The 128036-nt window shown below is 40.9% G+C and overlaps 4 protein-coding genes across 9 annotated transcripts; all 4 read right to left on the bottom strand.

The window, feature by feature from the left end:
• Nucleotides 1-1995: 1995 nt before the first annotated feature.
• LOC131251672 (uncharacterized) lies at nt 1996-6091 on the bottom strand. The gene is made up of 4 exons (XM_058252539.1): nt 5728-6091; nt 4696-4761; nt 3181-3356; nt 1996-2322 (listed from the first exon to the last, which is right to left on the bottom strand). The coding sequence occupies exons 1-4, from the start codon at nt 6008-6010 to the stop codon at nt 2128-2130; spliced, it is 720 nt and encodes a 239-aa protein (XP_058108522.1). The 5' UTR covers nt 6011-6091; the 3' UTR covers nt 1996-2127.
• A 4417-nt stretch (nt 6092-10508) lies between these two features.
• LOC131251671 (E3 ubiquitin-protein ligase BRE1-like 2) lies at nt 10509-31647 on the bottom strand. 4 transcript variants are annotated; one of them, XM_058252537.1, is made up of 19 exons: nt 31287-31647; nt 28078-28239; nt 27862-27949; nt 27516-27722; nt 26385-26552; nt 25954-26147; nt 25676-25759; nt 25428-25547; nt 25161-25347; nt 24926-25086; nt 17046-17117; nt 16782-16858; nt 16326-16541; nt 15506-15578; nt 15337-15423; nt 14014-14151; nt 13415-13617; nt 11945-12107; nt 10509-11050 (listed from the first exon to the last, which is right to left on the bottom strand). In XM_058252537.1, the coding sequence occupies exons 1-19, from the start codon at nt 31398-31400 to the stop codon at nt 10919-10921; spliced, it is 2646 nt and encodes an 881-aa protein (XP_058108520.1). In that variant the 5' UTR covers nt 31401-31647; the 3' UTR covers nt 10509-10918. The 4 variants fall into 4 exon arrangements, with proteins under 4 accessions (XP_058108520.1, XP_058108517.1, XP_058108518.1 ...); XM_058252534.1 differs by having other exon boundaries at nt 27516-27746; nt 31287-31645; XM_058252535.1 differs by having other exon boundaries at nt 16326-16520; nt 27516-27746; nt 31287-31643.
• A 19683-nt stretch (nt 31648-51330) lies between these two features.
• LOC131252172 (uncharacterized) lies at nt 51331-52793 on the bottom strand. The gene has a single exon (XM_058253038.1). The coding sequence runs from the start codon at nt 52475-52477 to the stop codon at nt 51533-51535; it is 945 nt and encodes a 314-aa protein (XP_058109021.1). The 5' UTR covers nt 52478-52793; the 3' UTR covers nt 51331-51532.
• Nucleotides 52794-59747: 6954 nt separating this feature from the next.
• Nucleotides 59748-106077, bottom strand: LOC131251670 (uncharacterized). 3 transcript variants are annotated; one of them, XM_058252531.1, is made up of 15 exons: nt 106007-106077; nt 93531-93600; nt 81974-82075; nt 81337-81437; nt 80968-81236; nt 79801-80063; nt 79232-79385; nt 78301-78410; nt 78074-78161; nt 77332-77667; nt 76884-76958; nt 75215-75897; nt 74464-74572; nt 73808-73987; nt 59748-60092 (listed from the first exon to the last, which is right to left on the bottom strand). In XM_058252531.1, exons 5-15 carry the CDS (start codon nt 81133-81135, stop codon nt 59931-59933), a joined length of 2328 nt encoding a protein of 775 aa, XP_058108514.1. In that variant the 5' UTR covers nt 81136-81236; nt 81337-81437; nt 81974-82075; nt 93531-93600; nt 106007-106077; the 3' UTR covers nt 59748-59930. The 3 variants fall into 3 exon arrangements, with proteins under 3 accessions (XP_058108514.1, XP_058108516.1, XP_058108515.1); XM_058252533.1 differs by lacking the exon at nt 81974-82075 and having other exon boundaries at nt 106007-106037; XM_058252532.1 differs by lacking the exon at nt 106007-106077 and having other exon boundaries at nt 81974-82091.
• Between the last annotated feature and the right edge of the window lie 21959 nt (nt 106078-128036).

Below are 128036 nucleotides of genomic sequence, written 5' to 3'. Positions count from 1 at the left end.
AGAAAAGTTCGCTCTGACCCATTCGACCAATCCGCATGGTCCGCGACTCGGCCGAGCCTGATCAGGTTGGTTTATGAGACAGTGAAAGGCAGCATTTGCTATGTGGTCTTTATCACAGGTGTAAATCATTTACAGCCTATCTTGTTTGGCAATGCTCCATGGTCTTTATTTTAGGTGTAAATCATTTACAGCCTGTCTTGTTTTGCTGTAACCTGTAAATGATTTAAGAGGAAAATGATTATTTGTGTTTGGATAGTCTGTAAATTGTTTAAGTCATGCAAATGGAAAGCCAATATTTTCACTTATAGCTGTTGGGCTGTAAATGGAGATTTTGTAAATGAAATTTAACTTTTTGCCTGTAAATGGAATGGCAGCATCCAAACACAAGACTGTGAATCATTTACAATTATACTCATTTACAGTCATCCAAACAACCCCTCAGCAATAAACTAGGTACTAGTTCAAAATTAGTTTTCGGTGAGTTGGTTATTTCCCATCTTTCTTGCACCTCAATGGACCTGACTTCATAGCTGACTGATCTCATCCCATGGTGGTTTCACCCACATCCTATGAGGATAGACAATGTGGTCAAGTTTTTTTTTTCCATAACAGTTGTTATGGCCATTACGATCTCCTAACGTGTAACAGTTGCCACCGTTACCTTTACGTAATGGCCTTTACAGCACCATGCTTAAAGGTCTATTTGGATGCGCCATCAAAACCAGGGTTTGGAGACAAAACCCTAATTCTGATTTGAAACCCTGGCTTTGCAGCCCGTTTGGAACTCACCCGAAATTGTTGGTTTAAAAAACACTAGAGAAATAGGCACTAAAAAGCCCACTCCCCACAAATTGATAAAAAACAGATTGGCATACAGGAAAAAGCCTTTTTGCAGAAGTAACACCCAAACAGGCCCTAAATCAAAGCAGCTGATTTCCTCACCCACTGCCAACATTGTCTGGGAAAATAGCTCCCAGATCCTTTTGTGAGATGCACACATGCCAATGCATCGAGATCCAACCCGTCCAGTAGGTGCATCATCATGCGAACATACCTTTACACATGCGCAAAGGCCCATCCATTCTTCCGGTGGACCACAATTGTGGGGTAAATGTAAACTGTTGGGAAACTTTCCTGGCAGCCTCAGACAAATCTGTGTCTACTACCCATTACAAATGGGTTAAAACAATTTAAGGGTGTCATCCAAACAGGCCCTTAGTTTCTACAGGGAATCCTTGTAGTGTGAAATGCAAATCAAATCAGAGAGTGCAAAAGTTCAAATGTTGTGAGAAATGAAAGATGAGAAGTCTCTTGTAATTATAATGGGAATATCGTCTTCTCTATAATCATTTCACCAGCATGAAGACTCCTACATCACTTAAGGACTGTCCCTCTCACATGGAGTCCACTCATCTCAGCTGTCCAAGTTGGCCAAATTGGCCTACGATTTGTAGAGTAAGGCAATGCAGTGGCAGATAAGCTAGCAATGAATGATATTGAAAGAAGAAGAATTTGTAAATATAAGCTACCATAGACAATTAGGATATATGAGGGCTAATCCAAATGCGACCTTGGTAAGAGTTTTGTAATGCAGCAATTAAAAATTGCAGACCAAAGATAAAGGATGGCCATTCATTTTTCTCCTCCTGTTTTCTTTCTTGGCTTCTCCAATCACATCTCAACCGATGAACACATCAAATTGCCTTATGGTGCGTTTGGATGCCCTATAGTATTGAATTGCAATAAGTCAGGCTTGTAAAGTGGAAATGACCAATGTGCGGATCATGACGGACTAGCCTCCAAATTTCCTTTGTGTTTGTTTCAAGTCCTTCAAATGCAATTCAATTAGGGGTTTGGTGAACATCAAGAAATAAAATCCAGCCGCGCCCATTTTGATGATTTCCTCTTTACTGAATTGATTTATTGCAATTCAATCCAATAGAGCATCAAAACACACCCTTCAGCAGCCGGTCAGACCAAATACAACATGTAATATCAGAATCAAAGAGACCGATTAGATTAGAGTCGACAACTCGAAAGTTGGTAAGTAACAGTCTGAAACTTGTATTCATGTTATATGTACAGATGGAAGGATATACAATACAAAGCATAAGAAAATAAAGATCTTCAAATGGAAGGACCAGACCTTAGCACCCTCTCGAGCTTCTCCGCCTTTGTGTAGTCCTTGTCTGTGAGCGGGCCAGCTGGAAAGGCTGTGATCTCCACCACAAGGTGTGGAGTGGGGAGCTCATCAAACAGTGCTCTCACATTGTTGCAACACACAGTTTCTCCATGAGCACTCTCCCTCCTAATCTGACATCCCTAAACACCCAAAAACAACTTCCAAATTAACATGAGATATGCGGCGCTCAGGCCGTTTGACTAGCAGACAGCCAAATCAGGAATTAGGTGGGCCACATGCCTTCACATTGGATTTGATGCGCTAAAGAGGCATTTTCCTCTGCATGATTATGATTTTGGAAGTCTTCGAAGGAAAAACTAAACACACCCATAATTGCAATTTAGTGGAGGAAAGAGCTCCTTTAGCGCGGCAAATCTGACATGGAGGTCATGGGGCCCACCAACACTGTAATGAGGTGTGATCCCAAACTTGTGGGATACCATACCCAAACAGAATCTTAAATTGTTGTTACTAACAAAATGAAGCTTAGTAGGAATTTTTTTTATAGAAAATGTATGGATTAGATTTATCAAAGGGGAGGTTTCTAGTTCATCTTTCTGAATCAGCTGTGGTTTATTGCCAATCAAGACCATCGACCTTGAGGGAACTATAGTGGATGCCCCCCATGCAAAAACCACACATATTTCATGATCCTAGATATATGATAAATGGACTTTCACCCATCTATTTTCATCTTCCATTTGAACTACAGCTTCCATAGTCAGAATTGCATGATTGGTCTGGTTTTTCTACAATGGGCCTCTATGGTAGCGATGGAAGATCTGGATCTAGCGATACAGACAATTGTAGAGTGGAGTGACTATAAGCCAAGACCCATTCATCGCACGATGAACTGGACTCAACATCTTTTTTTTTTAAAGCAACTGAAACTTCATTAAAAGAAGAGAGGAGAAACAACAAAGGCGAAAGAAACAAAGGGAACAACAACAAAGCAAAGGACTCAACATCTTGTTGGAAAACTAACTATAGGAAAGCACCTTATGGGAAGTGGCATCTATGAAATGATCATCGTCGGAGAGCAGAGATGCAATAGCTTTGAGAAGACGGCGACCTTCAGATTTCGAAGGGACTCTGTAGCTCCTCTTGAGAGTTCCCTTTGTTGTAGGATGCCATTTGCTTACTAGTTTCCTTTTATCCACTGCATCCTTTTCCTCTGATTGACTATACCAACATGAGAATGGAAAATTCAAGCCAATCTAAATGAATTTCCACCGCATAGAAGCACCATACCAGAAGGAAAGAAAAGATATTATAGAATGCTTTGCCTGAGCTACTGGCATTTTCTTTTCGGAATCCAGATTGTTCATCTGGTGGTGGTGGGGCTCAGCATGGATGGGCAATGAACAAAATATCACCTCCAAATAAATCCCTGCAACTGATCCGTGGAATTTTTTTGCGTATGGCTGCTGGCTATGTTTTCATTCTGACCATCCCTTTGCAGCCCAAATGATCAGATCGCTGGGTTGTTCGATGCAAGTTTTTCTTTCTTTCTTTCTTTCTTTTCTTGCATCCATTTGCATCCAAAGTGGGGCCCTCCATAGTCTGGATCATAGAAAGGTGCGCCCCACCTATGAGATACATTGATGAGAAACATGAAACACCAATATCTCAGGCTGAGCATTGTCCATATAAAAAGTTCCCTTGATTTTTCAAAGTCTACCAGATCAAAGCAGTTCAAACCCTCCGCATCGAGCTGTTCATCAGGTCCAACAGCCCCAGTCAACTGGTCGTTGGACCAATGGTTGGACCCACCGGCCGCAATAGTAGGTCAGGTTCCAATCCAGGCTTTAAAACATTGCTTGATCCTGCCTCAAAGAGAAATGATCCAGTGCTCTCAAGGCACTACAAGTTATAGTGTCACTAGCTGCATCAAGACACTTGGACAATCCAATTGTTCAATGGAAGCTATCTATTAGGCTCAGCATTCATTTCATGGGATGGAATGTGGAAATCACACCAATCAGATGATCCGATACATCCAGAAGTTGGCCCAATTTATTATAGAGATCATCTCCAACACTTGGATCATTTCCCTAACTCAATTGGCCACTTGCTCTAAAAGCTCAGAGAGTGGTTAAGACCTCGGCCGAACCTCCTCGTGGGCCCCACTTCACATGAGTTCCGCTTCACACGGGCCACCCACCCCGAGTGCGTACTCTTCGAACATGAGACCTCCCGCTTTCATACCACTTTGATGCATCATACCACTTTGATGTAGGACAATTAGCCACTTGCTCTAAAAGTTCGAACTATAGAGAGTGGTGAATCATTCCCTTTATATCGTAGCCCAGGCCCCACATCGCATGGGTTAGGACCTTGGCTGGATCTCCCCGTGGGCCCCAATTCACATAGGTTCCGCTTCACACGGACCCTGAGTGTCCCCGCATCCCACGGGCTACCCCACTCGAGCCCGGTGTGAAAATGCCCCTACATTACCATATCTATAAAATAAAATTAAAAAATCAAAAAGAAAAGGAAAAACACCAACGAACCTGATCTCCCTTGCATGCTGTCCAACCACTTTGAAAACCCCATATCATCGGTCTCTGTCATTATATCTAACAACATATGAAAATAACAATTAAAAAATAAAATAAAAACCCATTAATAGTCCTAAAGAGAGAGAAAATAAAAAGAGATCATCTATCCAGTGCATCATGCATAATTCTACTTATGGTGGGCAGGAGTGTACCCATGAAAGATAATGGGACATGTACGAAAATCCAGTGATCAGGACCATTCATCTGATGGACCTTTACAATGCATAGGCCTTAATCCAAAAGGGCAAAAACCAAATGATTCAGACTAACTCAGAGAAGTCCAACTGCGGCAGTGCGTCCCTTAAATTGGAAGGTCATGATCATCTAATCCATGATCGAGGGACCAAGATGCCAAATGCCCAGTTTATGTGGGACCATGCATTCTGTTTGCATTAGAACATGAAAAGCGTTCTGAAACGCTACATTTTACAAATGGGACCCAGGTACGTTGATCCAGACCGTTGATTTTTATTTTTTTTTCAATGGGTACTCTACCCATGACCTTAGTGTTGAAATTCTTGTGGGTCCACCACTAAGCCACGAGTAAGGACCCATTGATCTTAAGGAATCTACTGTGTATGGCGGATTCCTCAAATCTTCCCCAGCTTGGAGGTCCCTAACTTTCAATCAGAGAACTACAAAATCTACGGTTGAGATTTTTTATATATAAAGAAGGCAAACAGCAATGGCCCAATGACAGGACAATGATTTATAGACTGTGATCTTCTAATTGGAAAGAGCTTTGCTCGATCCATCATCTGTGACTGTCCCCACACAATCAATGGTCCGGATCAACGAACCAAGGGCCACACTTGCACGAAATGGACGCATAAGGAGACCCCACAATGCCCTCCAGTACTAGTACTAGCTATCCTGCGCGATGGGCGCACGATAGCAGGCGAAAAGAGAACTGGCGCAGAGATAAATGGCTTCTGATCAGACTATCCTGCGCGGGTGTTCACACGTTAAAAAAAGGGGCCATACCTGAGACCAACGGATTCTGGTGGGACCCGGCTAATCCAGCCCTAAGGAGAGCGTAGAAGATGCAAACCCTGCCTGCCCACAGCACGGGCGCCTCGATCAGGGACGCACGCAGCACCCACATCCTCCCATCTCGACCGTTGGATTTGGATGTACCGATCTGAGATCTCTTACTCCGTAGATTCTCCAAAGAAGGGAAGATGGTTTTGGTCAAAGAAGGTTGTTTTGGGGCCCACTGGAACGGCGATTGAATGTGAGCCGTTGGATGGTACAAGAACAGAAGCATTTCTTTCGAGCAGAGAGAAACGAAAGCAGAAATGGCGGAGAGAGTTCAATGAGAGGTTGGAGGATGAGAAGAGAGGAGTAATTATATGATACACAACCCGAGTCTTTACGCAGCATACGCGAGTTTTCATCTTGGACAAGTGGGGCCCACGAATAGATAATCTGGGCCATTGGTATTTCGGACATCACCTTAAAATACTCCCAGATTGCGTACAGCAGCTTAGCTATCCCAATTACATGTGGGATCTAGCTCGAGTCTGGACCGCCCAAATAGTGGGACCCGCTGTAGATGGATCATACTTATCCAAATGAACAAAATTTGATACTCTGACGGAGTGTGATGGATGATACGCAAGCACTTGAAATTGTATACTCGGAAACTAATTCAAATTACGGTCACGTGATTATCTGAGTATCGGATTGGTGGACGATTAAAAATGAAAGATACCCAAGGGTCCCGTTCCAACAAACAAGTGTCCACGAATCAAAGGTTAGGATTCTTCAAAGGAAACCGTGAGGATATTCGGTCCTGATGCATCAGGACAGGTCACCTTGATCTGGGGCGCGACTTAGTTGGTTACCCCGGAGCCAGCAACGTGCTTGGTGCACCGACAGTGGGGCCCACCTCGATGTGTACGTTGTATATCTACCCGTCCATCCGTTTTGAGAACTCAGTTTATGGTGTGATCCTAGAAATGAAGCAGATAAAAATATCAGGTGGACCACACTATGGGAAACAATGGTCATTGAACGCCCACCATTAAAAACTTCCTAGGGTCCACTGTAATGTTTATTTTCCATCCAACCTGTTAAAAAGGTCACAAAGATCTGGATGAAGGTAAAGAACAAATATCAGCTTGATCCAAAAATTTTGTGGCCTACAAAATGTTTTTAATAGCCATCTACCACTGTTTCCTGTGGTGTGGTCCACCTGAGATTTTTACCTAGTTTATTTTTGGGATCATTCCTTAAAATGGGTTGTAAAAACGGATGGACGGCGTAGATATACAACCATACATCGATGCAGGCCCCACGATCAGGGTATCACCCACATCGCTGGTTCCGGGGTACCAGCCAAATCGCGCGCCCTTGATTTGGATGCAGATCCGATAACGGATGAAAGAGACTGGACGGCACTCGAAGGATTTCCGGAGAGTTACTTGATACTCCGGTAATGGAACGGGTTTATACGCATGCATTCAAAAAATTTGTTCGAGTAGCATATGTATAGCTCAATCTATACTGTCTGGATAGTGGGGTCCACTAGTAGATTTATTCAACATTCTTAACTTCTGATTACCAGACAACTTTTTGTTGAATCCAGACCATCTACTATTTCATTCCAAACGACTGCCCACTTTGGACATCACTTCAGTTTGTATTTTGGTTTATGACGCATTGAAAGCAGGGCCCACAACTTGGGTGGTTGCGTTTGATTTTCAGTGTATGTAATACGTAGAATGTCGGAGAGCATGCGTATGAAACATCGTACTCCGTCGGGGCATCTAAGTGAAGTTGGATAAATTGCTTAAGACCCTGATATGTAATTCCCAACTTATCCTTTGTATCTTTCTAAATTCTCCGACTTACACCGCACACATACAAATATATATATATATACGGAAACGATCACCTGCGAACCAGTTCGTACGTACTGCATACGAACTTTTTTGAGAACCCATCATACGTGATGTGGATCCAAAATCTGAACCGTTCATGTGAAGAAACACCTCCTGAAATCCCCTGGGCCCAAGTTTTACTTTGATCTAAAGCTTTGATGGGCCATGAAAAATGAAAACATTTTCTCCCTTGATTTGCATTTCTCTTTTTTATGGCCCACCAAAATATTAGATCGGGGTGAAAACTTGTCACATAAGGTTTTATTGGATTCCGCATCACATGGACCGTTCAGATTAGACACCCATGGCACGTGTGCAAAGGTGCGCACGTGCGTAGGTGCGCAGGATATATATATATATATATACACGGAAACGCTGGCTCCTAATTCCATGCACGTAGTGGGCCGCCGTTAGGGGATCCAACCGTTGTTCTAGTGGGCCCAAATGGGGACTAAGGATGCCACAAAAACTTCCTAGATTCTACGATCCTAATACTTTGGATGGTGGCCTGCCAACTAGACGGTTAGAATTCAACATTAAAAAAGCCGAAAGATTGACGGACGGTCAGGCTGAATCCACTATCTTATAGTACTGCAAATGATAGACGAAAAAAGAAGATCCCAAACTGTTTGGTGGGTCCCAGTGAAAAACCCACTAATTAGATGGCTAAGATTGTCCACCTGATGTTATTCTCGTGCCCTAGGCCAACCTGATGGACGGTCCTGGGTTGCCTGCTGCACCACCACAGTCACAATGATGAGATACTCTGCTATGGATGAACATCATCACCCTCCTATTAAATTTTGAAAGTGATGCTAGGTGGGGCCCACTCGATCGCACCACCTCCTTAATATAAAACAAGAGTTGTTGATGATACTCAGCAGCGTATGACGCTTGACACGCAGGCACTCAGAAATTGTCCACGTGGCATACATTAACTCAAGTTAAACTTAAACCGAGTAAGCCGTGAACCCACCATTGCTAAGTCACAGTCCCAAAATCGATTGCTTGAACAATCCTGACCTTTTGTTCGCGGACATTTAAACAGGACCATTGGAAAATTTTCATTTTTAACCGTCCAATAGATGTCCAGCAATCTGATGGTCAGATAATCAAATAACGGTTTCTTTCGGCAAATGACGCATCTAACTTGGAACCAATAGTTTGGACGGTTTAATTTGAATTAGTTGTATGCTAAGTATGGAATCTGCAAGTAATTTCCAAGTGCCTATGTATCATCCATCACACTCTGCCAGAGTATCTAAACCAATTAGGAATATGGTTGATCTTGTCAACATCAGAGCAAGATCAGGTGGTTATCATAAATGGGCCCAATTCAATCCCCAGTTTCTCTGAAACGTCAAACGAAGTGGGGACCACTTTCCATCACAATCCGATAAGATTATCCATAGAATTATTTGGCAAAGGGGAAATTGTGTTCCAAATTCCAATAGCTTCCCACCTGTCCATTGGCGTGGCGACGTGAATCTCCTCCCCCAAAAAATAAAAATAATAATAATAAACCCTGTGGGGCCCACTGTAATGTGTGTGGGGGCATCCGTTCTGTCCATCCTTTGCACCAGGACATACTAAGAAGTGATTTTTTAATTTTTTTTAAAAAGGCCAACCCAAAACTCAAGTAGGGAGTAGGGATGGGGGCACCTACGGCTAAAACCTTTCTGAGGCACACCCAAGTATTGGCTCCGGCTGATATTTGTTTTTTACCTTCATGGCAATGGGACTAGCCTTATGAAATGGTGCAGTCCACTTGAATTCTAGATCAGCCTGAACTTTAAGTTCACTTCCTAACATGAGCTGGCACAAATGGTGGATGGAGTCGGGTGTTACTCGCATGATGGTGGGCCCATTGAACTTGTTGCCAGGCATGGTAAATATATATGCCCATAATTAGAGCTGGGCACGGGATGCCTCCACTCGGCTGACTTGACTCGTCTGACTCGTTCAGACCTGACTAGACCCGAACCAAATGGGTAAGTCAGTCCGAACCGAGTAGGCTTGGCCCAATCTGAACTCAAACCGAGTTACCTAGTAACTTGATCCAAAACCTAACTCAACTCCGGTTCACGTATATATATAAACAACATATATATATATATATATATATATATATATATATATTAAAAAAAAAAAAAAACACCCTAATTTCTAAATATCTCAAACCCTACCCACCAGCTCTACCCACAATGGGATTTCACCACCTATGGCGTACTCTGAACCTTTGACCTTGAAACTCTTGTAAGTTTACCACCGGGGCAAGAGCAAGGACAATCAAGATTTAAGGACCCGAATATGGGGTTCTTGTGAGTCTACATCAGGGCAATAATAAGGACTTGAATCTAGTTCTTTTGGGGTTATAATTGATGGTTGTTTATCAACCTCATCTCTACCACAGAACTGGCCATGAGAGGTTCTCATCCAGCTCCTCACAAATGAAACGATTCAATAATATTACAGATACACATGTATTGATTGAATAATACACTAAATCATGGGATTTATTGATAGTGTTGCAAATGGGAAGCTGCGTGCAAATGGCTCCCATCTGTCCATTGATAGGATGGAATCTGTTATCCAACGGTGGGAAGGCTATAACATCCAGTTTTGAATATGCACTGAAACTCCCAACATGAACAGATCGGATGCGAGCAACCGGGACCAGATCTATGTACCCTGCTCAAAAAAAGATTGAAGAATAAAACTGAATTGCAACCTGTGGAGTTCCATGAACTGTTGTTCAAGGGCATCCACCGTCCATTTCGCACTTGATTAATTCTGGGTATGGAGATCTAGTGGGCCATAGCAACAAGCTACAGATGATAGATTTAATGGGCCATCAACAAAAAATCAAGGTGGCTCGGCTGCGGGTGAACAAGCAAGACAGCATGCAGATGTATGCTATAAAGAACACTAAGCTCTGTTGTCGAAAATCACGCAACTGCATACTTCAAAACACTAACAAAAACTGAAACCGTATGCAATCGAGTAGATTTAGGCCGTGTTTGGGTGCGCACTACTGAATTGAATTGCGATCAGCAGTTCAATGAAGTGGAATGACCGAATCATATTGACAAAGTAGAGCCCTTGATTTGCAGTTGCATTCCCTTCAAAGTCCGATTTGAAAGCAAGGCAAATGCAATTCTGGAGCCTACACCCTCAATAGGACTGCTATGGCAAAGAAGTTTGATTTGATTATTCCTCATTGAACTAAATAATTTCAATTCAGTTCAAAAGTACATCCAAACACTGCATTAGAGATCGAAAAAGGCAATTCAGATATTCACTTCCCGCACATCATTCTGCCCAAAGGGAGTGCCACAGCCAGGGCACTTCCTGTGGCGGATCTCCAGATTCCTCTGAATGCATGGATAGCAGAAAAGGTGGTAGCATTTAATAATTACAACCTGCAAAAGATCAAAAGAAAATGAATTATTCATTATATAAAGGGAGGAAAGAAGCCTAAATATGTTTCATTGGGTTATTCTGGTTTTTTTTTTTTGAATGGTCGTTTCATACGGTGGTCGTCTAACCAAAACTGAAACACAACAGCTGGGACGGGAATAGGAGGAATTATCATGACCTGATGTATCAGAGAAAGAATAATGTATGGACGTGATCAATCTATAGAGCCACAGCCCATGGTCATGTGATCCAGACAGTTGATCTAGTGGGCCTCACAAGACAGTTTACTGAAAATTCCCAAGCAGGGACACCAAACCCTTCAATCACTCGTCTACGAATATACAGCATAGAGAAAAAAATCAGTGACATTTGGAAAAAAAGGCCCATTTGATGGCTAGGTTCTAATCTAGATTGAACATTTTTCGGGCATCCCCCATCTGCTGCAGAACCCATCAGATTAAAAGTCCGGATCACTGAATCATGGACCCACGCGTACCTAATGGGAACATGTACTGATGCAGCAGGAGCCAATCTGGGAAATGACGCACAACGAGCAAATTAAGATGGATATGAATTGACTGGCGATGGAATGGATGGGCAGACAAGCGATATAACCACTGAACTGATGATAGATACACACATCCATGCACGTATGAATATAACACCCTGATCCATAGCTCAAGTGGTAAACTGAGTGAAAGATACCTCATTTCAACAATGAGGTCTTGGTATCGATTCCCTAGTGGGGGTGGCTAACAGTGAAGTGTGAACTGACAGTGGGTGTACTAACAAGCTAACGAAAAAAAAAAATCATGTATGAATATAGATCAGCAACAGATGCACGGAGAAAACGTACAGAAGCATGCTACTTTTGAGATCTTGAGCTGCAATCTTACCTCCTTTGGCCGGTCAAAACATACGCCACACTTCAGTATTGCTTTGCACTCTTTGATTTCATCCTGAAGCTTCTGGATTGCAGCCTCCCTATTTTCAGAACTCATTTCAGTAACCTTGCTATTCCATTCCGCAAGCTCTTCCTCAAGCTTCTTCTTCTCATTTCTGGTTTTATAGTCACTCTAGTTAGATACATATACTGAACAAGATCCATGGCCAGAGGCAGATGCATAAAGTCTACCGACAACCAACCCACAAGTATTCCAAACAAATGGAAAGCATGGATCAGTTTAAGTTGTATGGTTACAGTTTGTGAATCTATATTGTCCACATCTGGTGGGCCCTACACCAAACAATCCTTGGCAGATAAACTGATGTAGGCCGCATCTGGGCCACACCCATCACCACTTGCTCTAGTCACCCACAATTTCAATGGTCGGGATCATGCTATGACCTATGCATTTTTTTTCAGAAGTAACGATTTATTAAAAGAGAAAAGACAAACAAAGGATGGCTGCTGAGTTAGCAGAACCTCGATTACAGGCCTAAAAACAAAAGATTACAACCCTTGAGGCTAGACACATTAGCCACCCATTCGATAAGGAGTTTTTTAGCCCGAGATCCCACAGCTTGAACCGAAGATTGAATGTTGTTGAGGCAGCAGTCGTTCCTTTCCTATGCATTTGATATGAGTGGACATCATATACACTTGTTTGTGGGCTGCGCGGACCCAACATCCAGTTTATATATATATATATATATATATATATATATATATATAATATCCTAATTTTTTTGGGGTATTTTCGTATTTTTAGATTCCATTAGTTTTATTGGAGAAGCTGAAGGGCTTAGATTAACGAGGGTAAGGTTTTAAGCATAAATAGCCAATGGCATTGTAATTTTTTAGTTTTGATGAATCAATTAAAAAAAAATAATAATTTATTGCTCTCTTTGAGAAGGACAAAGGGTGAATTCCCTTTTGTTGTTCTTGAGGCTGCGTCACTTGAGTCGCTCGTGGATCACGGTCACCCATATTGGAGGATTGTGTCCTTCCGTGCTTGAGTTGCTCGTCAGATTGCAGTTACCAAATAAGTCCAGTCATGCTGTCTGATTTGTGGCCTTCAAATATATGTTGACAAGAAAAGGGTCTATGGACCAATTTTAAAGGGGAAACGTTCAATGATTGGAAAGCTGGGATCACCAAATCATCGTGGCTTTAATATTGTGGGTGGGCCATCTATGTTGAATCCCACCAAACGGATGTCCGGATTCACCGTTGTACAGCCACATTCATGGTGATGAGTGTCAACGAACCAAGACTGGTTCATCAAGTTAAACCCAAGAACTATTCTCCATAATACCCAAAGTTTGGGAACGGATGTGAGACATTAACGGATTTATCCAAGCCAATAGCACTGAAGGAAAACATTTGAACCAAAAAAATGGAAAATCCAAATAGAGAAATGCACCTTTCACTCTCCAACTCTGCTTGGAGCTCAACTATCTTCCTCTGGTTCTGCTCATATTCCTTCTCTGAAGAATCAACAGCAGACCTTAGCCACTTCAGCTCTTTCTCGGCATCTACCAACTCTAGTTTTGCACTCTCCATGTTGATGGCAAGATGTCTGTTCTCCAGAGAAACTTTTCCAGCTTGAATCAGAGATGCCTTCATCTGAAATGGTGAACTTGAGGTCAAATTTGGTGCCAGTTGATTTGAAAGTATTGGTAAGTGAGTGGGGGACATCCAAGTGGTACATCAGGTGGGACCAGCATACTGATGACTAAACCAAAAAATCAAGCAGGTCAACTCATCAGGTGGGCCACACGTGTGAGTTGAATGTCGACAGCTCGTACTAAATGGCCAATTACTCATGTGGCCCTACCAGTGAGTTGGTCCACTCAACTTTTCGGCCAGCTTATCCGCACAATGGGGCTTACCTGATGTATCACTCGGATGTCCTGCACGCATGCCAGGCTAGTTCGCACAACCACATTTGGTGCATGTGGACTCAGTGAAGCTTTGGTTTTAAATTGACCAAACGAGAAAGAAGAAAACCGAGAAAGGTACCTGCTCTTCACTGCGAGCAATCTTCAGTTTTAAGAAATCTAATGATTCATTAACCTGCTGGAGTTGCTTGGCTATCGTCTGCTTTTCAGAAAGGAGGCAGCTCTGTGCTTGTTTTGCTTTCACGCTCTCAGAAACCAGCTGCCACAAATCCCACCACAACAAGCTAAGCTAGGTTAACAGCTGAAGAAAATCCAAAAAATGATGGCCAAAGAGAAAGTACAAAGAAAATAAAATTGAAACAGTAGCATTGCATATTTGCAATTGAAATGGATGCTGGCAACAACACCGTTCTACAATGTCCTTTGATTGGTTGTAGCAGAAAGGAAGAAGGAAGCAACAGATGCACATACATGAACACGTATTCACATTCAATTAGTAGCTGTTAGAGGAGATTTGGGAGCCAGGTTGGCGAATGGGGTCCCATGCATGATGCACACCTACATGTACTCATTGGAAAGAACATTTTTGAAGTTTCCTTGGAAAGGCATTAGTAGAAGTGTGCATGGGGCACTCTAGCAAATGCCATGGTAAAGACCCCACAAGACATCGGAGGCATTACCAAATTTCAAAATATCTGGCCAAAATACAAAATGCCCAATCCATGAAAGCAAGACATTAACAACTTTCCAGATGATTTTAGAATGACTGGAAAATAAACATGATGCAACAAATGAGAATTGCATATCATATGTGCACGAAGTGGGTGAATGGAAAATAAGTGAAAAGTTAGTCACCCACATGTTGCAGCAATGGCAAGCCCTGCTGCCTAGTTCAAAACAAGCATCACAATCCATGCTAGATGCTTGAATTTGAAATATTATGAAATATGCAGAAAAAGTATTACAAGATGAGCACAAGTAGCCAATAGTGAGCGACCCTCTCACAAAGCCCTCTTTAGCAAAGAAATAGACTAAACCATTTGCCTACCTAGGATCTTTATTAAACACTTACTATTTGTAAAATGGTAATATAAACAATTTTCTTGAGGTTTTCTTTTAATTTATAGTCTGGAAGAATCTCTTGTTCCAGTTATAGTATTTATTCTACTGGAAAGTTGTTGAATTCCATCCACAGACTGCCTATTCTATTTGGAGAATTTCCATGCCCTGCATAGCGTACTGGAGATCAAATTTGGGTTCTGAATCTGGGCCACACGATCTAAAAGCGCCTTTTCTTAAATTTGGGGACAATTTTAAGCATCACACTGCTTAACAACTTGCTACTGTTACTAGTACACAACTTGTAATTGCAACTGGAAGCACTTAAATGAAGGTAATAAATGCATAACATTGAGATAGAGAAGAAAAATCTATTACGTCAAACCTTAATATTGTAATCATCCCTTTCAGCGACCTGCTGGAGCAAATGTTGGTTCTGCGTCTGCATGTCTTCATATGCTTGACCAATTGTCTGTATGTACAAAGAAGAAAACATTGAGTAGCTGATTCGGCTTCACAATGAACAACATGTAGGACTTAAGGACCATCCGGACCTCAATTTCAGAAATATAAGCGTCTGCTTCCCCATCTTTTATTTTTATGGCCTCCTTAAGCTCCAACACTTGTCTGCAACAACAAATGCTAATAAAAAAAAGTGCAGTATAGACTTCTAAAGCATCTATTGCAAACAACATGATTTAAGACGAACAGAAATCACTCAAACATGTATTCTCAAAAGAGTAAAGACATTATCTGCTGCATATTCATCAGCACAAATATAAACAGATTGTTTTCTGCAAAACCATGCAATTTAAGCTGCGAGCACAGGACTTAATTGGTAACGGCCCATTTGGATGCCCTCGCCAATCCAGATCTGTTTCTCTATTCTGGCACTGTTCCATTACTTTAGCAGAAGCAATCTGCTAGCATTTTGGGGTGCTTGGGAAATGGAAAACGCAGCAACCAGATTCCTGCTTCCCCACTTCATTTGCCATAAATCACAAGTAAGATGAGTTGTTTCTTATCTTAATTACGATTTGGATGGATGGCAGCATGATCATTTGCATTCTCCCAAATGTACCCTAAAGCAACAGGATACATGCAAGACAATTGGATGCAATATTGTTGAAGAACTAATATTAAAAATCTCGGGGAAAATCAGCTTAGTGTAGTGATGATGTGGTCATAAAGAATGATGATAGTTCTGTAGTATCTGATAGGATCAAGACTCCATTGTAAAAAGTCAGAAATAATTACACATAACAGTAAATTTACCTGATTTCGGATATTCCATATAACCTACTTATGAAACGATATAAAAGTAACCTCCATATACACATACGAGTACTAAGTAAATACAGATACAAAGCTAACCTCTCAGAAGCATCTAATTTTGCCCTTAAATCAACAATTTCAGCTTCAGCGGCGGAAAGCCTTTGTTGGCAAGCTGCCTCAGCCTCATTCGCAGCCTTCACTCGCAACTCTAGACTGTGTTCATCCAAAGCACTTTTCAAGATTTCAGCTTGCACCTGGGCTCTACGTTCTGATTCCTTGATTTCTGTCACGTCTCTGGAATTCACAGTAGAAAGCCTATAACATTAGAAGGCATTATATAACCATACACAATATCAGGATAATTGTACAACTTAAAAACATATCTATAATGAAATCAATCATGCAAAAAGAGGTGCAAAGCAACATGCATTTTCAGTTCAATGAACTTATCAGATTTTGAATTCTGAAAGTTTACACTCCTTTTCCTTCCTAATTTGCCAATTCAGACAATAACAGAAGTGCAGAGGCTGAAATTTTCACAAATTCACAGCATACCTCTTTTCAAAGCACTCTTGTCCATACATATCCAAAAAGATTTGGAGCTCCTGCTTTTGCTTCTGAAGGTTTTCAATCTGCAATATTTCATTTCCTACAGTTGTAAATACCTTCTCATTCAGAGATAGTAATCCCTAAAAGTATTCTTGAAAGATCTGTAGCTCAATCTAATTCCAAGGAAAATGTTAAGATAGATGACAGTGAAATTAGATGATAAGCAGGAGCTAAATGCAGAATGAAGATTGTTCCAGATCATGAACATACCAGTGCTTTAAGAGACTTGATCTCTACCATTTGTTCAGCACACCTATTCGATAGGCTCTTGTGTTCACTCATCTACCAGCAATGAAAAAATAAATATTTCATGTCTCTAAAGATAAGTTACGAAGTAGAGAAATAAGAATACCATACATGTATTTTGGAGTTTGCAACAAAATAAAAGGCAATAAGAAAAAAGGAGGAGGCTAAATTACTATGTTGCTAGCAAATGCCAAATTTTGCAGAAGCCAGTGAAGTGAGCTTCTAATTCTTTATAGCCAAGATGAAAAAAGATAGACATGAAATAAAAGGGAACTAATTTAAGAAGAAAGAGAATACAGCACTTCATAAGAAAGAACAACAATGGTCTCTGATGATCAGTAAAAAATAATGGGGACTCAAAGAAATGGTTACAGCAAACAAAATAACAAAGAGTAATAGACTTCCATCTGTGGAAAGACCTGCATTAAGGAGAAATTTTGAATGTCCTTTCACATCAAACATATACCAGTTATAAGCCTTTTTGCCGACTCATGTAAAGTAAAAGGATAGAAAAACTAGAACCCAAAATTATAAGTTGAAAGCTGGTTTTACACCATATGTAATGAGGTGACATTAAGGGGGTGTTTGGATCGTAAATTACTTAAGATAAGATACTTATGCCTCAAGTAGCTTATCTTGGTTTCTACTTATTAAGCTGAAGTGATTAAGTAACTTTAAGTAAAAAAAGTTACTTATGATTGATCTTAAACCAAACTTACTTATCTCAAATAAGTTAATTATCTACTGCTGTAAGTAGAAAAAGTAACTTATTTGGTGATATCCAAACGGACCCTAAATGGCTCCTGCAAAGTAGAATGGAAACAATCAGTTCCATGGATGACTTTCTAGAACATGTTTTGTTCCTGTATGTATAAAATGTGTAGAAATCATCATATCATCATTGTCTAAGCCTTATACCAATAATTGGAGTCAGCTACATGAATCCTTTTCTGCCATTTCACTCTATCAAGGGTCATACCTTCAATTAGACTAGAGGTCATACACCCAAGTTCCGATGTAGCGCGTTGCTTTCAAGGAACACCCTAGCATGAGTTTGGAATGACATTTTGTTTGGATTCATGATAAAAGTTATGGCATAAGTTTGACACCAGCTGCCAAACAGATGCAACCCTCCTTTGTCAGGGCTGGGGACCGGCAATGAGAGCACAAAACTCCCACATGCATAATGTAATACACGATTACATAGGTTGATTACAATCAAGCACTATCTAATAGTCTATTACACAAGTTGATTACAATCAATGTTTTCTATACTGTCATCACGTAATGTATCACACTCTTGGGATACGGATACATATTGGTTATTGCACGGGATATATTGGTTGTATCACCTAATTTATCATTTTCGTTGGGAAACATGGGAAAACATTGGGAAATTAGTCGAATTTTTCAATGAAATTTCAAGGATTATTAAAAAAGACACCAATACACACTTAGAAATACAAAAATCACCAAAAAGAGTGCACATAATAGGTTTCCTTTGTATAGGGTCCTAATGTATGTATTGTCTAACTAAATTGATGCAACTATATTCAAAATCAACTAACCAAATCTATAAATGTAAGAAGACAAGTATAGAAATACAAGCATTACATTCAAAAGCCAAAGAAGATGTTGAAAATTAGAAATATACCTGTGGATTTCGAAAAACTATATTTTTAACATTTTTAATTAAATAATTATTATTTTTTGAAAAATCCCCAAATTACCAAGAATGTGTGGGTCAAGTTATATGCATGTTTAATTTCATGTTTGGACACTAAGATTGCAACTAAATTGGGAAATTTTGAAAAAAAATCGATTTCGATTTTTTTCCCAATTTTTCGCAACTCAACCCATCTCACCCGAATCTCAAAATCGAAGCTCTAAATCCATAATTTTTCATGCAAAACATGAAGAATCATGGATTTTTTTTTTTATACCATTTAACACTATTTACAACATATAAAAACGAATAAAAATTCAAAATACGTGCCTTTTAGAATCCGCCCCAAGAAGCTTTCGATCGCAATTTCAAAGAAATTTCAAAAAATTTCTTCCAACAAATTAGTGTAGACTGGTTGAAATCACCTTACAATGTACTAGAAATCTTCTTCTTTTTTACTATATGTGTGTGTGTGTGTGTAAAATTTTGAGGATTTTCCAGACAAAACAGTGCCGGTTTCCTTTTATCCCTTTCAATATCACACAATACATAGGGCCTGTTTGGACCATGGGATTAAATGGTATGGAATTGCATTAGATGGAATAAACACCATTATTGTACAATGATTACGTGTCTGGAAATACCATGGTATTTTCACTGTCCAATCCCACGTTTGGTATCAAATTCTTCCCTTGAGAAATACACCCTACGTTTGATGGACCGTGGAATTGTAATCAACGGACCACATTTCACAGCTGACACCGGTCACCTGTACACATATGCACCTTGAATGTCACGTGTAAAGGCCACATATGGATGGAAGGCATGGATAAAACACATGCATCAATGTGGGGCCCACAGATTTAGTGGATTTCAAAATCCACCAAAAAACCTGCAGTATCCACTATTGGCTCTGAATGATATGATACCGGGATTGTTCCAGTCCTTCCCGCCTTTTCCAAATGTTGGATGGAATTTGCATGGGACCGAATGCAATTCCATACCACCTAATACCAGGCACCAAACAGGCCCTAAGAACTTATAAAGGGTGTGTGGATATATCGCACCATATATCATGATAACGTGCGATATATTGCACGATTCCGTGAAAAATGGATATTAAAGCTGAGTTTCATATTGCCCAGCTGGGATTAATAGATATATTGTGGGATATATTGGTGATATTGCAGGATACTGAAAATACTTGTTACAATCAACGAGTTGATGACAATAAAATGTGTAGAAATGCTCAATTAAATCATGCAGCCTACTAAATGTATAGCCTGAGCAGCTACTGAAGACCCACCCAATGTACACTGAAAAGAGAAGGAAAAAAAAAAGAAGGAAAACCACCAAAATGTCCAATTCTGCCAGTCCTACATCTGTAAACCATGTGCAGTTACTTAAATCAATCCCAAATGCACAATCAATGACATTAAAAACCCCTCAAAAGGACAGATGGAGAGAAAGGCCAACCCTATCTCAAGTCCTGGTGACACCAAAGTAAACTTTTTTCTTCCTTGGGGCAGCAAATTTTATCTATATACTGCCATATCGTCTCTAGCTCGTTAGTAGAGCTGGTAGAGACTGTCTAGTATGCATGAGTGGTTCATCCTTTGGTGTCTTCCATTGTAAACCTTTGTAGTACCAAAAACTGAAAAAGATGTACCACCACAGCATTCTTCAAGCCATAGTTAACATGTTCACCTAACTCCCCATGAATGGAATATTCAGCCAACCATCTGTAGCTAGTTTTAAGCTATTCTTCTCTTGTTTTCACTAGGAAGTAGAGGATAATGAACTACAGAGAGCAAGCGGATTGTGAACAAGGTGACCATGCTCAACACAAGCCTGCAAACCTATTCTTCCTGAGATCACATGAACAACAACCACTCAACAAAACCCTAAGATTTTAGTGCCCATCCCTTCCTCACCTGCATTTTTTTGGCAATATCAACCAGTTCATTGCTTCTACACTATCCAGAATTTGCCTGTTTCACAAAGCAGCCCCGGTTTAACATGATAATGAACCTGTTGCTGCTCTTAACAGAAGGGCCTACAACTCATCAAAATTCTCATACGGTAACCCATCAACCAGGCGTGTCAGGAAAAATTCATTTAGATCGTGCCATGTTTGACCTCGAGGGCAATGGCAACCAGTGATGCCTCATGAACAATGGCCACTGCATGGAAAAAATAGAAATCTTCAAAGACCTGCATAAGATCCATTTCCAGTCTGCTACATTCCATTAAGTATAAGATAAGTGACCACGAGTAGGCTTGTTGTAGATCTAGAGGATAAAAACAGCTCTCTCTATCTCCTCCTTCGGGAAAGAGTCCCTCCAAAAGTATAAATATACCTCAGTACGCAATTTGAAGACCCTAGTATCCAGTCTTGGCATAACTCTTAAAGAATTTGTCATTAGGACCTCTCCAGGTTGGACTGCTTCCTCCTTTCTCCTGAATGGATGGATCAGCTCCCCCCTTCCACTCAAACCGTCCCTCCTCGAACAACATCTGACCATTGGTCAATTCTTCTTTCAATGGACAAGCTTAACTGGGGCCCTAAGCCGTTTAGGTTCGATTTATCGTGGCGAGAAGTCAAGGGGTTTGACAGCATGATCGCCGATTGGTGGAAAGGTTTCCAGGTAAGATGGCTTTGCAGGTCATAGTCTCAGCTCAAAACTCAGATCCCTCAAGCAGAAGCTGAAGCAGTGGAAGCACCTTGAATGGAACGCCAGAGAAGGAGAGACAGAATCAATCTTATCTGAAATCCAAACGATTGACTCGCTCGCTGAAGACTCGCTGATGACTACAGATTGCCTTGCTAGAAGAATTCAGTTAATCCAAAATCTCTCTGCCAGAGCCCGAGAGAACGAAATTTCATGGAGGCAGAAATCTCGGGCCAGGTGGATCAAGGAGGGCGACAAGAACACAAAGTACTTCCACGGACTTGCCAATCTGCATTCCAATGCTAACAAGATCAGCAGCTTAATCATCAATGGCTCCCGCACAGAGGATCAGTCTTTGATTGAATCAGAGGCAATTTCCCACTTCAGCAATCTGCTCCAAGGCGATTCCTGGATCAGACCTCGGCTGGATAACCGCAAAGTCAGCTCTCTGTCTCCCGCTGAGGCTCGTTTGCTGGAAGTTCCTTTCTCCGAAGCTGAGGTCAAGTCGGCCATTGACTCGCTCCAAGAAGACAAAGCTCTGGGACTTGACGGATTCCCAATCCGCTTCTTCCACCATTTCTGGGAGCTGATAAAATTGGATGTTATGAATTTCCTATCTGAATTCCACTCGAAAAGCAGGATATCCAAAGATCTTGGATCCTCCTTCATAGCTCTTATTCCAAAATTCGAGGGCGCAGCCTCCTTCAGTGACTACCGTCCCATCAGCCTGATTGGAAGCCCTTACAAAATTCTGGTGAAAGTCCTAGCGTCCCGCTTGAAGAAGGTGATTGGGTCAGTCATTTCTTCAAACCAATGCGCTTTTATTCCGGGCAGACAGATCGTAGATTGCTCCTTAATAGCCAATGAATGCCTTCACTCCGCCTTCCGATCAGGATCGAAGAGCATTTTCTACAGTTTGGATGTTGAAAAAGCGTATGATCATGTCGACTAGGAATTCCTGCTATATATGATGAAGCAAATGGGTTTCGGCGAAAGGTAGAGCAGATGGATAGAAGAATGTATTGGCTCCCCAATTTTCTCTATTCTCCAAATGGTTCCCCTAAAGGTTACTTCCGGAGCCATAGGGGTCTCAAACAGGGCGATCCCTTGTATAAAGGTCAGGAAGAGGGCATTCTTCGCAGCATCAGTATTGAAGGGATACCCAATCCGATATCTCACGTACAATTCACAGATGACATGCTCATATTCTCTGAAGCTTCTTCCTCCATGATGGAAAATTTGCATACAGCCGTTCGTTGTTTCGAGGTGGTATTAGGTCTAAGAGTGAATTTGGGCAAATCAAAGATTTTCGGGGTAAATCTGGATGATGAAGATACGAAAAAATTCGCAGCCCAATTCAGTTGCTGCACTGCCTCCTTCCCAACCACCTATGTGGGCTTGCCGCTGGGTTTAGGTGCACCCTCCAGGTCTACCTGGAACAGAGTTCTCCTCGTATTTGAGAGATGCTTAGCCAAGTGGCAATGTCGCTATCTTTCCATCGGGGGTCGTATTACTCTCATTAAATCCGCGTTATCCAATCTTCCAATCTACTATATGTCTCTTTTCAGATGCCCCAGTTCGGTCCTTGCTGCTATCGACAAAGTGAGACGTGATTTCTTATGGCATGGAAAAGAAGAAAAGAAGCAATTCGATCTGATGAATTGGAAGCAAGTCTGCGAACAACACAGAGAAGGAGGGGTTGGTATCAAAGATCTTAGGCAGATGAATAGGGCTTTGCTCGGGAAATGGGTATGGAGGTTAGGTTCTAGAACCACATCATCAAAAGCAAGTGCGGCAATTCGAGTGGGGGCTGGTGGACCAAACCTTCATCCTTACCTTCAAAACGACGTCCTTAAAGGTATCGGATTTGAGCCCGGCATGGGTAATAAAATCAGTTTTTGGAAGGACCTTTGGATCGGTGAAAAACCCCTGAAAGACGCCTTCCCCTCTATCTACAGGCTAGCTCCTAATTCCGACGTCATGGTGGCTGACTATTTCTTTTTAAAGGAGGGAAAGATGGAATGGAACATCCGCTGCAGACGAAACCTAGAAGATTGGGAAATCCCTGAGTTCACCAAGCTTTTAGAAAGCATCTACAGCGCTAATCTCAATCCTCTCGAGGCTGACAGAATCATTTGGAGGAAGGAAAAATCTGCTCAGTTTTCAGTCAGATCCCTCTACAGCTCCCTCCTCCCCGACCAGTTAACCTCTCCCGGTTCCCCTTCTGCTTATGTTTGGTCCTATCCGGCCCCTCCAAGAATTGTGGCCTTCGCCTGGCTGGTAGCTAACAAGAAAATACTCACTATCGACAATCTGGTGAAGATAGGAATGATCATTCCTAACATCTGTTTGTGTTGCATGAAGGATGCAGAGACGGTGGACCATTTGTTAATCCACTGCCCTTTTGTCACTTATATCTGGGCAGAGTTTACAAGAAAATTTAACATTCATTGGTGCATTTCTTGCTCGGTAGATCTATTGCTGAAAGCATGGCACAGGATCAGGATAGGGAAGTCGAAGACAATCATTTGGAGATTGGTTATTCTCGCCGTCTGGTGGTCAGTATGGCTAGAAAGAAACGACCAATGTTTTCGCAACGATTCTTCATCTGTTGAGGCAGTGTCTCTCAAAGCCTTAAGATTGGTGATCGAATGGGCTTTGTATGTTGAATCATTAAGGGAAATGGATTTCGATTTTCTTGCTATTCAGGCCGACGCTACCTCAGCTTAGCTTCTCTGTGTTTTTTCCTAGTTTTCTCGCTGCCTCTTGGCTTTTTTCCTTTTCTCTGTTTTTCTTGTTTTGCTGTATTTTCGGTTTTCCTATTTTCAATACAACATCGTCAATTCTCAAAAAAAAATCGTCATTAGGAAATCTCCAAACAAGAAATACTTAATCATTATAGCCCAGTGAAAAGTTAAAAAGTGGAGCGACAATCATTAACTTCTTACGACTCTGAGAAAGCAAATAAAAAACTGAAACATATAGCTGAAATCAGTTGAAACATGATACGTGAGTAGAATGAGAACTATCCCCTGTACAAGGACTTCGATCAAAGTGTCACGGATCTGATTTGATGGTGGCAGTGTTAGATGGAGGTGTGCTGTTCTTCTAGTGAGAATATGCATCTGGAAGTGCCCCATTTTCACAATTACATAGGGGCATTCAGGATCAAATTCTTAGGCCCTATTTGATCTCTAATACAGTAATTGCATATTAGAGATCAAGAAATCATCATCATCATCATCTAAACCTTATCCCAACTAATTGGGTCGGTTACATGAATCCTTTTGTGCATTTTAGAAAAGGAAATGAACTCATTTTTAGGTGTCTACCAAACAGGGCCTTATCTCTTCAACATTAAGCAATGGTGCTGTTTTAAACAGAAATCATAAAAAGAATAAATTATGGTAAAGAAAAGGAAAGGCACTCGCTACCATGAGGATTATAACCCCATTAGTACATTTGAGTCGAAAACATAGCCTGATGAGGAAGGGATTGGTCAGAACCTTTCTATCTAATAAAGCTTTCAGAGAATGAGCCTCTTCACGTAAAGAGATGGCTTCGCATGCTGTCTGCTTAGACCGATTCAACTGGGTTTCCATCATTTCCATCTCTTTAGACAAGGCTGATGCCATGACACGGAATTCTGATTTTATATCTTTTCTCCCTGAAACGAGTAACAACATTTAGAAACAGCATGCAGGCTATATGCAACATAAGCATATATAGTCCGAATTTTACCTGAATCCTGCTCAGCTTCTTCCAATTTAATTTCAAGATCATTTCTTTCTATGATACACTTCTGCAGCTGAAGCTCTAACTCTTGTATCTTAAGCTCAGCATCACTAACAGCACTTCTTGCAGCATCTGCTGACTCTCCTTTGACACTCAGTTCCTTCTCCCTTCGCAGGATATTATTCCTGTCAGCCTGAAGTTAAACTTTTAAACAAGAAAATCATGAGCTAAGGCAGTACTGAAGCACATCAAATAGCCAAAATACCATTTTACCTGCAAGGCATCTGTTAACCCCTTGCATCGCTCGAGTTCAGCATTCAAATGTTGGAGCTGATCACTAAGTAAAGAGTACGGTTTAGATGAGACTACATATTTGTCATCCTCCAATTCGTTCTGTAAGAAGAAAAAATAATAAGAATGATGCACCACTGGACATGGACTTCCAAGAGGAGAAGGATACTGAGCAAAAACCCAGTGTTTGAGAGCAAACCAGAATAAACAAATTTAAGACCAGAACCAACCTGGAGAGTCTGCAATTTCTCTGTCAGGATAAGATTGTCTTCCCGTGCTTCCTCAAGCTCAGAAAGACGGGTTCCTGCCAGTGTCTGCATGATTTTTGCAAGAACAATAAAAATCAATCAGTAGAACAAATTACGCCCCCCCCCCCAAAAAAAAAAAAAAACCACATGTACATATATGTATGTATATGGATGCGTGCATGGAAAGTTTCACATTTGGAGACACAAAAGTGATAACAATGGCCCCTCCCCTGACAGACTCCCCTACAGGCTAATGATACCTTAGCCTCCTCCACCGAATCCTTCAACTCGCGTAACCCCATAGTCCTATCTGCAGGCTTGTCTGGTGAATTACCCCCATTTACTGTGCCCAAAAGTGGAACATGCACTCCAGACACTCCATCCTTCTGCATTTTCAAATTAACCAACTTTCGCCGACTTTCCTCAAGCTCTGCCATGCTTTCCTCCAGCTCACCTTATCAGCATAAGAAAACAGACCAGATTCAACAGACTACCATGAGCAAATGAAGATCTGAGTATGGCAAACAATCTGCTTGTCATGCTTCTCTGCCTCCAAGTATATGTGGCCGTGTAAATGCAGGAATGCAAGTAGATACTCAGATTTGTGATATTGTGTGTTTGTCCATTCATGAGTGTGCATATCTACCCAATCTAAGGAAGAAACAAAAAAAAAAAAAATTTGTTTGGGGACCTGCAAGGCGCTTTATCTCAGACTGGTCTGTTGACTGGCTCTCAAGATATTTCTGCATCTCATCGGTGTATTCTTTATGCTTTGAGTGAATGATATCAATCACCCTGCGCAGATTGCTAGCCTCCTCTCTCAACAAATCACCAATCTTATGCAGTTGGATGAAAGCATCTGAGAGAGCTCAAATAAACAATCATCAGTAAAAGGTCCTCACATGTCACAGCTGCAACATCAAGCGTTTTTTTTTTTTTTTTTAAAAAGATAACGAGCTTATATTAAAAAGAAAGAAGGAAAAAACAACAAGGGAGGAGGCTGCTGAGAAACCAGACCAGGAAACTAAAAACCTAAAAACAAGAAATCACAATCCTTAATCCCATTAACAAGAACCCCCCATTCTAAAATCAACTCCTTGGCCCTAGACCATACAACATGGACCGTAGACTGCCTGTCATTAAAGCATCTATCATTCCTTTCCTCCCAAACTGACCACCAAATGGCTAGGATTGCCATCTTCCAAATCCGAGATTTGACTTTACCCAGCTTGAAACCATGCCAATACGCTATGACATGATGAAAGAAAGCCACAGATTCATCAACAAGACATGAACACAGGCTAAGGGGGTGGCAATGGGCCGGATCACCCATCCTACCGACAAGTCTGACCTGATCTTGGGCTGGGCTTGGACCTTGCATGCATGGCCCAATCAATTTTCAGGGGTCGGGCTTGGGCTCAATTCATTTTAGACTGATCCCGCCTGAGCCAGCCCAACTTTATATGTACATGTCTTATATCCTACAAATATGCCATTCCGATTCTCAGTTATGTAAACCCATCCATCTTGAACATAGACCATTGGTTTTGTTCCTCTAAAATGTCTACTTCCTTGTGCATGTGTCCCACTTGATCAAAGGATAGATCAGGAACAATCAAGTGGGAAATAGGGATTTATCAATTTTCTGTGCCAGGTTGGGTCGGACTCGGGCCCAACCATTTTTTTTGGGTTTGGGATCGAGCATTGGGTCTTAGGTGTTGGGACAGGTCCTGACCCAGTCCAAACCTGGCCCATTTCCATCCCTAACAAACGCTAATCAACAGAAAGATGATTTTTATTTTATTTTTTTTCTCTTTCTTACCTTCTGCAGATAGCTTTCCACCTAAAGTCGGCGATAAGCTTTCAGTTTTAGCTCTTTGGGCATCAATAGTCTCCTCAAGGTATTTCATCAATTCCATTGTGGATGAATGACGGGAAGCAAGGGCTTCTTCAACATGTTTGATGGTTTCATTTGCATCATTGCTTTCAATAGGACCTGTTTGTAGAAGTCCACACAGAAATGTCTCCTCTGCAGGGCATGATGGAATTACACCTAGAAAATAAGTGCTGCAAACAAATCAATCTTATGCTCTGAAGAAACTGTATGGTCACCTCTCTCAGTGATCCAAAAGCAATTACAGCTTAGATTCTGGAGTACTGAAAACAACCTCTAGAACGATGTGCAACATCCAGAGCTTGTAAACCTTTTTCATAGCCACCAGCTCGCAGTCCAAGCAGGATCAAATCATCAACCAGCTACATTTTCACAAATACATGAAACATAAATCGTAAGTATCAAAAAAGAAGTGGACATATAAAGGGGCAAGACTACAGTGAAAAGCAAATGCAAGGCATGTCAAGAAGTAACCAGTTGCAAGATTGACCTGATTCCACAGTCTGTTCACTGTGATTAACGTCTCATCATATGAGATCTGTTTGTCTTTCAATTCTTTGAACTTCCCTTCGAGTACGTGCATTCCATTTTTCTGGGCATCTAACTGCTGAACAAGCTTTTGATTCCGATATTGGAGATCTGCCGCATCAACCTGCAAATATAGTACTCTTCAACGACTCAATAAACACAGATATAAGGGTTTGACTGCTATCCTTTTTCTTTATTAGTAGGTGAAGTGATAATCCATCAGGGAATGACAAAAAGGCAAAACCATATAAAGAAGAAGCCACATATGCAACCTGAGAAGTTGGGAGGAAAAATGCTGAATAATATATAAATTATAAAATACTCAATTGAGCATTTGCTCTACGCTTGCACAGCAAACCATACATGTGGAGCCTACCTTTTGCTGATCCAAATCATTGACATGGCAGGCCCCATTGAGGACATTAGATACCTCAAAATATCCCCCATCAGATGATATTAGCTATGCAATTGTATAACATTAAATGTGGGTCATTGGTTGAAAATCAAAGGCTAGGATCATCTGCTACAGAAGACACCAGCGCATGGCCCACCAGATTACCGATTTACCTTACAAAAAGGTAGGGGGCTCCACCTGGATTGAGCAAAAAACACTGATCCTGTTGAACCAGCATCATATAAACTCGTCGAGGTGAAACCCTGAACACTGAGATTATCAGCTACAAGTTTGCTTCTTGATGGATATAAGCAGCAGAAAGCAATGTCCCCCTTAAAGTTGTTTGGCGCTACAACATCCCCCCTAAAGCTGCAGCTTTTGCTTGGCTCAGAGGAAGAACAGAGTTTTGACAACTGATAACCTTCGCAAGCGTGGAATGATCTTACTCAAGTCCGTCTCTTGTGCAAGAGGGTCAAGGAATCAGTGTCCCATCTCCTCTTAAGTTGTCCTTATGCAACAAGGGTCTGGGAAGATGTTCTGCAGGCTTTTGGAATGCATTGGCTGATGCCGAAATCTGTGGACGTTTTGTTCTCGTGGAGACTCTGGCATCAAGCCCTATTGGCAGTTTTTTGGAGCATCTGGCTGGAAAGAAATGCTAGATGCTTTAGAAACAGCTACGAAACAATGGGGGCCACGCTTCGGAAGATCTTGTCACTGCTAAGGGAGTGGGGTTCCTAATTTTTTGGTGGGCTGTTGTTCTCTGGGGTTTTTCATGCTTATTCAGCGGGTTTGTTCTTTGCTTGTTCTGTTTCTGTTCTTTTGCACTTTTGCACCTTACCAATAAATTTCTCAATTCTCAAAAACAAAAACCAAAACAAAAAAGAGCAGCAGAAAGGAATGCCAAGCTGTAGGGATAAAATCAAAAGAGGACAACCAGATTAGAAACCCTGAGTTCCCCAGCTGACATGAAAGAGTTGTTGGAAAGTTTGGATCAATCTCAGATTTCATCCCTCAAGACGGCTCCAGCAGGAGCAGTGGGTTTGCTTTTTGTTAGGTTCTAGTATATCAACGTAGCGGCAAAGGCAATATGTCTCGAAACAGAAGGCTGCTAGGAAGCAGAGTGGTGCAACTTTGTAAATCAAGGGACAAACTGTGGAAGAACCATTGGCATGGTGGTTCTAGGGATAGGCAACCCAGGAAGGGTTTTGGCAAGTAGCAAGGTTCTATCGATGAGGTTATGGAACCGCCAAGAAAGTTTAAAGGTGTGTTATGGAACCGCCAATAAAGTTTAAAGGTGTAGTTGGAGCCTCCAACGGCTTGGCTGAATCTGACAGGCTGGTGCATGTTACCAAATTGATCATCAAGAGGACTAAGAAGCTAGCTTTTACCATTGTCACTACAGCTAGGCATTGCTGGGGTTTCTGATTTAGATATCTTCAAGCCACTGTGATACACCATTCAACAAGGATAGGGTGTCTAATAGGAGATGCAGAGTTCGCCTGATTGGGATTCCGGTGCATGATTAGACTGCATCAGTGATCATCAGGATCAATTCGTGTTTCAGCGAGGTTTTGGAGCTTGATCTGATGCATCAGAGTAGTGTTTTTTGCTCTTTGCTAGAGTGGAGGTTCTGCTAAATGTAGGCATTGTGGTTAGTAGGGCTTTGGAACTGGCATTGTGCACATGAGCCAGTTGACAAGTGTGTGCGTGTGCGTGTGTGATTGTGTGTGAAGGGGCTAAAAAGTTTCCTTTACAAGGTCAATATGGAGAAAGCCTATGGGCTTGTTTGGATGCCACCAGACATTTTTCATTAAATTTGCAGCGGACAAAAAGCTGCCCCCTCTGCTTTTCTTTTCTTTTCTTTTTTTAAAGAAAAATACAGCTAGAGAATCATTGATCGACCACCTCTAACACGTTAATTTACATGTTGCTCGGGGTCATCAACGAATAGGTCTGATTTGTAAATCAGCCCCTAGTTTGGGTAAATATGAACACGAGGCAACCTGCTCCATCTCAGGGACTAGAAACTTCACATCTGATGGAGGATTGGATTGAGTGGCAGTAATTAGCTCAAGATAGAGGAAATTACTCAAATTTCAGTCATATTCCTTTCAAATTCTGGCTTGGAAGTAAGATAATTGTGAAATTTGGATCCTTCTCTTTCAATGAGAATGCTAACAAAGGCAACTTCAATTATGTAATTTCCACTCCGCTGAACTATCTATTGCAATTCAATTCAACAGCACATCCAAACACAACATTGCCATTACCCACATAATGCATACCAACACAAACAAACTTCCATCACAAATAGAATTATGCTACTTAGGAAGGGTTTGGATGCTCAATTCAACTTAAACTTCAATCTTTTCAAACATTTTCTAGACCAAATAACGAAGGTGGTGTTGGTGGCAGTGTGTGGGGTTATAATTTACAATTAGATTGAACATCCAAAAAATTGCAATTGCATCAATTTCAAGTTGGATGCAGACGAAAATGCAACTGCAAATTGACGGCAACTTCGTCAAGAAAAATTACCACGAAACATCACTCAACTTTTGTCATTTCCTCTCAATTAAACTAAAAGGTTTGTGATTCGATTCACTTCGGCATCCAAACACAGCGTTATACGGATTCAGAAGCACCAATTCAGGAAGAAAAAAAAAATGCATACAGCAACGAACAGTACGTGATTTTCGAGGTTTTGAATTCCAGCAAAACAAGAACCTAAAAATTGGAACATATTGCACGAGAGAGATTTAAATTGAGATTTTTACTGGTTTGCCGTCGGGAGGAGAGAGAGAGTTTTTGGCCATTGGCGAAGAGGGGACGGAGTTGAGATGGCGCTTCTTCTTCTCGGGCTCGTCTCCGTCGTCTGCGTTTCTCATCATCTTTCTGCCTCTACCTCTATCTCCAACGCCACCATTAATGGTAGGAATTTTCAAGTTCTGCTGTAAAACCCTATATTTCAGATGAAAACCCTAGCTTTTGAGCTTCTTCTTCTTCCTTTCTCACAATCCAAGGCGAGAGAGAGAGACCGCTAAACTGCGCAGGCAGCGTCCTGCGCTTGCTCTGCCCTACTTGGAAGCGTATGACAGATGTCCCCGAAATTTTTAAAATATCGAGGTATTATCGCGAAAAATTAATTAAACGGACTGTCAAGATAACATCGCGAGAATTCAAACTTGGCAGTTTTTCACCTTTCGCGATTTTATAACGAAATTATCAAGATTTTCACGAATAGATATTTATAAGTGTGAGTTAATTCAGTTTTTTTTTTAAGTATTTCCGAAGTCAAACCGGTTGGACCATAAAGTACCGTCCAACCATCTGACAAAATCTAATCTATTAAGTGCATGTTACATCCAAACCTTACAATAGGTTTGTCACACCGTAAGGATCAGCTCATATAAAAATATCCTTTTTCTAATTATTTTTTGGGCCACATTATATAAATAATTTTTTAGCCATTAGTAAATATTAAAAAATAAGTACGGTGCATTTGGTTAAAATATATTATTTTTTTAAAAAAATAGTCATTATGATAAGGTTAATGCATTGGACAGGTTAGATGTCATACACATGAAAGGTAAGGTTGGAAGTTATTGAGTGGATGGACCATGAAATGTAGTCCAGCTGGCTGGACTTTGACATCCAATCAGCTGATTAGATCATACAGGTACAGATGAAGGGAAAAAACAAAGATCAGCTTGATCCAAAACTTTTATGGCCCCTAAAAAGTTTTTAATGGTCGGCGCTCATTCAACACTTTTTCCTGTAACGTGGTCTACTTGAGATTGTTATATATCTCATTTTTTGTCTCATACCATAAAATGATCTGAAAAAGCAGATGGACGGCATGGATGAAACACATACATCATGGTAGGGCCCACAGAGCACCGACCACCAGCCATTGGATGGTGTCCGGCGGAGTGTCCAATCCGTTTCCCTCATTGTGGCAATCTACCCTCCAAAATACACGATCTCATGCCAACATAACTTTGACTCATATTGATGTTCTTGACAAATCCAACCCGTTCATCTGTTTCTCCGTATCATTTTATGACATGTGCCCAAAAAGAGACGGATTCAAAACTCAACTTGTGCTCCAAGATGGACTCAATCCGTTTCAATGATTGGAGTTTAATTCCACTCTGTCCTATTGCTTGGCCCACTTGATATTGGTATTGGCCTCGTTTTTGGGTACATTCTATAAGATGAGCTGAAAAAAAAAAAAGGACAGACAGGATGGATTTGTCATAAACATTTTATGCCCCGCAAATGTTTCAACCGTGGGTGTTCAATCTCCATTTTTTCATGTTTGTTGTCCCACTTGAGCTTTGAATCACCTTCATTTTTGCACCAATGCTCTAAAATGAGATGAAAAATCCAATGGACGACATGAACTTATCACAAACATAATTGTGGGTCTCACTTATGGTCAATCAAATCTAACTCTTGACTCGAATTTCCTCTGAACCTCTGAACGGCACATTGATTTGTGTGAATTGTGGTGCTAACCTAACCTCGACCATACGTGGGGCCCACTTTGATATTGTTTAGAAATCAACCTCTTCCATCAGCTTTTCTAAAAATAAAATAAAAATAAAAATAAAAAAGAGAACTACATCCATAGTTCAAAGTTGGCCCATTAATTGCCCCGGTATGTTTCAACACTGCGTTCAATCCCATGTTTCCTATCGTGTGGGCCACTTAGGCTTTGGTGTGAGCATGTTATGTGGGGACCATAATGGTAGAATAAAATTTCCTTGCTAAAATGATAATTTTAAGTTTTTTATCGTGACTTCCACGCATGATACATCCAAGTGATGCTTTTTCACGGGGTGCTTAGCCGATTTCCTGCTAAAGCCCTGCGCAGGTAGTCCACTCCATCCATCCACTCTGTCCATCCTTTTTGTGAGATCATTTTAGGACCAATGTGGTGCTTGTGAGAAATCCACTTTGTCCATCCTTTCTGTGAGCTCATTTTACACTTGATGCCAAAAATGAGCAGGATCTAAGACTCAAGTGGGCCGCACTAAAGAAAACTGTGTAGGGAAATTCCTGCCGTTGAAACGTTCCTTGCGTCGACAGTGATGTTTATATGCCATCTACACCGTTTATAAAGTCATTCATATTGGGATTGGGATGAAATGAAAACACGAATATTATCCTGATTCAAGGCTTCTGTGGCTACACAAATATTTCAACTGTTGACATTCAATACTCACGTTGTTGGCCCACCTAAGTATTGGATCCAGATCAATTTTGGCCTTATGTTCTAAAATAAGCTCACAAAATGGATGAATGGAATGGATTTCTCAAAAAAATCTGCCCCACCTAAGTTCCAAGTGCAGGAACTTCCTAGAAAGGCTTTCGCAGGCAATCAATATATGCCACGTGTACAAGTTTTGAATATAAGTATACCAATCGTTGTATTCACCTAATTATTAAATACTCCCCCTTCTCTAGTCGATTTCTCTGCCCTATGTATTGCAATCAGTTCCTCTCTCCACATACATTGCTTGTGGGCAAGAAGTAACATGGGTTCTTCAAATCACAACTTTGCATTAAAGCCATGGAAAGAGTTTTTATCATAGTGTTAAAACTCAAGAGCTTGACTCAACTTAATGTCTAGTCAAATTAGGCTGACTCAAACACTGGTGTGAGTAGAAATTTATATTTGAAATGCATTAGAATCCAAATCACAGGTATATCAGAATCAAGGTGATTCTGAATCATCATTTGTATTTGGTTGAAATGCATTGGAATCCATATTTTCTGTTCAGGAGCTTGTATTTGGAAGGCATTGGAATTCTTTGATATGTTTACAAGATTTAGATTTAATTAACTAAATTAGATTTTATATCCCAAATTTGTGTGTGTGTGTGTGTGTGTGAGATATTTGATAGAATGATTGTAATAAGCTTATTAAAATATATATTTTAGCAAAAAAAAAAAAAAAAAGAAGAGAAATTTCTAAAATTTAGGTGGGCCACAAATGCAAGGATCATAAACATGTAACTCACTGGTGTTTTTTAACCGTCGATTTAGATGTCAAATAGTTGGATGATTCAAATCATTATATTAACGTCAGTTTAATGTCGCAGCCGATAAATGAATTATTTTGGAGCATCATCCGTGTGCCACGTGTCTAATGATTTATTGCCTAGAGACACATTTTTACATGCGTGAGTCTAATGCCATTAAAAAAGAGACAAAAATGCTTTTTGTTTTTGGATTACACTGGAATCTTAACATTTTGTTGGTATTTCAAAACACATGCAAAAGGTATATATGTGTTAGGAATTGATGTTTGGATACATTGAAAATAAAAAATAAATCGAAAAATTATTTCACTAGGCTGAATCATGTATAAAATATGCTGTCCTTAAAGTGTGATTCGCCCCCTTATCAACTGCTGATAGGTTACTGTAATGCCCTGGAAATCGGAGTAGCTCATACGCTCAACTCCCGAGTTCCCAAAAGTCACTTATAACCATTTTTTATTAATGTCCATTTAATCTGGTTTAATTGCGCAGCCTGAAATTTCCTGGAACATGAACATAATCACACAAGTCTACTGAGATGAAGAGATCAAACATATATCTATATACATGTCCAAAAGAATAAAAGGGGCGCACATGGCGCCACCCAACGAAATCACAAAAAGAATAGAGAGTCCAAAAGAATAGAACTGAGCCCCCTGCTTAGCGATCCAATCCCACCTCTCAAGCTGGCAGTGAACCATCCATCAACTAGAAGTAGGACAGCTCGTTCTCCTCCTCGAAGTTCGCCTCACCAGGCTCCTCCAGCCCTGAGTCACCTGCATTTATGAACGGGTCTGATTGGTGTTTTAAAACACCGTCCCAGAGTGGGAGTGAGTGATTAACTTAGTAGGTACTATTAGTCTCAAGTTATAACAGGCATCAATTATAATAGGAACTTAATGAAAAGCAGTGAATCATAAACACCTAGCTAATCTTATTAATGCGCATGCATGATAAATGATATAATGCGTGCCTTCTCCACAACGCTCCCTCGGGCGACTTCATCTAACGATCGTGTATGACAACACTCCCTCAGAGCGACCTTGACTGCCGAGTCGCCACCCTAACTAATGCGATGCGATGCGATCATGTTAGCCGAGTTATTAGTTAAGTTCATTCATCCAGCATGTTGGAAAATCTGGTACACCCCACGTATCAATGCCCTAAACTGGTTGCGAGGCCAAGACCCCTCCACGCGTGAGACCAAAACCCCACGGTCCGTGATCCCGTCGGGTTCTTCATCCCCGACTTCAAGCATATGAGGAGTGCCGAGAGAAAGGGATCGCTCGCGGTCACTACGGGGAGGCGCGGTACCCCAGCATAGGCCGACAGCTCGGACACAATCTCATTCCACTATGCCCGGCTCACGAGGCTGTGGACCAGTTTCAAGTGGGTTATTGATGGGCTACAACGGTTATAGGGTGGATTAGGTTCCATACATAGGTGAGCAAACAAGGTTGGTCAGCCCGTAGACTAGATCGCACGAGTCTAGGCAAGAACGTGACGGAACGATATCGGGTGCAACCCATGTAGTCTAACTACTGTCGCCCGCGTGCACTCACCTGAACCCATGGGTTTAGCCTCGAGGCGATCCTTCCAACAGGACCACCTTCGCTCTCCTTCTGTTCCTGACCAACCCAAGGGTATAAATAGTGATTCATAGCATGCCGACTACCAATGTATCACCTAGCATAAACAACATCATGACCTCATACTTCTCACATACAATTCAAATTCTCATAGCAAGTAAGGCTAACAATATCATGGAACAAGTGCATGTGAGATGTGGGTGTGTGTGAGAAAGTTAAGCACTTCCTCCATCTTAGGAAATCATATATACATGAGTAATGAAATCATACATAATATGAAGCAACAATATATGAAAAAAATCAACACGGCATGAGCATGTAATCATCCATACACAAAATCATGTGAGAAACACGAACAACATCATGAGAGAGAGAGGCAAACATGTAAATCCATACAATTCCAACACACATACAATTCTTAGGGTTTCCCTAGACTTTCAAATATAACATCCAAGCAATCAAAATCATTAAGCTCGTACTAAGATTGGTGCTAGGCCACCTAAAAACAATAGTCCACACCTTCGGATTTGTAGAAGGCGTGGAATCGACCTAGGATGGTGGATTTCGGGGGTTGATCGGCCGGAATCCCTACAATGACATTTGTACGTTAGAACCCAAGCAAATCCCTTCTCAATCACATGGGTTTTAACAAAAATGGGTGATGGATCTTACCTAGATGAATAACGGAGTGAAAGGGGCGCTCGTGGATGAGGGGTTCTTCTTGGAGAAGATGTAGGGAGTTGTGGGGTTTGATTTCGTTTGGCCCCACCTTGATTTAGGGTCCTCCTAGCTCTCCTTCACACTCTAATTTTCTCTCCTTTACTCCTATGCTCTCTCTCTCTCTCTCTCTCTCTCTCTCTCTCTACTCCTTAGTGGTTGTAGTAAAGGAGGGAATTATGAGAGAGTTAGGGCTTTATTTCCTAGACTTGGGCCCTTTGGCCTTAAGTTTCTTTGAATGCTCACAATGGCCCTCTATGACCCTATATTGGCCTAAGGGCGTGTCACGCTCCAAACCCGAAAATCGAATTCACGGGAATCCCGATCACCGAATTTGGTGCCGATAGCCTCTGTAGTACCCCGTTCTCGGCTCCTAGCATTCAAATGTTAGATTCCGATCCTGGGATCCTACAAAGAGGATTTTATATTTTTTTATATATATATACACATTTAACTCGTAATAAGCATAACCACAAGATTACCCAATTCATAAAGGCAACATCATCAGCACATATCCACTAATATAATCATTTAAGTACAATGCTGAAGGGAAATACATAAATTTAAAATTAAGCTCCGGAAGGCCGCTTCATGCTCCAAGCTCAACACTGCTGTAACCTAAACATCACCTACACGCGTCTATCGTGCATAAGCTTATAAAAAGCTTAGAGGGTGGTGTAAGTGTGTGCACAAGGTAAGCGCCAAGTATACAATACAATGTCATCATCATACAATACTGAAAATACTGTTAATCCATAAATCGTACATTATCGGAATAAGCAGAAAGACTGACAAGATCATGAATCATAAAGATAACAGAGTAAGCAATATAGGACAACTATGCAAATAAGGAGTCAAATAGCAGATGCTGAGGATGTGATACAATATACATTCCTAATGAGTAACACAAGTAGCGTCAGTCGTACCATACGCTGCGGATGTAATGCAACGTGCAGTGCAAATGGAATGATCATGCTGGAGTGTGAAGTCGGGTTAGTAGTACGTAGTATCGCAGGCTATGGGGTCTATCACAATGGACTTCTATCCAAACTAGTCTCATACCTAATTTGGATAGTCAGACTCAATGTGGTAAACTCCTGATCTCAGGTTAGTCGCGCGCCCCAACCGAAATCCTGGCCATTGCGAAGGTACACGTAACAAATAGTTACGCACCACCAACCCGAGTGGATAGTGAATGAATGCATGCATGAATGAGTATGCAACTTCTGCTCACTAAATCCACATATCAGTACAGTTCATCTCTGGGATCATCACCGGGGTCTATTTTACTCTACACCAGCTTACCGCCCCTATCCGAGCGCACAACTGGGTAAGTGGAAGAGACCTCACTATCCGCCTGCCAATATCGGGCCCGGCTCGTCAATAGCAGACCTATTCCTCAAGCTGGTCAAATTCAACCTACACATTGCCCCCTCACTCAGGCGGATAAGGTCACACCCCTTCCCAACCGACCACGACACAGTGGGAGACGCGACCTACTGGTATACGGCCCTCATGCGCTCATATATCCACTCGGTCTCGACGTTGGGACGTCTCATGGCCACGGAGGTTTAGAGATTTTCACCCAGGGACATCTATGGTGCCCGTATGCTAGAACCAAACATTTTCGGTGTCCCATTTGGCCATCCATGATATGCCCGTGGAGGCTACGGCCCTGATGTTGCTAGGGCGTATAGTAATCATAATGTGAGATGCATGAGTCATATAATCCAGTCATGCATCAATCCTGCGCATACCGCGTGCTCAAGTGAGATAACCTCGGCCTATCAGGAAGTCTCATAACAACATGCTCGATGACATATGCAATGATCAATCACATCTCATAACCAACATGCAGATGATGCGTTCGGGCATGTATCATGATGTTATGCTGTCACATACTCATAATCGGTATCAATAACTGGCATCGACCACCAATCACAACAATGTGGGCATTTAACCAACATTGTCCCCTAAGGAATGGTGGACCCATGGCCTTACACTAGGGCCAAACATACAACACCATGGGTCCCTCTCAATAACGTAATACACACCACGATGGACCTTTCACATGTGCCTAACATACATCACAATGGACTCCATCGCCTGACCCTCCAATGCATCACAAAGAGCCTTAACTATGGATCGCATATCATCATATACGTCTCGATAATCGGCCTCGGCCTCGATTGATAATCAGCCTCGATCGATATTCGGCAATCGGCCAAGATAGGTCAGAATCGGTAATCGGCCTCGACCTCGATTGATAATTAGCCTCGATCGATATTCGGCAATCGGCCAAGATAGGTCAGAATCAGTAATCGGCCTCGATCGATAATAAGTCTCGATCGATATTCAGCAATCGGCTAAGACAAATCAGAATCGGTAATTGGCCTCGATCGATAATCAGCCTCGATCGATAATCAACAATTGGCCAAGACAAATCAAAATCGGTAATTGACCTCGATCGATAATCACCCTCGATCGATATTCGGCAATCGACCACGACAGTTGGGATTGGTCAATAATCGAAATTGGCAAATCGGTCACGACAATGGCACCGATAACCAACAGATAAACAAAGCGAGGTCTATAAATGATCAGCCGATCAACCATAGTATAAGGATCGGTACTCGGCCGTGGTTATATCAACTCCGAGAGCACGGAGCCATCCGTCTACGGTGAATGGGCCCCACTTATTTGGGTTAACCCACGAAGAGAATGGGCCTAACAAGGCCTAAGGGAAGGTCACAATGGACATCTAACCGTCATTGTCCAACAATGTGGACATCTAACCAACATTGCTCCCAACGAGTGATCCACATAAGGCCAAACATATAATGGGCTCATGGCCTCACACAATGATCTCATAAATCAAGTGGGTCGCATCACATGGGCCTAATGCACATCGCTATGGGCCGCCTCACATGGGCCGGAAATACATCTCAATGGTCCTCATCATATGAGCAGGAATATATCACAATGGCCTCACTAAATGGGTCGGAAACACATCACAATGGGCCACAACGTATGGGCCGAGTATACATCTCAATGGGCCATGACTCATGGGCCCCATTACATCATAATGGGCAGCAACCCGTTGGCCTCAAATACAATAAGTGGACCACATCAATGGGCCTCATACACATCAAGTGGGTTGCATCATATGTGCTGCACTAATGGGCCTCGCCCATATATCACAGTGGGCCACGTCTCATGGGCCTAACAAGACAAACAGATGGCCCGCACATGGGCCAAACACATCATAGTGGGCTACATACGTCACAATGGGCCGCACTAATATATCAAGGTGGGCCTCATTTTATGGGCCGCACCAAAAATCATTTCAATAGTTGTAGGTATAACATGTGTATTATTACACCCATGGCTTACGTATGATGATTAGCACTGTCCAAACATATCCATGTAAATCGGCGCCAACCAAACATTGTCCAGCACTATCCCAACATTATGGACGGTGTGGATACAAAATACATACATCTAGGCGGGCCGCACAAGTGGTCAGTATGGCTGAAGTACACACAGCATGGTGGGCCTGTACAGTGTAGGCAGGCCCAGCACATGCAGCAAGCGGGCCCTGCGCCATGAAGACGGGTAGACAGTGCAGATATAAAATACATACATCGGGGCGGAGTCTCACCATCCATCAGGCTAAATGGTGCGGATATACAATACATTTATCATGGAGAAATCACATATTGAAATGGGCCTTATATACATTATATTGGGCCTCGACCCATGGGCCCCAAATGCATCTAATGGGTCGCATCACAGGGTGTAACATCCTGGATTTTCGCTGTTTTGGATTTCCAAAAAAAAATTCTTGAAATTTTATTTTTATTATTAATTAACTTATAATTTCATGTAAAGACCATTAGCACACAATGTTAGTTCATACACGCGTGATACCAATGCAGAACCGCATAAGTCCGATTAATCATGTAACGTTCTGTCCAACCAGATCAGTGTACTGAGGCGTCCACGTACGATTTGCCGCAGGACCGTTCGTTTAAACTACTCATGGTTTGGTGTCACAACTAAATTAAGTTAGGATTAGCCCATTAGAGTAGACCAGTCGGGTTATGATTGGGCCAAGTGCGGGCCGTCAAGCCAAATGGCCATTTACACTTGGCAACAGCCCGTGCGGGCCATACCGCGACATGGGAAGGTCAGAAAATTATAAAAATTTAGAAAACCATAGATCTCACTAGGCTTGTGGTACATGGCGGGCCACGAACCTAGTGGACACCCAGAACTGAATTATCCAAGTCATTCTCGCGACACTTTCCAAATGTAACTCACCCAAGGCCATTATGGAAATCTGGCACTTGTCAATGGAGCGGGGATTCTAGGCGTATCAGTCGTCGGATTCCTTTCAAATTTACGGTAGAGGTCTAATGTGATTGCCTGGGCCCGCCCACAAAGTCTGGGCCCCGATCGTGGCACGGTGACCGTTGATCGTAAATCGGAACCGTGCGACCAAACCTCATATCCGATCGTCCCCAAATTCTACATGGCCCTTCAACGGGCCATGGAGCACCTATCTTATAAGTTTCATGGCCAGAGGGCCACCAGAAATGCCCTAATTTTCTAAATGAGATCTATATCGCTCGTTGGTGGGCCACTAGTTCCAAAACTATAGAATAATGCCCGTCTCACTGGGCTTGACGTCCATCGCAGGAATCGGACCTGGGCATTGTCCAGAACCGCTCAACTTGAGTCGAAGGATGAGTGCATGAGAAGTGCAAGTACCTTAAAGGATGGAGTTGGAACTTAAGTGAATTAAGTCGTCCACTCTTATGCAAAGTTGAGGATTTTGGACCATCGGTTTGCGACCAAACTTTACCCATGGAGTAAGAATATTTCTCTGCTCATATCCGTATAGCCGCGGCCCTGATCGACTATCGGTGACCATTAAACAGACTTTTAATCATATCTGTCGATCGGCGCGTCCAAATGGCAGGTCGATCATATACATACGTAGATCATTATTAGGGTCAATTATCCAACGGTGGGTGCCAACTCCTACGCCCCGTAGTGGCCCCCAAATGGTAGAAACACACTCTCCTAGGGCTAGTATAGTGAAAACCCATCCCTTAGGGCTATTTACCCCAAACCTGACACTATATAAAGGCCTTATTTGGGGCACCCCCTCCCCCATACGAATTTACCCTAGGGAACAAAGGGAGAGAGGAAAGAAAAAGGAGAAGGAAGAAAGGAAGAAGAGAGTGAAGGTGAGAGTGAAGGTGGACCGTAGGCAAGGTGGGACCCAAGGGAGTTCAATCTTGCACCTCCCTACCTCTTATTCAAGGAAGAACCCTCCACCACAACCACACATTCGCTCCGTTGATCGTCTAGGTAAAAGCCCTCATCTTGAGGAAGGATTTGCTTGAAACTCTAACATGTGAATGGTTGCTCTAGGAATTTCGACCGTCCGACCCCAAAAGCCCTCATTCCTAGGTCGTTTTCCAAGCCTCCAACGATCCATAGGTGCGGACTATTATCCTTAGGTGGCCTAACACCAATTATAGTTGGAGTTTATTGATTTTGTTTGCTTAGTATGTTGTATAGAAGAATCTAAAAGAACCTAAGGATGACATATTGTTGAAATTGTATGAATTGCATGTTTATTTCTCTTGATGTTAATCTTGCCTCTCTCATGATCTGGTGTATGGATGATTACATGCTCATGTTCGGTTGATTTTTTTTTCTCATATGTGTTGTTTCACATTGTGTATGATTCATTTGCTCTTATGTATTTGATCCCTTGAGGTGTAGGAAGTGCTTAACTTCCTCGCCAACCCACACCACCCACATACACCTTATTCATGATATTAATAGTTTGCTTGCTAGAGAAATTTGAATTGTATGTTGAGCAACATGAGAACATGGTGTTGAATATGTTTGATGTTACATTGGTAGTTGGCATGCTATGAGTCATTATTCTTACCCTTGGGTTGGTCAGGAACATGAGGAGAGCGAAGTGGTTCCGTTGGTAGGACCACCTTGAGGCTAAACCCATGGGTTTGGACGAGTACGAGTGGGCGGCAGTAGTTAGGCTACATGGGTCGCTTGTACCTGATGTCGTTCCGCCACATACTTGCCTGGGTTCGTGCGGTTTAGTCCACTGGCTGACCCACCTAGTTTGTTAACCTTGTTTGCTCACATATGTATGGAAACTGGAACAGCCCACCACCGTTGTAGCCCATCGATACCGGATGGAATATTGATCCACAGTCTCGTGAGCCGGGCATAGTAGAATGGGATACTATGTCCGAGCTGTCGGCCTACGCTGGGGTGACGCGCCTCCCCATAGTGACCGCGAGCGACCCCACATTCAGCACCCCCCATGTGCTTGAAGTTGGGGATGGGAAAAACCTGACGGGGTCAAGGATCGCGGGGTCTCGGCCTCACACATTGGGGAGCCTTGGCCTCGCAACTAGTTCAGGGCATTTGATACGTGAGGTGTATTAAATTCTAAAATCTGTTGGATGAATGGACTTAACTAAGAACCCGGTTAACATCATCATTGCATGGCATTAGCTAGGTTGGCGACTCGGCAGTCGAGGTTGCACTGAGGGAGTGTTGTCATACACGATCGTTAGATAGAGTCGCTCGAGGGAGCGTTGTGGCGAGGGCATATATCATATCATCCTGCATGCATGCGCATTAACAAGACTAGATAGATGTTTATGATTGATTGTTTTTCATTAAATTCTTATCATAATTGATGCTTGTTACAACGTATGGCTAATAACACCCACTGAGTTGATCACTCACTCTAACTCTGGGACGGTGTTTTAAAACACCAACCAGACTTTTCAGTAGTTGTAGGTGACGCCGAGTACGAGGAGCCTTGCGGCGTGAGCTTGGATGAGGAGGACGAGTTGTCCTATTTCTAGTTGATAGGCGGTTCGCCGCAAAGTTCGCGAGTGGACTTGGATCGCTGAGTGTTGGACTCAGTTCATTATTCCTTTTGGATATATTTTTGTGATTTTGTTGGGCAACGCCTTGTGCGACCCGTTTATATTAATTTGGACTTGTATATATTTAGACTCATTCATCTCAGTAAACTAGTTGTGAATTGTGATTCATGTTTTCAGTAATTCCCAGTTGTGCAACTAAATTTGATTAACCGCAAAACCATAAAGTTTATGATAAGTGACACTCGGGAACTCGGAGTCGAGTGTATGCGTGACCCCTGATTTCCAGGGCGTTACATAGGGACCTCATATATAACAATGTGGGCTTTAATAATGGGCCATAAATATGGTAAGTGGGCCACACCACATGGGCCACATGTATATCAAATGAGCCACACTCAAATATAAGTAGTGATAATGATTTCCACTACTAAAATTTTCAAGGCCCGCCATAACATTTATTTCCCATCCAATCTAATCATAAGATCTCAAGGATTTCAAAGGTAGCCGTTCAATCTTCACCGTGCACTATGGTCCACTTGATTAATAAATCTGTCTTATTTCTGTCCCAAACCTTAAAATCATTTTCCAAAAATGGTTGGACGGTTGGATGAAACACATGCTTCATGGTGGGATCACACTACAATGGGCCTTATGTACGTCTCATCGGGCCTTAACCCATGGGCCTCATAATATGGGACCTATACAAATCAAAGTGGGCCTCAACAAGGACCACCAATACATCAAGGTAGGCCTAAAAAATGGGCCTTAAATAATCTCCAAAATGGTTGGACAGTTTAGATGAAAAACAAGCATCATGATGGAGCCCACACTAATGGAGAATGTGGATTACAATACATACATAAGTGGATTCCATGTGGGGCCTACCATAATGTTTATTTTCCATCCAACCCATTGATAAGGTCATTCAGACTGGGGGCCCACACTAATGTTTATTTGCCACACAACCTGGGCCCACTTTAATATTTATTTTCCACCCAATTGTTCATAAGGCCATGTGGACCAAGGTAGGGCCCACTGTAGTGTTTGTTTGCCATCCAGACTGTTCATGGGTCACGTGGACCATGGGCCCACGGTAATGTTTATTGCCATCCAACCTGTTGATAGGGTCTCACGGTCAGGGAGGGGGGCTCTACTGTAATGTTTATTATTATTATTTTCACCCAACATGTTGATTAGGTCATGTGGACAGGGAGCCCACTGGAATGTGGTCCCCAAATCCAGTCCACCCATTATGTGTGTCCCACTGGACTAACGGTCCAGACCAAGTTTCGGCAACATCCAAAACTCAGGTAGGCCCCACCGAGTGATTTCTATATATTTTAGGCATGTCTTCATGATTTTAGATGGTATAGCCCACCTAAGTTCCGTATACAGCTGATTTTTGACTTGGGGGGGGGGGCACTGCCCCAAGGGCCCACCCAATGCATGGCGTTGATGTTCGAAACGCATCACGGTGGGGCCCACAACTGGGCCATGAGGCCTAGTCCATTTGTCCGCCCGCCAGTGCAAGACGCTGGTGCGTCCTTGGGCGGTGTCAGCGGCGGCAACAGTAGCTGCTGCCTAAAAAAAATTTCTTTTTTTTTGAAAACAGAAATTTTATAGTTTTTCTGGGGTAGGGCCCACTTCAGATCGATCCGACCCATCCATTGGATTCTACGACCCATGATCGACCAATTGATACTAATATGCAATGTATTTTTGGCGAATAGGAGGATCAAAGTGGGTTTCAATGGTAATACCACTATTTCCTATGGTATGGCCCGCTTGATTGTCAGATCAGCCTCATCTTTTGGCTTAACGCCTAAAATGGGCTGAGAAGTGAAATGGACGGCGTGGATTTTATACATACATCAAGGTGGGGCCTGCATGAGCGGCCCACCCCAAAGCACTATTCTTCTTCATCTTCTTTTTTTTTTGCTTGTTAGTACACCACCATGTCAGTACACGCACTCCACGTTAGCCACTCCCTGTCCAGCGTCCCCTGGACGTTGGACAACATGGATATAACACAATCATCATGGTGGGTCCCACGTGTAGGTGGGCCACGTGTCACCAGGGTGGGTCCCATATGAAGGTGGCCCACCGTACTTAAATCAATCTGATATTTGTGTGTTTCCACCACTATAAGGTAGGGTCCACATGTCTTGGACGGTTTGAATAAAACATACCTCAAGGTGGGGTTCATCCAAGTGGGCCACACATCATACAGAAAAATGAGAAGGAGAAGGAAAGGAGCACCCACCTTGATCTTGATCTCCCCCTTCCGCCAACATGATCTAGAACTCCAAGGGGACGATTTCAACGATTGAGATGTTCTTAGGATGGTGGAGATAGGGGGGTGGGAAGTGGGCCACACATGGCTTCTCATGGGGAGGCTTGGCCGATTCTTGCTTAGAGAATGAGAAAGAGAGAGAGGGAATGAGAGAGAAGTAATGTGAGAGGGATGGGTGAAGGTGATGGGTGTACTTGTGGTACAGGAAAGTTGACTTTCGAGAGAGGTGGTTGTCATTGGGGATGGTTGCTTGTACTTAACTTGATTTGATTGATTGATGTGACGTTTCATAGAGATTCTCTCGAAATTGCAATGCGTGGTATTTTCCTCGAACTAAATGCGGGCCCACGTCTCCTGGCCCGAGATTCGCCTCGGCGCGCGAGACACGGCATCGAAATCACGGCGATGGCGCGGTTGCATTGCTACAGGCCTTGGGTCGAGCCGACTTAGGAATATGAGATACGACTTAGAGTCGCGCGCAACTGCCGATTATAGGTCGTGAGCTGCCGGAATTCGACCGAGATGACCGCGGAAGCCTACAGAATGGTATGAGCTAGGATACGGGTCTTACAGGGCGGCCCTAACACCCCTCCAGCCACCAAATTTGGTGGGTAGGTGCCCTATGACCCAATAAGGGGCCATATAAAATTTGGGAACAAACGGATGAACGGTTATGGGGTTTGAGACAATGGTTCCGATCCTTAAATGACCCTGTGGGAGCCATTCCGGTAATTGGAGAGGTTTTGGTAGCCTTCTGGCTATGAAATTCATAGGATAGTTGCTCCATGACCCAATGAAGGGTCATGCAAACTTTGAGGACGATCGGATCTGGGGTTTGGTCGTACGGGTTCGATTTGCGATCAACGGTCACCGCTTCTCGATCGGGTCCCAGAGTTTGTGGACGAGTGTAGGAAAATTTATTTGGCCTTCACCGTAAATGTAGAAGATATCCGACGGCCGGATAGTCTGATATCTCGGTTTTATTTGCAAGTGCCAAATTTCGATCCTGACATTGATGGGGTGCGTTTAGCCAGTGCTAGATCCCATTTCTGGATGATCACCGGTTCCATGGTCCGTGATGGTCCCTAAGCGCAGTGAGATTTATGCTTCCCTGAAATTTTATAAACTTCTGACCTTCCCGCGTCGCGGTATAGCCCGTACGGGCTGTTGCTAAGTGCAGACGAGCCATCTAACTTGACGGCCCGCACCGGGTCGTGTCGTGACCCGTTTGGTCTATTCTAATAGGCTAATCCTAGGTCAATTAACTTGTGGTACCCCACTGCGAGTGGTTTTAAATGAATGGTCCTGTGAAAAATCCTAGTGGATGCCCTAGGACACTGTGCTGGTTGGACGGGATGTTACAGTTACAGGCGAATTGCTTCCAAGATAAGACAAGCCTTATTTGGATCCACCGTGCAGCAATCACGATAGTCTACTATGAAACAGTATTAACGCAACAGATCTCTTTTGGCAGACTCAGACGGTACAGATGTTCAAAGTATTCTATAATGGAGATTTGGACCGATCTGATTTGATGAGAGAGATGGTGTGTTGAGATGATTAAATCGGACTGGAATGGTCCAGTTTATATAGGCATTAGGTAGTGGCCGTTGCTAGACAGCTTTCAATGGTTCAGAACGTTTGGATAGCGTTTCTGATCGTTGATCATTAACTCCGGCCGTTTTTGGTCATTAGATCAAAGGATCTGATCGTTGGATCATCATGGTCCGTCCGTTTTCGGACCATTTGACTTTCAAGGTAAAGAGCCGTTTTCAGAAACTGCTGAACATTTCGGATTTAGGATCCGACCGTTCTCAGTCTCCTATAAAACTTAGACCATTTCAGACCCCATCACACATAGGCACTGACCAGACTTATCGCACCGAGGTCGCACTGGTTCGTATAAGGTCGCGAGGGAGTGACATGATGCGTACGTGTGAAGTGCAAAGTGCATCATCTAGTGCCACTATAGCCACACTGCCTCACTTCCCATGCCTACGCCCGTGCTCGAGCCCGAGCGCGCATATGTGCGTGCGTGCGTTTCAGTGCGTAGCATTGGAACACGCAATCCGAGTATCATCTCCTCTAAAAACTCCAAGTAAGAATACTCTTCACAAGTCTACATATAAACCACAAAAGGATTTGAACCATTTCGGATGTGGGACAAAGCACACAACACACTTGTTAGATTTGAAATTTTCGGAAAAGCGTTTTGGCGGCAAAATTCTGAAATTTTGAAAATTTTGATTTTTTTTTTTCAAAAACCACTAATTTTCAACAATATGAAATATCTTCGATTCTATTTACCTTTAAATACAGGGTTGCCAAAGCAAAAAGCAGTTATTTGGATTTGAAATATGCTCACCATCAAATCCAAGGTGCCAAACGGGGTGTCATTTGGCTAAATTCGATATTTAATAATTATATTAATATTATAGATAAATATTTTAAATAATTATATATGCCAAATTTAAAAATAAACTAAAGATAAATAGACAAAAGATGATTGGTTTGTTGGATAAAATGTTGCTCCCATTATAGTGGGATTTCACCGCAATGGATGGTCAAACTGATGACCTCAGCGTTAAAACTCTTGTGAGTCGACCATCAAGGCATGAGTAAGGGCCCAAGTTTACTGAGTGTAATTTGGAATAGGCCTGTTTAAAGATGGTGAGGAAATGATACCTAGAGCCTCTTGGGCAGATGCCTAAAATTGAATTCACCTCAAATACATGATTATTATTAATTAAAATGATCTGCCAAAAAATGAGTTCACCTCAAATACATAATTATTATTAACTAAAATGAGATGAATTCATTTGCAAGTGCTTACCAAATGGGGCCAATCTATTGTGCCATCGGAAGTTGCACCACTCACTATTTTTCTTTTAATAACTAAGTTGTGAATCGATGGTTTAATCAAATTGATTTTAAAGATACGAGCCATCTACAATATTTCTTACTAGACCGTACGTTTGTGCCTACGAATGCCACCGGTGAGGATGACAGGTCACCACCATTTTTGAATTGTGGATGCAACTCCATACTCCTCTTTGAGAAGAAAGAAGGCTTCCTAATACAAAAAAAAATAAAAATAAAAATAAAAAATACAAACCGTATAATGCTTTTTAATTATTTTTGTGCTGGCACGTGCTAATATGAAAATGTGTGTAAGATTTAAGCTTTTCATCTAGTGGGCTACACCATTACAGGCCGTTTCACACGTCTGGTGGGCCATGGCATGCAAAACAAATGTCCCACTAGAAGACTTATCTTAACCGTTAATTTATTTTGTATATTGTGGCAAACTGCATGATTTTTGAGGCATAATATCGAAGTATTATCTCCAACCAGTTTGAAAGCTCAAATCGCACACACGCGATGCATGTTAGCATGTTTGCCTCCACGTGGATCGGGTAAAGCTCCACACGTGTGTGGATCAGCAAGCGAGATTGATTAGGAAAATTATCCACTCAATCCCCACATTGGGACTAAGCATCTATCATAAGGTCACATAGACCTGGATGAACGCAAAACACAAATATCAGCTTGATCAAACATTCGAGAAGTCTTTAATGGTGGCCGTTTAATCCCCACTGTGTGGTTTATTTGAGTATCTGGTCTGTCTGATTTTTTGTCTTTTATCCTTAGATGATATGAAAAAATGGATTGACGGTCTTGATAAATCCATACATCACGGTGGGCCCCCCCAGAGCCCCAGTCAGTTCCGAGTAGGGACAGGAATGGCAATATCTAATCCGCGTCCATTTTATCTGAGGTCCTGTTTCAATGATCCTGACCGTTTATATGATGAAACACACCGTGGATGAGGCAATACCAAAAAAAAAAAAAAATAAAAAAAAATTCTAAAAATGGAAATACTTTAACCATTGTGCGGTGGGCCATTAAGATGATCTTCCAATTATGACTCCTTTTTTCAAGTATGACCATTCACGGTGAGATTCATCATATAAACGGTTTGGATCATTGAAACATGAACCAGGAACTTTTATTTGAACGTGAACCATATAATTTAACCATTGTGCGGTGGGCCATTGATAGGATTTTTCAATGTTGAAGATTTCTTTTGGTATCACCATCCATCCATGGGGAGCCTCATCACACAAACGGTTTGGATCATTGAGCATGGACCCAGATCCAACCGCTGCAGTCCTAACATTAAAAATAGCCTACTTGGGGAGGTATTGTACGAAATCTCTTTGGCCCATGCAAACCACACGGTTTGGGTGGATCCCTAACTGTGGGGGCCACTGTGACGTATGTACGTTACATCCATACCGTCCATCCATTTTTGAAAGCTCATTTTAACTCGTGATACCAATAATGAATCACATCCAAATCTTAGGTGGACCATACCGAACGAAAGAGTCGTGATGGAATCCTCACCATTAAAAACTTAATATGGGCCACTGGAATGTTTATTTTCCATCCAACACGTTGATAAGATTAAAAAAAAAAATACCTGGATGAAGGGTCACACAAATATTAGATTGATCCAAAACTTTTGTGGCCCACGAGAAGTTTAATGGTAGATTACCACTGTTTCTTGAATTATGGTCCATCTAAGAGTTGTATGTACTTCATTTTTGGTATCGTACCCTAAAATGAACTTCTAAAACGGATGCACGGCATGGATATAAGGCATATACATAATGGTGGGCCCCACTGTCAGGGATCTCACCCACCTCCAAGCCGCTCCCCTATCAAACCATTCTTTTGGCTGTTTGCAGTGGGAACATGCAAGAGTGGCACGAGCGCTGCATCTCTCCTTTTTGTTAGCTGTTGATTGGATAGATATGATCGAAAGACAGGAGAAGTAGTGGTGGGACCCACATGAGGGACGGTCCCAATCCATGAATTTTATTTTTTTTTTGTATAAAAAAAAAAAAAGAAGAAGAAGAAGAAGAAGAAGAAGAAGAAGACGAAGAAAGAATTGGACCATCATTTAAGATAGAAGCCACCGATACAAACCCATAAAAATCCACACCTTTTTACTAGTCACATAAATCTTAGATTACACATCAAACTTATACATGACATGCATGTACGATAATCAGGACCGTCCAATCACATGGACCTTGTGAAATGAACATAGATAAAAATAAAAAATAAAAAAAAATCATACAATGATCAGACGATCTCGGTGGTTGAATTTAGAAAACTGATCATTTTTGGATAGATGATGAATCATCCAACAAGCGCGGTCCACCTATTTAGGCAGTCTAGATTGATATACATCCATTTATTAAATAATGCAAAATGCTTACAGTAGTCTAACAATAACCATAATTTCTTAAAGAAGAAAGGAAAGAGAGAAAGAAAGAAAATAACAATTTGTAGCCTTTAATCAAAGTAGAGTCCCCCCAAAGCAAGGTGGGCCACAAACATAGCTTATAAGCCTTCCACTCACCTTTCAATGTCCACTGGGGCCCATGCCACCTTCTCCATGTGAACAAAACCTAGTTGTTGCTTCTTCTTCTTATTCTTCTTCTTCTGGTTTTGAGACTCCTCGTCGTCGCCGTCACCATCTCCACCGTCCAATTGATTGTATTCTACCATATCTCCATACCATTTGATTAGAACCAAATACAAAATCACTGAAAAAACAATTGCACTAGCCAAACACCAACTAAATAGAAGATTAACGAGCCGTATCGCTCTACTAAGCGCTCCATCACCCGTGCACCGTGCAACCATGTGGCCCACCTCTGAAATCAACCAACAACCCTTGGGTAACAGTTGTGGGGTCCACAACATGAACCCCGTTATCATAAGCCACACGCCTTGGAAGAATATACTAAGCGATCCGACGAAGCTGATTAAGAAGCTATTAGGGAGCAGGATCCCAATTACCAAAGTCAGTAGGGTGATGAAGATTATGATCTGAAGTAGGGAGTGATATTGGGTCTCGATGCCGGATTGGTCCACCGAGTGGAGATGGAACAATAGTAGTTCTTGGCCAAATGCGGCGGCCACAAGTAATTGGGTGAGATCATGGTGGGCCATGGGCTTTAGACGGTCTAGGACGATCGCGAAGGTGGCGTAGATGAAGAAGGAGAAGGCGATCAACGCATGATCGAAGTTGTGGAGGTGGGTGGATGGGATGGTCCAGTCAGGATTGAGCGGTTGGTGGCGATGGGGGCCGAAGAAGAGCTCCATGGCTATGGAGATGGTGCAACCTATCATGATCAAGTGAAGTTCTAGGTGCCTTAGAATTGGAGTTGGGAACCAAGGGTGGGATTTGTAGGAGTTGGGGTTGATGGAGTGGGCCTTGATATGGTTGATCAGGTGCCATAGGCCAATGAGGAGGAAACCAAGGCCAGGAAGTACATGGCCCACCAAAGTGCCCATGTTGTTGAGGAGAGGCTTTGAGGCAATTAAAGGCTCTTTGGGGTGTTGGAATGTCTTTTTATTGTGTTTTGAGCTCGAGTGGGATGTCCGAGGGTTAAAGAAGGTGAGGGTTTGGAATTTCTAGAAGTTTAGAAGCTTCTAAAAGGGGTTGAGCTTGGAATCTGGTAATGAGGTGGGTGATTTATCAATCAGGACCATCTATCTAGAGGGTCCTATCATGATGGTATGTTTTTTCAAAAATTAGACTTATAGGATAATCCTTGACGTTCATTACTTTGAAGATCACTGATTCGATGGTTAGGATCACCTGATCAATGTTAATTACGAATAATCTGACATCCACAGTAATTGAAATCAGATGGGCGGTCCTGATTAATGATTTATCATTGCTTGTCTACTGCAAGGAGGTGGAGATTGTACTCTTGGTTCGGGCTTTCTTTTGGTACAATCAGGTCAGATGGTTTATTGATAAGAAGCGTTGATAAGGTGGGAGTTAGATCAGATGGTCCATGTACCAAAAGTCTCACCAGATTGGAGGATCCTAGGCGTTGGTTGTTTAGCCTTTTATTGGTTGAATAGGAACAGCTACCGTATTTTGTTTCTCAACCATTAACTTGTTGGGAGATTTCTTTTGTGGAATAATCACAGAAGAAGATCATAATATGAACGGTTCAGATCTCTGATAGATGGGTCCAATTGTACCAATGAAGACCCGAACTTTAATCTACAATCTATGAGCCCGAGGTGTATAATACCGCGTCCCTCTAGAAGTGCAAGAGAGCCGTTTTCACCAGATTTTACAATGACCAAAATACCCCTCTCGAGTTTAACCGTTCTGTTGGGGAGGGAAGGACTGGCAAGCAATGGATCGGGCCCGGGCCTGGATTTTGAAGTTGTGTCCGGCAGGCCCGCTCATTGCCAGCCTTGTATCTGGGTCTTTGTGCGTGTTTCAATTCTGACAAGTGGGGCCCATCAAAGGTGGGACACAATGGAACCAATGGTCTGGATTACCGAAGCATGGCCCCACTTCTTATATTGAAAACCCGCACCTCCTCTTGCTTACCATACATTGCGAGCTTTGTGGGGCCATAGTGACGTCTGAGTTCCATCCAATCCGTCCATTAGCTGATTCCCATCATGTTATGACTAGATACTAAAATCTATCCTGATATATTACTTAGGTAGGCCACACCAAAATGATCAAATGGGCATTGAAGAGGCTAATGTGGGATCCACCGTGTTGTTTATATGCCATCCAACTCCTTCATCAGGCTATCCCCACCAGCACGAACGGACACAACGAAATTAAGACTATTCCAAAACTCAAGTGGGTCGAACAACCTAAATATATAGGTTTTGGTAGTGATTGTACATTTCTCCCTTTATTGTGTCCGACCTAAGTTTTGGATCTGGATAATTTTAGGTATGTACGGTTATAATTAGGAGTCTCTACGGATTCACGGTTCAGATTCCACGTACAGATCATATCAGAACGACATGACCATAAAAGGAGGGAGGTTTTGTGAGGCCCACCAACCACCTGATCTACAAACCTACTTAAGTGGGGCCCACCCACCATCACTATCTGTGGTAAACGTTAGTTGACGTGCTGTACACGGAATCATTCGTCTAATGAAAGTGTTCCTTAAAATAACAAGAGAACAAGGGCCGTTGGTTCTCATTTCGGTGTTAAATGACAAAATCAAGTGCGTCCATTGCTTCATTGGGCAGGGCTGGGACATCACTACCGTCCAATCGGGTTAATGATGCTTCGCTGTCATTAACCGCCGCTGACCTAACATGATTATGAAATTGAGGTTTGATAGGCCCAGGCACATGCAAGGGAGACCATCTACCAATGTAGCACACATGTGCAAGATCCAAGCCGTTCATCATGTGGGCCCCACCGTGTAGATGCCTTATCTAAAACTGAGCTCGTTTGCTGATTAGATGAGCAACCTCAAAAACACGAACATCTTGACTCAACCTTTTCATGGTTTTAAGACTTGCTGAATCACCCTCGAATCGGGTGAGTCGGATCAACTCGGCAATATACTCTGGAAAGACACGGATTGGACAAAGGGAAAAGAAATATAAGCTTGTTCAAAAGCCTATGGGAATGGGAAGTTTTCAACGGTAGGCATTCAATCCGGGCAATTTTTTACCATTCCATCCACTTTCCTTTTTTCGACACTAACAAAACTTACTTACCAATTTAAACCTCTACCTGTACGGCCAACCTAATAAAGATGAAAATACCCATACTTCTTTTAGCTGCTTTTACCTGAATTAAGGTTATTTTTGTCCAAAACCTTCTTTCCTAATATGAAAAATCAACTTTCATGATATAACTTTCTGGCCATACAAAAAAAAAACCTGCATAGAAAACAAGTGTCTACTATGCTAATTTTTTCATTCAATCCCCACTGTTTTCTGCGGTGGAGTCTACTTGGGCTTTGGATCTGGCCTATTATGATGGGCCCCACAGCTTGGCCCATGTTGCGCCACAGGCAATCCGCTTCCTCCTAATTTGCAATTTTCTAAAAAATAAAGGGATTTTACCTGAAAATTCCTGGGAGACGTGGCATACTTTGACTATTCATATTTATCAAAACAGCCACATGATTATACAGATGGAGGATGAAAAATCCAAATAGGAGGAAGTTTGGAATAACCTAAACCTCTTTAGAAAACCAAAAGCTATGTAACTTGTATTTCTACAAATCCAATCCAGCCACTAGTTGTATGACCTAATTTTAGGGAATATATATATATATATATATATATATATATATATATATATATATATATATATATATATATATATAATTTAGGTGGATCACTAATGTGGGATGTGGCATAGACACATTCCTAGTATGACTGGACTAAAAGAAGGCTAATGCAAGCCGTCAAATTTGAACCCAATCCTACATAGGGCATGACATAATTGGGCCCAAGCGCATCTATTTAAAGAAATTCAATTAGATGGGGAGAAATTGTCGCTTGAAGTGTGAACGAGACACACGATCTATCAATCTTTGTGGTAATGGGCCATCCAGGTCAACCAACCAACAAGTGTTGGTTGCCTCATGCTTCTGGTTCAAAAATGAAATTTCAGGAAAAAAAAAAAAAGAAAGAAAAGAGTATTTTTAGTAATTCCAATTTTTGTCTCTTTTTTTTATTCTTATTTTTAAAGTTTTAATATTCCATTCTTTTTTAAAAAATTACTTATAATCATGCTAATATCAAGATTTTCTATTTTTAATAAATTAAGCTTTATATAAGTTTTACTCTTTTGGGTAACGTTTATTAGGGTTAGAATTTTACTTTTTTTGATAATTACAAATTAAGGTTTTTATTTATTTATTTATTTATTATTATTATTATTATTATTTTTGGCACTACTAGTGTAACGGAGAAATCATACACATTATATTATTGATTAATAAAATTCTGAATTTTTTTCTCTTGTAATTCAAGAATAACCTTTTGAATTCAAGATTTTGAACACTTGAAGTAAAAGGGTAATCTTCCTCATCACACCCTTCCCTGCATCAACCATACCAGGGCTGTCAACAGGCCGGGCTGGCGTTGGCCTTGGCCAGGATATTAAACTGTTTCGGGCTGGGCCGCGGGCTTACTCTATTCAAAATTCTGATTTACAGGCCTCGGCCCGACCCATTGACTCCCCCAGATACCACCCTCCAAGCTGTTTCCTCTGTCTGTTTTATAATTTTTCTGTCCAATATATCAAATTGATAAGATCATTTGCAGTGACCCGCAGTTCACCAAGGCCCGTTTATGGTGGGACCCACCTCTCGAAATGCAATTTTCTGTCCATGGACTACAAGGCCGAGGAATGGGCTGGATTTGATCCAGCTGGTTAGACCATGACCGGCCGCAGTAAGGCTCAAGCCCAAGCCCAAAATATCGGTCGTGTGGGTTAGAAAATGAAAACCAACGGTCTAAAAGGAAGAAGCATATGTTTTCTAACGGATGAACGGAGCGGATATTTGTAGGATAGAACACATGAACAACCGAGACTCGGGCACATCAGCCAACTTCTCTTTTGTACCAGATGGCCCACCCTTCATTTGCTGGGACCTACAATGGATAGAACAAATGGACAACATTCATTTTCCTATCTGTGTAACCCTAGTAATCAATGGACCAATCTGTGGAAGGAATCATGTGATGAACGGTTTGGATCTTGCTCATGCAGTCCACATTCCTCCATCAGCAATTTGAGCCCTTGCAACAAAGAATCCGGATCCTCTGTTTGACAGGAACAGGGATTTCCTGCATTTTGATTCGTCCAACGTCATCAGTGGGCCAGTGGCCCAATCACATTGCTGGCAAACAGAAGATCCGGACTCCTTGCGTCCTGCCACCGCCTGGACGATAATCCGTCCGAGCAGGGCTCTTTGGGGCCCACCGTGATGAATGGGTTTTATCCACGCCGTTCATCCATTTTTACAGATCATTTTAGGATGTGAAACCAAAAATGAAGCAGATCCAATGCTCGAGTGGACCATACGATGGGAATTGAACTCCCACCGTTAAAAATTTCTTGCGAGCCACAGAAGTATTGGATCAAGCTGTATATGGCCTTATGAAAAGGTTGGATGGCACATAAACATCATATTGGATCCTAAGAAGGTTTCAACGGTGGGTATCATTATCACCACTGCTTCCTGTGGTGCAGCCCACTTGAGCTTTGGATCTATCTCATTTATGGGGTCATACAATAAAATCATCTGGAAAAATGGATGAACGGAGTAGATAAATACCATACATTACAGTGGGCCCCACAGAGCCCCCATCTAGGCAGGGACAGGACGCAATCCGCTTCAGGATGTGTAACATCCACTCCGTCCATTTGTATCAGTTCATGCTCGGGCGCCAGCCCAAAAATACGGCCGATCCAAAACTGAAGTGGGGCCATACCACAAGCCCTAGGAAGGTTTCTATGGTTGGCGTCCCCAGCCTCACTGCTCTCTGTGGTGTGGCCCACTTGAGTTTGATCAGCCTGATTTATAGGCTCAGGTCCTAACATATGCTGGCACATGGTCTCAGTGTTTAAATAGAGCCTGTCTACCATATGGGCACTCCTTTAGTTAATATTTGCCAAAGTTGACCATTAAATAAGACAATTAAATTTAATTCTTGACTTTTGGAATCTATGGAGCCTGATCATTTGAAGTGTTCTGTTCATCTAGCTAGCACTTTTGTAGGGTTTGCAAGGCGACAACGCCCCTTGCTTGGAGTCCGAGAGCGTGTACTCAGTCCAGATAGTAATTTTGTAATTTCACATTAAGTTTTTATGTAAACCCTGGTTCATTTAGGGTTGTCATGTGAAAGAGAACTGTTGTTGTATTAAGAGTTGTTTCTTTCCTTTGAATCAATGGATGTACCGAAGGGATGTAAACCCTAGTTCATTTAGGATTGTCATGTGAGAAAGAACTGTCGTTGTATTAAGAGTTGTTTCTTTCCTTTGAATCAATGGATGTATTGAAAGGAAACCATGTAAATCTGTGTGTTGCAGCTTGTCTTTTTTTTTTTCTGCTTTCTTTTCATTTTGATATTGTTGTGCGTGCAGTCAATAATGGATCTCTTCTACTAACATTGAAATAATGCTTTTGCTCTCGACTTCGTAGAGATGAAAGATATTTTCATTTTGAGGAAGATCCAAATGACGTTGGTACATGGGGCTCACATGAGCACATGATCCAAACCATCTAATAGCAAGACATTGGCATTTGACCTAGATTGTCTTAAAACAACATTGAAATAATGTGGATAATCTTTTCATTGCATATGGTAAAATGTAAATCTCTCTCATTTCTATGGAGTCAAGGGCAAAAACATCATGCTATGTGGTCAACAGTTTAATTAAATCAATGATCCCTTTAATAATTGAATCTGATGGGGTAAGCACATGCATTTCATGACCATATATGAAAAGGGAAAGGGTTATTTGATAATACTAAAAAAGAAAGGTGTACACGGCATATAACAAAAAAGGAAGGGTGCCACATTTCAAAAACCAAAATGTTTAATGGTCCAAATTCAACATGTAAAACCGGATTGTTAAGATCATTGGTCAGAACTTGCGTAGTTTTCATGCTATACATCTAACCCCGGCATCAACAATTTGAATTGTCTTAACTAGCAAGTGAATTGCTCAGCATGCACAAAACATCATGTGGTCCACCTGATGGGCAGACCAGCCTGATTTTTGTGCTTGGTGTGAAATGTGTAGAGATCAGAGAAAACGCCAAAGGCGAAAGCACTCTGCTAGGCCAATACCGACACTGAGCGACGAGAGCTAAGGGAGCAAATGGGATTAGATGCCCCAGTACTCCCAGCCATAAATGATGGATACTAGGTGCTGTGTGTAGACCTGTGGTGCTGTTGTCCTGCAAAAGTGGCATGTTGGTGGGCCACAAATGGGGACCATTTGTTTCCCAACGGGTTTGATACACCTGAATGGAGAACATTTTTCTGTGTTCGTGGTACATGGCCCACTTCATTAAAGACCTCGACCTCCCACGTGTCATGTGGGTACGTGTGCCTACACCTGTAGCCGTTGCAAGGTTAAAAAATAATAACACAGCAATGACACCAAAGGCCTCTTAAGGGACTCCGCTGCAAAAATCTTTGGCACGAATTGAACCATTCACATCAGGTAGGCTCCATTACAGTCACCGGTTTGGATGTCCGATCAATGGGACTCTCTACCATTCAAAACAGGCCAACACATAGAGCACTCATGGTTTGAGAACCCAAAAACTCGATTCTTTCAGTTGGGTTGGGTTAGGTTGACTCAAAGACTATACCTAACTCAACTTGATATTTAATAATTATAAATTAAAAATACTTGGAATAATAGCTGATATTTAAATTAGTTAGAAATAGAATAAGAAAAAAAAAAAAAAAAAAGAACCCCCCAGCTAATCTAACACAGCACACTGGTTAAGTGAATCTCACCTTTGGTAGGGATCATGCATTCAATTCCCTCATTCTGCTTGTGTTTTACTAATCATGATGCTACAACTCACTGAGTGACTCGGCACAAATCGCTGCAAGCCGCGTCAAGCCGACTGAGTGGGCGACTTGATGAGTCTTCCTAAGTCAGGGTCAAGTCACAGCCACGACCAAGGATCCGAGTGACTCAGCTCGAAATCCCACCAAGTTTGGCTGACTCGGCTAGAATTTTCAGTCGAGTCAGATTCAGCAAGTTGTAGAACTATGCAAGCACCCACAACACTGCAAATATTAGTACTTCACTATTCCTCTGAATTATTACTCGCTAGTTGAATACACTGCTAAAATTAGTTTCATTTTCTTTCCGTATCTACGAAGAAAGGGAAAAGAAAACAGAACATCGGATTTCAAAGAATTCACATTTCACATGAAGTAGTGTCCTGACGTACCTCTATCGAGAAATACATCAACTCATCTCATCGAGAACACGGCAGTATGTACTATGGTCCGATGTATTTTTGAAGCCAGGAATAAAATCTGCAAAGAACCTCAAAACTGCAGCTAAATGTTGCGAATCATTGGCAGCGAATGCTGCTTCAAGAAACAACGATGGCCGGACAGTATTGACCTGTGCACCATCAAAATAAAATTAGGGTTCCACCACCAATTAATGCCAGTGTAGCATATGGGCAAAATCCAGGCTGTTAATCAGCTGGACCTCACCATGAGTGCTGCTACGGGAAATCAGGTTGGTGTGGGTTGGGTCACATATACAAAACAAGAGAAAAGAAAGGTTAAAAGGATTGGGCAAAGATCCACAAGTGCTACATGGCCTACCTGATGATTGTACGGGCCTGATTTTCCGGCCATGGAACAGAGACGTGGGTTAGGCCCACCCGGTCATACACTCTGGTATTTCTAAGCTAAAAAAAAATTGCTCATTTGATGCATTGTTGTGATCCAGACCATTAATCCTATCCTTTGAATCAAGCTGACCAACTCATCAGGTGGGCTACACCTCTGTGTGTGATATGGAAGTCTGGTTATCACTATTTCCAAACCATCCATTTTCTTTGCATAGCCTACCTGATGATCGGACCAGCCGGATTCCAGGCAAATTTATATTCACTGCAGGGACTGCCATGCATGCCAAAATGGCATGTATGACGAGCTTGTGCATTGGCCTGTGGAGATCATCATCACAGATTGCATTCCCATAACAAAAAATACATATAACTAGTTTCCTTTAGCAAATTGTAACCTCTACATGCAACCACAACCGCCAAAGGAGCACCTCTACATGTAACCACAACTGCCAAAAGGGCACCTCTACATGCAACCACTACTGCCAAGCTGACATGTGTCATACATCCGATCTGTGCATCAGTTGGGCCTAAAAAGGTAGATGAACTGTATCAAAAATCAGCCATTTCAACTCTCCGGAAGAGTATACGTGTGTACACTGAATGTGAACCAGAGGCATAGTTTCTAAACTGCCTGTCAATTGTCATCTTCATACATGTGCGCACAGTGATCTTGGTATTCAGATATTGTCGATACTATCAGCTGACATTATCCATGTGCTATTAAAAATACACCATAGGTTGATGTTATCAATAAAATTGCCAATATCACATGATATTTTCAATATTGTGAGATATTCACAACAACCCTCTGAAATAAATACACTGTATCATCAATAAATGTAATAATATTGCTGATATTATCGATAATATCAATGATACCGATGTTAATAAATGAAAAATTCCAGAAAGGAAAAAAAAAAAAAAGAGAGAGAGAGAAATTTGTTTTCTAACTTTTTAGGGGCGACATCTTCCTATGAGTGTTTGAAGTTAGTGAATTACATGTGCTAAATTATTGCATTATTTCTTTAAAAAATTGTGCATTAAAATCATAGTTTTATTAATTAAGTATTTATGTCCAATAATGCATAGTTTGGGCCCTTATACGAGGGAAACTTAATTATGTATAATTGTTTTTTTGTAATATTTTCAGTCATAAAGTGTGTAATCATGTGTCTTTTAACGTCTCTTGAAGTTTCACTGAAATATTCCACCTTTTTATTCCTAATATTTCTCCAATGTTTCACTCACAAACAGTTATACATTCCCTGATATCTATGATATTATCGACAATATCAATACATGCTTCCATATCCCAGGTCTCCAATACAAGTGACGATAGTGATATTTTGAACACTGTGTGTGGCCCAACTAATGAGTTGAATGGCCTTCTATGCGATGTTATTTTCATGATGGGGCCCACCAGTGCAGCTTAGACGTCCCAAACACGTTAGGCAAGCGCATGTGGCCATGTTTGGAGCAAGTTTCTCCGACGCAGTGAGTCAACTTGAGACTCGCCCAAGGCGACCCATTTTTGAAGCCCCACCTAGTCAAAACTAATGTAGACTTGGTGGAGGTCAAAATCGCTCACGGTCTACACACACACACACACACACACATATATATTGAGCAAGTCTCCAATACAAGTGACGATACTGATATTTTGAACACTACATGCATGGCTCAATTGATGAGTTGAATGTCCTTCTGTGCGACATCATCTCCATGATGGGGCCCACCGGTGCAACTCGAACATCCCAAACATGCTAGTAGGGGTGTACATCGAATCGAACCGAGTTGAGTTGGCCTCAGCTCGACTTTACTCGGCTCGGCTCGGTCCTCGAGCTTGACTGGCCAGCTCGGGCTAGTTTGAGCCAAGTTCTAGCCAAAATCGAGCCTCTGTGGCATTTTCACAAATGCATTCTGTGTACTTTCAATTTCTCACTGTATGTAAAACAACAACAGCTGTTAACAAGCATTTCATCAAACACCTTGTAAGCAACATCAAAATCAAGAAAAAATGGTATTTGTTTCATATACATACCTTCCTTGCCACTAGCCAACACTTCATTGAGTCATTTCATCAAACACTTGGTGAGTAACATCAATATCAAAGTAACCGAGTCACTGAACTAGTTTGATTCGAGTTCAGTTCGAGAGTGGGTTCAATCCGAGTCAAGTCAAGCTTGGGCAAGCTCAAACTTGGTTCAAAATTTTTTCGAGCTCAAAAAATCAGCTAAACTTGGCTCGAACTCAGCTTCGATCGAATCGAGCTTTTTCGAGTCGAGTCGAGCGAGCTAACCGAGCTAACTCGGTTCGTGTACAACCTAACATGTCAAGCAGGCGCCTCTAGCTATGTTTGGAGCAAGTTTGGCCGACACAGTGAGTCAACTTGTGACTTGCCCAAGGCAAACCATATTTAAAGCCCCACCTACTCAAAACTAATGTAGACTCGGTGGATGTCAAAAATCACTCACAGTCACGGGCAAGTTTGTCCAAATTTTCTATTAACTCAGTGACTCAAAAAGGAAAAAAGAAAAAGAAAAAAAGCGGCAAGTCTCCAACACAGGTAATGATACTAATATTTTGAACACTACGTGCGTGGCTCAACCGACGAGTTGAATAGCCTTATGTGCAACGTCATCTCCATGATGGGGCCCACCAGTGTAGCTTAGACATCCCAAACATGTCAGGTAGGCGCCTGTGGCCATGTTTGGGGCAAGTTTAGTTGACGCAACAAGTCAACTCGGGGCTCGCCCAAGGTGACCAATTTTTTAAGCCCCACCTAGTCAAAACTGGTGTAAACTCGGTGGAGATCAAAATCACTCATGGGTAAGTCGTTTGCATTTTCAATTAAGTCGGAGACTTAAAAAAATAAAAAAATCAAGCAAGTCTCTAATACAGGTGACGATACTGATATTTTGAACACTACGTGCATAGCCCAATTGATGAATTGAATGGCCTTCTGTGCAACGTCATCTCCATGATGGGGCCTATCGGGGCAGCTCAAACACCCAAACTTGTCAAGCAGGCGCCTATGGCCATGTTTGGAGCAAGTTTGGCCAACACAACTAATCAACTTGGGACTTGCCCAAGGCGACCCATTTTTGAAGCTCCACCTAGTCAAAACTAGTGTAGACTTGGTGGAGGTTAACATCACTCATGGTCAAGTTTGTTCGAGTTTTCGTTTAACTCGGTGACTTTAATTTTATTTTATTTTTATTTTTTATTTTTAAAGGCAAGTCTCCAATATAAGTGACGATACTAATATTTTGAACACTACGTGTGTGGCCCAACTGATGAGTTGAATGGCCTTTTGTTTGACGTCATCTCCATGATGGGGCTCGCCAATGCAGCTCAAATGTCCCAACCATGTTAGGCAGGCACATGTGGCCATGTTTGGAGCAAGTTTGGCCGACGCAGTTAGGGGTGTACATCGAGTCGAACTGAGTCGAGCTGGCCTCAGCTCGGCTCGGTTTGGTTAGCAGCTCGGGCTAGCTCAGGCCGAGTTCGAGCCAAGATCGAGCTGAGTTTGTCATCGAGGCATTTTCACAGACACTTGAACTGCACCTTCAAAATCCCACTGTATTTGAGATAGCAACAATGGTTTTACAGGTATTTTATCAAACACCTTCTAAGCAACATAAATATCAAGAAAAAAAGGGTGTTGGTTTCATATACATAACTTCCTTGCCACTAGCCACACTTCTTTGAGTTCGATTCGAGTTGGGTTCGATCCGAGTTCGATTCGAGCTGGGTTTGATCCGAGTCGAGTCGAGCTACGGCCAACTCGAACTCGGCTCAAACTCATTTTCAAGCTAACAAAATCAGCTCGACTCGGCTTGAACTCAGCTTCAAGTCGAGTCGAGCGAGCTAACCGAGCTAGCTCGGTTCGTGTACACCCCTAGACGCAGCGAGTCAACTCAATACTTGCCTAAAGCAACCCATTTTTTAAGCCTCACCAAGTCAAAACTAGTGTAGACTCGATGGTAGTCAGATCGCTCAGGGTTAAGTTTGTTTGAGTTTTCGATTAATTCAATGACTCAAAAAAATAAAAAAAAAAGGCAAGTCTCCAATATAGGTGACGATACTGATATTTTGAACACTACGTGTGCAGCCCAATTGATGAGTTGAATGGCATTCTGTACGACGTCATCTCCATGATGGGGCCCACCAATGCAGCTCAAATGTCCCAACCATGTTAGGCAGGCACATGTGGCCATGTTTGGAGCAAGTTTGGCCAACGCAGCGAGTCAACTCAAGACTCGCCCAAAGCGACCCATTTTTTAAGCCCCATTTGGATGAGGGGCTACACCAAATTTCAGGCCATTCCAAAACTCAGGTGGCCTCACTAAGTGCTTTTAGATGTTTTAGGCATAATGGATGGGCTGGATATCTAAACCAGTGGGTCCTAAAAACAATCGGAAAGGTTAAAATAGGTGGGCATCCACTCTCAACTATTATCTGTGGTGTGGCCCACCTAAGTCATGGATTGGCTAGATTTTTAGGCCATAGCCCACCATAGAAGGGTGCATCTAATTGGTGGAGTGGATGTCCAACGCACATCAGTAGGGCCCATAGAGCTCGACCTCATGGGAAGCTCCCATGAGGTCAACCTCATAGCACATCAGTGGGGCCCATAGAGCTTGACCTCATGGGAAACTCCCTCTTTGCTCAACTAAGCCCTGTCGTGACGTGCTTCTGCAATCTACTCTAACCATTAGATGTGTCAACTCATGTTAGGCCCTAGGCTAAAAAATCAGCCACATCCATAATTCAGGTGGGCCACACCAAGGGAAACATATGATAGGGGGGCGCCATGATGTGCATGCACAATCCACTCCGAACAACAATGCATCATCCACTACTTAGGCCTAGGGCACAAAAATCACACTGACTCATGATTCAAGTGGGCCACACCAAAGGAAATAGTTGAGAGAGAGATGTGCACTGTTGATTTTCTGCAAGGCCCACCGTGATGATTTATGTGAAATCCATGCGAACCATTAGATGCAACACAAAAATTTAGGCCTAGGACCCAAAATCAGGCCCATCTGTGATTCAAGCGGGCCACACAAAGGGAAACAATTTGGAGGGTGGGCATTGCCCCGTAGATTGTTTCCAATTGTATGCTCTACCTAAATCTCGGATGGGGCTTGTTTTTAAGATATAGGACTAAAATTGGGTCACACACTTGATGGTAAGAGCATATTTTTTTAAAAAATTCACATTAGGGCCCACTGCCAGCCCACCATTTCCTACGTAAATGACTCTACATATGTTAATGGAGTCAAGTAAAAAACCAGTGACGTAAAAGCCATTTACATAACATCAAGCTAGGTTGGGGCCCACCGTCACGTATTTCCAAAATCCACTCCAACCATCAGGTGAGTGACTCAATTTTAGGCCTACGGCTGAAAAACCAGCTCCATTTGTGATTCGGGTGGCCACACCAAGTAAACAGTGTATCGGGTGACACTCGTCCTCCAAAATGTTTCCTATGGTGTGGCCCACTTGAATCACAGATGGCCCTAACTTTTGGGCTCTAAGCCTAAATTTTAGCATGGCATCTAATGTTTTGAGTGGATTTCACATAATCATCATGGTAGGCCTTGTAAAAATCAACCACGGACGCCTCTCTCCCAAGTGTTTCCTTTAGTGGGGCTCACCTGAATCACAAATCAGCCTATCTTTTGGCCCTGGGCCTAACATGGGATGGCACATGTAATGGTTGGAGTGGATTTCACGAACACATCATGGTGGGCCCATCAAAAAATCAAGGGCGAGTGTTCCCCTCCCAACTATTTCCCTTGGTATGACCCACATGAATCACTGATTGGGCTGATTTTTGAGACCTACGTCTAAAATTGGATCATGCATCTGATGGTCGAAGTGGACTAAAGAAAAACATCATGGTGGGGCCCACCCGAGCCTGACGACACATTTGCTCGCACATAACCTGTTTATGGTTCGCAAGAGACCGGTAGTGTGTGTGTGTGTGCGCGCGGTCTCTGAAATTGTACACATGGCATATGTTAATACTAGTTAAGCTATTTAAATTTTGGAACCCCTGTCTCCAAATCTCATCCCTAAAATCAGATTGTTTGAGCAATCTTGTTGACGCAGGACGGCCCTAATTATGATGCATGCTCATGGAGATAATTAAACAGCGGAAATAAAAGGAATAAATGATCTAAAATTCTAACAATAATCATCATAACTGAGAAAATCATAAAGGAAACATGCAATGGAGCGGGCCATCACTACAACCATGGAGTATGGAATTCAATTACTACTTAGGTTGGATCCGGCGAGGGATGAGACCTCCCGATCTTGCATGGTCACACCCAATCGATCAATGAAGATCACTAGTCCGAAGAACCAAGAAGTTTCTCGGATTAGGGATTTGAGAATTTGGGGATTTAGGGTTTAGATTGGTTCTCAAGATTTTGATCGAAGAGGAATTAGCCAAAACAAAAAAAATAGAAGAAAGAAAGTTATTACCTTGAGGAAGTTGGAGAGGCACAAGAAGAAATTAGAAGAAGAAGATCAAGGGGAGAGAAGAAGCACCATTAGAGAGAAGAGAGGAAGGAGGCAACCAAAGGGTTTGCTTTTCATTCATCAATAGTTGAAATTCGTGTTTAGGGCTTTACCCCACTTAAATAAGCACATAAAGACATAAAATTACTAAAATACCCCTAGGATAAGCAAATAAAGATATAAGATTACTAAAAGACCGCTAACTAAGTCAAAAAACGTGTAAATAACATAAGTATGGGAAAGTTTGGGCGCTCGGTCCTCTTTCTCCAATCTTCCTTCACATGTGTCTTCCCTAAGTGGGGTCTTCTATATGTCCAATCACATGTGAAAGGTCTTCAGCTCCTCAATATTCGCCTATCCACAAGGACGGCACTTGTGGTTGGCGCTTTCTTCGTTGGTACACCTTGAATGCACCCGTGTCCGCATCAATTCCCCTCGGGTGAGAAAAACTCGACCCCGACGAGTTGAAACTTTTGTAACGCTCAAGTAGATCTGGATCAATACCCTGCAATGCGTCGCCCGACAGCCACGTAGATTCAGAAGATGGTTTGTTCTTCCACTTGACAAGATACCTTTGGAAACCCCCATCTCTCGTGGATACTATCTCGTCATCCAAGATTTCCTCAATTGCTTCTTTATGGGTAATGGGTGGAGGAGGGAGTGGAAGGGGTTGAGTAGCAAACTCAGAAAAAGGCCATGAAAGGGACGATGTATCAATAATGGGAGTATGGGCACGGACTAGATCTTCCACATTAAAAGTTGGATTAATGCTCATTTCAGGTGGAAGGTCAACCCGATACGCGTTGGACCCAACCTTTTATAATATCTTAAATGGTCCAGCACTACGTGCTTGTTATTTCTTTGCAGATCCTTGAGAGAATCGCTCTGGCTTTATTCGCACCATTACAGTCTCCTTCTTGAAATTCTTGCACTCTACGATGAGAATCAGCTGAAACTTTATAATCATCATTGCTCTTATTTAACCGCTGTCTAATATGTGTATGCAAATCATGAATATGGCGTGCGAATGCATCGGCTGACTCAGAAGACCTTTGGGTAATAGACATAGGTAAGAGATCTATGGGCATTCTAGGTTTATAACCACTTACAATTTCAAAAGGACTCAACCCTGTAGATCTATTAACTGACCCATTATAAGCAAGTTCAACAGTTGGTAGAATTAGGTCCCAAGTCTTAACATGTTCACCCACTAGACAATGTAGAAGATTTCCAAGGCTACGGTTTACCACTTTAGTTTAACCATCTGTTTGTGGGTGGTAAGCAGTAGAAAATTGCAAACGAGTTCCCATAATGTGCCACAGTGTCTTCCAAAAATAGCTAGTAAATCGAACATCACGATCAGACACTATGGTTTTAGGTAACCCATGGAAACGCACCACACCAAAAAAAAAAACGAGCAATATGAGACACATCTGACGTCTTCGAACATGGGAGGAAATGCGCCATTTTAGAAAAACAGTCCACAACGACAAAAATGGAATCATGCTTTTTTATAGTCTTGGGAAGCCCGAGCACGAAGTCCATACTAATGTCCTGCCACGGAGCATGTGGCACTGCCAATGGCGTGTAAAGCCCGGTATTTTGCTTTCTTTGCTTTGTCAGCTGACATGTTCGACACAGCCCTAAAACTTTGACTACGTCTCGCTTGAGGCTTGGCCAATAGAAACGATCTTCCACGAGGGCAATGGTCTTATCACGACCAAAATGGCCAGCTATCCCTCCTGAATGAAGCTCCCAGATGAGGAATTCACGAAGGGACATACGGGGAATACAAAGTCTGTCTCCCTTGAAAAGAAAGCCATCTTTAAGAACATATCCACCCATAATATGCTGGTCACTAGAGAGCGACGTGTAAGTACCCCCAAAATCAGGACAGATGGGGTATTCATCTTTCATTTGCTCAAATCCGACTACCTCTACACTTAAAGAGTTGAGCAACGCCACTCTCCTACTAAGGGCATCCGCTGGTTTGTTTTCAACCCCGGCCTTGTGTTTCAAAACAAACGAATATTCCTGAAGAAACGCTACCCACTTGGCATGCCTTGGGTTGAGTTTCTTCTGAGAATGCAAATATCTCAAAGCCTCATGGTCAGAAAACAAAACGAATTCTTGCGGTAGGAGGTAGTGTCGCCAATGTCTCAGGGATTGCACTACCGCATAAAATTCTTTGTCGTAAGTGGAGTATTTTTGTTTTGCCTCATTCAGTTTTTCACTGAAATAGGCCACTGGGTGTCCTTCTTGACTCAACACTCCACCTATACCGACACCAGACGCATCGCACGCTACTACAAAGACTGTAGAAAAGTCAGGTAGACGCATGACAGGAGCTTCCACCATCTTGCCCTTAATTTCTTTAAAAGCCTTGACGGCGGCTTTAGACCACACGAACTCTCCCTTTTTCATGCACTCGGTAATGGGAGCCATGATCGTGCTAAAACCCCTAATGAACCGACGATAAAAAGTTGCTAGGCCGTGAAAACTTCGCACCTCATGAATGTTCCTTGGTTTTGGCCACTCAACTATGGCCCTGACTTTTCATGGTCTGCCCGCATCCCTTCAGATGACACTATAAATCCTAAGAACACAACTTGGTTAGACATGAATGCACATTTCTTAAGATTAGCGTACAACTTTTCCTTCCTAAGGACACTACAGACCTTCTTTAAATGTTCAAGGTGTGATTCCTTAGTGGTACTATAAATAAGAATATCGTCAAAGTACACCACTAGGAATTTTTCCATGAACGGCCTCAAAGCTTGGGTCATCACCCGCATGAAAGTACTGGGTGCGTTAGTCAAGCCGAAGGGCATGACCAACCACTCATACAACCCATCTTTCGTCTTAAACGCCGTCTTCCACTCATCTCCTGGGCGTATACGAATTTGGTGATATCCACTCTTGAGGTCTATCTTAGAGAATATAGTGGACCTGGCCATCATGTCAAGCATATCATCAAGTCTAGGTATAGGGAACCTATACTTGACAGTAATTTTGTTTATGGCACGGCTATCCACACACATGCGCCACGTGCCGTCTTTCTTTGGCGTCAACAATGCAGGCACGGCACACGGGCTCATACTCTCTTGGATGAAACCCTTTTGCAGAAGCTCATCAACTTGCTTCTTCAACTCTGCATGCGCTGCAGGGTTCATCCTGTGGTGAGGAAGGTTCGGTAGAGTAGACCCTGGGACAAGATCAATGGCATGCTGTATGTCCCTCATAGGTGGCAACTCATTCGGTAAGTCTTCAGGAAATACATCACTGTATTCCTTCAGGATCGAGATCACCTCACAGGGCAACTCTGATGGAACCTCAGGTGTAATTTCTCTAGCCACAAGGGCATACACCATAGAATCCTCCTTAGCCTCTTTTTCAAACTCTCTTGCGCTGATTATATGTAAAGACTTAGGTTTGGATTTCCCCATTTCTCTAGGCTCACTTGCCTTCTCATCCTTCTTCTTTCCTAGTGTATTCTCAGGTGGCATGGGATTAAGTTTGATCTTTTTACCATTATACATAAAAGTACACGCATTCGAACGGCCAAAGATCGTGACATCATTATCGAATAGCCACGGTCTACCTAGGATAACATGTCCCACATCCATAGGTAAAACATCACACCACAGGGACTCTTTGTATGACCCAAACTCGATGGGGACTAGACATTGCTGGGTGACAGGTAGGGATGTCTTGTCAACCCAAGAAACTTTATACGGATCTGGATGAGGTGTGGATTTCAGTTTTAAGCGATCTAAGGTGCTAGTGGAAATCATATTCTGACAACTTCCACTGTCCACTATCACCTTACAATTCTTTTCACCACACTTAACAATAGTGTAGAAGATAGTGCTTCGACGCCAGTCAGCACTACTTCTAAACTGAGCTAACACACGCCTGACTACTGCAAGCGTTGCGTCTCCATTCACTTCTTCTTCATCAGTAAGTCCTCCTTCAGGGTGATACTCTTCAACTTCATAATCACCCTGGTCATCTCCACCTTCGTGGGATTTGCCTATAACTAAGGCTCTCCTACGACTCTTCGTAGGACACTGATTAGACATGTGGCCAAGGTTGCCACACTCATAGCACCTCACTTGGCTCATGTTACTAGGACCGGCACCAAGAACCCCTTTGCCCTTGTCCTCCCTAGGCCTAGGCGGAATGGTCCCCTGTGCCCTAGGTTGATTACCAATATTAGGTCTAGTTCCTTGGGAACTAGATCTAGTATTGGAGTCTCGGGACTCAAAACGACGAACGACAGGAGCCTTCAGATACTGCTCTAACTCCTGCACGACTTGATATGCTTCATCTAAGTCCGTTAAGGGCCGAGTGATAAGCTCGTGCTGAAGATCCGCACAAAGGCCCGTCTTAAAACGCGAGAGCGTTACTAGAGGGTCTTCTCGGATATCACATCGCATCACATACTCTTCAAATTTAGTGATGTAGTCAGCGGCAGACATTGACCCTTGGCGTAAGGATTGCCATTGGTCAAGAAGCTTCTGACGGTATGAGAGAGGAAGGTACTTCTCCTTCAACTTCTCTTTCATCTCATACCAATGTGTGATAGGGACTCTACCAACTCTCTCTACCCTACGCTCGGTGTTGGTCCAGAAGAGCTTGGCTTGACCCACAAGCTTCATCTTAGCAAACTGCATTTGACGGTTTTCTGACATGCCATACCACTCAAAGTAGTGGTCCATGTCAGCAACCCAGTCAAGGAATGCTTTGGGATCCAAGCGTCCATCAAAACTCGGGGCCTCAACTCTCACACTCTTCATCGCACGCTCATCTGGATCATAACGGTCTTGATGACCACATGTGGTTCGTGCCTCTCGCACCACACCACGACCGTTACCACGATCTCTATCCTCACTACCACCACGTGTGGCAGCACGTTCTTCAATGATTCCTTCCACTTGGGAGTGCGCATCTTCCCCTACAGCGGGGTTTTCCTTTTGGGACGCCTCTAGTTGCTCCACCTTAGTCATGGTGGTGGTAATTTGGTTCTCAAGGCGGGCAAACTCACGCCTTTGACCCGCTTCTAGGGCGGTTATCTTTTGTATCAATTGAGCAAGTTGCTCAGATAACTGCTCGTTATTCATGGTAGGTTGAAGTCCGAAACCTCTACCTCTTCTCGTGGGCATACAATGAAGACTTGAACCAAACTCTACCTAACTAGACTACTAGGTGTTATGACTTTCAAGATGAATGCGATGAATGCAAAACTACTATGAACTGACACAATTAAGTTGAAACAGGAAACAACTCAAATCTGAAAATTTTCCAGATTAGAAACTTTCTAAAATTGGAAAGTTTCGAAAATTGAAAACTTTCTAAACTTGAAACTTTCCCAAGTTAAACCTAAAAATCAAAACCCTAATTTGATAACTCGATCTAGACAAAAACCATGCAAGCCTAGGCTTTGATACCAAATTTGACGCAGGACAGCCCTAATTATGATGCATGCTCATGGAGATAATTAAACAGTGGAAATAAAAGGAATAAATGATCTAAAATTCTAACAATAATCATCATAACTCTGAGAAAATCATAAAGGAAACATGCAATGGAGCGGGCCATCACTACAACCATGGAGTATGGAATTCAATTACCACTTAGGTTGGATCCGGCGAGGATGAGACCTCCCGATCTTGCATGGTCACACCCAATCGATCAATGAAGATCACTAGTCCGAAGAACCAAGAAGTTTCTGATTAGGGATTTGAGAATTTGGGGATTTAGGGTTTAGATTGGTTCTCAAGATTTTGATCGAAGAGGAATTAGCCAAAACAAAAAAAATAGAAGAAAGAAAGTTATTACCTTGAGGAAGTTGGAGAGGCACAAGAAGAAATTAGAAGAAGAAGATCAAGGGGAGAGAAGAAGCACCATTAGAGAGAAGAGAGGATGGAGGCAACCAAAGGGTTTGCTTTTCATTCATCAATAGTTGAAATTCGTGTTTAGGGCTTTACCCCACTTAAATAAGCACATAAAGACATAAAATTACTAAAATACCCCTAGGATAAGCAAATAAAGATATAAGATTACTAAAAGACCGCTAACTAAGTCAAAAAACGTGCAAATAACATAAGTATGGGAAAGTTTGGGCGCTCGGTCCTCTTTCTCCAATCTTCCTTCACATGTGTCTTCCCTAAGTGGGGTCTTCTATATGTCCAATCACATGTGAAAGGTCTTCAGCTCCTCAATATTCGCCTATCCACAAGGACGGCACTTGTGGTTGGCGCTTTCTTCGTTGGTACACCTTGAATGCACCTGTGTCCGCATCACTTGTCCTTTGATTGGTGGACAATTGTTGAATTAGAACTATTGGATATATGGATTTTCAACCATATGATGAATGTTCACAAGCTGAGTTGGATGAATTTTGTAAGTAATTATTTTTTTTAAAGATAATTTTGTTAGTAATTATTTCTTTAACATTTATCTATAGTTTCATCATTATGAAATTATTTAATTGGAAAAAGCATGACTCACCCAAGTCACTACATTGACCCACCCGAGTTAAGTTCAGCGGGTCGAACGAGTCGAGCTTGAGTCCCAAGTTTGCCAACGTTGGTTTGGAGGTGCTTGACCCTCAAGGCCATGGCAAAGCTCATACAACATGAATGTTCGTAACACAAGAAGAATTTGGGTTTGAAATCAAAACCCTTCACAAATCAACCTATAAGCAAATCAAGACCACCAAGGCTATGAAGAGGAATGTTAATATGTTGGTGGTTGCATAGTTCTATGGAGCTCGCTCATGGTACATGTGGCAAAGATGTTTGGTGATTGGGACTGTTTATCTGGTGGGCAACCCATGGACGGGCTATAGGCCAAAATATCATAGTAATTTGACAACTATTTGAAAACATCCACAATAATTGTTCTAGTCTACTTGACAAGGACAACTAGAAATTACCTTATGCTTCCGTGCATACCGCAAAGCTTCGAGATAGTATCCGTCTTGCACTAGCATCAACACGTAATCATGATGCAATGAAAGCTGCCTTAGCATATCCAAACCTAACTTCCTTGTTTGGAAATTTTGCCGACCTGACTCTAAAAGCTGTAAAGCAACTTCTCTTGAGGGCTCTAGAATCTGCATGAGAAACAAATACACTGGCCCTCAGGTTTGAGCCATAGCTGATGTCTCAGGTGAGAAAGGGCCCTCGGGTTCAAGCTGTAGCCAAGCAGAGAGTGTTTCTCATGTAAATGAATGTATGGGTCCATGACAGTGGTGACAAGCGCCCTCGAGGAACGCACAGCTGACATGTGATGAAGTGGCACATGCATGCACTGGATCCAAGCCGTTCATAAGGCAGGCCCAGCCCAAATTCTCACGAAGCTGAGAGTGGGGGGGGGGGGGGGGCCTTACAGAACAAATGAATGGCTAGAAAAACTTGTTTCATACATTGACCACTGATGATGTGGACCGGCCTCATTTTTGTGATAGAGCATCATCTAAAATGGAGGGGGAAAACTTTATGGATGGGTTGGATCTTGCATATGGTCTGTAGAAGGGCTGGCTATGCTGGCTAGTGGGGCAAGAATGTTGCAATTGAGTCGGAATATTACCTTATTTATGATGAAAAGCCCAAGTTCCGCATAGCGTTCGTTGCGAGCTAGTAGTTGTATGGTCATCACATACAGATTAGGATGAACTTTGAGTTTTTCTGAAGCAGCACTGCAATGAAGGAAAACAATTCAGAAATTTAAATGCGAATATCGTAATGAAAACCAATGAATAGAGCCCCAAATAAGCAATCCAGTACTGAGGCCGAACTTTCAGACTACCGAAAGGTTATATAGCTTCCAAAATAGCAACCAAGTGCTTGAAACTTCTAATGCATGGCCTGTACAGGCACTGAATGCACTCCTTGAAAGTACATAGAAGTGGAGTGCAGAGCATTGTTAAGCCCAGACATATATGCAATAAAGCTCTAGTACACGCCACACGTGTGCCAGCACAGCACGGTAGGTCTGAGATCTAATCCATCTATCAAAACAGTACCACTATATCGATCGTCTAGACCAAGAATCAGGTTGATCCACTGATCAGGTGGGCCACAGTTTGCAAAACAAATGTACAGCGCTGAAAAACTTTGTTGAAGCTTTCTAACCAATCCACCTGCTTCCAGTATTGGAGCTCACATGCTGAGTGGACCAGATTTTCAACATGTAAAAGGTCAGACCAACCTGATGGGCAGATTAGATCTCAAACCTACATGCCATGGTGGCACGTGTGGCATGTAGATGAGTTTTAATGCACACATGTGTGCACTTAGCAAAGCTCTGGAATGCGAACAAGCAATAATGGATCTCATACCTCCGGAAGTACTCAATGATAACAGCAACCAAATAAGTGGTGTCTCCAGCAATCTCTTCCTCGACGAGTGCAAATACAGAGCTATACATTTCATCTGGTGAAATTGCTACACAAGCAACCTGAGATCCTTGCTGATCAGAAGCATTCGGATCCAATGTGTTGCTACTAGCTTCAAGAACTTCAGACTGTAAAGGTGACTGCTCAATATTCGCCTTTGAAGTTTCAGCACCAGCGCGATTCTTTTTCACCTCTTGGGTACCGGAACCATAAAGATCACCAGAAGGGGAATTTTCAAGAGATTTTCCTGAATGGGATGCCAGTTGTTCGAGGTTTGTGTTCTCCTTGGAGTCAGAAATTGAGTCAAGATTGAGAGGGTTATTCTCCACTCCACTAGTAGACTCTTGTCTTGTCGATTTTCTATGCACATCTACTCTGTTGATAGCTTCATCTGCCACTGCCTGAGAGACATCTGCATGATGGATGCTAGAAGCATGAGTCTTCTCAACTCCAGTGGAAACCGGATTGCCAGAACAAGTACTTCCAGTACCTCCCTGAAGAGAATTTTCTGTTTTCATCAAGTAAGAGTAAGAAGCAACCAATACATCTATTGCCCTAGTAATCATGGCCACGGGTCTTCTTTCCAGAATCACAGTACGCATTATCGCCAAGCACAATTGCTTTGCCTGATGGAACAAATCAAGTGGCAAAGCATCAGTACCAGAATTCATCACATGGCATCACTGCTTTGGATGTTAAGAAAACCCATACAGAACATAGTTGTAAAGAGGAAATATCAAACGCTTGATTAGGTCATTTGTTCACGCCAATATACTATACATGTGGGGACCATGGTGACAAATCTCATTCTCAGCCCAGAATTTTCTCAGGATATTATCGGGAAAATCTCGCCAAAAATAAGAATATTTAAAAATATGTAGTTGTAAATTAATAAATAAATTACATATATATATATATAACAAATTCCTCAAGGTATTTACCATTTTCAAGTCAATAATGCAATAAATATTGCGATAAAACACGATATTTAAAAATCTGCTGATATTTTGTAAATCTTGCGATAATATCTTACATAGGACAACTAACCACTTGCTCTAAAAGCTCGAATTGATAGAGCGTGGCGAATCAATCCCTTTATCTCATAGCCCAGGCCCCACTTCACATGGGTTAGGCCCTCAGCCGAACCCCCCTCGTGGACCCCACTTCACATAGGTCTCACCTCACACAGGCTGCCCACCTCGAGTGTGCACCCACTTCACACAGGCTACCCACTCGAGCCCAGTGATGCCCCTGCATTAATATCACAATAATATCATCTAGTGTATTTTTTGCTATATTATTGCAAGATTTTTAAAATCTCAACGATATTTGTTACACTGGTGGGTACCCCACTCTTGTGATTCAAACATGGATGAGAGGAAGCTGAAGCTCAAAACCTCCACCACAATATTAATCGAACCAAATGATTAGGCCCCAATCAGACATGAACTGTTGCCACACCTAGCATATGGTCTACTGATTGGATGAACAGCTAAGGTCACCCAAAGATAGGCCCATGGGCACCATTGCTAAAAATGGCATTTTTTTCTCAAGAATCATATAAAACATCATTCCAAGAAGTACATAGCTGAGGATGAGAATGGTCCATCACCTTATATGATTGAAACCTTCGCCGCTGCAAAAATTCTAGAACAGACGGCACTTCTGAGCTACTCGCTGCAATAGCCTGGGGGCCAAAGACGATTTTCATGCAAGATTATTATTTTTTTTTAATCTCTTTTCATGTAAAAAAGGGCACACAATATATCATATGAATAACTGCCATAAACAATCACTGGATATGACGATGGGTAGGGCCGAACCAACAGGCTTCTAGGCCTGACCAATCACAAGCTGGGATAGGGACTGAATTTCAAACCCAATTAACAAATGGACCAGGCGTGGGCAGGAATTAATGCTACTTTGGCCCAGCATGCAGCGGGGTCCATATTCAGTTATGATTGTTATGGATCAGATCTACACCTAAACTCAGCCCTGATTAGCAAAGGCTGATTGAGACCTGGCCCATTGTCACTCCTAATAATCACCAATTCTCTCACCTCCAAGTCCAAATGAATCCTCCACAATATGCCATGAGCAGTATCGCATATGAGGTCAGGATTGAGAAAAGTCCATCCATCTCCATACATAATTCCTTCATGAGCATTAGTTCCAATTGCCTCCACATTGATGGTCTGGATGCTAGTGCCTTGAGAGGAAGAAGTGTTTGTCCTTGACAAACCCCTCAATAAGAGAGGGAGTGGAGCGGATATTGGCGCAAGGGAATTTGTAAACATGTCATAGAGTATAATGACTTTTGCATCCACTTGGTGAACAAGAAGCACGTTATCCACGACGCTGACTGCTATCTTAGTGGAATAAATCGGCAAAGAACCCTGGAAAGGCATTTGATGACAGTTAGGAAAGAAGCAATCAACATACTGCTGGGAGATATAGCCAAAACACCGCATTTGTTAGAGATTCCATCCAAGCAATCAACTACATGCTTCTACAAAATGTTCATTCATGGATTTCTTCCTTCAATGTCTCCTACACTGAGCAAAAACTTTAGGAAGGAGGAAATTAGTGAAGAGAATGAACTTTTAGAGGCAATTTACAATGTATATGAGTCTGAGATGAAGCAAAAACAGAATAAATTGATCAATGTTGAAAAGCAAAATAAAAAGTATTTTCTTTCTTTGGCTCTATTTAGTATCCAATAAGCCTATCACTAATGGTAGCTATTTGGAAGAATGGACCTAACGTGTCTCGAAAATTCCAAACATTTCAGCACACATATACCTGCAGCACAACAGCATCACGGTAAAACCTATAGAAGTTGGCTAGCATTCCAACCCTATCAACTTGTAAGCAGTATATCCTTCCATAGCTGTGACAACAGAGCAAAAAAAGAAGAAACAAATTAATTTAAAAAATACTCCAAAAAGATTATGCAACAAAAGTAAGAGATTTCTTGAGTGCAAAAAAGGACTCGAGCAACAAAAGAAACTTGCTGAAAAAGAACCTACATTGTAACAATGTGTACATCTTCTGCTGCTAATACAGGTTTCTTGTTTGCTTCAGCTTTAGACATCTCCATCTCAAACCTTGGCAATCGAATGATTCCTCCAGATGAAAACTGAAATATAACAAATACAAAAAGCAGAAATTAAAGCAAACCAGTAAATGAAAATTACAAGTGAATAATATTGCACACCATGCTGAAACATGGATATCAGAAAGAAAAGTGCAGACTTCTTCCAAAAGTCATGTTTGGGAAAACAAGACCTGAGGTTGTGCTTGCTCAGCTGAATTATCAATAAGGACTGTCCAATTTTGGAGGGAGCTCTAAGAAGCACAAATGCATGGTGTACCCAACAGATAAACTTTCCGTTTTCCCAATCAATACGTCTATGCAGGCACATTTTACATAACTAAAATAACAGTAAGACACTATAGAGCAACTACCTACTGAGACTTTCATATCAAGATAAAGAGCATTGCTACATGCACAGCAATAAAACTCATGCCACACGTGCCAGCAAGGGATGATAGGCCCTAGATCCAATCCATCCATCAGAGAAGCATCACTAGATGGATGCCCTTGCCCAAGAATCAGGTTGATGATCCACTGAAATCAGGTTGATGATCCACTCGTCAGGTGGGCCACAGTTTGCAAAACAAATGTGCAGCTTTGAAAATTTTGGCTAAAGTTTTCTAACGTATCCACTTGTTTTCAATATTAGGGCCCTCATGCTGAGTGGACTGGAGTTACTTTTGGGAAAACATGCAGAAGGTCACACCAACCTGAAGGATGGATTGGATCTCGCCCTGTCCTGCGGCGGCACATCTGTGAACTGTACACGAGCTTTATTGCACGCGCATGCGGACTTCGCTAAGCTCTAATATACATCTTACATTCAAGCGCAATCCCATATTGAAGTTGGTTAGCAGGCATACCTGAAATCCAGCGAAAATTTTGCATTGCATTCCAGAAGCAAGAAGAACCATCCTACTTTCATGTGTGTAAACATACCAGCAGACATTGAGTCGCTTTGTCTCCACCAAGCAGAGTGTCTTCAACTCAGGTTCAAAGGAAAACAAGTCCAGCCCGCTGGGATTGACATTGAATCAATTCAATGAGAATGGGACATGCTTTGGTAAGGAAAAAAAAAACAAATAAAATCAAGCAAACATGCAATTGTTTAACCAAACAAAGCTCTAAATAAAAAGGACGTATATATTTATATATTTAACACTACAAATTTATATTCAATGCACTTCAAGTGAATGGGGAGCTCTAAGAGCATAGGTTTGAAAGTATTCCACGAATAGATAACTTTTGCCAACATGTGTAGACATAGAGAAACGATTTCATATGAGATAGTATAGATCCAAGTAAATTGATCATACTTAGGCAATGAGAATAGGCTTCAAGGAGTTTGTTAGGCATGAGAATAGCTCAATAGGCTAATAAATATTTTGTTTGGAAGAGGGAGGGAGGGAGGGAGAGCTTTTTTGGTACATACCTAGTCTTTACAAACACAACATCACATGTTGGGCAGTCGGTCCAGAAAAATCCCAGTATGCTCTCAGACTCTGACCTGCACCTTTGGCTAAAAGTTTCCCCTGTTTCTCTATTCCTGAACTCAATATCATGATTTGACCGTTGAATGCCTATAACCTTCCCATCTAGAGAATACCGAATGGACAAAACAGGCCCTTCACTAATCGAATCAGAAGTAGGAGTGTCATCCAGTGAAGCTGATGGACCAGTTCTCCATTTAAAAACCTGCAAAAGTAGATCCTCTCAAGATAATTGACTTCAATTTACCATAACAATTCAAATTCTTCACACCCTTGATACTCTATGCATCATATGGGACATGAAAAAATAAATAAATTGTTTGAACAGGCATTTACTCAGCCCAATAAACTGTAAATGTGGACCAACCTTTTGGTCATCAAAATTGTTCAATGGTGGGACCCATGATGGAAGGGAGATACCCCAAAAATCTCCCCCATTGGATTATCTGTGGACAACCAGCTCTAATTGCCAATCCATCGGATGACTGGGATTGTCCTCTAGGGGATATGGTAGGGTGCGACCCATCCCATGATTGTCCTACCAGATCAATGGCTTAGGTTACCCAAACGTAGGCCTCCCCTATCGGATGATCCATGCAATGTGGACAATGGGTTCTAATTACCAATTTCCATCAGATGGCTGGGATTGTCTGCTAGCAGGAGCAACCAACCATTCCATGATTGTCCTACTAGATCAACGGCTTAGGTTGCCAAAAGTTGGGCCTGCCCTATCCAATGATCCATGCAATGCGGACAATCAGTTCTAATTATAATTTTCATCGGACGGCTGGGATTGTCAGCTAGGAGACATAGTAGGGTGCTGACCCATTCCATGATTGTCCCACCAAATCAACGGCTTAGGTTACCAAAAAGTGGGCCTCCCATATCGGATGATCCATGCAATTTGGACACTCCGTTTGATTTATTGATTTCCAATGGATGGCAGGGATTGTCCACCAAGGGAAGTAGGGTGCCAACCATCCCATGAATGTCCCACCACATTAACAGATTAGGTTGCCAAAAGGTGGGCCACAACTACCATTGCTGGGGCAAAAAAAAACCCTTGTCCGTTGAATTGAGCATCATAGAATATTGAAACATTATACTACCTCACTGGATGTTGGAGAGAGCAGTAACTTATTCCCATCATCATGGTACAGACCGCTTGCTCCAGGAATGCTGCATCTTAGGGGTGGATGCTGGATATAAACATGTGATAGAGCACCAGATCCATTTAAACCAACCCTAGGTTGATCACCTGATACTTTTCCAAACATGTTCTAACTTTTTCTACTTTGAGCCCGAATGATAACTATACTTGAAGAATTTGATACATATGTACTTTTGAGCAATCTAAAACTCTTGTGAACTCTGAAATCTGCACAACAAATTCTAATCAATGCGTAAGTAAAAAAATAAAATAAAAAAGAAGATGAAAATTTCCAGCATCATCTTGTATTGATCAAAGAATGCAGTACCGTATTTTGCATTCTATTGACTTTCTCATCTCCAAGCTTTAACAGAAGTTGGCAAGGTCTGATAAATATTCTGATAGCAAACCTCAAGCCCTGCTTCTTACCTTCAAGGCAAAAGGGGAAAAAAAAAAAAAAAAATCTCATCAGGGCAACAGTGAACCAACAAGATGAAGTGCTTCCAAAGCATTTATTCATAAAGGGAATTATAGGATCTTTGGTCCAAGGATTAGTATCCTGGAGCAATGAGTTTGTACAAATGGGACATGTAGTAAGGATCCTGACCGTTGAGCTGATGGGTCCCACATGAATAGATAATGTCCAAACGATCTTAACAGATGAGAAACCCTACCTCTCCAACCAATTGGATTCAATTAGACAGTTGAGGAAACAAAAAAATACAGCAAAGGTCCACTCCATCCATGGAAAAAAGCCCAGAAATTGGATGGCTGGATCTTCCAATGTGGGAGATTTTAGGTTAAGGTCTATCCATGTGGGTCAAATCAGATCAACAGTCTGGATCGATGAACCACAGGCCCCACTTGTAAAAACTCAAGCCTTGAGGATATTGTGCAATTCCTCGTGTAGAGGATCATATAATTCCCGTTTCTGATATTTTCTTTATCAAGGGTAAGGGTGATACAGTGTTCTGCATGCATGCTTTTAGGGCAAGAAACTCCTTCAAACACATGTCGCGTTCAATCTCTGGAACCTTTCCTGCAATGCAGCTCCCATATTCTTTGGCCTGCCGAAACTAGTGACTATCAAAAAGGAAAGGCACACGAGGCAGATCATTTGCTTCCTAAATCTAGTAATCATTCATCTCCCCCTCCCTTTTTTGTCAGCAGTACTGTGTATATATCATGACATAAAGGATTTCTATTTGCATTGGGCTCGTCAAAGACCTCAGTGACATGAGTTCGAATGTGATAGTCACATGTGGGTACAACGTACAAGATCTAAAATGCTCATCTGGCATGCTCCACATGAACTGCCCATGGTCCGGGAATCATGCTAATCAGATGATCTTAATCTCTTGGTATGAGAGGAAAAAAAGTGGCAGCCTTCCATTTTGGTCCCTATTCTGATTGGGCGGTTAGGATTGTCGAATCAATCTATTTTTGTGTCATGACCCATCCATAGTGGGGCCTGTCGGACAAGCAGTCCAGATCATGTACACATTCAGCACATATACCCATGGCAACTCATGTATAATAATGGAGTGCAATATGCCATCAATTACTGTTCTTAAGAAAAAGTAATGCAGGCAAGCAACACAACACTCGCGAAAAAGTAATACAGGCAAGTAACACAACACTCGCAGGTTAGTTTAATAAGATTCAGTGATGCAGGACAATTAACCACTTGCTCTAAAAGCTCGAACTGTTAGAGCATGGCGAATAAATCCTTTTATCTCATATCCCAGGCCCCACATCGCATGGGTTAGGACCTCGGCCAAACCCCCATCGTGGGCCCCAAATCACATGGATACTGCCTCACAAGGGCTGCCCACATTGAATGCGTCCCTGCATCCCACAGGCTACCCCACTCGAGCCCGGTGTGAAATGCGCATTAATCACCCCCGGTGAGAAGTCTCAAACACAAGACCTCCCCCATGGGCCCCAAATCACATGAGTCACCCACCCCGAGTGTGTCCTCGCATCCCATGGGCTACCCCACTCGAGCCCGGTGTGAAAATACTCCTGCATTAATCACCCCCGGTGAGGAGTTTCAAACGCGAGACCTCCAACTCTGATACCAATTTAATGCAGGACAATTAACCACTTGCTCTAAAAGCTCGAACTGTTAGAGCACGACGAATTAATTCTTTTATCTCATAGCCCAGGCCCCACATCGCATGGGTTAGAACCTCGGCCAAACCCCTCTCGTGGGCCCCAAATCACATGGATACCGCCTCACACGGACCGCCCACCCCGAGTGTGTCCCCGCATCCCACAGGCTACCTCACTCGAGCCCGATGTGAAATAGGCATTAATCACCCTCGGTGAGGAGTCTTGAACACAAGACCTCCCCCATGGGCCCCAAATCACATGGGTTACCCACCCCGAGTATGTCCCCGCATCCCACGGGCTACCCCACTCGAGCCCGGTGTGAAAATGCCCTTGCATTATTCAGTGAACTATTTGTCAATGTTTTGTTAATCTACTCTCAGTGCATAGTAAGCGAGGAACTATATGTTCCTAGACCTGAGGCTTCCAACAGTATACTCAGGTTTTCAATCTGAAAATGGGTCGCATGTTTAATATATAGAAATTTGGTCCATTGAGCCCCCGCCATGGATGGATCATGCCCCAAAAATCTCATAATTGGACAACCCTTGCCTTTTGGTTGGTGGCTTACAGATAGACCAAAGATAAATACAATAGCAGTCACATTCAACTGAAAATTTGTCACAAGATAGGCGGCTAGGATCAATGTTATCTGAATCAAGCAATTCACAATACAAATCATATGACTCAAAGGATACACCCACATCGCAAGTACAATCAAATCATACAGTTTGTATTTAAATTGTACGATCTAAATCATGAATCGTGCATAATTCGCCGTTTTTTTCAAAAAAAAGGTAAATTTTTTCATTTTTTGAAATTTCATTTTATTTCATTTTTTGCTTTTTTTTAACCCATTTGTTAATGTGGGGGCATTTTCACACTGGGCTCGAGTGGGTGGCCTATAGGATGCAAGGGCACACTCGGGGTGGGCAGCCCGCGGAACCCATAGATTTGAGGGCCATGTGAGGCGGGTAGCTCGTATGAGGCGGAATCCATGGATTTGGGGCCCACGAGGAGGGTTCGGCTGAGTACCTAACCCATGGATTTGGGGCATGGGCTATGAGATAAAGGGATTAATTCGCCATGCTCTATCAGTTCGAGCTTTTAGAGCGAGTGGTTAATTGTCCTGCATCATTTGTTTTCTAAATACTTATATTTCTTTTAAGAGAAGAGTTTTTGAGTTTAGAAAACCTAGAGGAAAACTTTCAACATATCCTTTTCGTTGATCAATAGAATCGAACATCACTTTCACCATTGAGATTTTACAACAAAATAGGTACGAATTTATATAAAATACTTAATAGATTATTCATATTGTCCCTTTCCTTTGTTCCATTTTTAGGGTAATAAGTTGCAAAACACTCAATATTTTTGTCTTTTTCTTTTTCTTAACGATTGATATGCTTATTTTAAGGGTAAATAATTATTTTTTTCCTAATATCTGTCTTTTGGTTTTATCTTTATCTTTACTCTAAGATTGTGCTAATTGTTCTTGAAGATTGTGAAGAAATCTAAGCATGACAATAATGGGATTATTGTTCAAAAGTGGATGCAAACACTAACCCTCACCTCAAATGTAACTATCATGGAAAGTTATTGGAGAGGTGTATTTCGAATGAAACATCAACTCCATGGAATAGAAACATATGTAGAACAGTATGTTCACAAGTAGATAACGATGTAGTGGAAAAGTTTAAGAAATTGTTAGAAATTAATTCTGGTGACAAGAAACAACAAGAATAAGCTATGTAAGATGGAAAAGCTCCAATCATTAATGATGTGGCATAATTGGATGATAGAGGAAAAATGAAGAGGGTTGTGGATGACTTTGTTGGAAGAGAGAGTGGGGGAAGAGGAAAGCAACAAGCCACTCTAAATATAATTTGAAAAAGAAAAAAAAAAAGAAGAAGGAGATGCCTATCTTTCTATTGTTAGCTTCCTCTACACAAATGCTCTACGGATCAATATTGTGAAGAGCCATTTCTTTGCACCGATGAGAGAAGTCGTTGCCGCATTCAGATCAAGGTTGAAGCTTCCCACTTATCATGAAGTGATAAACAAGTTTTTGAAGATGGAGGTTGAGAATATAGAAAAGGCAATTGAGGTTTATAGGAAAGGACCGATAAAAATAGCATATACTATCATGTCAGATGCCGGGATGGATAGAGTGAATAGGTGTATTACCGACTTTTTTTGTTAATAGTTTGAGTGGTACAGTTATTTTGAAAACTGTTGATGCATCCAACATTTCAAAGAATGCAGACAATTCATTAGCATTACTTCAATCCGTCAATAATGAGGTTGTTGAGGAGAATGTGGTACAAGTTACAGATAATGCATCCACATATGTAAAAGCGGGTCAAATGTTGCTAAAGAAGAAAGGTTATTTTGGTCATCATGTGCAGCCCATTGCATAGATCTTATGCTTGCAGGCATCGGTAAATTGCAAGTTTACGTGGAAACTATAGTGAAGGCAAGTGCTATAACTACGTACATTTACAAGCATTGTTGGGTTTTGAATTTGATGTGAAAACATACAAAAGGTGAATTAACTAGGCCGACAATGACAAGATTTGCTAACACTACAGAGCATACATGAGCATATGATCTGTTTGAGGTCGATGTTTACCTCGAACGAATGGAAAAAAAGAGCCATTTTTTCCAAGATCCCATAGGGAAAGCGCGTACATGATATAGTCTTTAGCCAATGTAGATATTTGACCATCCATCAAGTATTGTTTGAAGAGTACTCTCTCATTGGTTAAGATACTAAGGTCAGTTGATTTGAATTAGAGGACGATCATCAAATACATTTATCAAGCAATGTATTGGGGGAAAGATAAATGGCGAAGAATTTGGAAGAAGTTAAAAGTGGCATCTGGTGATTTGGGACATGATCAACGAGTGATGGAATTGAGAGGAAGGACGATAAACATTCAAACTCTAAGTGGGTAAAGATTGACAGATGATTGTAATCAAAGGCAGTCAAATAAATCAGGGGCCTCATCACACTTAATGATTCAATCATCTTAATGCAGGGGCATTTTCACACTGGGCTCGAGTGGGGTAGCCCGTGGGATGCGGGGACACACTCGGGGTGGGTGACCCATGTGATTTGGAGTCCCCACGGGAGAGGTCTCGTGCTCGAGACTCCTCACTGGAGGTGATTAATGCGTATTTCACACTGGGCTCAAGTGGGGTAGCCCGGTGCGGGGACACACTCGGGGTGGGCATCCCATGTGATTTAGGGCCCACAAAGAGGGTTCAACCGAGGTCTTAACCCATGCAATGTGGGTCCTGGGCTATGAGATAAATGGATTGATTCACCATACTCTAACAGTTAGAGCTTTTAGAGCAAGTTGTTAATTGTCCTGCATCAAATTGGTATCAGAGCGGGAGGTCTCGTGTTCGAGACTCCTCACCAAGGGTAATTAATGCAAGGGCATTTTCACACCGGGCTCGAGTGGGGTAGCCCATGGGATGCGAGGACACACTCGGGGTGGGTGACCCATGTGATTTAGGGCCCACAGGGGAGGTCTCATGTTCGAGACTCCTCACCGAGGGTGATTAATGCGCATTTCACACCGGGCTCGAGTGAGGTAGCCTGTGGGTGCAGGGACACTCGGGGTGGGAAGCCCATGTGATTTGGGGCCCACGAAGGGGGTTCGGCCGAGGTCTTAACCCATGCGATGTGGGGCTTAGGCTATGAGATAAAGGGATTAATTCGCCATACTCTAACAGTTCGAGCTTTTCGAGCAAGTGGTTAATTGTCCCGCATCACCTCTCCTATACTTGCAGCACGGGCTAACAATGGAAGAAAAAGTTCTCAATGAAGATAATTTGCTGGAATGTGAGGGGATTGAGTTGTCCGCAAAAAGAGGACAAATTAGGGATTTGTGTAAAAAATGCAAAGCTCAAATGATAGCTTTTCAGGAGACCAAATTGCAAGTAAATAAATTCTTTGTCGAGCAAAAGATCAAAAGAATGGGTGGCTCTTGAGGCAGAAGGATCAATAGGTGGAATTATTATAATTTGGTATACAAATATTTGGTTGAAAGAGGACTATTGGATCGGGAACTATTCGGTATCAATGTTGGTCCGTGATTTATCTTCAGGCTATCGGCGGGTGTTCATGTCCATATATGGTTCGTCAACTCTGACAAATAGGTCACATTTTTTGGAAGAGTTGGATGTTTGTAGAAATAAGTGGAATTTGTCGTGCTATGTGGAAGGTGACTTTAAGTCATGAGATTCTTGTACGAAAAATCAAACGGCGGCCGAATAACTCGTAGTATGAGAATTTTTTCAAAATGGATAGTAAGAAATGAAATGGTGGACTTGCCGATGGGAGAAGTGAAATTCACGTGGTCAAATGGTCAAATCAATATTACTAAATTTAAATTGGATAGAAAAATATCCTCTTGTGTATCAAAGAGGTTTGCCAAAACCAGTGTCAAACAATTGATGCAGGACAATTAACCACTTGCTCTAAAAGCTCGAATTGTTAGAGCATGGCGACTTAATCCCTTTATCTCATAGCCCAGGCCCCACATCTCATGGGTTAGAACCTCGACCAAACCCCCCTCGTGTGCCCCAAATCACATGGGTACCGCCTCACATGGGCCACCCCACCCCGAATGTGTCTCGGCATCTCACAGGCTACCCCACTCGAGCCTGGTGTGAAATACGCATTAATCACCCCCCGTGAGGAGTCTCAAACACAAGATCTCCTCCGTGAGCCCCACCCACCCCGAGTGCGCCCCTGCATCCCACAAGCGACACCACTCGAGCCCGGTGTGAAAATGCCCCTGCATTAACAATTGCCTAATCATTTTAGAAGTGGAGGAAGAGCATTGGGGACCTCTTCCTTTTAGATTCAAGCTCGCGAGGTTACAAGCGGAAGGATTTGCAAAGAAAATCAAAGATTGGTGGTCCTCTTTCAAGGTGGATGGATATGCGGGTTTTCGTTTGTTCTAGAACTGAAATTGCTTAAAAAGAAAATTATAGTATGGAAACAGGAAGTGTGGAAGCCTCGTGAAGGAGAGTCGGCGAAACTACTTCAAGATATTCAAGCCCTTAACGCATAAGAAGAGAATGAAGAATTGTCAAAGGAAGAGAGGGCGTGTAGGGAGGTCCATAGAGCAAAACACAACGCAAGGCTAAGAGAGGAGGAAATTAAGTGGAGACGACAATCTCAGGCAGTTTGGTTGAAAGAGGGTGATAAGAATACAAAATTTTTTCATGCTATGAAAACTGCAGGGGCTCGAGTTAATAAAATAACAAGTCTAACGGTAGACGGGTAAAGAATTGAAAGTAAGGATAAAGTTAGCTCAACAATTGTTAGCTTTTATAAAAATAAAAATAAAAATAAGCTAAAAAGGGAAGAATGGGTGAGGCCCTCTGTTGATAATCTCTCTTTTGCATCCTTATCCTCGGAATCGGTGGAATCATTAGAAAGTCTAGTTTCAGAAGAAGAAATTAAAAAGGCAATCTTAGGGTTAGGGAGTGATAAGGCTCCAGGTCCATATGGTTATCCAGTTGCTCTCTCTCTCTCTCTCTCTCTCTCTCTCTCTCTCTCTCTCTCTCTGATTTTCTAGAGTATGGTGAAAGATGATCTGATCAGCTTTATCCATGAGTTTATTGAATTGGTCATTTGGCTAAAGAGTTTGGTGCAACATCTATTGCCTTAATCCCTTAAAAAAGAAGGGGCGGAATGTCTTAGAGATTTCAAGCCAATTAGTCTTTCAAAGGATGTGTATAAGATTTTGACAAAGATTTGGCTTCTAGATTCAGCTTGGTCCTAAGTGAGGTGATTTCAAAATCTCAAGGAGCATTTGCAAAAGGTAGGCAGATTGTGGATAGTGTCCTTATAGCTCATGAATGTAGTGATTCTTGTAAAAGGAAAGAAACAAGAGCATTATTTGTAAGTTAGATATTGAAAAAGCATATGATCATGTCAATTGTAGCTTCCTAGATTATATGTTACCATGTTTAGGACGCGGGGTGAAATGGAGAGCCTGGATGCAAGCGTGTATTCGATCACCAAAATTTTCGATATTGGTAAATGGAGTTTCGTCAGGATATTTCTCTTCTTCTAGAGGTTTGCGATAGGATGATCCATTATCCTCTTATTTATTTGTTGTGGTGATGGAGGCATTTGAGCGGATGATAGAACAAGGGGTGTCAGCAAGATTAGTGGAAAGCTTTCAGGTGGATAATTCAGAATTTCAAATCTCTCATCTCCAATATGCAGACGATACTTTACTTTTATGCAAGCAGAGGAAAGGAAAATAGACAATCTTTGGTCCATAATCACATGCTTTGAGGCAATTTCCGATTTAAAGGTTAATATAAGTAAAAGCGAACTCCTAGGGGTGGGGCAGGTCATTTTGGTTGTAGGGCAGGTTTCTTCCCTACCTCATATTTAGGGCTTCTATTATGTATTGAGAAGCCGGCCAAGTGTTTATGCGATAAAGTGATTGTAAGATTTGAAAGGAAATTATTATCTTAGAGGGACAAGCATCTTTATTTGGGTGGAAAGTTGACTCTAATTAAATCGGTTGTCTAATCTTCTAATTTATTTATTGTCTATTCTTAAATGTCCAAAATCCGTGGAAGCCAAATTAGAAAATATTAGATGGGATTTTATGGCCAGGTTTGGAAGAAAAGCATAAATTCCATTTAGTGAAATGGGAGGAAGTATGCAAACTAATGTCTCAAGCAAGAGCGGGATTGCACAATTGGATACTATGAACAGGGCATTGTCGGGTAAGTGGGTGTGGAGATTTGGGGTTAAGCATGAAAGTTTATGGAGAGATATGTTGGGTAGAAGAATATAGCTTGGAGGAGGGAGGTAGATGGACAAAAGCTTTTTCCTTGTATAGGGCCTCATCATTATAGAAATCGATGAATCTATTCAAAGACGAAGTTTGTGAATGTGTGGGGTTCTCATTAGGAAACAGCAAGAAGATACGATTTTGGGATGATGTGTAAGCTGGAAATAAAAAATTGAGTTCATTATTCCCTCGCTAGCATGTCTTGCCTCGGATCCAAATATTTTGGTTGAGAGGTTTCTCCATTCATGGTGAGGAAGTTATTTGGGCTCCTCGTGGAAGGAATTTGGTCAATGAAGAGGTGGATGAGTTGCCATACAACCAATGTTTGGCACTATGGTGCTCCAGCCAAGGTGGCGGCGTTCGCATGGTTGGTGGGGAGGAAAAAGGTTCTTATAGTTGATAATCTTTGAAGGCGCAACATGATCATTCCAAATGTGTCTTTTCTTTTATAGTGATGAGGAGTTGATTGATCACCTATTTTTCATTGCTCTTTGGCATCAAAATTGTAGTCTGGTTTCCTAAATTTGATCAAAGTTTCATGGGTTATTCCAAGATCAGTCGATCAGTTTTTTTTGGCTTGACATGGAGGTGGTAAAAACAAGATCAGGAAAAGAATATGGCATCCATGCCTATTAACAAATCTTTGTAGTACTTGGTTGGAGAGAAATAGTTGTTGTTTTAAAAATCGAAGGGGCTAGTTCGTTGAAGTTTTTAACTGGACAAAAAGGGATGTAATTGAATGGGCGCAAGCAACAAATATTTTAGCTTCTGCTCATTTCCCAGCTAACCGGTTAAAGTTGTAGATTGTAGCCTTTATTTTATTTTTTTTACTTTTGTATTCTTTGCTTTTTGGCTTGTTTGAAAATAAAAATGAGCTTATATGATTGTATTGAAAGAACGATCCAATATTCTAAGAAAAGGGAAATTATCAATAAGAAGATTAACTAGTTTGAAAGGCTTATTGCTTATTTAGAAGAGAACCCACGAGTTAATAAGAACAACAAAGCAACTAAGTAACTTATGAATTATTTTTCTTGTTAATTGAAAGTTGACTTTGACTAGTTAAATGTCTATTTTGAGTTTAATTTATTTAGTTTAATATTTAATTCTTTTTATTATATGATATATAAGTTTATGATAGGAGAGTTATGGAGATGGGTGTCCAAGATTGCAAAAGCTAGCCATTTGTATTTTGAGTGTAACATGTAATGCTACTGGTTGCCAGTGCAACTAGAGCACTTTCGAGCAAGTGAAAATTTATTGAACTCAATCTCATGGATCTCATTGTTAATTGCTTATATACTTAACTAATAAGTATATACTATAGTTAATTATGAAACTATATATTCATGTAGATACATTTTAAAAAGAGAATAAACTTGACGAACAAAGATTGAATGCCCTTGTGTTTGTAAAATACAATCTTCAACTTGAAGTGCGCCATGCGAAGAGAGAAAAAATAAGTGCTCAATCCAATTTGTTTACCATCCATATCTGATGATGAGTGGATCATTGAGAAGGAGAATCCTACCCTTCCGACAAATAATCACTGGATGAATATGGGTAAATTCGAGGCGCTAGAGAGTGATGAAGGTGTAGGCTCTACCTCACAACTAGACAGACAATGTGGTATGATTGAATGTTGTAGTCTAGTCTTGTCATCTCTTTTTTCTTTTTCTTTTTTCTTTTTTTAAAGGTAACGATCTTTTATCAAGTGCGGCAAAAGAGACATGGAAAACTATAGCCTGAACAATGAAGAAAGATTACAATCATCGAGGGCCTTAAAACAAGATGCCCACCCCACCACATTAATCACTTCCATGTCCAAGCCAATCTTATTTTATAAGCATCGGTTATTCCTTTCCCCTTAGATAGCCAATAATATTGCCATCAAAACCAACCACCACACCATCCGGGCTTAATTCCCAAGCCCACCTCCATGCCATACCATAAGGTCTTCAATTGTCCTTGGCATGGCCCACCACACTTTGAAAAGAGCGAGGAACTTCTCCCATGTCTTTTGAATAAACGAATAATGGATGAAGAGATGATTAATCATTTCTACATCTTTCATGTACATCACGCATATGTTGGGAAGCACCAACTACCTTTTCTAAAGGTCATCAATTGTTAACACCCTATTCCTCCCCACTAGCAAGCAGCTAGAACTTTAATTTTCCAATCCATCAAATCCCCTTCCCCCATAAAAGGAGCACAATCCTAGAGGCTACCTTAAAGCCTTGTGAACTCATCCACCTCCTTGTCAAACAAACTCCTACAAAGAGGGTACCACATGATTGCACCTCCACATAGCGAATAACAACAAACAAAATTGATATTTTTATCTGCAGAAAGAGAAGCTAACCTCAAGAACACTTCTTGAAACAGTGTAACCCCAAGCCAAGCATCTTCCCAAAATTGGATCCTCTGTCTCCCCAAGAAAAAAATAAATTAAAACAATCCCCACGCTAAACTTGCTCTCTAACCTGGACACCGCCTTCCATATCCCTGATTCCCTATAAAATGAGGATTACCTAACACACCACCCCCCCTGCTTGCACCTCATATTTACCTGCAACTACCTCTCGCCACATACTACCCACCCATATATACTGGGAATTTTGTATAAACCATATGGTCTCTGACTCTCTATATAACCCTACGACTGTATAAATAGTCCTTATAATTAACATGTATAGAGTCTTGTGAGAGCTGGACTTTCTATGTTAGTTGTTGGTTAATCTTTTTTAGCAGGTTGAGACAAAAGAGGTAAGTAATCCATGCGGACCAATAGGTTTTTAACCCAGGCTTCTTTTGATGATGGTAGAGCTCTATATCTGGGCTATAAAGCCATCCGTTTGGATTTTTATTTTTATTTTTTAAAGGCCATAGGTATGGAAGAGGCGAATTCAAGATTTTTTGGTTTTAATGAACAACATTAGTTTTTTGGCTTATGTAATGGAATTCAGGTCCCCTAGAATGTGATTACTTGGGGCCTTGGGTGGTGATTCGGGATATTTATCTTTACCTTTTATTATTTCTTAACTTCTTGCTGATTATTGGATTGATTGGAGATGTATTGGAGTATCTAGAGATGGAATCAATCATCAACACTAGCACGTGTTCACACCTTATTGTGCTAGTTCATCTTCATGCTTCATAACAAGGTCAATCCACAGTGGCACAAAACAGGACAATGCATCTGTATTACTGAAGAATGAGACCTATAATTTATCTCGGCAGGTGTGGGTGTATTTCTTTTTCTATGTATGTCTTGATTTGTGGGTTTCCATTTTCTTCCAATCAAGTGCAAAGCTTCTGCATTAAAAGTAAAAACAGTACTATCTGACCCTGGAAGGCACATGGCCCACAAAACGAACGCAAAAGGCGCACTGGCAAATATAGGAAAATTCCAAACACTGCAATAGTCTTCCCTGCAAATACAAAAGCATGCTTATCTATTCATGAAGCATCGTACCACAACCATGAAAGCATTTCAAGAATTTAAATGCCCCGAAAGAATGGATGAAGAATAACCAAAAAGTGAAGCAGCCCAACTAATGTGACTGACCTGAGAAGCACAATTTACCAAGATGCGCTTGAGGGTAGTAGTAGTTTTTCTCTCTTTCATTTCCAGATTACTGAAAAATATAAAGGCAGATATTATGAATCCCCCATAATTATGAAGGATTAGCATCATTTGGCTTTTCATATGCATATGCATGTCTATGAAGGGATCCTTACTCTTGCTCGGGTGGTAGACTCTCAGGAGTTTCAACACCCGGTCAAGGGTTCGAGTATCCATAGGTGGTGAAATTCCACTACGGTGTCAGTGTGTAGGGGTGTGTGCGCGTGTCTTTAAAAAAAAAATGTCTATGAAACCTGAAGCTTGAACGGAAACGAAGTGCAAAGTAGAAATATACAAGCGATTGTGTATGTGGGCTTACCAAAACTTGTGTATACTAATACCTACTATTTTACATGGACAGTTGGCCACACATATGCGTTGAATTCAGAAACCAGTATGGAGTGTAGGATTTGTTGAAACCAAAAAAAATTAAGGGACTTGCGGATTCAACAATACATTTTATTTATTATGTTCATTTCCAATGAGCATGGTATAATTCCTCACAAATATTTTTCCCCTTTAAATAAGGGTCTATATGATACTTTGCTTATATTCACATAGAAAGTTGAGCGTTGAGGTTGTTGACGGTGCAATCCATCATTTGCCTTGACTCAATGTTTTAAATATCGACGATATCAGCCGATATATACCACGATATATCTTGTATCCCACCTGTGCGATACAAAACATAGGTAGTGCCGATCAGCGTTGGAAATATTGGTATCGCGTTATGTATCGCATCTTTGGGATACAAATATGTTTTGGTTATCGCATTGGATATATCGTTTGTTTTGGGTAATTTATCGCACTTTTTGGGAAACATTGGGGAAATGGTTGAATTTTTCAAAGAAACTTGAGGGATTGTAAAAAAAAGACCTTAACACACACTTTTAAATTATAACAACTCAAAAATTTTAGAGTGTATGTGATGACCATTTCATCAAACGCTCCTAAATACTTCGAAATTAGTCTTAATTGACAGTTAGTTGAAGGGAAATTTCAAAAAAAATCATTTAATAATTTTTAATTAAAAAATGAATTTTACTTCTCGAAAATTGACAAGGACTTAACAAATAAGTAGATCAACCCTAATACATGTTTGGTTTCATGTTTGGAGTGCAACATTGCAAACAATTTGGGAGAAATTTTGAATTTTTCCTAATTTTCTCCAAATCGGACTACCTACACCAAGGTGTTCTGTAACGGTAACGGTGGCCATAACGGCCACCACCGTTACCTTTATGATTTGGGTCATAACGGCTGTTACGGCCCCCGTAACGGCCATTACCGTCCCATTTTTATTGAAAAAAATCCTGAGAAACCTGTATTTGCCCCGTAATGTTGATTAAAAAGTATAGTAAACTTGTATCTACCCCATAACAGACAATTACGGGGCTGTTATGGCCTTTATAGGGGACGTAACGTGCCGTTGACGACAATTACGAGTCATTTTTTTTTCCATAATGGCTGTTACGGCCGTAACGTGTAACGGTTGCCACCGTTACCTTTTCGTGATGGCCTTTATGGCCCTATAATGGCCTTTACGGCACAACATGACCTATACTCAAATTTCGAAATTAAAGTGTATGTGATGATCATTTCATCAAATACTCCCAAGTACTTCAAAATTAGTCTCAATTGACAACTAGTCAAAGGAAACTTTCGAAAAAAAAAAACCATGGAGAACATAAAGAACCAATGATATCGAAAGCAAAGCTCCAACTTCATAATTTTTCATGCAAAACATGAAGAACCAATGGATTTGTAATTATTTGACATTGATTTAACATAATTTCAACAAAAACAAAAAAACAAGGATCAGAAATTGAAAATGCTCACCGGATTGAACAAGTGGGATATATTGGCACTACTTGTCCGTTTCGTATTGCATAGGTAGGATACAATCGTGGAATATATCAGCCGATATCATCGATATTTAAAACATTGGTGCCGATATATCCCACATGTTTGATCTGGTGAGCATTTTCAATTTTCGATCCCTTTTTTTTGTTGAAATTATGTTAAATCGGTGTCAAATGGTTATAAATCCATTATTTTTTCATGTTTCACATAAAAAATATGGAGTTGGAGCTTTGATTTCGATATCCATTGGCTTTTCATGGTCTCCATGTTTGTTTTTTATCTTTTATTTTCCTTCAACCAGCTATCAATTGTGAGACTAATTTCAAAGTATTTAGGAGTATTTAATGAAATGATCATCACATACTCTAATTTCAAATTTTAAATGTAGGTGATCTGAATTGGGGAAATTCAAAATTTTCCCAATTTCTCCCAAATTGCTTGCAATGTTACACTCCAAACATGAAATCAAGCATGTATAAGGGCTGATCTACTGATTTGTTAAGTCTTTGTCAATTTTTGAAAAATAAAAATTATTTTTAACTAAAAATTAATTTAAAAAAACATTAAAATATTACTTTTTTTCAAATTTTCCCTTCAACCCGCTATCAATTGAGACTAATTTTGAAGTATTTAGGAGTGTTTGATGAAATGGTCATCACATATACTCTAAATGTTGTGCATTCATTTTGAATATAGTTATATTAGTTCAGTCAGACAGCGCATAGCTTAGGACCTATACAAAGGAAACCTATTATGTGCACATCTTTTTCGAGATGTTACGATTTAGAAGTGTGTATTAAGGCCCTTTTTAACCATTCTTGAAGTTTCATTGAAAAATTCGACCATTCCTAATGCTTCCCAAAGAGTGTGATAAATTACCTGATACAAAAGATATATCCCATGCGATAATCGATGCGTATCTGTATCCCAAAGATACGATATGTAACGTAACGCGATACCGATATTTCAAACACTGGCCTTGACTAGCCCTAGCAGTGTGGATCTAGCCTCGACAGGGAAGGAGGTACACTAACCTTGAGGGATTGGATGAACTCGAAGCCTCATTGATAGAAACACACTAGCAGGGCACATCAATTGAATCTCTAGGATTTTTTATTTATTTATTTTTTGGTTGGGGGGGGGGGGGTGCGAAGTTATGGTACTTCACATGACTACAAACAGAATAGAAACAAATATTACATGCATGACTATAGAAAGAAATATCTCACTACACTCCCCTCAAGTTGAAGCATGGATATCAATCATGGCTGTGATAGATCTAGTGAAGATGATGATGGTTAATGCAATTATGCCCTTGGTTAGAAAATCAACAAGTTAATCATTTGGGCTCTAATACAATATGTGAACTACCTTAGAAGCCACCTTTTCACAAAGGTAGTGACAATCAACCTCGATATGTTTCGTACATTCATGGAAGACAAGATTGGAGGAGATATAGATATCAGCCAAATTAATGTGTCATTGGAAGGGAGACTGGAATATGCAACTCAGTGAACAAAGTCTTCAGCCAAAAGTAGCTCACACACCACGAACCCTGGACCGGTATTTTGTCTCAGCACTTGAGCGAGCCACTACCAGTTGCTTCTTGCATTTCTACATAATCAAGTTTACACCCACAAAGTATGATAGCTTGTAGCCGACGATATGTGTGCAACCCCACCCAGTCAGTATGAGTGTAGACCTCAACATTAAGTTGACTATGTCAGGAGTATAAAAGACCCTTACTGGAGGACCATTTTAGGTTCTTTGAGATGTGATAAACAACATCCAAGTGGAAAGTATGAGACATGTCAGTATAGGTCTCAACATTAAGTTGACTATGTCATTTTTTTAAAAAGATAGGACTACGTCAACACTATCGAGAGTATAAAAGATCCCAACTAGAAACTCTTTCAAGTACTTTAATTTAAGTTGTGATAAACAACATCAAGTGGCAACTATGAGGTGCATTCATAAATCGGCTCACAACACTAACAACATAAGGAAGGCATTGAGACGGAAAGGATGGAGAAGGAGTGGCAACAGGAAGGCATTGAGACGAGGAATGGGGTAAGCAACTTTCCCCCGGGTTAGTTGCAGGAGGGAAGTTTTGTTGGGAATGGAAAGGGGGAGGGTAGTGTGGGCATGATGGGGAAGAAGGCAAGTGGGAAAATGAGTTAATTAGAGTACCCTCAATGTCGAAGGCTTCCCGAAGGGTTAGCAACCAATTAATGTCTCCAAGGTGTTCGGAAGAGGGGGCAATGATGGAGGTGGTGTTACCCAAAGATAGATTCACAATGGCCTATCGAGGATTTGCTTTCGTTCATATGTGCTTAGAGGAAGAGCTAGCCCAAGCGATGTAGATGTTGCCCGGAGAAAGTTTCGGGGGGAAGAAGTCGATGGTGCAAGGGGCTCGCTTAGAAATAGGGAGGCGGTTAAGTTCAGAGACCTACAAAGACAAGATTGGCTAAGGAGGTCGCAGGGTCTCATGAGGGCACTAGCAATACTGTTAAAACTACAAGAGTGACCTCTATCTCCCACAGGGACATAGCAGTCGGGAAGAAGGATATGAAAATCTTGAAAGATGGGGAAATGGAGTTGACTGTAGTGGAGCCAGCAGAAGAGGGGAGATGGGTTGTGACAGAAGATACAGGAGAGGAGCTAGTGGCCCATTTGAAATTGGAGGTGATTCAGAAGTCCTGGGAATCGCTGCAAAGCTTTGTAGTTGCAGTGACGAAGGAAGGTACGACATTCCAAATTAGATCATGGCTAGACAAATGGTGTTGATTGGTGTCAGAGGTGGTATTCGATTAAACCGATGGGGTTTAATGTGTGGATATGCCTACGGCTGGAGGAGAACATAGATCGTCTGTTTATGGTTGCAGCTACTCATAGGTATGGGCCTATAGGCAGGTGGGAGTTCTCCATTTCGGTAAGGAAGAGGCATGGTTTTTAATTTTGAGGGTTCCATTGGAGTTCTTGGTTCCAAGAATTTTTCATTGTGATCGCTTCCTACCTAGGAGAGGTTGTCGATATAGACCCTTTTGATGGAGAAGGGAGAGGAGATAGGGGTGGTTAGAGCTTGTGCGAGGCAAAGAAAGGGTTAGGGGATCCGGAATCAATATCTGCGATGGTAAGGGATAAACGGGTGGTGATGCATGTTCAAAGCAAGGAGCAAGGCGGTTTTCTGCGTCACTGGGGGTATGTTTGGAAGTCGTAGGAGGTTGAAGGGTTATCGAACAACCATGGTTTCCGACAGGCTACAAGTGATGGAGCTCGAGTTCATTACTATTCTGGAGTTTTGAATGGTAGGAGGGGAGGAGGCCATTAGAGGAGAGGGGGTTGGTGAGAGGAGAGTGGCTCTCTCGACGACATGTGGTGCTCCATGTGAAGCGGGAGCATCGGGCATCTTTTACATGTCCCCAAACTTGGGGAACAATGGAGGTTCAAGACCCAATCCTAGTCCTAGCCTGTCACTTGGTGTGGAGATCCTAGATGGGTGTCAAGCATGGAACACGCGACGTGAGGAGATCGCTTCCGGCTCCTCACCTCAATCCCCATTTTCAAATTTTGAAATGGAGGGAGGTAATTGCTCAAACGATGACACGTAGCAGGGGTGGGAGGTGCATTTGTCAAACAAAAAGAGTTTAAGATTGACGATCATGCAAATGCCCACTCAGATGAAGGGCCAAGGACACACATGCAAATGATCAAACTTTAGCCATTGTAATTTCGTCAACACGTGTGCCTATTCTTATCTCCTCACCACATATACTTAAAGACTTCATGTATGAGACCAACCACCTCTTTTATATCAGAAGCACCTATCTATTTTGAAGAGGGATTTTCTGGTGGAGTCCTCGTGCAAAGAAGCTCAAATGGGTCTCCATCCCTTTTGATAGAGGTAGCAGCTGCCTTTTGCCACCTAGGGAGTTTCCTTCAAGGATATTCGTGCATGGAGAGGATGGTAATCATGTGGATGTCGTCTTGGAACATCAGTGGATTGTTATAGTGAGAAGCAAAGGAGAGGTTACCATCATCGATTCTCAAGATTTTGAAGAACTAGAGGAAGCGGAGTTGTTGCATGGTGGTAGGCCTTTCGAAGGAGAGTTGTTGGAGGAAGCTCTAGTTGTCACACCTCTCTCTGCTGGAAAAAAAATTGAGAGAAGGTTTTGCTCCAATCTATGTGGTCCACCCAAAGAAGGAAGATATGAATTCAGAGGCATATGGAGAAGAGGCTCAATTTTGGAGGAGCAATTATGATGGTCTAACTCGAGAATCAAGATGTTTATTCGCTCTTCTAGTTTGTTCAAGCTAGAGCAGTTCAGCGCCAGCAGGACCTTTAGACTTCTAAGCCCAAGAAATCCCCCAAGGGATAGAGGGAACTTCTAAGCTTTGAATGCTCCATAAATTACAATTATGCAGCTAAAGCAAGCGGACGAAAAAAGGCGAGATCGTGCAAAGTTTGTGATTAATGATTATATTGTCCTAGAATGTGAGAGGATTGGGCAACATAGTCAAGAGGGCCCAGGCCAAGAAGGTTTGTAGAAAGTTGAAGGCAAATATCATTGTGTTGTAGGAATCCAAACTTCAGGCTATTAACAGAGTTATCCTGGTTCTATTTGGGGTGTTAAAAATGTCGACTAGTTGTTGGTGTTGTTGGGATGGTAGGGGGATTATTGTTTCTTAAAAATTTGACGTTTGGAGGAAGATTGATTCTTTTTTCTGGAGGTTTTTTTTTTTTTTTTTGTTTCTATCCTACTGCGTGACATTTCTTTTGGATTTCAGTGGGTTTTTGTTATAATGTATGGCCCATGTTTATACAGTCTGCATAGGTAGTTCTAGGAGGAGCTTGATAGTGTCAAGACGAGATGGGAGACTAATGGGGACATCTCGCGCACATGCACGCCCCCCCTACGCACGTTCGCAAGGAGGAGGGCCCCACCATCGATTTAGATCGGTGACGACGTCTAGGGAGGGCCTCCTAGTCAGAGGGCTGCGTTTTGGTTCGTTGGAGTGGACTCAATAGTCATGTGAATCCCACCATGGGTTCTCATGATCATGGCCCACTATTCTAATTATTCTAGTACTTTGGGTTTTGCTTATTATTGTTATTAGGAATATCGTGGATGGTTTAAATTGCTTTGATTAGTTGTTATTTTTTATTACTTCGTCGCCAAGTAATAGGTTGCGCATATGGGGCGAGTTTTGTAGTATAGCGTTTTAATATAAATAGGCACCCCTTGTAGTCTTTTTCATTGAATAAAGATTAATAAAATTTCTACGTTTTTCTGCTCCTCTAAATTCCTGAGTTGTGGAAATTCAATTGGGTGTGAAACTCTCCCTTCCTCGAAGGGCTAACAACCGTGGTGCGAAGCCACACCTATCCCGATTATCCCCTACCTTCTACCATCCATATTTCTCCTCCTACAAGCATTCTATCTGTAAATCCATCAATATTTGCAGATGTTTCCCCATCTATAGCAGATTTCTAGAATCTGGCCCTGCAAGAGGGCTGAAACTTCGGCGAAGCACCACGCACAAACCGTACATCGGATCGAACTGAAATTTAGAAGTTTTAGAGTCCACCCCTGGCCGACCAGGGCCAAGGTGGTCTTTTTCTGAATAGTGGGCCCCACACACGTGCGACCGGGATCACACGCACGTGCGTCTGGGCCATTGTTGTTGTTCACACGTGCGGTACTTCTCTGGTTTGTCTCTTTCCTCTCTTTCACTCTGCTTCCACCCAAAATTCCTAAACCTAACCCTAAATTACTCAAATCTCTAATTTTATGCATTTTCTTCAACCTTAGGGTTCCCCGAATTGAAATTTCTGAATCCTTTGGATTGGGGTAATTATTTCTGTGCATGTGTGAATGAATTTACCCTCATTTGATTCTTGTTTGGTCTATAATTTTGATTGATCCGGCCCTAGCATGTGTAGGCCTGGACCCGCATAGATTCCCCTTGATTGAATGCTTGAACTTTTGTGTGAGATATGAAATTTTGTGTAATTGTATCTGAATTATCGTAATGTAAAGCCTGACAATCTTACACATCATATTTGAATTTCGTGTCCTGCATCAAATTTGGTATCAGAGCTTAGGATTCTTGTGGGGGAATGCATTGCATGTTTAGGGTTTAATTTATTTGTGTCCATTATGCATTAAGTAACATCATATAGAGTTGTTTAGAGGTTCATAATTTCTGATATAGGCTGCTGAATTTTCTGCTATCAGAAAATTCACATCTCTTTGCTGGATTTTCTGTTGACAGATTTTTTGGACAGATAGGTTGCTGGAAATTGAGTATTATTGTGTCGTTTTCTCCATATAGAGTCCTATAGGAGCATTTAGTCCTATCTAGGCACATATAGTCGTAGTAGAAGGTCGTTAGATTGAGTTAGTAGTTGTATGCTCACACGTACAGGTCGTGGTTTTTGCTTGCACCCTACACTAAACATGGAGCAATTGCAAAAGTCAATGAACAAGCTGACTCAGCGGTTTGAGTCTTTGGGTAAGCACTTGGAACAACGTATGGATCAACGCTTTGAACAACTTGATGTGCGCATTACCCAACTAGAGACCTCCGCCAGGGCAAACCCCACCATTGGGGAAGATGCCCAATCTCAGGAAGGTGGTCAAGAGGATGGACCAAGGAATGGAGGTGACCAAGGAATCAGTTATGGGCGCGTATCCGTGCACCCACCCCGTAAGGTACATCAAGACCACTATCACCCTGATGCATAACTTCTCAAAGGATTTAGAATAAATGCCCCCACATTTGATGGCCACTTAGACCCTAAAGTTTTTCAAGATTGGTTGGCAGACATGAACCACCTTTTTGAGTGGTACGACATGTACGGCCTTGTGGCTAGAGAGAGTGCACCAAAGGTTAGTGTAGAGTTACTCACTGAGGCCATTCCGGTAGTAGATGAGTTCCCCCTATGAGGGATATACAGCACACCAGAACGTGGGGCATCATACTACCTATAGCCGAGTTTGCGTTTAATAGTTCTGTTGATAGGTCCATAGGGTTAAGTCCTTTTTGAAGTCGTTACTGGTTATAAACCTAGGAAACTTATTGATCTCATCCCTATATCACTGTCCCATAGGTCGTCAAAGTCTGCAAAGTCTTTTGCGCATCACATTCATTCATGGCATCAAGAAATCAGGCAGAAGATCACGACTAGTAATGAACATTACACACTTTCTGCAGACCAACACAAGGGATTCTGTGATGGTCTGCATTAAACCAGAGCAATACCCTCAGGGAGCCATTCGTAAATTATACGCGCGTAGTGCTAGAAAATTCAAAATTATAAAACGAAACGGTTTCAATGCGTGTGTGGTAGATCTTCCACCTTCCATGGGAATTAGTTCCACATTCAATGTGGATGATCTAGTTGCATTTCAGGGGACCACTGATACATTCTCCAGCCTATCACTTAACCATCCTGATTTTCAAAATCTTTTACTTAATCCATAGCCCCCTTCCGACCTATCTTCTCAGCCTCTACCTCCCACACCTACCCTTCCCACATTCAAAAAGGAGATAGAGGATATTCTCGACCATCAGATAATATCTACATCGGACGGCGGGTTTCAAAAGTTCTTGTTCAAGTGGAAGTCACGCCCAGCTTCAGACAGTACGTGGCTCGCTGAGGAGGAGCTTCAAAGACTTAATCCTTACATCTCAGAGCGGTTCAGGTGTTTTGTTTCGTCAGTGATGAAACCTTCACAGCCGGGGAGAATTGATGGGAACATCTCGCGCACATGTACGCCCCCCCTACGCATGTACGAAAGGAGGGAGGCCCCACCATCGATCTGGATCAGTGACGACATCCAGGGAGGGCCTCCTAGTTAGAGGGCTGCATTTTGGTTCATTAGAGTTGACCCGATAGCCATGTGAATCTCATCATGGGTTCTCATGATCGTAGCCCACTATTCTAATTAATCTAGTACTTTGGGTTTTGCTTATTATTGTTATTAGGAATATCATGGACGGATTAAATTGCTTTGATTAGTTGTTATTTTTTATTACTTCGTCACCAAGTAATAGGTTGCGCACATGGCGCGAGTTTTGATGTATAGGGTTTTATTATAAATAGGCACCCCTCGAGTCCTTTTCATTCAATAAAAATTAATAAAATCGCTACGTTTTTCTGCTCCTCTAAATTGCTGAGTTGTAGAGATTCAATTGGGTGCGAAACCCTCCCTTACTTGAAGGGCTGACTACCGTGGTGTGAAGCCACACCTATCCCGATTCGCCCCCATCTTCTTCCATTCATATTTCTCTTCTCCTACAATCATCTACGCTTCAAATACATCCTTTATTGCAGCCGTTTTTCTCTCTACAGCAGATTTCCAGAATCTGACCCTGTAGGAGGGCTGAAACTTCGGCGGAGCACCACGCACAAACCGTGCATTGGATCGAACTGAGATTTGGGGGTTTTAGAGTCTATCCCTGACCGACCAGGGCCAAGGTGGCCTTTTTCTGAATAGCGAGCCCCACACATGTGCGGTCGGGATCACACACGTGCGTCTGGGCCATTGCTGCTGTCCACACGTGCGGTACTTCTCTGGTTCGTCTTTCCCCTTTCTTTCACTCTTCTTTCACCCAAAATCCCTAAACCTAACCTTAAATTACTCAAATTCCCAATTTTATGCCCTTTCTTCAACCTTAGGGTTCCCCGAATTGAAATCAGTGAACCCCTTGGATTGGGAAATAATTTATGTGCATGTGTGGATGAATTTACCCTCATTTGATTGTTGTTTAGTCTATAATTTTGATTGATCCGGCCCTAACATGTGTAGGCAGGATCCGCATAAGATTCCCCTTGATTGAGTGTTTGAACTTTTGTGTGGGATGTGGAATTTTGTGTAATTGTTTCTGAACTAGTGTGATCTAAAGCCTGAAAATCTTGTACATCATACTTGAATTTCATGTCCTGCATCAGAGACCCCTTGGTGCATTAGGGGGATTTTAACATGGTGCGGTTTTCTTATGAAAGTCCAAGGGAGGGAGGCTAACTAGCAGTATGGCATCTTTTTCTAGTTGGATGGGCCGGCACGTGTTGGTGGACCTCCCGTTGGGAAGGGCCAGATTCGGTGGTGTAATGGGCAAGATAATGCGATTTTCTCGCGGCTGGACAGATTTTTTGCTTTAGTAGATTGGATTGAAAGTCAGCATAGAAGGTTATTTTTTAATCATAGACCCATAGTTTTAGAGGTTGATGAAGAGAATTAGGGCCCAAGACCCTTCATATTTGAAATCTCTTGGCTAGAAATTGAAGGATTTGAGCAGCTAGTTGCAGATTGGTGGTCTTCCATTTCAGTGGATGGTTATGCAGGTTTCAAAATCCGCCAAAAACTAAAGATGCTGAAAGAAAAGCTCAAATTGTGGAATGAAGATGTTCTTGGTGGAAGGGAGACAGATTTTGATAAAATGGCTGCAGAGATTCATGAGCTTGATATATTAGAAGAGGGTGGCGGCCTCTCGGCAGAAGAAAGAATGAAGATGGTTAACTTATCTCTTAGATATGCTAATCAGGCTAATGATGAGGAAATTAAATGGCATCAAAGGTCAAAGGCATTGTGGCTCAAAGAAGGGGCCAAGAATACTTGTTTGTTCTATCACACTGCTAGTGCCCGAGCTCACAGAACCAAAATATCAAGTTTAATTGTGGATGGTGCTAGAACTTCAGACAGAAGCCAGATTTGTGACTCTATTGTTAACGTGGCTTTATGTTCTATGTGTTAGGATAAGACCCCCGAGTCCCGACAGCTTCCCTATACTCTTCTATTAGAAGTTTTGGCGTATGGTTAAAAAGCAGGTTATGGATTTTGTAGCAGAATTTTCCGCGTGGAGCCATCTTTCTTGTGAGCTTGGGGCTTCTTTTATTGCCCTTCTTCTCAAGTAGAAGGGGCCAAATAATTACAAGATTTCAAACCAATTATCTAATAGGTGACCCTTATAAGATTTTGGCCAAGATTCTTATTTCAGGACTTATCCTCTTTAAAGCCATTTCAGAAAATCAAGGTGCTTTTATGGCAGATAGACAGATTTTGGATAGTGCTCTTATCGCCAGCAGAGCACCGACTCCAGGCACAAGAAGAGGAGAAGTGGGTTAGATGCATCCTTCATGCAATCTAAATATTAAAATAAAACCCTAAATTACAGTTTATTTCTCCAATCGTAACGTGAAATCCAAAACCTAAATAATTCACGAAAACCTAACAATGAAGTGAACTCTACAGCTGCTACCCACCGGGCGTGAGCATGGCATCTAAACCGTCCACTGGCGTCTGACGCTCCAAAAACCATGCCGGTCCAATAATCAGGTGGGCTACATCATATAAAACAATGGACAACCACCCAAAAGCCAGTAGATTGACGTGGCAGCTAAATGACGGTTGATCGACCTGATTTTTGGGGCGTCCCATTTTCACGGTGAGGCGACACTGATGGACGGGTCGGATGCCATGCGCACGATCCGGTGGGCCACACAAAATGAATCCTGTTTGAGGTGGAAATGAAAGAGATTGGAAGCGCACCTTTCATCTGAAGAAGAAGAGCGGAAGCGACTTCTGCTTGTACAGATACCCTCCCTCTGAATTATAATTACTCTTTTTCCTCCGTCGCGATTCAGTAGAAAGCATCTGTCGCTGTTCACTGGGCCCACATGCTGACTCTTCAAATGATCGGGACGGTCCATGTTGATGAGTATTTTCTTTAGATACAAATATAAGGAATTTTATCTGAACGGATGATATTTACCATGAATATCTGTAGATGAATTTGCAACAGTGAAAAGAAAATTTCAATGGCTCGCATCAACTCTCAAAATCGCATGTGGAAGTTGACATTAAGTTCGATCATGGGATAATATATTATTTATGATAGTATAGAGAATATGGACGGTTGAAATCATTGGATCATCATCGATGGTGTTCCCAGTAGGTAGCGACACATGCTGATCCTATTTCGCGACAAATGCAAAGCGAACTCTCACCATTATTACGATATACGTGCCCCTGTCTTTGCATGCGCGCATTTTTAGTTCTGACGAGTGGGCTCTATATTTAAGTAAAATCCAGACCGTTAGTCCTGTTGAGTCACACTATGGACAGATAATTCTAGAAAAATTATCGATCTTATAATTCAAAAATAGTATTAATCTTTTAACTTGAATTTGGACCGTTGTCGTGTTTTTCTTTTTAACCGTATATATGTCAGCCCAAATCTAACGGTTGAGATTCCTACATCAAGGGAATTGATCCATATTCAGTGGGAACAACATTTTAACGGTCTGGATTGATGATAAATAGGTCCCACTTGTTAAAATTGGAAAGACGTGTACTGTGGGAAGATGGGGGCCCTTATCGTGTGATTCGTTGAGTAGTTGGTGTGAGAACCACCTGCTAGTCTCGGAGGAACGATCACATGCGCTCGGAAGTATGGTAATTACCATTTCGATCCCATTGGCCCACCATGATGTGTGAAAAATCCAGACCGTCCATTATATGCATTACACACTTTTACGCCTGGATCCCATAATCCATTCTGATTGATAACTCAGGTGAGCCACACATTGTAATGATGGAGGACATTGACGTAGAAACTTAAGATGGAATTTGTATTATACAATATTAGAGGTGGGCATGGAGTTGAGTCGGCCCGGATAGGGTCCAACTCAACTTGATCTGATTTTTCCAAGAACTTGACCCGAACTCGATCCGATCTGGAACCAAGTCCAGCAGGGCTCACTCAATCTGATCAGAATCTTTGTTGCCCTGACCCGAGCCGAGTTTGACTCGGTTAGGGAAACTGAATCGCATCGAGTTGAGTCTATCTGGTCAATTCAGACTGGGCTGAGTCAAGCCGAGCTGGAGACTCTGTGCTAAGAAGGAAACAGGAGGGAAATCGAGAGAGAGAGAGAGGGAGGGAGAGAAATGAGGAGAGAAAGAAGGATATGAGGGAAATTCAGAGAGAAACGAGGAGAGAAAGAAAAACCTCGTGCAGCGCCGCTTAGGTAGGGATGGGTTAGGGTTCGCCGTTTGGATAAAAGAGGGGTAAAAGTTAAAGTTTTTAAAAAATATATTTATACTACCCGACCGAATCGGATCGAATCGGATCGGATTGGCTACTGACCCGAACTCGACTCGATGTGCGGTCAGATTTGAGTGGGTCTACTCGATCCTGGCTTTCGATCCGGGTCAGATTGGATCGAATCCGACTAGTTCGAACAAGTCGGATCCGTCAGTTTGGATTGGATCTTGCCCAGCTCTACACAGTATTGTTTAAATGTCATCCAACCCATTCATCAGGTGAGCCCCACCGGGATGAAGGGACATCTGAGCTCAAGCCATTCCAAAATTTCAATGGGCCACAAAAAGTGAATATATAGCTTTTGGGCGTGATTGTGAATTACTATGTGTCCCACTTCGAGTCTTTCTTAGGTAAGATTACTGGGATGGACGGCAAAGGCTCCCGGATGCACGGTTTGGATTTGATAAACACATCATGGCTAACCCTACACGGTTTGAACGCGAGTGATCATTCCCTCTGCCCATCTAGATGGATTGTAATGGTGCATTCGATTACATGAGATGATGATATCCATCCAATCAAGTGGGTCCCATCGTGAACATCTGCTAGCCATAAATCTAACCCACTCATCAGATAGGTTGATGTGTGGCCCACCTAGGTAGTGGAACATCCTGATTTTCTTTTTACAGTGCATGCTTACGATAGGCCGCATCTGTTAAATGACCTGATACTATACACGGGTACATTATAGCATGTGAGGCGCAATATCTCCCCTCCATCTGACACGAGGGAGGACTACTGGCAATCAATCATGGCTCTGTGTGGAGAAATGTTGTGGGTTCGCTCAATTGCACTTTTCGCCGCCCACATGGATGAGGAATAAATGTGTAAAATCCAAGTCGTTCCCTCGTTTCTCACATGATGATAAGATCATCTTGATCCTGAAGACATCCTATCTCGCTTGTAGGAATTGCTTCTCAGATGTAGCATGTCTTTTATCATTTTCACATGCGAGGAGAATATGCTCTCAGTCCAGCATTACTCATCATTAATTAAAAGCCAAGATAATGAATGGCCAGGATCATTCACAGATAGCAATGATGAATGGCCGGGATTATTGGATACAGAGCACAATAACGAATGGTTGAGATTTTGTAAGAATGGGCAGCACATGCAAGCTTTTCTGCTTAGCCCAGGCACCTTGCACATTGACGTAAAATCTTTTGTCATAGTATCAATTTGAAATATATAACAACACACATAAATAAATTCTAATTCATAAAGGATTTTTTTTTGTTGGACAAGCTTTTTTTTTCCGGTATGGTAGATTTAAAAGCACACTATCCCTACATCGTAGTCATCCAATGTACGATATAAAGTCTTAAAGATGTATATGTTTTAGAAAATATAATATCCAAAAAACATCATCATACTTGCTTTGCACGCCTAAAGATAAAAAAGAATTTGCTAATTTTTTAAAATTATGTAAATTTCAAGAAATGAAATTCTTATTTAAAAATATAAAGAGAGACTTCATCTCATTATAACACACTTACACGTGGTGCATGAGGATAAATGGGTCATACTTGTGAATACACGTTTGAATAAGTTGGTTATTCAAATTTTTAGGTTGATTTTTTTCCTATATGCCAATCTCATGCACACATGTAAGTTAATAGTATGTAGTATTACTTTTTTCAAAAGACTAAAGCAAAGAAAGTTGTATAAATCATTCACAGCCCTTCTCCATATTTGATACTAGATTAAACTCTTACATGATAAAAGCAATCACTTTTTCAACGATCTCCGCTCTGTCTCTTGAAATGCATTAATATAAAAAGCATTTCTTGATGGTAAATCAGGTAAACTATATGTGACAATAAAATTTATTTACAATAGAATTTTATTGAGACGAAGTATTAAAAAAATGATTATGTAATGATAATGGAATTAATCAGTATGTATTATAAGGTTGTGATGCCTATTTTTAAAAAATGGGACATTATTCATTAAGAAAAATTTTAACATTATAGAGTTGTAATGGCAGTTACGACCACTGTTGCCATTACAAAATACATTGGTTGTGACTTAACAACGTGGCATACGTATCGGAAAATATATCACTAGGAGATATTAATCATTAATGCCAATGCACTATCAAAAGGAAATAGACGCCAAGGCAATAGGTATTAGGGAGCTTAAGTCTTACTTTTTTGCTATGGTGCATTATTACAATGCCATTATTATTGAGGGAGGGTCAAATGCCCAGTGACACATGCATATTATTCTCTTCTAGAGTAGTAGAGGTTGTCACCTCTATACCTTATAGTGGAGTAGTCTCATAGGGACCTTGGAGCTTATTTGTATTCCCGATGTGAAGTTCATAGAAAAGAAAACTTTGTACTCTAATCATTATTGTTTCGGATGATGTGTGGGATTTTAAATAAAATATATATTAAAAATTGGTAAAATAGATATTTTTCAGTCAAATTAATTTTTTTACTTTTGTAATTTCCTTTAGATATGATAATGGGACATGTGGCATCGCCTGATAGATTGTTAGGACATGCGGCACTTAAGGATCTAATGACCCGCATGAAACCTTTTGAATACACAATAAAGTCTGTTGCTCACATCCACTCTGTTTTCTTAGTACATTGCTACTTAATGGCAGCCCGTTGCTATTTACTATTGGTGCTAACACTACCGATGCTATAGCCATACAGATATAGGGCCGCTCAATGTTGGTAGTGTTTCATAAGTGCATACTATTACACTTTGCTTTAGTTAAAGTTGCATTATTTGTGTATATCAATGCGTGCCAACATGCCATTTATGTATGATATTCAAGTCATGTAACCAAAGAATCCACGAGAGAATCACATGGAGAAAAATCAGGCTAACTCATTAAATGTTCACGCTAGTAAACAAATGAACATTTTATTGTATAACTCAACATACAAGTGTGTCGCACTTATTTATCATATGTTGAGTTAAAACTCTAAAAAAAATCACTCAAATGACTATCATAGTGGCATTTAACCTATTTTTCAAATTAAAACTCTAGATAAACTACCTGAATGCCTCATTATTATTATTATTATTATTATTTTTGAAAATTTTAGATAAAAGTGAACAAATGTTTATTTTGTTAAGTATTAAGCCATCTTTTCATGTCAACATTTAAAGAAAAATGCATTGAAAGCACTTATCTTAAAAGTATTTAGCTTTTGTTTTGAATTAAAATTTTAGACAAATGTATTTAAATGTACATCCTTAAAACATTTTCCATCTTCCAATTAAAATTAAATGATATACCTTAATGTTGATCCTCAAAGCTCTCTTTTCATATTAAAATTCAAAGAAAATGCACTAAAATGTTAGTTTAAAATGTATGCATCATTGTTTTAAATATAAATATTGGGTGAAAGCACAAAAACGCTTATCCTTAAATTATTTTTCTTCTTTAATATTAAAGTTTCTCATATTAGAGCCATAAGAAAATCTCTCAAAATAAGTATACAAGGTCATTTAACTCTGCATTTAAATTAAAATTTTATGTAAGTATGTTAATGCTTGTCTTCAAAATATTTTATTCATCTGTGTTAAATTTATAGGTAAAAGTATGCTTATCCTTAAGATATTAAGCTTTATTTTCATGATAATTCTCCCATTTGATATGTGACCAAACTTTTACATGATGAAAGTAAAAATCGGGCACTTTTTAACATCCCCTCCAATGCGCACGCGCGCACACACACACCTTAATGTAGAAAACATTTATTAGTTATAGACTACATAAACCATGTGAGATAGCACAAATTCCTTATAATAAAAAATTGCTGAGACTAATGTATTAAAAATTAGGTATTTATAATAGCAATGATGGGAACTAATACATGTTATGAGACTGAATAGTGATGCCCGTTTAAAAAAAATTGCATATTCTTCCTTTTAAAAAAAAAAGACTTCGAATATTATAGAGGCACAATGGTTATTACGGCTGCTGTTACCATTATTAAATACCTTAATTGTGACTTAACAGGGTGACATAAGCACTAAAACAATATAATATTAGGAGGTATTTATCATTTAGTGTTGGTGCTTTATCAAATAGAAGATAACGTTAGAATGATGAATATTAGAGAGCCTACATTTTGCTATCCACTAAAGCGTGTTATTACGATATTGTTATTATTGAGCGAGGGTTAGACCACCTAGTGATGCAAGCATATTATCTCTTTCCATAGTAGTGGGGGTTGTCACCTCTATACCTTATAGTGGGGTAGCCCCATGAGGACATTGGAGCTTGTATGTATTATCAATGCAAAGTTCATAAAGGAAAACCTCATGGACTAACATTTATCATCATTGATGACGTGTGGGTTTTCAAATATAATATAGATATTTAAAGTTGGTGGAATTAATTTTTTTACTCAAAGTAAAAATTTTGTTTATACAATACCCTTAGATCTGACAACAGGAGATGTGTCTCAACCCAATAGGTTCTTAGGACATGTTGCACTTAAAGGTATAATGGTTGACATGAGAATTTTTGAATTTATGACGAATAGTGTCGCTCGCATCCATTCTTTGCTTTTTCAGTGTATTCCTACTTCGTGGTAGGCTGTTGTCATTCCCCACTGGTGATATTACTACTAGTACTATAGCCATATTGATATAACTCTACCTCAATGTTGACGGTTTTTCAAAAAAACATACTATAATACTTTGGTTTTAAGGTTGTGTTATTTGTGTATGTCAACAAGTGCCAATATTTCATTTATGCATAATATTTAAATTATGCAACCAATAAATCCACAAGAGCATTATATAGAGAAGATTAGGTCGGCCAACTTATTAGATGGCCACGTAAGTAAACATGGGCATTTCGTGATATAACTCAACATACAAGTGTGATAGACCACCACTCATACGTTGAATTGAGAATCTATAAAAACTCAATTAAAGACTATTATAGTGACATTTAATTTCTTTTTCAAATTCAAATGTCAAGTAAAACACTTAAATGCCCATTTTTATAGCATTTTTCCTATTTTGTATTAAAATTTTAGATAAAAGCATGTAATTGATTTCCAGGCATTGAACTATCATTTTATGTTAACAATTAAAGAAAATGCATCAAAAGTACTTATCTTAAAGGCATTTCAATTTTTTAAAATTAAAAAATTAGATAAATATATTTAAATATACACTTATGAAGTATTTTTCAATATTCGATTAATTTTCAAAATAAGTATACCCAAATGTTAATCCTCAAAGTCAATTCTCATATTAAAACTCAAAGAAAATGCATCAAATTGTTTACCCACAAGGTATATAATCTTGTTTCAAATTTAAACATCAAGTAAAGAATTTTCCTTCTTTCATATTAAAATTTAAATATATTAAGCTCTCTTATGCTATAGCTCAAAGAAAATATCCCAAAATACTTATTGTAAATGAATTTAACATTATCTTTAAATTGAAAATCCATGCAAGCACGTTAATGCTTATCCTCAAAACATTTTCTTTTTTGGTGTTAAATTTCTATATAAATTAAAATACTTATATACATATCCTTAAAATATTGAGGTCTCTTTTAACAACTCTTCTCCATATTTGATATGAGACTAAACTTGAAAATAATCACTTTTCCAACACACACACACACACGCGCGCGCGCGCACACACATGGAGTTTGAGACACATTGCACATGTGTCATGAGCCCACCTTTGCACATGTGTTATGGCCCTAAAATCCGAACGATTCATGTGATGCGGCACCCCACAAAACTTCCAGGGACCAAGTTTCACCCTGATCCAAAACTCTGGTGGGCCATAACAAGAGAGAGATGCAAATCAAGGGAGGAAAATTTTTCTGTTACCATGGCCTAACAAAGTTTTGGATCAAGGTAAAAGTTTGGTCGTGGGGGCTTCATGGTGTGCTACATCATGTGGACTGTTCAGATTTTGGGCTCACATTACATGTGATGAGTTCTCAAAAAGTTATTACGAGAACTAGTGCACAGCTAAGCATTGGTTATATACGTACACACATATGTGTAATGCTCACACACAACTAGTCAGACAGTCTAACTAGCTAATTGGATCAAGAGAGGAATTGATGATTTAAAGAATAATTAATGTTGATAAATGGGTGAGGAGTTATTTCACCCGGCCATGGAAAATCGATCGTCAATTTTGTTGGGCCCTACCATGACGTTAGTACGAAATTCACACCGATTATCAAGTGATTCATCACATGTTACACCCATGACTTGAAAATCAGCCCCATTCGTAGTTCATGTGGAGCATACGATTAGAAACAATGTACATTATAAAACTCACTATCTAAACTGAATCATAGGTCACATGTCAACACTTTTTTTTTTTTTCTTTGAGTGTAATATACGATTAAACATCTAAGACATATATCATGGTGGGCCCATAAAAAATATAGGGCCACGTGTATCCTTTTTTTTAAAGGATAAAGCCTTCATACAATGGGTTGAACTATAGGTTGAGGTCTAACAAGCAAATAATTTACAACTTTACATGTGTCGATGAAATCTAACCCATCTAATAGGTTGGCCCAATCACGAGCATTATCTTTAGAAAAAACTACACATTCAAATTCCACTCATTAAGTAGACCATACTTGTGTTTCGCTATTTGAGCATTGTTTAAATGATGTTTTGTATGGTGTGTCTTGCCTAATGTGGAGATAGGATTGAACATTGTACTAGGAAATCCTTGTGGTGGACCCAACCTATTGAAGTGTTTGGATATTATCTGTACTTAATAATTTGAAAATTACTACATGGGTGCATGGTAGCTTATGGTTCGGACTTATAACCCTTCTAAAAGAATAAACTTGATTGAGTAGTGTAAGAAGAGAGCACCAACTGTGATACCGTGTATACGTGGCAAAGCTCTGTGAGCCCCATCATGATGTGTGTATTTTATCTACGTTGTCAATTCATTTATCCGGATCATTTAGGGCGTGAGTCTAAAAAGAAGGTAGATCCAAAGCTCAAGTAGACAACACCCATAGGTAGCAATGAGAATAATGATGTCCAGTGTTGAAACCTTCCTAGGGCCCACCTTGATATTTATTTGCTATCTATATTCATAAGGTCACACAGACCTAGATGAAAGGGTGAACGCAAAAATTAGCTTGATCCAAAACTTTTGTGCACCTAAAGAAGTTTTCCATGGTAGGCATTTTATCATCATTCTTTCATATTTTGTAGTATATTTAAGCTTTAGATTTGCTTTTCTTTTAGGCTATTGTGTTGGAATATTTTGAAAGATGGGATGTGTGGATAAAACACATGTATTATTGTGGAGCTCACAGAGCTTTGCCACATACACGATGCCCAAGTTAATTGTATGTAATATGTTGGTAATTGAGTGCTTTTCGAATACATTCCTCTTTTCTTGTAAATTGGAGTAAGACGGATTTTGATCTTAATTTTTTTGGGGCCCATCATGATGTATATGTGAAATTCACTCTGACAATTAGATGTGTAATCTCATGTTGGGTTTAAAGCTAGAAAATTAAGATGATTTGTGATTTAGGTGGGGCCCACGAAGAGAAACACATGAGAGAGGCGTTCACATTTGATATTTATAGTGCCCATTGTGATAGGTATGTGAAGTCTACTCCAACCATTAAATGTCTCGTTAAAAGCTACGTATAAGACTAAAAAATCCAGCTTATACATAATTCAAGTAGGCCAGAAGAAGGAAAGAGTTTGTAAGGTGAGATTTTTTCCAATCGTGAGTCCACTAGAACTAGGGATGATGATGATTTTCGGGCCCTATGTCTAACATAGAGTGACTCACTTGATGGTTGTGGTGGATTTTATATTAAGACCATAGCGAGCTTCGCTAATGATGCCGACCCCTTTAGCATATTTAGCATCAATAACTCTCTTCCAAATTTTATTAGCATTAATTAGTCATAAAATTAGTTAGCTAATTAGATGGTCCAACCAGTTATGTATGAGCATTACAATAGATATATATAACATTTCTTAGTTGTATACCATGTAAACTACATGGATAATATAATTTCTTTACAATAAAATCTTGTTGAGACTAATGTATTAAAAACAATATGTAATAGTAATGGTAAAAATTGACATACTTTACATGAGTGTGATATCTGTGTTTAAAAACAAATGATCCATAATGATATGTTATTTCTTAAAAAAATTAACATTGTAGTGTTGCAATGGTTATTACGGTCATTGTTGTCATTATTAAATATCTTAGTTGTGACATAACAAGGTGGCATAAGCACCAAAACTACATAGCACTGGGAGATACTAATCATTTAACATTGGCAGTCTATTAAATAGAAGATAACACTAAAGTGATAGGTATTAGGGAGCCTAAGTTCTACTTTATATCATGGCACATTATTACAATGTCATCATTGTCGAAGAATGACCAAATGTCTAGTGGCACGAGCACATTATTTCCATTTAAAGTGGTGGAGGTGCATATTATTCCCATTTAAAGTGGTGGAGGTTGTTACATCCGTGTCTTATAGTGGGGTAACCCCATAGGGACCTTCGAGCTTGGTTGTATTCCTAATATGAGATAACTTTGTGCATTGATTTGTACCATCTCTAATGATATGTGGGGTTTTAAATAGAATATACATAATTAAAGATGGTGGAATGATTTTTTTATTTTATTTTACTCAAAGTAGAACATTTACTTATGTGATGCCATTAGATTTGACAACTAGACATGTGACATCGCTTGATCGATTATTAGGACATGTGCCACTTAAGGGTCAACGATTGGCATGGAACATTTTCAATTTATGACGATTTGTGTTACTCACACATGCTCTCTACTTTTTTAGTACATCACTACTTCACGATAATATGTTGCCATTCACTATTGGTGTTAGTACTACAAACATTATGGCCATATGGATGTAACTTTACGTCGATACTGTTAATATTTTAAGGACATATTGTTGAGACTCAAATATTGCATAATTTTCCCTATTTACATCTTGATTTTATGAACATGAATTAGCTTAATGTTCTAATTTACTTATGTATATGTTGCAAGGTGAATTTAAGAGCTTGGATTGAAAAAGGGTGTTAAAAAGCATGGATTTGATGTTCAAGAATTACCAAAGCAAGGGATGGATCTTAGGAGACCAAGATTGAAGAATTCGCATGCCAAAGATCTAAGAAAACCAAGTGAGAAATGAAGAGAATCGAAGATTTGAAGTGAAGAATCCTGAAATCGTCCTGAAAAAGTGTATTCTGAAGCTGTGAAGTTTATTTTGAGAAACTGCGCAGTAAGAAGTTTGTTTTAAATGAACTATGAAGCGATAAGTCTATTTTGAAAAAATACGTATATTTGAGGCGGTTTCTAGGGTTTTTCAACTTTGTACGAAAATTGGAGTTTCCTACTTATAAATAGGGCTTCTTAGGGCATTCTAAGAGATTATTCAAGGCATTCCAAAACAAAATTTAGGGTTTTTAAAGAGTTTTTTAGTTTTATTAAAGCTTTATAAGTTGTTGTTTTTTTTTTAAGATCTTTTCTATTTGCATTTTTTCTTTCTTGTTGCTTTTTATTTCTGCAATTTAATAGTTTTTTAAGATTATGATGATTGATTATTTTAATGATGAGAAGAATGGTGTATGCATGTTATCTATTATTTATGTTTTGTTTTTTATCCTTTTGTAAGATTCATATGTTTCTATCATATGAGATTTACATTGATAGATAGGCTTATCCTAGATCAATCAGATTTTCTAGATAGGAGAGGTTTTCAACCTATTATATTTCTTTGATATTCATTATCCTATAGATATTGAATACTTAAAATCACTCGCGCTTGAGAATATATGTCAATGGTGCAAATCCATTATTTTCTAATCTTTTATATTATTTATTAAAATATTTAAACTGTTTTATTTTCCGATTAAGCTGACCATAGTGCTCAGATCCTAGTTGTGTTATCCAAGTCATTATGATTTTGGGACATCAACCTATGTGTGGAAATTTGAAGCTTGGGTGTTATTTTATTTAGTTGAATTACATCCATTCAAAAATTCTAAAATCAATTCATCAGATTAATTTTTATTACTTAGTTTGTTTTGCATTTGATTTTTTTTTCCTCACAATTCATCTCCCCGTGGGATCAACCCTGTATTTACGGGATAATACTTACGAAACTCTGCACTTGGAGGCAAGCAATCACATATACTGTGGCGCTTTGCTTTAGTTAAAATTATGTTATTTGCATATGTTAGCAAGTGCTAACATGTCATTTATGCACGATATTCAAGTCATGCACCAAAAGTTTATGAGAGTATCATATAGAGAAAAAATTAGGCCGACCAACTCATTAAATGACCATACTGGCAAACAAATAAATATCCTATTATATAATTCAACATACAAGTGTAATATACATAAATCATACCTATCATGGATTGAAATTCTAACAAAAATGTACTTAAAGGTTATTATAGTGGCATAATTTTACTTATTTTTCATATTCAATTTTCAGGCAAAACACCTAAATGCCCACCCTTATAGCACTTTTCTTATTTCATGTTAAATTTTTAGATGAAAGTAGCTAAATGTTTTTTTAGGCATTGAGGCTTTTTTTTTTTAGTTTTATTTTGTTTTTTTTTTATATTAACACTTAAAGAAAAATGCATCAAAGGTAAAAATTGCATTTAGCTATATCTTCAAATTATAAATTTAATTAGGAACGTTATCACTTATTTTCTAAATACTTTCTTCTTTCATATTAGAATACTAAGTAAAAATACTTACATGGTCATCCTCAACGTATTAAGCTCTATTTTCATATTAGAAAGAAACAAAAATTTATCAAAATACTTATCTAAAGGCATTTAGCTTTATTTACAAAATAATAATAATAATAACAATAATTGTTGGAGTAGATAGGAGTAATTTCATTAGATTACAATATTTCATTTTTTTATTAAAATATATATTTGTTAAGATCTCTATAAAATTTTCATAGGTTTTTTACATATTTTATATATTCTTATTATTCTAGGTTATACAAATAAGCTACAATTTTCATAATATAGTCTCTTATGATTCAACATTTGTTAAAATAAATTAAAACTTATATTTAATATTATATTAAACCACAAGAGGTTACATTGTGAAAACTGTAATTTGTTTATTTCACTGAAAATAATAGAAATATATAAAAGAAGCGAGGGATATGTAAAATTTTTATAGAGATCTTAATAGATACATACCTTAATAGAAAAAAATTATAATCCAGTAAGATTATACCAATCTATTATAACAAAAATCATATATTCTAAAACAATCAAGACAATTTTGTCTTAACACCTATCCTTATATATATTATTTATTATATATTGAAAATTTATATAAAAGCATCTCAATGCGTATCCTCAAAATAACGAGTCCTCTTTTAATATTAGCCCTTAAAAGGTACTAAAGTGCCTATCTTAATTAAATATGATCACATCGGATCAGACCACTCACTAGGTGAGCCATGTGATGAATGGAGTAGACTGAAGTTTTGATCTTGGTTGTATTGTCAATTAGGAACACCTTAGGCATGACTCAAATGTCCCATGGTCATTGTTAGGATGACACATGTAGGCATACAAAAATATATAGGCTGGATGAGCTGTGGAATTAGAGGCATGGTTTGACTATCTGAGTTGTCTCCAACTCACTTGAGATAACTCAGTTTCGTGGCAGGGTAGGTGCTATGAGTCACTCCTCAATTCACCTCCAAAATAGGTGAGTCGAGTTGAGGTGAGTTACCCCATCATCATGGCATCTGAAATAGAGATTTTATGAATGAAAAGTAGCCTTTCAGAGCATTCATTTCTTAATTAAAAGAGACTTTCAGTTCCTTATTTGCTCTTAACTCCGTTCTACCGTTAGGGAAGATGGTCTGCCCTCATGTGAGTCTCAACTCTAAGCTGAATGAGCTGGATCGAGTGGAAAAAATTTAAAAAAAAAAAAAAATGCTGGGAGAGGAGGGTAAGGATTCACAACCGAGTCTAGGGAGCCAGTGAAACAAAAAGCTCTGTGGGGCCCACTGTGATGCATGTTCGACATCCATTCCGTCCATCATTTGCATTGGCTTTTGTTAGGATGTGAGCACCAAAGACAGCCAGATCCAAAACACAAGTGGGCTACACCACAGGAAAAACCAGAGTGTGGTGCCATCATTGGAACCTTTTTGGGGTTCACTGAAGCTTTATATCTGGCTGATATTTTCTTTCACCATTCATCTAGGTGGAAATAACATTATGAACGGGATTGATGGGTGGGCCTAGAAAGGTCTTAACGGTGGGTGACATCCCTATCCCCCTATTCCCCGTTGTGTGGCCCACTCGAGTTTTGGATTTTCCGGAATTTTTGTATCACAGTCTATCATAAGTTGGCACAAAGAATGGATGGATTGGATATCACACGTACATCACTCTAGGTCCCACACAGCTTTTTGTTGCACCAGTGCCTTATGATGGAGGAAGAACTTTGCAAACCGCACATGCTGTAAGCTTATGGGCCAGCATAGCTGTGTGGTGGAACCCACCAATAATCAGATTGGTCCGAGCTTCTACATGTTTTCCCAAAAATAAATCTGGTCCACTCATCATGCGGTCCCAATATTGGAAACAGGTATATGCGTTAGAAAACATCAACCAAAATTTTCAGAGCTGTACATTTATTTTGAAAATTGCGGCCCACCTGACGAGTGGTCCAAACTGATTCTAGAGCTAGGATATCCATAGAGTGGTTCTGATGGATGGATTGGATCTTGGACCCATCATGCCATTCTACCACACATGTGGCATATACATGAGCTTTGTTGCACACGCGTGCGGGCTGGGCAGGGCCCTTGGAAACCACAATCCAGCAAATGGCGAAGGCAAGGCTATCAGTGGGCCGGATCCAAGCCCATGTTAAACCGTTGGGCCCTGAAATCAGGCTCACGCCGAGCCAATTGGGGTTAGGTGATCAGAAATGTGGCCCATTTGGCCCACTAAGAATTATGGACCTGGTCCCATTGCTAGGCCCATGTCAAGCCCAACAAACACTGCATTGGCCCGGTTTTGGCCTCAACCATGCTGGAATAGACCGGTAGGGAAAATATTTAAATGATCAAAGGTTTGAAATAATTCAATTTAAATATTATTTTTTTGGGTATCCTTTGATCAACGAGTCCCATTGTATGAACGGTCTGGATCATTGAAACTTGACCAGGATAAGTGTCTTCAAACTAACCACTCACAAGTATCTTTAAACCGTCAATTCTCTTCCTAGGATGGTAGGCCCTTAGATTATTGGATGGGCCAATGAGCCCGGGCTCCTATTTTAAAGCCCATACCTGGCCTTCGGGCCAAGTTTAGGGGCCCAAGTGATGGCCCTGGACCCGGATTGCCTACTGACGCTCGCTACTGGATGGTGCTCTGTAGGCTCCATCGTGATGTATTTTTCTATCCACGCCGTCCATTAAAAAATTCAGCTTATTTTAACGCTTGATCCTAAACGTGAGATAGATCAAAATCTCAGGTGGACCACACCACCGTACACAGTAGTGATTGAATTCCCACCATTAAAAACTTCCTGGAGGTCACAAAAGTTTTGAATCAAGCTGATATCTGTATTTTGCCTTCATCCAGGTCTTTTTGACCTAATCAATAGGTTTGATGGTAAATAAACATTACAGTAGGCCCTAGGAAGTTTTTAACGGTAGGCATTCAATCACCACTGTTTTCCTGTGGTGTGGTCCACCTGAGATTCGGATCTTCCTCATTTTTTAGCTTATACCCTAACATAATGATTCAAAATGGATGGATGGCGTGAATAAAACACATGAATCATCGTGGGGCCCACAGAGCACCGTTCAGTAAGCAGCATCAGTACGCAATCCGCGTCCCCTGGCCCTACACAGGTTTTCAATTCTGATAAGTGGGCCCCATCGTTTATTAAATCCAGACCATCAGATTTTTGTGTCCCACCGTAGATGGATTATTACCCAAAAATATCCTCACCTGGCCAATCTTATCCTTTCAATTTTTTAGACTACAAATAAACGGTTCAGAATCGAAATATCAACTACAAAATCCCCAAGACTGGTGTGGTCCATCCACCATGCTTCTCAAGAAACAAATTCTGCTCAGGCACACTTGCAAAGGTGAAAAAGAGCATGGCTCTGGTACACTCCAGCACGCGTTCCAACATGCCACGTGCGTGCCGTATCAAGCGTCCATCTGGGGGGCAATATCCGACGGCTTAAAGAGACAGTCATATGAAACTAATAAATACGGTACACTGATGGTGTACCAAAAAAAGGAGGTCTTTCTGTAATTATGGATGGTGTCCTGTCCAACCATAATGACCGTTTTGAGTGGTCCATTTGGTGGGCCGCGTACTATTCTGTCTTGCTTGGTGTCCTCTGTCAGGGCGCTTTAAAAATGTCTCCAACATGTTTTTTAGGTTTGGCTCGTACAGTGGTGGGCCCTGACCGGACCGGTCCTTGTTAAGGTGGGCCTGGCTAGACCAGGTCAGCCTTAAGAAGTAGTTGGTGGCATGGGCTGGACCGCCTGGCTCGCGTCATAGGCCCAACACTTAGAACTAGGATATTTAAATAGAGATATTAAGCCATGGGATAAGTTTGGGAATCAAACTAGAAATCACGACTTACTACGTAGGAGGTCCTCATGTCTACTAGTTTCCATGGTTTCGGCCAAAAATAGTGTCCTATTTGGCTAAACCATGATGTTCTCCTAATTATTCTAATCACTTTTCATGTTGGTCATAGCTCTCGAAGCACAATGGATGAAGAGTTATACTGAAACTAAAACTTACTATAAATAGTAAAAATAAACATAAAAATGAAATGGGATTTCGATCATCAATTAGATGGTATTTCACAAATTAAGCGTGGGCAACCCAGCATTGGTAGCTTGTCCTACCCCAAAATCATATAGAGTGGATAGCTCATTCTGATATGTAAGATATGCCCATTTTAAGTTTTGGTGGTTCGAATGACTTCTGCTTTTGATCGGGCCTTTTCTGATCTATCTTCATCATGAAATTGTCTACAACCTACTCTACATCAATAATCAAGTAAGCCACCATACAAAATAAACGTATGGTTTAAGGAAACTGGCGAGACATTTAGCTTAAAGATACTTGTTGGATATAAGTCATGTTTCAATGATCTAAATATTGAGTTTCCTGAGTTGCTTGGCTCACCTCTTAGATGATGGGCCAAACCTCCTGAATAACATCAATTGGCCTGAAAACGATGCCCACTTTTATTTCAAGTGGGCAACAGTCTTAATTTCTAGACCCATGGATTGAGCTTGGGTTGCAATTAGGCAGTTGTGAGCTAGGTTCAAGTTACAATTCATGGCCACGAATCGAAATAAACGGTCAGGTGCTGATACTGATGAGCCAAACCATATCTATGCGGCCCTAAAATGTCAGCCGTCAATGGGCACGGACCTAAGGGTGGGAAAATAATCGAAGTCGGTCCAATCTGAAATTTTCATTTACTCAAGTTAAAAAAGGGCGAAACATGGCCCATGACATCCCATTGATGGCTGGGCCCAAAAGGGAATGGGCCACCCAGGATATAACACAGATGAGATGCCTCTATTTTCTTTCCTCATATCATCAGGCATGGCACACATGGCACACATGACATGTATGATGATCAGAAACATACATCTTGCATGCATATTGTATATGTATTCAAAAGTGGGCCCATGTTTATGGGCCACCCTACGCTAAGAATTTTCTTATTTTTGGCCAAAAAAGTATATTTCAATGGGCTCATTATAATTATTATGCCAAATATCTCTCTCTCTCTCTCACACACACACACACACACACATATATATATATATATATATATATATATATATATATATATATATATATATATATATCATCAGTTCACTGGTTTGCACGTAACTTTTGCGAACATTTTTTAGAACAAATTTATACGGTCCACATGAAGCAGCACCTTGTGAAACACCATGGGCCAATATTTACTTTGATCCGAAACTCTGGTGGGCCATGAAAAATAAAAACAATTTCCTCCCCTGAGTTTCATTGCTCTTTTCTATGGTCCACCAGAATTTTAGATCATGGTGAATATTTGTCCCTTAGGATTTCATGGAATTCCGCATCACTTGGACCGTTCGGATTAGACACCCATGACACATGTGCAAGGTGCGCAGTATATATATATATATATATATACACATACATATGGGGTATTAAAATTAATTTACTTAATCCATTCCACTTACAACATCTAAATACAATTTTAGGTTTTCAATTTATTATATATGGGCATCCAAACACATAAGAATTTCAATTCGCATCTATTCCATTTAGTATGTGATTTGAATTCCAATGTATTCTAGTTACATAATAAAATGCGCCTTACATGTTTGCTAATTCTGTACATTTTGTGAAGCCATGCTCATTCAAAATTTCAAACATAGGAACACGTGTGAGCATGGATATAGAAGAAGGTTCATGGGAGTTTTGAGCTTTCAATTTAGCTGGTACAGAAAAAGTGGACATGGATAATGAACAGTCAATAATATAATAAAAATGGTGTGGCCCATTTGAAGAGTGGATCATGCTGATTTTTGTATAATCTGATTCTCATGGTGGGGCTAACCTTGTGGACGGTTGGATGTCACAAATGCATAATGTGATATATATTATTTGATGGTTGGATGAGAAATAAGCGATCCAACAGGTTGGACAAGAGGATGTGTCATCTACATGAGACCATCTAATAAAGAAAGAAGGATGGATTAGGATACAACCTAGAACATGGAAATGCTATTATGGGAAACCTTTTTATAAGGTTCCAAAGAGCAGTTGAAGGGTGTACTTGAAGCTTTGAATACATATGTTTAAATAGTATGGCATCTAGCATAGGCTAAAATGCAATAGTTATATCCAACAACTAGTAGCAATCAAGGGGCCCACCATTTTTTTCTGGGTGCAGTGGTGGAGAAAAGACTGAGAAGCTACATGTGGGGGGAATGTAATGAAAAAGTGAGTAAAACACAAGACATGGGAGAGAGTACATCTTTGGGACCACTTGATTGATGCCAAAAGAGATTGGTTGGGAAGGGAAGGACCATGGTCCACCAAGTGCTTGACAGTTTGGTTCTCTCTCTCTCTCCTCTCTCTCCTTCTCTCTCTCTCTCTCTCTCTCTCTCTCTCTCCCCAGTATCCTCTCCCTCCCTTCCCCCTCTCTTTCTCTCTCCTTCTCTCTCTCTCTCTCTCACTCTCTCTCTCTCACTCACCTTCTCTCTCTCTCTCTCTCTCTCTCTCCCCTCACTCACCCTCTCTCTCTCTCTCTCACCCTTCCTCTCTCCTTCCCCTACTCTCCTCTCTCTCTCTCCAGCTACTTCAACGAGGGGCCCACTTGTGCTAGATCAAGGCCGTTCACCATGTGGGTCCCTATGAACATGTCTCATGACCCACAAATCATGCACATCAGGCCATCAACTAGCCCGGCCACGCATCCATGGAAAACGTGCCGTTTTAAATGAACTGATCTAAGGTCCACAAACAACAAACAAATGCGACCCACCCACCCACGCCCGGCTTTCAGTCCATGGACCATATATGGTCGAACCCACCTGACAAACATCCCGGACCTCACGCACACCTGCCACATTGGCACGTGTACAATGATCCAAAATCCTACCATTGCGAGTACACTCTCAAGGTTCTCTCCGTCTTGTCACTCATTATACATTGCCGGTGGAAAAAAAAAAAAAAAAACTTACCAATATGGTAAAAAATAGTCAAATTAACTGTACATAGGTGCATATTTTTGGACTGTTGTAGTATAAAAAATGGGTTTAAATGTCAAAGAAAAAGGGCTACTTTGTTAGATTTGTTAGGTTAACCATGTATAATATTTTCACTGTGGTGCAAGTACTTAAAAGTTGTTGAAGTTGTACACCAATCCTCACCGTCCAATCAAAAGCTTTTAATATGAAGTATCATTTCCATTTCTCGAAATCCGAGAAGTGGGCCATCTGCTAGTGATTGAAGTTATTAGATGGAACTTGTTCATGTGAATGTTTCTAACCCTTACCTACCAATTTAGAGACTACATTCATGGCAGCCCTTCAATGCAACTACAAAGAAACATGGGAGGATAAGAACACTTGGATGATCCTCGACCGTTTATTACTATGTCCACATGGTTCAACGGTCCAAGATCCTGACTGTTGGCTTGATATGCCTCGCCAGTGGATGCAATTTTTTTCCCAGATCAGATATCCCAGGTATATCCAATATTTGGTTCATTTTGTGCTGATTGTGGACCATTAAAAAATTTCAAATTTACACTGTCTATTTGTAAGACAGAAATTGAAAGGCTAGGATTGTCCCATTGAGGATATTTTTTGTGCCATTGTCAACCACTGTGGGGCCCATCAGTTCATCGGTCTGGATTGAAAACTATATACCCCACCTTTGACCAAAAATGACAAACATACCAAAGATATCCTCAGGCGTGTGAAGATAAATATCAAAAGGATTGCTGGTCCACATGATCATGTGGGAAAATATATGCCCACATAAGTTTTGATTGGTTCATGAAGGTGGTCAATCGAGTAGAACTCAGATGCTCCGTCCAGATGTGTGGGTCCCACTGTCAATTTTGGGTCAATCAAAGAGCTTGGTGACACCTTTCTCCCACACGCTTTTAGGACTACTATTCCTCAAATACCAATTACATTAGAATCATTTGCAATGTCAGCCAAACGCCAATGGTAGCAATTCGTCGAATGGGATGATAGCGGTCTGATCCGCACCGTCCATTCTCATTTTAGGGCGATTTTGAGAATGGGTCCATTTAGTGCAGCTGTCAATTGACATTTTGTGGACTGGCCAAACGGTACCACCTTCATAGAATAGCACATTTTGTAGTGCATTCGATTCCATTCGCAATTTTTGGCCACACCCAAACAGGCCATAGTTTCCAATTTAGAGATACGTGCATGAGAAGAGAAATGATAATATGGGCAGACGTGTTTCATGAAACTTTGTGAGGGGCCATGTCCCAAAAGGTTATTAGGGCCGTTGATTTGGTGGGGGTTAATGTAAGGGGATTGGATTGCGTAGCCATTCAATCAGTGACCAGAAAAAAAAAGAAGGTTAGTTAACCAAAATAATAAGCAACAGTTCACATCCCATGCAATAAATCCACATTTGGTCTAAATGCCATGATTTTGGGCCCACAACCTTTTTGTGGCTCAGCAGAGAAATGGTTTGAAATTCCAATCACCATGTGTGGGCCCAGCCATCCAGAGTATGTAATCAGTGGTAATGGGTTCAATTATAAGAGTAAATGTAATGTGAATTCCAACATCAAATACATCAAAAGTTTTTTTTTTTTTTTTTATATCAAATCATAACAAAATCATATAATTCACTTTCATGTGTATATTGATTATCACCTATTCGCAAGTCACAAATCTCTTTCTCACTCTCTTCACTAAGGGGTTGTTTGGATGCTTGTAAGATTATTAAGTTGTAATCCGATTACAAGTAATTTGATTACGGGTGTAAAGTATTTACAGCCTGTTCGATGTGGCTTTAGCTATAATCTAATTACAGGTAAATAGTTGCCTATGTTTTGATAACTTGAAATCTGTTTACAATCTATAACTACGTATTCACGCATGACACAATCTGAAATGGTAAATCCTTTAAATATAATCAAATAATATATAAAATCTTCATTTAAGAAGATTATTGGAATAAGCTCAACTTAAAAAAGCATGTGACCAATCTTTATGCTAAACAAATCATTTGGTGGGCCACAGAAATGGGCCCACTAATTCAAATTTTCTTTTGTGATAAGAAACTATTGAATATAAATAATTAACAGTAAACCAACATCAAATTAATAACAACCAATGAGTTTAAATACGTTTCCGGTAATCCAAAAAAAAATAAATTCAAATAATTTGTAAAGCAAAAATCTATAAACTTATTCGAATCAATGGTTAGAATCATTAGATACAATCAAAATATATGATTAAAACTCTACCTACCTATTAGATAGATATGGCCCACATATACATCAATAAATAATGTTCATCTATATATTGGCCATGGGCCATTCAATAGAGGGTTAGAATAATTGGATCTAGACCTTTCAATTGATGACCATAAAAAAGTATGTTAAAGATAGAGCTGGTCAATCTTGATCTGATCTGATGGATCCGACCCGATCCGACCAGATCCGACCAGATCCGAACTGATCCAACGGCCTGGATCGGTACGGGTCGAGTAGGGCAGGCTAGATCTGAAAGCTTTTCGGGTCGAATTCGGATCCATGCCTACTCGGACCGATCCAATCCGATTGGATCCGATCCGACCCGACTCGACCCGATCCGGAGTGAATGGGAAAAGAAGAGAAGGATTTGCTGAACATGATGATTATCCCAT

The sequence above is a fragment of the Magnolia sinica genome, chromosome 7 (assembly GCF_029962835.1).
Source record: "Magnolia sinica isolate HGM2019 chromosome 7, MsV1, whole genome shotgun sequence".
Lineage (NCBI taxonomy): Eukaryota > Viridiplantae > Streptophyta > Magnoliopsida > Magnoliales > Magnoliaceae > Magnolia > Magnolia sinica.
The sequence above is the reverse complement of the archived record's forward strand: the minus strand, read 5'-3'. Positions and strand labels throughout refer to the sequence as shown.

What these genes read in the sequence shown, in the direction of transcription:
- LOC131251672 (XM_058252539.1), bottom strand. Translation starts at nt 6,010, where the DNA reads ATGCTTCTGTTCTTGTACCATCCAACGGCTCACATTCAATCGCCGTTC. An exon ending in CCAGAATCCGTTGGTCTCAG is followed by an intron (nt 4,762 to 5,727) that starts GTATGGCCCCTT and finishes ATATGTTGTTAG; the next exon opens with ATATAATGACAGAGACCGAT. An exon ending in CAGCATGCAAGGGAGATCAG is followed by an intron (nt 3,357 to 4,695) that starts GTTCGTTGGTGT and finishes ATAGTCAATCAG; the next exon opens with AGGAAAAGGATGCAGTGGAT.
- LOC131251671 (XM_058252534.1), bottom strand. Translation starts at nt 31,400, where the DNA reads ATGATGAGAAACGCAGACGACGGAGACGAGCCCGAGAAGAAGAAGCGC. An exon ending in AGAAGCTGAGCAGGATTCAG is followed by an intron (nt 25,087 to 25,160) that starts GTAAAATTCGGA and finishes TACTCGTTTCAG; the next exon opens with GGAGAAAAGATATAAAATCA. An exon ending in GCAGAGTTGGAGAGTGAAAG is followed by an intron (nt 12,108 to 13,414) that starts GTGCATTTCTCT and finishes CTATAAAACCAG; the next exon opens with AAATGAGAAGAAGAAGCTTG.
- LOC131252172 (XM_058253038.1), bottom strand. Translation starts at nt 52,477, where the DNA reads ATGGGCACTTTGGTGGGCCATGTACTTCCTGGCCTTGGTTTCCTCCTC.
- LOC131251670 (XM_058252531.1), bottom strand. Translation starts at nt 81,135, where the DNA reads ATGTTTGGAAAAGTATCAGGTGATCAACCTAGGGTTGGTTTAAATGGA. An exon ending in GAAGGTTTCAATCATATAAG is followed by an intron (nt 75,898 to 76,883) that starts GTGATGGACCAT and finishes TTGTTCCATCAG; the next exon opens with GCAAAGCAATTGTGCTTGGC. An exon ending in GGCTTTTCATCATAAATAAG is followed by an intron (nt 73,988 to 74,463) that starts GTAATATTCCGA and finishes TTTCTCATGCAG; the next exon opens with ATTCTAGAGCCCTCAAGAGA.